This window comes from Equus quagga, chromosome 20 (genome assembly GCF_021613505.1).
Source record: "Equus quagga isolate Etosha38 chromosome 20, UCLA_HA_Equagga_1.0, whole genome shotgun sequence".
Lineage (NCBI taxonomy): Eukaryota > Metazoa > Chordata > Mammalia > Perissodactyla > Equidae > Equus > Equus quagga.
This window is the reverse complement of record NC_060286.1, coordinates 4,291,496-4,413,984: the sequence shown is the minus strand read 5'-3', so window position 1 is coordinate 4,413,984 and position 122,489 is coordinate 4,291,496. Positions and strand designations below refer to the sequence as shown.

General features: G+C 39.9%; 2 protein-coding genes across 9 annotated transcripts; one reads left to right on the top strand and one right to left on the bottom strand.

The window, feature by feature from the left end:
• Window positions 1-2,374: 2,374 nt before the first annotated feature.
• On the top strand, window positions 2,375-59,100 carry CCDC198 (coiled-coil domain containing 198). Of its 8 annotated transcripts, XR_006886393.1 has the most exons (9): window positions 2,375-2,739; window positions 5,391-5,473; window positions 23,621-23,707; window positions 25,097-25,198; window positions 26,000-26,159; window positions 32,538-32,716; window positions 46,830-46,949; window positions 54,377-54,494; window positions 57,954-58,052. XR_006886393.1 is itself a non-coding variant. In XM_046647886.1 (8 exons), the coding sequence occupies exons 1-8, from the start codon at window positions 2,517-2,519 to the stop codon at window positions 58,541-58,543; spliced, it is 1,050 nt and encodes a 349-aa protein (XP_046503842.1). In that variant the 5' UTR covers window positions 2,375-2,516; the 3' UTR covers window positions 58,544-59,100. The 8 variants fall into 8 exon arrangements, 5 of the variants coding, with proteins under 5 accessions (XP_046503842.1, XP_046503841.1, XP_046503844.1 ...); XM_046647886.1 differs by lacking the exons at window positions 46,830-46,949; window positions 54,377-54,494 and adding an exon at window positions 58,496-59,100 and having other exon boundaries at window positions 25,100-25,198; window positions 57,954-58,124; XM_046647885.1 differs by lacking the exons at window positions 46,830-46,949; window positions 54,377-54,494 and adding an exon at window positions 58,496-59,100 and having other exon boundaries at window positions 57,954-58,124.
• A 9,621-nt stretch (window positions 59,101-68,721) lies between these two features.
• Window positions 68,722-89,547, bottom strand: NAA30 (N-alpha-acetyltransferase 30, NatC catalytic subunit). The gene is made up of 5 exons (XM_046647507.1): window positions 89,411-89,547; window positions 88,453-89,170; window positions 83,718-83,841; window positions 81,635-81,690; window positions 68,722-72,086 (listed from the first exon to the last, which is right to left on the bottom strand). Exons 2-5 carry the CDS (start codon window positions 89,167-89,169, stop codon window positions 71,949-71,951), a joined length of 1,035 nt encoding a protein of 344 aa, XP_046503463.1. The 5' UTR covers window position 89,170; window positions 89,411-89,547; the 3' UTR covers window positions 68,722-71,948.
• Between the last annotated feature and the right edge of the window lie 32,942 nt (window positions 89,548-122,489).

Genomic DNA, 122,489 nt, shown 5'->3' with positions numbered 1-122,489 from the left:
TGACAACATGGATGGACCTTGAAGGTGTTATGCTAAATGAGGTAAGTCAGAGGGAGAAAGTCAAATACCATATGATCTCACTCATAAGTAGAAAATAAAAACAACAACAAACAACAAATAGCAACAGAGATTGGATAAGTGGTTACCAGAGGGGCAGGGGGGAAGGAGGAGGGTGAAAGGGGTGCTTAGGCTCATGTGTGTGGTGATGGATGGTAATTAGTCTTCGGGTGGTGAACATGATGTAATCTACACAGAATTTGAAATATATTACAAGGTACACCTGAAAAAGAAAATAAAGTTTTCTCTGGGCGTTATCTTGAGCTTTAGAAAAGTTTAATCCCTTCTCTGCCTTATCTTAATAGATTTATAAACTTAGATTCTCATTTCATATTCACAAATTCTCTTACAAATAACATCATATTTTATCATCTTTACACATAGTAATGCATATTCATAACCATTCTTGAACTAGGAAAGAATCATTATAAAGTATCACCAGTAGTCTGAGAAGAGGTCAAGGTTTTTTGGTGGGTGAGAGCTTCTTAATGTTTTCCAACTCTTCCAGTTAAGAAATTATGTCTTATATATAACTATATAGGTGAGATTAAATTCTCCTTTTCCCCTTTTAATGAAATTGAAGTTATTTTTCAGTATCATTCTAATATAATCCTTTTGGCACACGAAGATTTTTAGTGATCGACCTTAGGCATCATTGTTTTCTCAGTCAATAGGCCCAATTAATTCACTCCTTCTTCACTGGTCTGTTCTATACTAAGTGTAAACTCCTTTCGACAGAGCTATGTCTAGTTTAATGGATTCTGACCGATGGGTAATAAGGACCATCCTATTACGTGTAGACGTGTAGCAATACTTCCTCAGGAAGAGAACGCTGGCTGAGGTTTACTCCGAGCTTGCCGTATGTCAGGTATTATTCTAAGAGCTATAAACGGAATCAATTGATTCATTCCTCATAAAGTACTATGATTAACCACATTTTACAGATGAGGACATGGAGGCATGGAATACATAATCTGCACAAATTACAAAGCTTGGAAGTGGCTAGAAATAAAAAGAGAAACATACATGGTGTAAATCTTCAGTTCTTTAACCATGTCCTCAACAACTAACCAACTGCCTCTACAAAGACTCATATTCTCCACAGAAATAGTCTCTCGAAATTAAATAATAATAAGGTGAAAAATGAGAGCTGAATCCTTCTCACTGGTCCAGATCCATGAAGTCCACAGTTTCCAGTATAATTTCTACTTCACTTGTTAGTTTGCAATACTTCCCTCTGCCCTTAGAAATACTTAAACTGATCGTATTCAAAAATAAATCCGACTAGATATTGTGCAGGAATTGTCATCTTTATAATTAAGATAGTCTCTAGTTACCAGAGGTAATTTTGTTCCAGCTCCTACTAGTATATGATTCTTTCTTACAAGTCTCTCTGCCACAGAGAAAATTGTGTGTAAAATGCCACACAAGTGGAGGAAGATTAAGCTCAGACATCTTTTCAGATGAACTATATCGGTATCAAGACTGTCCAAACTCATGTTAGCTTCCTAGAACACGGGTTCTGCAAAAATGGAAAATGAATGTCTTTGAACTTCTCTACGGTGATATGACGAAAACAAGTAATCTGTGATCATGAACAATTAGAACTGGAAAGTGAGTTCTGTTTCTAAACCTAATAAATAAAATAAAAGTCACCTATAATCCCAGTATTCAAAAATCACTACTCAACATTTCAGCCATTTCCTTTCAGTCTTTCTTTTCCGTATTTTTTTTTAACATAGTAAATGGCTATCTTTGAAAGCTCAAGTTTTACGTGAACCATACATTCAAGAAGTTTGTTCCCTTGTCCCCAGGAAAAGATTGCTGTTGCCTCCCCACACTCTCATAACACGTCCATCTCCCTCAAAGGTGATTCAAGTTTTTGACAGAAAAATCAAATTATTTTAGCCACTCTGCTGTTTTCTTTCCTATCTGGAAGATAAATTCTCCATTTAAATTAAAGATTAACAAAGCCTTCAATGATTAGCACGCACCCCTGTTTCCAAAGGTGACTTGGCTGTTCTCAGTTGGTAGTGATTGCAGATGGTGATTAAAGGTGCATGCAAGGGAAGGGTCAAGTTTAAGACTTCTCTAACCCTCTGCGCTCCATCTCTGTTAACGGCCTTCCTGGTGTTAGAGATTTGTTTAATGATCAATAGTGGCTTCTATTCCTACCACTGAGTCTTTCAGAAAGCAGTATAACTAGTCAATGTTTAACTGGATTCTTTGGGTCTGAAATGGCAAAGTAGGAGTTGAAGGGAGGTCTCCATGGAAACAGGCCACCAGGAAGTGGCCAGAGGGTCAGTGTGTGGTGAAATAGAGCCAGAAAGATGTCATGAAGGAGATGACTGCTTTGTAAGGCAGGGCTAAACTTCTGAGTACCTTGATTACAGCAAGCTGCATGAGTGGCCCCCAAACCACATCCTTCATGGTTTTCCTCTGAATGTCTTTAACGTGAAATGGGCCTGAGCCACTCGAGGGCTCACCCAAGGGTGACCAAAGTAGCACCTTTGCAAAACAAAGAGGAAGAGCCTCCCTCAGCTGGCCCTGTGGACATTGTATTCAATCAGAAGCTGGAAGAAAAGAGTTCATATTTGTTCACGAGACTGCAGGACCGGAGTAAAGCTTTGGAAGGGCAGCTGCCACCTCTACGAGAGACCTGGTATGGAAGGTATTCTGCAGGTAAACGTGAAACCCCACTTGATATTTGTGTATTTGGGCCAAGGAGAGCTACTGATAGATTTACCTGTCTATCTCATCATCTTAGAAAGTTTCTAAATTGCTGAAACGTAAAGGAAAATCTTTCAATGGGAGGCTGAATATTTGTCAGTTCTAAGTATTCTGGGTACGTTAGAATGTTACCTTAGATGGGGTACGTTACGCTGTATACAAGGGGCTTTCACCATTCCACATGAGAAGGAAAAAATCATTTTGTTTCAGCTTAGTTTATAGTACTTCCAATGTTTATACCTAGCATTGCCAGACGATTAAAATTGTATAAAGATGTGATGAGTTATAACAATCATATGTTTCAGTTAGATTCTAAATTTAAATCATTTTCTCCAGTGCTGTTGAATGCATCAGTCTTTGTTGTTTTGAAAGCAGCGCTTTAAGAGTGAATCCATTCTAATGTGAATTTGGAAACCACCTCACACAGAACTGATTGATTGCAGCACAGATGAGTACATGAATCACCCTCTCGCCAATCTCATATTCTTCATGGTCATCTGCAGAACTGAGAGAATTTTTTCCCTTTATGATTAGAAGCTCTGAGACTGAAGTGGCTGGGATAAATTTTCCTGGGATATTTTACAAAACATGTAAAATGTTTTATGACAATCACAATGATAATTAGTGACGACCACAATGATAATTAAATAAACATTCTAACTAGGGAAGAGAAATATACACGTATAATGTATACCTATGTATATATGTATGTAATTTCCTCTTTCCTTCTCTTTCTGGATCAGTAACAAAACTAAGTTCCCCCTATAGGTCAACTTGACCACAAGGTCTTGTATTCTCTTTCAGTAACTAGGAGACCTTACCTAGAATAATTTTCATGGCTACTTTCTGTAGAACTGACAATCTTTGATTGGTTCTATATGGTCTATTGTGTTTTTTCGTGAGGAAGACTAGCCCTGAGCTAACATCTGTTTCCAATCTTCCTCTTTTTTTGCTTGAGGAGGATCAGCCCTGAGCTAACGTCTGTGCCAATATTCCTCAACTTTATATGTGGGTCACTGCCAAAGCATGGCTGACAAGTGGTGCAGGTCTGCACCTGGGATCCAAACCCGTGATCCTGGGACACCAAAGCAGAGTGCACCAAACTTAAACACTATGTCATGGAGCCAGCCCCAATATATGGCCTATCTTATGTTCAACTTCCTAAGCACATGAGTGGAAATTTTCCTCTTAGTTTCATTGGAGAATTCCTTTTTTATTCAAACCCGCTATCCAGAGCCTTAAGATTTTGGTAACTGAATGGTAAAAGCTGATTCTAATGCATTAGAGTCCCAACTGGGAAATGTTCTCTTTTTTGAAATGGTAAAATCACATTAAAAATAAATAACAAAGGGATGGTGGGCATTCTGATCACTATTTTCAAGGGGCCCATATTCTATCCCCAGCTCCACCAAATGCCAAATAGCATAACTTTGGGCAAATTACTTCATCAATCTTCTTCACCTGTAAATCAGGTAAAAATAACTGCCTGACACAGCCTGTGCCATTTTGGGAGAATCAAATTAAACTATGGGGTGATATCACTCAAATCATAGTATGACAATAAGGAGTAGTCATGCTGCTGAAAAAAGTTTTGCTGAAAATATTTGCATTTTTAAATCCAACCTGTTTTTTGTTGTCATTATTGTTGCTTCTGTCTTGCTCAATGAGCTAGCATCTCTTGAAAGAAAATAAGAATACAGTGAAGTTCTTAAGGAGGTCATTCAAATGTCTTAAGGATAGAAACACATAACTACCCAGGGATTTTTCCATTTGAAATGTAAAGTGGGACTATAGGATAGTCTACACAACAATCTAGAAATCAGAATGCTCCCAAATTGTTAAGAGGAAAGGACGAGAGAGAAAGCTTCATTCAAGCAGGGTTGGTCATGGTAGTAGTCCCAAGGGCCCAGGACAATGAAGCTAAAAAATCAAATCCATAATAGATCTCTCAAGGCTCTCTCTTTCCTAATGAGGCTTAACTCTGTAGCCCGGGTTGTTGTATCAGGAAAGAACATTGATCCGTTGTATGATAGTGGCAACTTGTGGGAATTTCTTTCCCTGGTTGGGGGGCTATTTAATTGGGAAGATACAATGCTAAGTATTGTATACTCCTATGACACACTCATGCTCCATTTCTTTATCATCTCTCTATCTCATACCTATCATCTATCTATTTCATCTGAAAAGAGAATTTATTTTCATTTCTTAAAGCTGTATTTTTTCTGATTTTCTATATTATTTGGGGGAGATTTCATGAAATTAAAACAAATCATTGTTTCTATTTTCCAGGCCAAATTTTATGTTTGAATAACATTTGTAGTCAAACACTGTTAATTGTGTGGATCATCCTCTAAATAGCAATCTGGGGAGGAAATGAGGAAAGCAGAAATTAAATCCCAGGTCTAGGCTAATATTTTATCTTCTGCATCCATGTAGGGGTGCTGCTTTATGTGTTTCATCTTCACATTCAACCCATAGGTTAGACACATACAACTGAAAAGGCCCCAAATTTTATTAACAAAGTTTAAAAATTAACAATCAGCCTAATTTAATAGTAAATTGTTTTTAATGGTTTGTTCTTGTTTCTCCCCTAACCCTTCAAGTGCCCAGGGCCATGTATTTTGACATCCCACTGGAACAGGGAGAAACAAGTATTATTAAAAGGCATCCACCCCGAAGACTTCAAGTAAGATGAATTTAAAAGGCTTCATAAGGAATTTCTTGGATTTAATGGTAACATCCCTTTTAAACTCTAATCATAAAAGAGGGATATTGATAATGACCATGCTAATATGAGAATGAGAATGTTGTCAATTGCAAACACCATATTTCTTCCGTATTTCCTTTTGTAATGGTTTAGAACATAGGCATGATGGGATTCAAGGGACCTGAATCTTGCCCTAGTTAGTTGGATGACTATGGGAAGTCACTTGTAATAAACAATAATAACAATAACATCTACTGTTACTGTTTAATTACCACCTACTGTAAGACAGATACACCCTAGACAATTTGATCTGGATTCATTTAATCCTCATACCCCCCTATAAGAGAGGATGTATTATTTTTGTTTTATACATGAGTTCAGAGAGTCAAGTCACTTGCCCAAGGACAACAGAGGCTGGATATCAACCAGGTCTTTCTCCAGAGCCCGCGCTCTTAACCATCAGCATAGATGATCTCCATGGCCCTCTGTCCCTAACCTTTTATCCTTCTAAATGTTAACTGGTTGTTGAAATTGAGGACATTGGATTCCAAGGCAGCAAAGCAAGAGCTTTAAGTGCATTCACCTTAATAAATATTTAATGAATTCTCTCTAGAGAACCATAAATTCCGAGAACTCGCATCCTAGAAGGGGAAAGAGATCTGCGTGGGTCCTTGACAATGAGCATCAGCTAAAAAGAAGACTGGGGGCTCTCTTGTGTGCAGGATCTGTCACTGACATTTAAAAAGGGAATTGGAGCCAAATCCCACCTGTCACGCATTTCACCGGGGTGTCTGGACCAATCCCAGGAGTATTTGAGCTCATTTGTTGGGGATTATTTCTGTTTCAGTCAGTTTTCATTTACTTGTCTTCTTCAGAGGCTGATAATCATTATTTGAAGTGGTTATATCCTTTGGGTACAAAGAGAGCATCTTTTCCCAAAATATTAGAAACCTCAAAATATTGTTTGGCTGATAAAAGATAAAATATAATTCTATCAAATTAATATCTAATTTTTGAATTTTTGAGCATATCTCTAGCTAAACTGGACAACTTAAAAACTTATGTTTTATTTTTAAATCAAATGCATGCTTTCAAAGGAGTGTCTTGATATATGTTCCTGTGGAATTTCTGAGCTGAATAACTCAGAGCTATTACTATAACTGGTGAAAAGTATTGAAGTAGCAGTTGACAGTTTATAAAGCACTTTCTACATCTATAGGCTTTGATACTCTTAAGTCAATTAAGCCCAAAAAGAGACCTTTGGTATTTCAGAGTAAAATACTGCACCCCCACATCCTAATCAAGCACCTTAAAAATGAAGAATCAAAATAAATGAATTGTTTGAGTGCAAAGACTATGTCTTATTCAGTCTTATATCTTCAGTCACTAACACTTAATATCTATCCCACAAAAGTTTGTGAATGAATGAATAGATGATTGAATGACAATGAGACCCATTATCCCCAACAGGAAAAAAAATCAAATGCACTCCTTGCTATTGCAGACCTGAAGCATCACTGTATTGGAAGTCCGGTTGACTAGCCAAAACAACCATGTGATGAGTTATAGGGATAGAGGAGTGTTTTATTGAACCCAAGAGTTGGGAGGTACCTGGACTTCAGGGAAGAGCTGTGCCTTGGAACCTTAAAGGCAGAGGAACTCTGTGTGTCTCCCCTAAGCTCTTCTCCCTGCATTTGCTTTACTCTCTCCCTGCAGATTGACTTTCTCTGCTCCTTAAGACCACTTGGTGAAATATGGCCACCCTGAATTTGCACCTTGTAGTTCCAGTCAAAGGACACACTGGCCTGGCCCTCTTGGCTCCAATTCCAAATTCCTGAGAGAAAAGATCTTATTGGCTCATTTTTCTCGTAATTCCAGTTCTGGTCCAATGAGCTATGACCAGCGGATATGCTCATGCAGTAGAAATGTGGGCAGAGGATCCCCCCGCCCCATAGGTTCTGGAGACACCTCCTAGAGAAGAGGGAAATCACTGGGAATTTGGCAGACACTCCCAAAGATATCAACTATAATTATCTTCACAAATAAGGCTCAGCACATTTTCTACCACAAATGGGTTTTTGAGAGAATAATAAATGCTGGGTTCCCATGACATGCTAATTAATAGCCTAATCTCTGCCAAAGAAAATTCTAAAAGTATTTCTAATTATTAAACCAAATCTAATTGTATCCTAATAACTTGAGTGCATATTTGGCATTCTCCACTTCCTGAACATCTACTCCTCAAGTAAAGAGCAGGTCATGCACTGAGGTCCCCCACGCAGAGCTGCTGAGAGCTGAGAGCCTCTGCCAGGGAACTCAAGTCAAATGTGCTACGTCGAAGAGCTGATCATCACTGTCTCTCCGGCTGATTCACCTTCTTGTCCAACCATCTCAGGTCCTACCTAAAGTGGAGTTAGGTCCCCTCCTGCCCCATATCATGTGTCCTCCGGTGATTCCTCAGATGACTTCCTTGTCTCCAAAGATTTGCTTAAATTTCACCTTCCCATAAGGCTTATCATGACAACCTATGGACAGTTGCAACTCTTACCCTGGCACTCCTGATTCCCCTGACACTTCACCCTCTTTTCTTTTCCCCAGAGCACTTATTTCCATCTAACACCAAGCAATTTACTCATCTATTATGTCCATTGTGTATTTTCTTCACCGCCTCCCTGCCAATACTAGAATATAATCTTTATAGAGGCAGAGATTTTGTCTGTTGTCTTCACTAATGTATCCAAGTTTATAGAACAGTCCCTGGCACGTAATAAGTGATCAATAAGTAGGTATTGAATAAATGTTGGACGAATGAATGGAGAGGAGAGAAAGGTGAGCATGAATACTGCTAGTAAGGGATAAGGAGGGTGGTTCTGACCTGGATGGTTTCATTACATCATTTAATCATTAGATAAATTGTTACCAACTTATTCCCTTTCCTTGCCTTTTCTAATCCTTTGCCCATTTTCTATTATCTTTTTCTTTGTGATCTGTGAGAGTTCTTTATATATCTTAGATGAGTCCATTGTTAGTTATATATATTGCAAACATCTTCTCTCCATATGTGATTTGCCTTTTCATTTTGCTTGTGTGTGTACAAAGATTTCCACTTTTACTGTTGTCAAATTTCTCAATCTTAATCTTTGTGTTTTGTATTTCCTGTATTTTGTCTAAGAAATTTTTATCTTCCCCAAGGTCATGAGGATATTCTTCTTTCTTTCCAAAATGTATAATATTTAACTTTTCACATTTAGTTCTTAATCCATCTGAAATTCATTTGTGTGCAGGAGCAAAACTGGAATCTAATTTTACTTTTTTTTCCATTGGATTAATCTTTTGCACCAGCACTCTTTATAGAATCATCTATTCTTTGGCCATTGAATTAAAATGTTACTTCTGTTATATATCCAATTTCCAGAGCTTCATGAATCTGTTTCTGGGCTATCTCTTCTGTCACATTGGTCTATTTGTGTCTTTCCACAGGGATTCCAGACTGTCTTAATTATGTACCTTTAAGCTAAGTCTTTATATCTAATATGGCAAGTCCCCTCACATCCTTCTTCTTTACAACTGTCTTTGCTATTTATGGTCCTTTGCTCTTCCCTTTGAAGTTTGGATCTTCTCATTAGTATTCTGATTTAATGCATTCATAGATTAATTTGGGGAAAATTGATCATGTTTACAAGATTGAGTCTTCTGAACCACAAGCATAGCACAAATCTTCATTTTCACTCAGATTTTATATCTTTCAATAATGTTTCTTCATTTCTTTACAGAGGTGTTGTGTGATTTTTTTAGGTTTGTTTCTAGGTACCTGTGTCAGTTGGGGTCCAATCAGAGAAACAGAATGGTTAGGAGAAACATATATTAAGAGACTTATTGCAAGGAATTGGTTTACATGATTATAGAGGCTGGCAAGGCAAGTTAGAAATCCATAGGGCAGGCCGTCAGGAAGGGCACTCTCCAGGATGAGTGAAGCTGCCATCCACAAGTAGAATTTCCTCTTCTTCAGGGAAGCCTCAGTTCTGTTCTTAATCCTTTCAATTGATTGAATCAGGCCCACCCAGATTATCTGAAATAATCTTCCTTACTTAAAGTCAACTGATTATGGACTTTAATCACATCTACAAGATAATTTTGCAGCAACACTTAGATTAGTGTTTGAATAACTGGAGACTGTAGCCTACCCAAGTTGACACTGGCCAACAAAATACATTACAGGGGTTTTTTCCTCCTGTTATGAATGAGGTCTTTTTTCCCATTTCATTTTCTAAATGATTATTATTTGTGAATTAAAAAGTTACTGATTTTTGTATGTTGAATTTTGTGTTCCACTACTTTATTAAAATACCTTGTTAATTCTAATTGTCTATAGAGTCTTCCAAATTTTCTACATAGACAATATCTTCCATAAATAAGAATAATTTTTCCTCTGTCTTCACAATTCTTATTGCTTCTACTTGTTTTTTGTTTTTTTTTTTTTTTTACTTTTGCATTGGCTAGAACTTCTCTTGTAATGTTGAATATAAGCAGTGATAATGGGCATCCTTGTCTTATCCATGACATAAATGGGACTGGTTTGAAAACCAAGTACATTTGCAATAGGATTTTGATAGTTGCTACTTAGAGTCCCAAAAGGAAACAGATGGCACACTCAAATTAGGATATTCAAGAAAGTTTTCTTTGCAAACAACTATTTGCAGAGATTTGGATTAGGGGAACCACAGAGGACATTGCAATAACCACTATTGGCAGCTGAGGGGTAACCACCTCTAGGCCAAGGGACTGGGAGAGTGAGAGATTCCTGGAACCTGGAGGAGAGAGTCAGGTAGAGGAAGCTCCTTTGAGAAGAGCAGTGGGACACAGCCAACACAATATGACCTTGCAGGGAGGGCACCAGAGGAAGAAATATCCCGATCTCATTCTCTTTCCTCTCTCAGATCTCCTGCCAGGGCTCCTCAGTGGCTGAATCCAATGGAAATCTAGAAGGCAGGAGAAACTGGTTAGTCCTTACATGCAGAGAACAGAGTAGAGATATGTGGCAAGTGGATATGGAGAAACAAATGGAAGATCTCTGGCACAAAGCTGTTTATTAAATTATTGACATTCCCTCTATTCCTAGTATACTAAGAGTTTTTCTTAGGGCTGAGTGTTAAATTTTATTGATTTTTTTCTCCATCTATTAAAATAATCTTATGGATTTTCTTTTTTAATCAGTCGATATAATGTATTACACTAATAGATTTTATGATATTGAACCATGCTTGCATTCTTGGCGTAAATCCTACTTGGTCATGAGATACATATATAAATACAGTGGTGAATTTTATATGCTTGGGCCTTTTGTATCTATTTTTGTAAGTGAAGTTGTTCTATAACTTCCCTAGACTGTCTTTTCTCCAGTTTTGCTCTCAAGGTTGTACTAGTTTTGTAAAATGAGTTGATTACCCATCTGTCTTTTCTATTCTCTAAAACATTTGATATAGTTGCTGTTGTTATCCATTCCTTAAAAGCTTAATGAAACAGGCCTGTGAAACCATCTTTGGTCACCTGGAGTTTAGAAGCATAAGAAATTTTCCTACTAAATTTTTTAGTTCATTTAGGTATCTTATTTTCTTCGTGATTCAATACTGCAAATTTATATTTTTCCAGAAAATTATCCATGACCCTAAGATTTCAAATTTATTGTTGTAAAGTCTTACCTTCTTCATAGTCAATGTTTTGATAATGCTTGTAAAACAAATCTTCCAGCTTACATTTTGATGGAGCTCTTTTATCCCAGGTAGAGACGGGGAGAAGAACTCAGCCCCTGATTTCAAGCTGTGGTCCTGGCTCTAGTTTCCCATCTTATATGGAGCATTTTTAGGTCCCTTTAACCTAAAGAAATAACTCACAGCCATCAGGATCCCTAAATGTGTTTTGAATCAGCTGCCCACAAGTATGGGCTTCTGTTCTATGAAAATGTATGACTTGTATCTTTTTGGTTTTATGTTTTATTTTTCATTGCTAGATGTTTGGAGCAAAGAATGTTATTTCATGTGAACTCACTGCAATGCCTTGACCAGAAATTCCTCCCAGAACCTTAAAGGACACATTTTTAAGTCATGTTACCAAACAAACTGTAAAGTTTCTTTGAGTGGCCCCTGCCCACCTTTCTATCCCGCTGGTAAACAGAAGCAACCGTCTCAGGTTAGTGTGTCACCAAGCTCAGTGATTTACGCCTGATTTAATCTCCAGTCCTGCTTCCCCCAGCTGACACTTCAAATGATTATCCGACTATCTGTTTTGTTTGAGAAGCCAAATAACCCAGAAACTGTTAGATAAACGACACATTTTTTTACAGCATGATATGAATAAAGGTGTCTTTCTACCAATTCTCTAGGAATTCCTTCCACTGTGTTCTCTTTGAAGATGACAAAGTGAGGCTTCTTGCTTCCCAGGTGGGGAGAAGGATCATTGATATGAACCCAGAATTCTGAGTCTATTTAATTTGGCTGGTTTGTTTAGAGAAGCCAAATTTCCAACAGTTTTTTTGCAGTGCTTCCCAGGCTGAGTACAAATGATCTAGTGGAGGGACCCTATTTGCAATGTAAGTTGCTGCCATCTAGTGTCCCTGGTGGAGGAATAGTGTGATTCTTAAGTTCTTTCCAAAGGCTAGGAATAAGGTAGCTGCCTGGAGAGAGTTCTTAGAGACATCTACTACTTAACCCCTATCAGAACCATGAATTTAAATAAAATGAGGCTGAAAATAGAAGAATATATATTCACACTTTCAAAGAAAAACCTGGCCCTAAGAACTTATGGATAGATTATTTTAAATAGCTGAAAATATTTAAATAGCTGGCTTTTTCAGGCTCAATTTTGCAAGAAGCCTCCACAAACAAATCCTCTGTAGTCTACTCTAATGTAGTTCCTTTATTCACCTGGGCCATTTGGAAGCCAGTGGACCCCACCCTAGGAAATCATCAGAATCCCCTAGAGAGTTTTGAAAAAATATATATTCCGAAGAAACAATTGATAAGCTGGACTGCATTAAAATTAAAAACTCCTGCTCTGTGAAAGATAAGGTCAAGAGAATAAGAAGATGAGAAGAGAAGATGTACAGATGGCAAGTAAGCATATGAAAATATGTCCAACATCATATGTCATCAGGGAAATGAGAATTAAAATAACTATGAGATATCACTATATACCTGTTAGAATGGTCAAAATCCGGAACACCAGCAACACCAAAAGCTGGTAAGGATGTGGAGCAACAGGAACTCTCATTCATTGCTAGTGGGAATGCAAAATGGTACAGCCACTTTGGAAGTTGGTTTGGCAGTCTCCTACAAACTAAACATAGCCTTATCATATAATCCAGCAATCATGCTCCTTGGTATTTACCCAAATTAATTGAAAACTTATGTCCACACAAAAACCTGCACATGGATGTTTATGGCAGCTTTATTCAAAATTTCCAAAACTTGGAAGCAATCAAGACGTCCTTCAGTCATGGAATGGATAAACTGAGGTACATTCGTATTACGAAATATTCAGCACTAAACAGAAATGAACTATCGCTCCATGAAGAAACATGGAGGAAACTTAAATGTGTATTATTAAGTGAAAGAAGCCAATCTGAAAGGCTACATACTATAAGATTCCAAGTATATTAACATTCTAGAAAAGGCAAAACTGTAGAGACAGTAAAAGATCAGTGATTGCCAGGGGTTGGGGGAGGGAGGGATGAATAGGCAGGACATAAAGAATTTTTAGGGCAGTGAAAGTACTCTGTATGATACTACATTGGTGGATACATGACTATGCATTTGTCCAAACCCATAGAATGTACAACACCGAGAGTGAACACTAATATAGGCCAGGTACTTTGGATGATAATGATATGTGAATGTAAGTTTATCAGTTATAACAAATGTACACTCTGGTGAGGGATGTTGATGAGGAGGTTTTGCACATGTAGACACAGGGAGTATATGGAAACTCTCTATACTTTTGCTGTGAACCTCCACCTTTGAGTTCTTCAGAGAAGAAAGCCAGACACACCTTTCTCTTACGGGGATTGATCACCTCCCATTACCTGCTTGCTAAGTCATTATGTTTAGAAAACCCACTTCTGCCCCTGAGGTGAGAATGGGACAGAGAACCACCTCCCACCACAAATGCAAATTGCCTGGCACAAAACTAACATAAAGATGAGCTCTGCCCCTTTGTCTCTCCCCGCTGTCTCCATATCCTGTGCCCTTCTTTTCCTCCTTGCCAGGTGAGCTTTGGGCTGCTCCAGCAGAAAGGACTGCTGGCTGCTTTCCCTGGAACAGCTCAGGCCCAGGCCCAGGGACCAGGAAATTGCTCTCCAATGAAGTAGTGGGAGGCACAGGTCATGCCCCCACTGTGAGTACTGGATGCTCAGCATCCATTTTCCATGGGCTCTCCCTTTCTCTTCTCACTCTGGTCACCTTGAAAGCCAAGGTAGCTTCCAGGTCTACCCCTTAATAATATGACAAATGAGACTAAACTTAAAAATAATTTTTAAATAAATTAGCATTTACCTTTAGTGTTGGACTGATGTGAGAGTGGTGCTCACACTGTCGGCTATAGCATGGCATCCTCCCGGTTTTCTTCCTACTCCTGGAGCCGTGGATTCTCAGTCTCCTTGGCAGCTCATCCCCGTCCACCAGCCTCTCTGTGTTGCACCTCCTCAAGTCTTCAGTCTCTGGCTCTGCTCTTCTCGCTCTTGACCTCCCTCTCACTATAGTTTCAGTTGTTCTCAGCCCAGGGGTGATTCTCAGGTATGTGTCTCCAGCACAGACCTCTCCTCTGAGCTCCACGCCTGTATATCTAATTATCTACTCAGCCTCTACACTGCTATGTCTCAAAGGTGTCTCAAACTCAATCTGCCCTAAACCGAATTTGTGTCTTCCTGCTGTATCCCACCCAAACCTGGTCCTCCTCTGGGATTCCCCATCTCAGTGAATGATAACATTATTCACCCCTTGTGTTTGGATGTCATTGGACACTTCACTCTCTCTCGCCATCCATAACAATCTTGTTTGATCTGTTTTAAATGTTTGTGGAGCCCATCAGTTTCCTCTCTGGGAGCCCCCAGCCTCCTAACTGCTCTCTCCACACCCATAATTGCTCTTCTCTAGTCTAGTTTCCACACTGCAGCTACTGTGATTGTTTGTTAAAAAGCAAATGTAATCATGTCACTGCTTTGCTCGACACATGTCAATGGCTGCCCACTGCTCTTAAGGAGACCAAGGTCTTCAGAATGCCCCATGAGGTCCTGTGTGAGCGGGCCCCTGCCTACCTCCCCAGCCTCCTTTGAGCCATTCTTTCTCTCACTCTGAACTGCAGTTGACTGACTTCTTGCAGTTCCTTCAACAGATCATGCTGTCGCCCACCTCAGAGCTATTGCTCACGTTGTTCCCTCCACCTGGAACACCTTAGTCCCCTAAAATTTCCAAACTTCCAACTTCTGCTGAAAAGTTACTTCCTCAGGAAACTTTCTTGGGCTACTTCCTTACTCCTCTCCCCCTTGTATTAGTTTTCTAAGGCTGCCATAACATAGTACAACAAACTGTGGGGCCTACAATAGAAATGTATTATCTCACAGTTCTGGAAGTTAGAAGTCCAAGATCAAGGTGTTGGCAGGGTTAGTTCCTTCTGACTTCTGAGAGATAGAATCTGTTTCATGCCTCTCTGTTAGCTTCTGGTGGTTTGCTGGCAATCTTTGGCATTCCTTGGTTTGTAGAGGCGTCACCCCAATCTCTGCCTTCTTCCCATGGCGTTCCCCCTGTGGGCTTACCTGTGTCCAAATTTCCCCTTTTTATGAGGACACCAGACATATCAGATTAAGGGTCCACCTGACTCCAATATGTCTTCATCTTAATTAATTACATCTGCAAGGACCTTATTTTCAAAATAAGGTCACAGTCTGAGGTACTGGAGGGTTAGGACTTCAACATATGAATTTATAGGGGGACACGATTCAACTCATACCACCCCCATTTCCAGTTGTACCTCCAGTTATAGATTGTCATAGTCCTGCCCTGTAGACTTTTTCTTCAAAGCACTGATCACAGTTTGCAATTATTAATGAAATATTCACACGAACAAAAGTGTATTTGTTCCCCCCCATCAATTTTTTAAAAATTATTTTATTGAGGTCACATTGGCTTATAACATTGAGTAAATTTCAGGAGTACATGATGATATTTCAGTTTCTGTATAGACTGCATCGTGTTCAACACCCATAGTCTAGTTTCCATCCATCGCCATACATATGTGTGTGCCCCTTTACCCTTTTCACCTTCCGCTACTCCCTTCCCCTCTGGTAACCATCAATTTATCCTCCTTGTCTATATGTTTGTTGGTTGATTTATCTTCTACATATGTGAAATCATACAGTATTTGTCTTTCTCTGTCTGACTTATTTCATTTAGCATAATACCCTCAAGGTCCATCCATGTTATAGCAAATGGCACGATTTCAACTCTTTTTATGGCTGAGTAGTATTCCATTGTATGTATATACCACATGTTCTTTATCCATTCATCAGTTGATGGGCACTTGGGTTGCTTCCACATCTTGGCTATTGTGAATAATGCTGCAATGAACATAGGGGTGCATGTATCTTTTTGAATTACTTATTTCATGTTCTTTGCATAAATACCCAGAAGTGGAGTAGCTGGATCATATGGTATTTCTATTTTTAATTTTTTGAGAAATCTTCATATTGTTTTTCCTAGTGGCTGCAACAGTTTGCATTCCCACCAGCAGTGTATGAGGTTTTCCTTTTCTCCACATCCTCTCCAACACTTATTATTTCTTGTCTTGTTCATTATAGCCATTCTGATAGGTGTGAGGTGATATCTCATTGTAGTTTTGATTTGCATTTCCCTAATAGTTAGTGATGTTGAACATGTTTTCATGTGCCTGTTGGCCATCTGTTCATCTTCTTTGGAAAAATGTCTGTTTATATCCTCTGCCCATTTTTTGATTGGGTTGTTCATTTTTTTGCTGTTGCATTATATGAGTTCTTTATATATTTTGGAAATTAATCCCTTGTCAGATATACGATTTGCAAATATTTTCTTCCAGTTGGTGGGTTGTCTTTTCATTTTGTTGATGGTTTCCTTTGCTGTGCAGAAGCTTTTTAGTCTGATGTAGCCTCAATTGCTCATTTTTTCTTTTGTTTCCCTTGCCTGAGCAGACATGGTATTCAAAAAGATACTGCTAAGACTAATGTCAAAGAGCACACTGCCTATTTTTTCTTCTAGAAGTTTTATGGTTTCAGGTCTTACTTTCAAGTCTTTAATCCATTTTGAGTTAATTTTTGTGTACAGTGTAAGATAATCATCTACTTTCATTCTTTTGCATGTGGCTGTCCAGTTTTTCCAACACCATTTATTGAAGAGACTTTCCTTTCTCCATTGTATGTTCTTGGCTCTTTTGTTGAAGATTAGTTGTCCATAAATGTGTGGTTTTATTTCTAGGCTCTCAATTCTGTTCCATTGATCTGTGTGTCTGTTTTTCTGCCACTACCATGCTGTTTTGATTACTACAGCTTTGTAATATATTTTGAAATCATGGAGTGTAATACCTCCAACTTTATTCTTTTTTCTTAGGATTTCTTGGCCTCTTTGGGGTCTTTTCTTGTTCCATATAAATTTCAGGATTCTTTGTTCCATTTCCGTGAAGAATGTCATTGGGATTCTGATTGGGATTACATTGAATCTGTAGATTGTTTTAGGTAATATGGACATTTTAACTGTTTATTCTTTCAATCCAGGAGCATGGAATATCTCTATTTCTTTATGTCTTCCTCAATTTCTTTCAGTAAAGTCTTATAGTTTTCAGTGTATATGCCTTTCACCTCTGGTTAAATTTATTCCTAGTTATTTTATTCTTATTTTTTGTGATAGTAAGTGGGATTATATTCTCTTTATTTTAAGATTGGCACCTGAGCTAACAACTGTTGCCAATCTTCTTTTTTTACTCCCCAAATCCCCCCAGTACATAGGTTTATCTTTTAGTTGTGAATCCTTCTAGTTGTGGTATGTGAGATGCCACCTCAGCATGGCCTAATGAGCGGTGCCATGTCCATGCCCAGGATCTGAACTGGCAAAACCCTGGGTCACCAAAGTGGAGCGCCCAAACTTAACTGTTCAGCCACGGGGCTGGATCTGGGATTATATTCTTGATTTCTCTTTCTGCTAGTTCATTATTAGTGTATAGAAATGCAGTTGACTTTTGTATGTTGACCTTGTACCCTGCAACTTTACCGTATTTGTTGATTATTTCTAATCATTTTTGGTGTGTTCTTTAGGGTTCTCTATATATAGAATCATGTCATCCACAAATAGGGACAGTTTTACTTCTTCCTTTCCAATTTGGATCCCTTTTGCTTCTTTTTTTCTTGCCTAATTGCTCTGGCTAAAACTTCCAGTACTATGTTGAGTAAAAATGGCAAAAGTGGGCTTCCTTGTCTTGTTCCTGTTCTCAGAGGAATGGCTTTCAGTTTTTCATCATTGAGTATGATGTTGGCTGTGGGTTTGTCATACATGGCCTGTATTATATTGAGGTACTTTCCTTCTATACCCATTTTATTGAGAGTTTTTGTCATAAATGGATGTTGGATCTTGTTAAATGCTTTCTCTGCATCTATTGAGATGATAATGTGATTTTCATTATTCATTTTGTTAATGTGATGTATTACATTGGTTGGTTTACAAATGTTGAACCATCCCTGCATCCCTGTAATAAACCCCACCTAACTGGTATATGACCCTTTTAATGTATTGTTGTATTTGATTTGCTACTATTTTGTTGAGGATTTTTATGTCTATGTTCATCAGCAATATTGGCCTGTAACTTTCTTTTTTTGTGTGGTCCTTGTCTGGTTTTGGTATCAGGATAATATTGGCCTTGTAACATGAGTTAGGAAACATCTCATCCTCTTCAACTTTTTGGAAGAGTTTGAGAAGGATAGGTATTAAATCTTCTTTGAATGTTTGGTAGAATTCTCCAGAGATGCCATCTGGCCCTGGACTTTTGTTTCTTGGGAGGTTTTTGATTACTGTTTCAATCTCTGCTTGTAATTGGTCTATTCAGATTCTCTCTTTCCTCTTGATTCAGTTTTGGGAGCTTGTATGAGTCTAAGAATTTATCCATTTCTTCTAGATTATCCAAGTTGTTGACATATAGCTTTTCATAGTATTCTCTTATAAGCCTTTGTATTTCTGTGATGTGTGTTGTAGTTTCTCTGCTTTCATTTCTGATTTTATTTATTCAAGTCTTCTCTCTTTTTTTCTTAGTGAGTCTGACTAAGGGTTTGTCAATTTAGTTTATCTTCCCAAAGAACTGAGTCTTAGTTTCATTGATCCTTTCTATTGGTTTTTTTTTTTTTTTTGCCTCTATTTTATTTATTTCTGCTCTAATTTTTATTATTTCCTTTCTTCTACTGACTCATTGCTTTGTTTGTTCTTCTTTTTCTAATTCTTTTAGGTATAGTGTAAGATTGTTTATTTGAGATTTTTCTCATTTCTTGAGGTAGGCCTCTATTGCTATAAACTTCCCTCTTAGTACTGCTTGTGCTGCATCCCATAAGTTTTGGTATGTTCTGTTTTCATTTTCATTTGTCTCCAGGTATTTTTTGATTCTCCTTTGATTTCTTCATTGATTCAGTAGTTGTTCAGTAGCATGTTCTTTAGTCTCCACATATTTGTGATTTTTCCAGCTTTTTTCTTGTAGCTTATTTCTAGTTTCATACCATTGTGGTTGGAAAAGATGCTTGATATGATTTCAATCTTCTTAAATTTATTGAGGCTTGCTTTGTTTTCCAACATATGGTCTACCTTTGAGAACGTTCCATGTGAACTTCAGAATAACATGTATTCTGCTGTTTTTGGATGGAATGTTCTCTATATGTCTATTAAGTCCATCTGGTCTAGTGTTTCATTTAAGACCACTGTTTCCTTGTTAAATTTCTGTCTGGATGATCTATCCATTGACATAAGCGGAGTGTTAAAGTCTCCTACTGTTATTGCATTGCTGTCAATTCCCTTTAGGTCTGCTAATAGTTGCTGGATATACTGTGGAGCTCCTGTGTTAGGTATGTGTATATATATATAAATAATTGTTATGTCTTCTTGGTACAATGTCCCTTTTATCATTATATTATGCCTATCTTTGTCTCTTATCTTTTTTGTCTTGAAGTCTGTTTTTCCTGATATAAGTGTGACTACACTTGCTTTCTTTTTGTTGCCATTTGCTTAGGGTATCATCTTCCATCCCTTCACTCTGATCCTATGTTTGTCCTTAGAGCTGAGATGTGTTTCCTGGAGGCAGCACATTGTTGGGTCTTTTTTTTTTAATCCATCCAGCCACTCTGTGTCTTTTGATTGAAGAATTCAATCTATTTACATTTAGAGTGATTACTGATTATATGAAAGCTTAATACTGAGATTTTATATTTTGTTTTCTGGTTGTTCTATATTTCATTGTTTCTTTTTCCTTGTATTTCTGACTGCCATTTCAGTTTGGTGGGTTTTGTATGTTTTTATCATTTTTCTCTTTATTTATGATTTGTAACTCTGCTCTGATTTTTTGTTTTCTGGTTACCATGAGGTTTGTATAAAACGTCTCATAGATAAGATCGTCCTTTTTCTGCTGATAGCATCTTATCGTCATTTGCCTATGTAGGTTCTGTCCTTTTCCTCTTTTCTGTCTATGTTTTTGTTGTCACTAATTATTCTTTTTTGTGTTGTGAGTTTGTGACCAAATTGAAGTGGTTATAGTTATTTTTGATGCTTTCTTTCCCTTTATCTTTTCTGTTATAATTAAGTGTTTACAAACCTATTCTGATATAGAGCTGCAATTTTCTGATTCTGCCTATCTATTTATCTCCTTGCTCAGAGCTTTGTAAACCTTTGCTTTTTTATTTCAGGTAGGAGGGCTCCATTCAACATTTCTTGTAAGCCAGGTCTAGTGGTGAATAACTCTCTCAGCTTTTATTTGTCTGGGAAAGGTTTTATTTCTCCATAATATCTGAAGGATAATTTTGCTGGATGGAGTATTCTTGGCTGGTAATTTTTGTTTTTCAGTATTTTGAATATATCATTCTACTCTCTCCTAGCCTGTAGGATTTCTGCTGAGAAATCTGCTGAAAGCCTGATGGGGTTCCTTTGTAGGTTATTTTCTTCTCTCTGGCTGCCCTTAGTTCTTTGTTTGTCATTGACTTTTGATAGTTTTAATATTACAAACCTAAAAAATTTTTTTTTTTTTTTTTTTTTTTTTTTTTTTTTTGCATTGAGGTAATTAGGAGTTCTATTAGCTTCATGTACTTGTATGTCCAATTCCTTCTCCAGGTTTGGGAAGTTCTCAGTTATTATTTCTTTGAATAAGCTCTCTGCTCCTTTTGCCCTCTCTTCTCCTTCTGGGATACCTATTATCCTTAAGTCAGTTTTCCTAAGTGAGTCAGATATTGATCATAGAATTTCTTCCTTTTTTTGAAGCCTTGGTTCTCTCTCCTCCTCCATCTGAATCATTTGTAGGCTTCTATCGTCAAGCTCACTAATTCTCTCTTCTATATGGTCTGCTCTATTTTTAATGCTTTCTACTTTATTTTTCATCTCATTAATTGTGTTCTTCATCTCCAGTATTTCTGGATTTTTTTCCCTAGAGTTTCAATATCTTTGGTGAAGTATTCCTTCTGTTTATTAATTTTATTCCTGAGCTCATTGAACTGTCTTTCTGAGTTTTCTTGTAACTCACTGAGTTTCTTCATGACACTATTTTGAATTCTCTGTCAGTTAGATTGTAATCTCCTGTGACTTCAAATTTGGCTTCTGGAGGGTTGTCATTCTCTTCCTGTTCTGCTGTGTTATGGTAGTTCTTCATGATACTTAATGAATTGATTCTCTGCCAGCACATTTGTGGTAGCAACCGCCTTTCTTATTTGACTATGGCTTTGGTTACTTTGGTTCTGAGCTGCTTCTGGTTGTATTTGCTTTCCATCATCCACTGCCTCTGCTAGAGTCATTGTCAGTGCCTTCTTTGTCTCGCTTATGCCTCTGAGGTTGTTGGTGCCTTGCTGCTTATGATGTCGCTGCAGTCTCAAGTGTTGCCACTCGGGTCACCAGGCCATGAGCACTTCTGCTGCTTCTGGGATTGCCTGGGTCTTATGTTTCCCCACTGGCTCTCTGTGGGATCTCCACAGGCTCAAGTGTGGGTGCCCAATGCACCACCCACACTGCCACTCCTGGGTTATTTAGGGGTGCTGGCAGCACTGCTGCCAGGGGCCTTGGTTCTTGTATGAAGACCCCACCGCTGGTAGACCCAGTGTTGGGGGTGCCACCACTGGGGGCTGAGTCACGGTTTCTGCTGTGGTTCCTGAAGCCTCAGGTAACAAGTGCCACGTGCCACCGTGGGGGGAGGGGCTGGAGCTAATCTGCAAGTGTTGTTGCTGGTCCTGCAGCCTCTGGGCACTGGTGCACACCAGTGTGCTTTTTGAGACCTCAGCTCAGGGCACGCTGCTCCTGCAAGGGAAATCCACATTTCGGATACTGTCCCAATGCTGGAAAGACCAGGATCACTGCCAGGGGAGGAGGAGGCTGGGTCACTGGCACTGCTCTGTGTCCTGCATCCTCAGGACATGTGCACCATCTACCACCACTGTGGGGAGCCAGGGGCTAAACCACAAATGAGTGTCATTGCTGCTCATGCAGCCTCTGGTCACTGGTGCTGGCATGTGCCAGTGTACTTTGAAACCTCAATTCAGGGCACCCCACCCCTGCCGGGGAAATTCAGGTTTTGGATGCTGTCCCCACTGCTGGAAAGACCAGCACTACTCCCTGGCGGTGGGGGGAGGGGGGGCAGCAGGGGCTGGCTCACTGGCTCCACTCTGTGTCCTGAATCCTCAAGGTGTGTGCACCACCCACCACTGCTGGGGGGTTAGGGGCCAGGATCTAAGCCAAGAGTGCTATGTTCGCCCCTATAGCCTGTGGTCACCAAAATGCACGACAGTGTGAGGATCCACATTTTCGATCATCATTGCTGGGGAAGAGCCTGTTCCCCTAGTTCCACTGCCTCTGGGAGGTCCAGTCCACCCACCTTCAGATATATAGATGCATGGATCTCTCAGGCATTCTGGTAGCTGTGCAGGGACTCCTTTGTTGGTCAATGGATGTCTGAGTGGTTGTAACTTACAGGGGAGAGACAAAGGGAACAACTCAGTCTGTCATCATGCTGACATCACTCTATGCCTATCCCCATTGGTTTTAAGCTCCATAGAGACCATGCTCATTTCTGTTGATCATTGCACCCCCATGCCTGGAACATAGCAGTCATTCAGTAAGTACTCACTGAGTGGACAAATAAACTCTGGGACCCTCAAGGTCCCTGATTGCATGTCAATGTGAAGAGACCAGCCTCTGTCGCCCAGGCCTGCTCAATCACTTCCCAGTGCTCCAGCTTCCAGAGCACTGAGTCATCAAGGCAAGTAGGGCTGAAGGCAGATCCACCAGTTCATCAGTTGTGCCCAGTCTTAGTGACCCCTTGAAACTCCAGCATGACCTCCTCCATAAAGGCAAGCCCCTACTAGAAAGAGCCATATCTCATATTTATTAGCACATTGCACTTCCATTTTAAATGTGCCTCATAGGAACAAGTGATTACTACGGAGGAGGCTGAGGGGGCTTCTCTGGAGATATTACAAATGAGTCACTTCCCTAAGGACTAGAATCGTTCGTCTGGGTGGTCAAGGGATGAGTAAAATAGAGTAACTTCCTGGTACCTCTTTCATCTCTAATATTTTAAGATGCTTGTTGTTTGATAACTTTAGACATGCTCCCTCAATGCAGACAGCAAAGGATTCTTAGTCTTTTAACTCTCTATTTAGATCAATAAGTCACTGGCAACAGTGCAATAGAACAATCAAGAACCCGGGTAGGTTGAAAAGCCTTTTGCACAGACATGACCGTAATCCTGTTGAAATCACCTTGCCTATGTGCTCTCAGGAGTAAGTGCTACTTTTATAAAGTGTTAAGATAGTTTAATGTCTGGCTTTTATGTTTCATCGTCTCATGGCATGAGGAATGCTGAACGCTCTAAATGTTGGACTTCTAGAAGCTTGAACCCGTTGACCTGCCACATGTAATTACTTCTGAAAGGCTCCTGAGCCAGCAAGAAGCCTGGACAGCTCACAAAGCAAAGGTGAACTGCAGTGATAGCCGAGGGGTGGGGACGGGCTGGCTCTCCCTTTCACACACCCCTGCACTGAGGACTTCCAAGACACAGCAAACTATGAAGTCAGTCAGAGTCAGAACTTTCCAAAGCTATCCATTCTCTGCTGGGCCCGCCTCCGACTGGCAACTACTCTGGCCTCTCAGATGATCTCTGGGCCCTTCTCTGCTTCCTGTGAAAACAGGCAGATGTAGGTGAAAGAGAGGAATTTTATTTGGAAATTGGTGATTCTAGAAGTGTTCAGATTTGTGAAAAATCCAGCATAACTCTCCCCTTTCATTCTTCCCCTCAGTTTGAAATTTCTTCTCATTCTCAGTTTTCAAGGAAAATCATATCTATAAGTTGTTCTTGACTTATTTACCACAACCTCACCAAACAGCAATCCTGGAAAGGGTCTTCTCTAGAGCGTTTTCCTTTTATAAACTTGTCACACTCTGCTGAGAAAACTGCCTTCATGTAGGAATCAAAACTGTGAGGTAGGAGTAGACGTTTGCCACTTTCCACTCCTGATTCATTGTGGAGCCAGCTAGATGCTGCTGTGTGGCTGGTTGGTTTGGCAAAAGATGTCCAGGTGCTTTTAGATTCTCAGGGCCATGACTGTGATGCTGACGATGCCTGTGGAGATGGGCCCCTCCCTGAGGTTCTCATCAGCCAACACTGTCATTGTCCACAGGGCAACATAAAAGATGTCACTGAACACATTTGACTGCCACATCTTCCCTTTCCTGGCCACAGCAAGTGAGGAATGAGAGTATATCCACCCTGGTTGCCCTCAATAACTGTCTGTACACTCCCACTGGAGTTTATGAGGCTCCAGGGTGAGATCACCAAAGTTACTGATAATCAACTTCAAATCCTTCCTAAACTGCAACATACCAGGGTTTGTATTGGTATGTGGGATACACGTTATAGAAATAGCTTCCATTTAACCATGCAGTGGCTCCTCTCTAATTTCACAGGCAGATAACTAGTCAATGGCAGAAGAGGCAGGAGAGAGAGGCAGGCCTCATCAACCAGAATACATTTCTGGGGAGATAGTAATAAGCATCTGTTGACAGGGGAAGTGATATCTTGTCAAAATGAGTTGTGGAAAGATATTTCCATTCAAAGTTTGCAAAACTCTACAGGAACCTTAAAAACTACATTATATACACAGCAAAGCTCCACTTCATTCACTGATAGCTACACAAAGGACTCGTCGGGGAACTGCAATAATCCACCTTTGATATCAGGAGATCTCTATGGATTATGATTAATGATTGATTAAGATCTCACTCTCTTCCAAAAAGGATTTCAAGCTGTGGATTTCAGAGTCAGTAACAAATTACCCCATAGTAATGAGTGTGTCATCTTTCATAGCAGGAATCGGAAAAGAAGATGCAAACTCCAATGCATACTTCCGGGAAAAGACAATATTTACATAAGATGCAAATGCTGGAAATGAACCGTAAAAGACAAGAGGTAAATATGAACAGAGAGAAGAAGAGTGTCATATTTACCAAATTTACTTGACATGGTGACATAGTCACTGCCCTGGCACGTGAATATGGTTAAGCATTCCTCTCCAGTCTTTACTTAGCACTTTAAATATAGTCATTGGAGCCCAAAGTTCAACTCCTGGAGCTGGGAAGAATGGGCAAGATCCCTTCTGCTACCAGCCCCGCTGAGACTGTTCTATTTTCACTCCTCCAAAGGATGCACCTGTGTTGCAAGGCTCCCTCTTTTTTTTAAATAAATTCCTACTATGACATTCTGGCTCCAGTAGGAAATTGGGGTCAAATAATTTTTTCTGGTTTAGTAAAGCGAGGGGGGTGATTTGGTCTTTTTGATACCTCGGCATCTCTCCACAATTCATCCCATAGAATTATCTTACAAGAAAGATCTCTTGTAACAAACCCCTTTATAGTAATGTCTTCTGTGACTGTCGTATTCCAAATTCCTCACTCTAGCAAATAAGCCTAAAGTCATTGTCTTCTGCAATTCCAAATAGATCAGCTGGCCTACAGGGAAATGTTTTTACAAAGGTCTTCATCTCAATACCTTTTTGATACTGTTGGCATGCTCTCCATTCTCCTAACAAGCCTGTGCATAAAGAGAGTTTCCATATCTTCTAATGGGAAAAAAAAAAACCGTGTTCTGGTTAGGGGACCACTGATGTGTGCAGATAAGCACACAACTTGCAAAGTGGCTCATCTGTTGACCTATTCTTGTGGAAGTAGCTCAGGGGGAGAACATTAACCATTTATAGCTGATCATTTTCAGGCCCAAGTGGAGTTGAAGAAAAGTCTTCACAGGGAGGCAAGAATTAATAAGCAAAATCTGAGGGACCATAAAGCCAAGAAAATCCTTCAAAGCATCCCAATAAATGATGGTGGTGAACTCCTAACCTTGTTGCCTGATGAAACCTTGAACAGAAGTCTAGGTGAGTCACGTAATTTTTTTAGCAAAATAAAATATTTGAAGTGTTTTTAAAATTTCATCAAATAAACTTCCAGTAGCAGGGGTGGATAGCAAATAGCCTGCTGACATTGTACTTCCTGGAATGTAATGATCATATTGTCACGTAATTTTGGGTGGCCAAGAGGAAAAGACAGAAGCTTAAGCACTGTAATAAGATGTCTCTTTTCTGAAGTTCACTGTGCTTTCCCTGCATTGTTGCAATCCCTGCTCCATCCTTAGGAGGAGAAAAGGCAAAGAGCCTCATCTTGTAGTTAAAGAGAATGAAGCACATGGAGATGTATTAAATGGTGATTGGGTATCAGCCAGTTTGGTGCCATTTGCAGCCACTCTCTCTCCTACCCGCCTCTTTCCCCTGCAGCCCTCTTCGGCTCCTTCAGAATGTCTAAAGCTGAATCCAGTGTCACTGCCCACCCCAGCTTGCTCCTGCTGCACGCACTGTCTCAGTCGGTGAGGTCTCCATGCTGTCCGTCACTCAGGCCGAGACCTGAGCCTTTCCACCTTTCTGCTCCCTCTCCTTGCACTTGTTTAATCACAAAGTCCCGCTGATGTCACCTAGCACTGAAACGTCCGGTCTCTCTTCCATTCCCAATGCCACCCTTAGGTCGTCATGCCACACTAGGGCTACTGCTACGGCCTCCTGACTGCGCTCCTCCCCCAGATCTTACCCTCCTTCCATTAACCCTCCACCTTGGTAGTTCTCAGTGTGGTCCACAGACAACCAGCACCAGCATCACCTGGGAGTAGTTAGGGCTCTTGCCAGAATGACTGAATCGGAAGCTGTAGGGGTGAGGCCCAGCAATCTAGGTTTAACCCCCTGCCCCAGGTGATTCTGGTGCCTCTAAAGTTTCAGAACCACTGTTCTGCTTCTGTTCAAAGTATTGTCCAAAGACCAGCAGCATCTGCATCACCTGGGAGCTTATTTGAAATGCAGAATCTCAGGCTCCACCCTAGACCTACTCAATCAGCATCTGCATTTTATCAGGATCCCAAAGTGATTCTCATGCACAATAAAGTTCTGGAAACACTGCACTAACAGCAGAGTAATCTTATAAAATGCAAATCTGACCATAGCACGCTTCTGCTAAAATTTTTAAAATCCTTCAGTGAGTCTCCCTCAGCTGAGGACACAGTCTGAACTGCTTACCCTGGTTCTCCAAGCTTTCAGTGTCTAGACACTGCCGCCCTTCCTGGCTTCATCTCCTGCCACTCTTGCGCCCAACCCCCACACTCCAGCAAGGCCAGATTGCTCAGCGACCTCAGATTGCTCTGTGATTTCCAACAGAAATCAGTGTTCATAACCTCTGTGCTGTGTTGCCTCACCAGTTAGCATCCCATTAAGCTTCCCCTCTGTGTATTCCGCAGGGCAAGCTCGCAGTTGCAGATGTACAGCATTGTTCCGTCACACAGATTACTGTGCTGTGGGCCAAATCCCCACAGCAGCAAGACTGACCACTGAGCGAGAGGGCTACAGAGATGTTGCCTGTGCCCCTGGAGGTCTCGAGCTTCTAGGATGCAAAATTGCCAGTTGAAAGAGACGCTGCTTCTGCTCAGAGGAACAAGATGCTTAATCAATAAGTTAGTTAAATAAGAAAAGGCTGAATAATTGAAAATCTACCTGGGGCATCTATTTAACCTATACTCCCAAGTCCCAGAATGAAATATGTGCTGTCGTCACATAGACAAGCAACTTTTGCAATTTAAAAAATACTGGCAAAACAACCAAGAAAGGTGTCTCAGCTAAAGGCAGACGCTTAGAGTCATCACTTGAAGGCAGGCCAAGAAAAATCAATGTTGGTGAAGCTTTTAGAAGACACGCAGGTCTGGGGGAGGGCGAGGAGAGCCTGTGGCACATGGGGAAGGGCGTTTCCTCTGCTCTCCTGATGCTTTTTAAAGCTGCTTCATTTCGTTCCAGCTACAGTTTACCAAGTGCTCACTGTGAGCCAGGCCCTGTGGTCCACCCTAACAGGCATTATGGTGTGCAATCCTCACACTGCCTGGAAGGCAGGAGTTACTATGAGCCCCCATGTGACAGAGCCAGGATTCACGGCCAGCTCCTTCTGACTCCAAAGTGTGCACTCCCTCCCACCCCCTCTTATGGCCTCCTCAGGACTCCAGGGACTCGCAGCTCTGTCCAGGACAACAGGGGAAGTGTCTGCAGATGTACAGGTCCTGAGTCCTCAACCTTATGTTGCAAGAGAAGGCTGCTCTCTGCAAAGCCTACCGACCTCACCCCTACACCAGGCATGTCCTCAAGCAGTGGTTCCTTCCTGCTTATTCCCAGAGAGCATCTTTGATTTCTCCCTCTGTCTCCTCAAAGCAGTTTACTTTGCTTTCTCCTAAAAGGGGAGCATAGCCAAGATCATAGACTTACATGAGTGTTCTGCTAGTCGGGTGCTGTTAATTAAGGCTCCTCTGTCCCCGTCTCCACTCATTTAATGCTGTATTTGCCCCTTCTTGTTTCCTCTTTTGGAAGGTGGGATGAGAGTTTAGGTCTCCTGTGAGATAAAGTTGGTCTTTGTCTTCTGCTGCCTCTTTAAAATGAAATCAGCCTCGCTTTACATAGCGTTTGCATACTTCTATATAATTAATTACATATAACATATAGTGACATATAACTTACACAGGTGAACATAACTCTTTTGGGTGTACAGTGCTATGAGTGTAAACATATTTATGTGGCTCCTGCCCTTTCCAGAAGCCATGATATGAGTATAGAGGGTAGAAAAAGCACTCGCCTGGCAATCAAAGTCCTCATTTGAGCCCCAACAGTCCACTTACTAAATTGAAGCTCCCTGGGGGCAGGGACCTCTGCTTGTCCTAGAACAGTGCCTGGTTCAGAGCAGCCTCTCAATAAATATTAACTATTTATTTGTCTACATAGCTTTATTCTATATAGAGAGTATAGCTAAATTCCAGTTATTTAACCTCTGTGAGCCTCAGTTTCCACATCTGTAAAATGAGTATAAAGCATCGTCTACCATGTAGGTTTTATGCAAAAATTATTCTAATATGTGCAAAGGCACATATGAAATGTAAATTGCTGTCTAAATGCATGGGAATATGGACAAAACTGAAGGAAGATGGAACTGATGTCTTACAGTGAAAATAACTCCATGCTTCGGGGAAAAGCCACCCTAAACACATCATTTGAATGTCATCTTCACAATTCCGGTCTTATCTGGCCACCTGTACCATTATTTACTTAGTATTTTTCTTCAAGATATCTTGTTTTGTTTTTAAAATTTAGCCTTGGGGGCCGGCCCTGGCCGAGTGGTTAAGTTCGCCCACTCTGCTTCGGCAGCCTAGGGTTTCGCCAGTTTGAATCCTGGGCACAGACATGGCACCGCTCATCAGGCCATGCTGAGGAGGCATTCCACATGCCACAACTAGAAGGACCCACAACTAAAAATACACAGCTATGTACTGGGGGGCTTTGGAGAGAAAAAGGAAAAATAAAATCTTTAAAAGAAAAAATTTAGCCTTGTCTGTGAAATAATCATGAAATTATGAGTTTGATATAGTGGCAGCACATTTTTCTAAAACACGTTATGAAATGCACAAACGTGAAACATTTTCACTGTTTTCCATGATCCTTGTACTACCTAAGATCACTCCTGCTTTCCCCACTGACCTCTGTTGCTTCTCTCTTCCTCCAAAGTAATTTTGAAGTAGGATTCACTTTCCTCTATTCTGCTCACCTAAAACCCATCTAGGTTTTTAAAGGCTATGTTTTTATTTTTAGTTTTTTCTTAAGTCTAGCAACTACAGAGAAAAACAGATTTATAAAAATGTAACACGTAATAAGACGTCACTAGCTCAGAAGTTCTCAAATGTCAGTGCTTTGTCTACAAAACTTTATATACAGGACTTCACAGGTGATCTAAGGATTTTCAAGGATGAAACTAAACGTGAATTTTGCCTTACACTCTAACTTTAGATCTGAATTATCTTAATACTAAGAGAGTTGTGGGACTTAAGCTATTGCTAATATTACCCTAGATCCCACTGTTAACAAACGTTCTCTTCCGGTTTCAAAGCTCCTGCCTCTGGCCGGCAGGAAATTCCTGTTCCCAGTCTGAGCGATGCCTCCAGTAGTTCTGGGCTCATTTGTAGGGCAGAGATGATTGTCACCATCTGGCCCCAAGGAATGAAGACTTTCCCAGGTCCTAGTTAACAATACTTCCCGCCTCCCAAAGTTCTCTGATGGCTTACCTTTCATTCATTTATTCATTTACTCATTCAACAGATACTTACTGAGCAAGGTAGATGTGGTTCCTGGCTTTGGAGCTTATACAACTGTACAGACAATAAATGGGAAGTCAAATGAGAGTATAACTGGGAGACCTAATAACCTGAGGAGTTGGAAGTTTCCATGAAGAAGTGATGTTTAAGCTGAGACAGGAAGTAGCTGGACCAGGGGGGCAGGAATGCATGTGAGTGTGAGGACCAGAGCACTGGAACATTCAACTGCAATTGATAACAGCACGTGCAAAAGCCCTCAGGTGGGAAGGAGGCTGACGGATGCTAGACACTGGTGGAGACGAGAGATCCAGATAGAGGATGACAGGTGGTGGCTCTGCAGGCATAGGCAGAGCCCAGAGCACACAGGGTCTTCTAATCATGTCAAATTAGGACTTTGAACTCTATCTTAAGATCAGTGGGAAGCCATTGAAAGGGCAGGGGAGCAACACAATCAAGTTTATATTCTAAACATCACTCTGTCTACACTGTGGAGAATGGATAGGAGAGGAGTGCAAGAGGATGTGGGGAGCCAGGGTAGAAGGACAGAGCAGCAGCACAAGTGAGAGACGGTGCTTGGACCAGGAGAGTAGGGTGACAATGGGATGGAGACAAAGAGCCAGATACGAGATATTTACAAGGTAGGATTGGCAGAACTTGGTGATGGAGTAGACGTGGGTTTGTGGAGGAAGCGAGAAGGCCGGGACGGTCCTTGGGTTTCTCTTGAAGGACGAGGCCGATGACAGGGCAAAGGTAGGACCATTTGCTGGACTAGAGGAAAGGAGGAAAGGTGGGTTTGTGAGAGAAAGAAAGGGTGAGTCCGATGTATTGCCAGGAAACGTCAAAGTGGAGGTGACCAGTTGTACAAAAAAGTTTACTACAGCTCAGGAGAGAGATTAGGGCTGCAGACATAAATTTGCTATAGTTTTCTGTCAGTGCTGTGTAAGTAGACAATGATAATAATTATAATAATACTCAAGGGAGAGGAGGGCAGCCCCTCACGGAGGCGGAAAGGAAACTAATGAATCACAAGGGGGAATCCTCACATTGAAATGCTTGATTTTCTTTCACAACAGTATGAAACTTTAGGTAGCAAAGGCTTAAATAAAATCTGCCATAAGATTTAATAAACAGGAGCCAGCCCAAGGACCAAGAGGTTAAGTTGCGAGCTCTGCTTTGGCAGCCTGGGGATCACCGATTAGTATCCTACGAACCACTCACCAAGCCATGCTGTGGCGGCATCCCACATAGAAGAACTGGAATGTCTTGCATCTAGGATATACAGCTATGTTCTGGGGCTTTGGGGAGAAAAAAAGTAAAAAGAAAGAAAGAGGAAGATTGGGAACAACTGTTAGCTGAGGACCAATCTTCCTTGCAAAAAAAAAAAAAAGATTCAATAAACAGTGTCATTAAGATGACATCCAGAAAGTTATGGCTGGTCCAGCCAGGCTGAGGGGAGACTCTGAGCCTTGACTCAGGATGGTTTCCCCAGCTCAGGAGTGGTCGTTAAGATTTTGTTTTCTTAAAAGCGGCCTTCCTTGAATGAAGCGCCCGTTGTTCTGAGGTGCTTTCTAAAAGGGCAGTGAGGACTGCTTAAACAAAAAGCTAAAGTGAATCCAGACAGACACAAAATTCCACACCAAAAAGTAAATTAAACAAATAAATTAAATCTCTTCTAAAAAGAAAATAGGAAGTAAAATAAAACGCCTGACCCTTTGAGCTCCCCGGCTCTGCAGGTCTGGGTGCGGCCCAGTCAGCTGTGTTTCTAAGAGGCTCCCTTGGTGATTCTGCTACGAAATCAGAGTTGATGTGAAGGTTAGAAAGTCTATACATCATGCGCCTAGCACGCAGTAGGTGTTCAGTAAATCACACTCGGCGACATCGCCTGTGCAATATTCTCACCAAAAATGCTTAACCTTGATTTAATCACAAGGAAACAGACAAGCCCAAATTTAGGGTCATTCTGCAAAACTATTGACTGGATTATTTAAAATGTCAGTGTTAGGAAAAAAGAAGATAATGAAGGTGGAAGAGGAGATGCTCTTAAATAAATACCTCATTGTCAGGGGAAAAAATTAAGTGAATTTTTAATTTTTTGTAGGAAATTCACAGAATGCAGAACTTTTGGAACATCAAGCAAGGAATGACTGTTGTCCCCGGAAAATTGGCAAAATGGAAACATGGCTCCGTGAACAAGAGGCCCGGGGACAGCTGCTCTGGGACAGCTCCAGCTCTGACTCAGACGAGGTGGGGAAAGTTGAGAAGAAACCGAGAGTGCTGGTGAGGACCAGGACAGAGAGAATCCCACTTTTTGACGAGTTTTTCGATCGAGAATAAGAATGCTGTTCACTCACCTAGACACTGAGCGCATGGCAAGCTTGCTTTCCTGTGAAAATTCTCCAAGTTAGTATATGAATTGTTCTGAGGAAACCAGTTCACTTTCTTTTCATTTGGAGTCTTACAATTTACAGATGTGACATATATTGTTAATTATGCTGCATAACTGCCTCAAAACTTAGGGGCTTAAATAACAGCCACTTATTGTCCCCCTTTTCTGTGGGTTGCTGGGCTCAGGTGGGTGGTTCTTTGCTGGGGTCTTGAAGTCTTTCATGTAGATGAAGTCCAATGGCAGCTAGGGCTGGAGTCATCTGGAAACTCAAGGACACTGAGCAGCTGGAACTTGCCCTTCTCCATATGGCCTCAGAGCCCCTTCACATGGTTTCCCCAAGTGCTATCTCCAGCAGGGGAGTGAATTTTCTTTTATATCAGCCCAGGGCTCCCAAAAGCAAACATTCCAAGAAGAGAGAGCAGAAGCCGCCCTCCCCTTAAAGGCTAGTCAAGGAAGGGGTTCTGCGTCATTCCCACCACGTTCTATTGGTCAGAGCAAGCCACAGGCCGGATAGCAGTCAGCGAAAACAGCGTGAATTCCAAAGCATGGTCCACTGGCGCCCATCTTGGAGACTTGCCACCCAAAAAAAAAGCAAATTAGATCTTATAAAACTAATAGATGAGAGAGTAGATTTGATACAAATAAAAATGAGTTTTTAAATGGGGCCGGCCCCGGTGGCGCAGCGGTTAAGTTCGCACGTTCCGCTTCTCGGCAGCCCGGGGTTGGCTGGTTCGGATCCAGGGTGCGGACATGGCACTGCTTGGCAGCCAAGCTGTGGTAGGCGTCCCACGTATAAACTAGAGGAAGATGGGCGCGGATGTTAGCTCAGAGCCAGGCTTCCTCAGCAAAGAGAGGAGGACTGGCAGTAGCCAACTGAGGGCTAATCTTCCTCCAAAAAAAAAAAAAAAATGAGTTTTTAAAGAAAAGTCACAGTAATGCCATATCAGAGACTAAGCTCACACAGGTCACTTTCTTGGGAGTCAGCAGCTTATCACCTCACAGCAGGCGACAGGAAAAGAGGTGGAACAATGGCAGGTGTGAAATAACGGTTGTTGTGAATTAAAGCTCAAAATTAAATGATCTCTTAGATTATGAGGTAGATCTTAGGTCTTTTCAAAACTGAAGGGAACTTTATGCTCAATCCAAAAGTTACTCCATTTACAAAAATCAGATTTTTAGGCAATTTTAAGAGCTTTTGTGTAAAATTAGGCTGTACTTTTAGCATAATCTAAAAACACTTAAGCCATCCAGAAGCTTCTAAGGATTTAGTGAAACTTTAAAACAAAGCCAAACAAAAATGCCCTTTTAAGCTTTCTCTAGGAAATTCCAAAAAAGAAAAAAATAGCCCGCCCCCACCCTGAATTTGACATTCTGTGCATTCAGATCAGTCACTAAGAAGACAGAAGGACAGCTGTGTCAGGGGATGGACATGCGCATTTCTCCCACGAATGGAAGGCCATTAAGTTACCGGGGGTACTTCTACTCCCAGTTCTTTGTGAGAAGTATTCTTACTTTTCATGTGGTAGGCCAAAAGCATATTTCCTGCAAAGGAACACAGAAATTGTTTGACCAGTCAGCCTTCCTGAAAAAATAAGATCCTTGAGAGGAGAAATGAGTCTGACCTATTCATAATGTCCTCACATATTATGGTTTATCCAGAAGGTTCAAACCAAAGTAGACAGTCGGCTCCCAATGCTGAAGACAGCAGGGCCTAAGCAAGTCTTCATCACTCTGGTGTATGGCTTGAAATTGGACGACGCCTCATTCTAGACGCTCAGGGGCCTGTGAGCTACATGAGGGCACGGACTACGTCTGCTCCCTGTGGTGTCCCTGCTTCCTGGCACTACATCTGGCCCAGAGTTTACTATTAAATATTTGTTGAATTCATTAATTTATGCGTTGAGTGAACTAGCGAATTAGAGGGCGCGTGTTTCTCTCCAGCCGTGCAGCTGCTCGCTCTCATTTCCATCATCTCCCAAATCTTAGATGTACGAGGTTTATTATACAGTAAAGAAAGGCAAGTTTTTTCAAAAGTTCTTAGAATTTATCCATCTAATTGGATGGCATAAATTAGACATTGCCTTGGGATGCATGAGCTAGACACACCTGTATGCCAATGAGTACACCATAGCTCAAAATATTTTTTGAAACTCTATCAGTGTGTCAGCCGCAAAAGAAAATCTATCACAATGACTTCTCTGTTTGAGTTTATTTGCCTACTCCATATGGAACTCTCCCTCACTCAAGTATAAATTCAAGATTGTGAAGTAATATTAACAATAATGGAGACAGCAATAACCGCTAATGTGCATAGACTACTTATTGTGTATCAGGCACACTTCAAATGCTTTACATAGTTAATCCTCACAACAACTTTGTGGGTCAGTATTAATACCACCCCATTTTACAGATAAGAAAACTCAGGCACAGAGAGGTTAAATAACTTGCCAGAGTTCCTTAGCCGCCCTTTGGAGCAGACCGCTGCTTACCAGGGGCCGCTTCCCTCCTCTCCCTAATTTCACCTCCACCCCCCCCAACTGTGTTATGTGGCATTCCACAGTTTTTTCCTATTATGTGGTGGGTTTCTTGTTGTTCTTATTGTTTTTGTTTTCATTTTTTGGTTTTTTGGAGAGAAAATGCTACACCGCAAAGGGCGAGAGCTTTGTGGGGTTATTTTTTTTTTTTAAGATTTTATTTTTTTCCTTTTTCTCTCCAAAGCCCCCCGGTACATAGTCGTATATTCTTCGTTGTGGGTCCTTCTGGTTGTGGCATGTGGGACGCTGCCTCAGCGTGGTCTGATGAGCCGTGCCATGTCCGCGCCCAGGATTCGAACCAACGAAACACTGGGCTGCCTGCAGCGGAGCTCGCGAACTTAACCACTCGGCCGTGTGGCCAGCCCCAGTGGGGTTATTTTTTAACAAGGAAGAATTTCCTTGGAGCCTGATAGCTTAGCTATGGGCACAGGGGAGATAAGAACACCTGCGAAATGTCAGGAGGGGATGTTTCCCAGGAATGGGGAGAGGGGTAGGGAAAGGCAGGTAAGAGAGGACAGACAGACTCAACCATCTTCACAGTGCTGCCTGGGAGCAGGGTCGGTGAGCAGCCCCCGCCGCCCCATCCGGGATGGACCTCAGCTGCACCTGCGCCTGGGGCCGGGGGTGTGGGTCTCAAGGCTGGCCACCGTTTGCAATCAATCACCTGGCAGATGATCAAAAACTAGTAACAGTTAGGACTTACGGGGTCCACCTTGGATGCAGCTGGGTCGCGGTAGAGTCCTGGCACCGGGCTGGTGTTTTCTCCTTAAGTTCCAGGTGAATCTAACGCGCAGCTAAGGGTGAGACCACCGCTTCAGCAGTGTGAACTCTACCGGATAGATAGATCAACCGCTCTCTTTGAAAGCAGCAACTTTGGGGGTAATTTTTCAAAGGTAAGAACATGAGGCCTGGAGCACCACAAACAGAAAGAGAATGTTCGTTTTGCTGGTAAATGTCTGAGAACACCCATCCTTGAGTTAATCTTGACTCTTGGGGGAACGTGAAGCCATCAGTAAACACAGCAGGTGCTGGTGAGAACTACAAAATTCAGCCTGCAGGCAAAGTTGTCAATTTTCTTCAACTGAAAATCTCCTCGGCTTTGGAAAGAAAAAACCTTGTTTCTGGCCAAATGCATGCTTTCTCTTGTGAAAATAATATTTTCCTTCTTGCTCCGAATTTTTCATGAGAAAGAGAAATGTCTTTTGTGGGGGGCATATCTTTTGGGCATGCTTTTCTCAGGCAGAGTCATTCTTCCTCTTCTATCTAGCTTGATAACTGTGAGTTACTTTACCAGGATTTAACTAAAGACGACTCTTGCAGGAGTCATCTGTGAAATAGTCTTGTAAACAAATAGACAATGTTTTCTGCTTACACAGAGTCTGTAAAAACAAAACAAAACATCAGCTCTTCACGCCGCTCCCTTTCTTACCAGGAAAGCATATGGTCACCAAATCTAATTAATACCAACTATTTCCTACCTTGAACAAACAGCAAAAGTCTGTTTCCACATTTTACTGCAAAACCTCACTGGTTTAGAATACTGTAGAGGGGGTTGGGAGAAAGTGCACTGAGGGGTAGATTAGGGAAGGTCACACCATTAAAAACCCGAGTTACATCTCATTTTTAAAGAAATGCTATTTTATTCAAGTACAGAGTAAAGAAAATTGAAAACAAGGTCAACAGTTAAGGTTTACTTTTAAATATATACTTCACGATAAGTCTGCCACTCACTCATTCATTCATTCAATCAAGCATTCAACAGACAGGTTCTGAGTATTTACTACTACATGCCGAGCGCTGTTCCAGGTGTGAAAATACAGCCATAATAAGACAAAGTCCCCACAGCCATGGTTACATGCCGGTGGGGAGACCATGAGCAAACGGTTGAATAAGTGATACGATTTCAGGTACTATCAGGCATGACGAAGAGAAATAAAGCAGGCAAGATGACAGGCAGGGAGGGACTGCACTGTTTCAGGCAGGATGCTCATGGAAGGACTCTGCATAAAGGAAGCGTGTGAGCTGTGAGAGGAGCTGTGAGCGGAGCTGTGAAAAAAGTTTTCCAGACATTGGAAGAGCAAGTACGAAGGCTCTGAGGTGAGATGAGCTCGTCATACTCTAGGGCCAACCAGCAGACCAGAATGGCAGAGTGAGCACGGGGAGACTGATGGGGCTGACATCAGAGAGGCTGGCAGGACCTGGATGGGGAGGAGCCCAGAGGACCCCAGCACGACGACGATGGGTCCCAAGCGTAACAGAATTTCACAGACAGAGGGGCTGGTCCAATATGATCATGAACAGAGGCGCATGGCGATAGCTGGTGGACCTGGGGCTGACCCTTGACCCAGCTGAGCCAGGCAGAGAGGACTGCCGTCTCTACTGGCGGCAGGAACCTCAGCAAGCGAGTTCAGGAGCAGCGATGGGTAGTAGTGTTCTGTCCCGTGGACAGGAGATGCAAGAGCACTGACCTGCAGTAAACAGAGAAGAAGAGAGAAGAGACCCTGTGAGGCCCTGCAACACATCCGTTCTTCATTCCCAGCCCTTCTAAGACCCTCCTGCCCTTCGTTCTGAGACCGTATCCTTATAAATTCCACCTTCTGCTTGGGCCAGCACCAGCTGATTTCTGTTTCTTAAAACCAAAGAATCTCAGCTAGTCGCTGTCTTAAGTAACACCCCCTCCTGGCTTTAGGGTATAACGGTACAGTGCTGGAATTGATGGGAGCGGCCAGTTCCGGAATTACGAGGATCTCTTCCCCAATCTATATCTAGTGACACCATGTCAGTCATGATGGGGGTATTTACACAATAAAAATTGGCAAATGTTACAAATCAGGGCCTTTTTCTCAGAAAATTGGACATTAAACATTTACCAGCACACCTGTCTGGAGGTAAGACCAACAGGCTGTAGTGTCACGGTTCACATCCTGGCTCTGCCACTTCCTGTCTTAGTAAGTTATCGAACCTCTTGGCCGCAGCTTCCTTATTGTAAAATGGAGATGTTGACGGTGGCTGCCTCACAGTGTTGTGGTGACAGTGAAATAAGGTCACACGTGTAGAGTGCTTAGCATGGTGCCTGACACATAGAGCCTGCTCAGTACATGGTCGTTAACTAGCAGTGATATTCCCATTGAAATTAGGAATAAAATAAGAAATTTTTGTGGCTCTAGAAGTCTGGTTTGTTCAACAAGACGTAGAACAAAGCCAGAAGTATGTAGCTATAGAACTGTGAAAACGAGTTTACCATGAGGCACAGGTGATGTGATTACGTGCCTAGACCACCGAAAGGAATCAACCGAAAAACTTCTAGAATTAATGATCGAATTAAATAGGTATTTGGATAAAATAGATACATTTTTAAATCAACAGCTTTTGCAAACCATTTCTTGGAATTTTTCCAACAAAAATAAACACAGACGTGTGCAAAGACAAATGTTCAAGGATAAAGAGTGGGTTCACTAATCTTGAGAGGAATGTTTCAGGGCGCACTTGTTGGAATGTCCTTTCTTTCTCTGTAACTCTAGCTCTCAAGCTCCCATTTTCATTACTGGTTGAAACTGTCCTCTTGCCAGTTCAAGGTACTTTAGTGGCTTCTGGCTTAAAATGCAAACTCTTAAGATTCTCCCTCCCTCTCTTTTTCTCTCCCCAGCAAGAGTCCATGTTTGGGGGAAGTACAGGCCTTGCTTATGGCCCTGTCTTTATGGGGCGTGGGCAATACCTCATCAGTGCTGTCCTTTGTCCTCTCTGGCCACAACCGAAAGATATTGATCTTGATCACCTTGGGCATTGACTCCCTCTTCTTAACATGCACCCCAGCCTCCCTGGCTGATGTTACTTCCGCCATATTCTCGGCACTGGCTTTGTACAATGATTGCTTGTGAGGAAGCTCAGTGGTTTTCTTCTGCTGACTTGGGCCCCACCTCAGCTTGGAGGGTGCTATTTATCCTCCCAGAATCAACTATATCTACTATGCAGTCCCTGGCATAGGCTCTCCATCTCACACACTGCGTGAAGGAGTCCCCTTGGGTCTCAGTTCTCAGCTCCCTGCTTGGAAGCCTTGGAAACTTTGCAGATATTCTCTCCATGACCTGCAGGAGTCAAGGCTTGGGGGTGCAGCTATCTCAGGCCCGCTCTACCGAAACACGTCTTGTTGCCATTGTTATTCAGCTACAGCCCCCAGATGTTGCTACAAGGCAGGTTGCAAGCCATCCTCTGCTGGAGTAGCAGACAGGCAAAGGCAATAGACCCTGAAGCTCATCAAGCTTAAGCTTCTGGGCCTGTCACTCACAGTCCCCTGCCCTAGGAGGGGCCCTGGCAATTCATTTACATGAGTCTCCATATTGCTCCCCTAGGAGCAGACAAGGATTGAGCGCAAGTGGTTGATCTAGTAGAGGATCCCAGGAAATACCAGTAGGAAGGCAGGGAAGTGAAACTGGGGAGGCAGTCATTCCCGGGGCATAATCAACAGTGTCTACCCTGGATAGTAGGAGCTTAATCTTGTTGGAGAATTGTGTGCTTCAGAGTGATCTCATCTGAGAGAGAAGTGTCCTGGGGTATTTCTACACCACCTCTACTCAGTCATGGTGGAGGACTCCCGGAGTATGGCGGGAGGTGTCTTAATTCTCTGCCACTTCCCAAATGCCCTGTGTCCTCAGATTCCATCTGCCAAGGAAAGTTCTCAGGCCCAAAGATATATTTCCTGACAAAAGCCAGGCCAAATGAAGGCCTGAGAAGATATGCATGGGGGCACCAACAGCCTGCTGCAACTTGGTTATATTTTTGTAAAAAGTGCAAAAGTAACTTTAATTGATAAAGGCTGCCATCTTTTTTCACTCCAGTGTCCCTTCTGTCATTCTTCGCTTCTGATCAGGTGGCATTGGAAGTTACCAGCCATTCTGAGGATCTGGCTAAGGGAAGTTGAGCTGGGGATGTACTTAGTTGAGGTTTAGTGGGGTATGTTTATATGATTCACACTCATTTCCATGTTTAGTTGAGTTATTGCTAATCATTGTGATGAAGGGATGGCTTCCAACTGCCTGCTGTGCTGATCCACGCTGATCCACACAGAGCTGTGGGGCCAGAGGTCATGTTGCAATGTGGACATATCCCCCAGTGCCTGCACTGGAAGTATGTGACTAGTAGAGAAGAAACAAGGTTTTAAATATACTAGCCAGAGCTAGTCTGTGGTATGTCAGGCAGTTAATTCATTAAAATATTATATTGTTTTTCTGACTTCCGGGATATTTGTGGTATTTTTCAACTTTCAAAAGTTTATGATTTGTTTTAATTTCTTTTCTCATTCTCAATATTCACTTCCATACCTAATTTTATATTCACATTTTTATTCTTTTTCTTAAAGAGGACCCTCCAAAAATATATGTTTCTGTCCGCTCCACAGACAAAGACATAGCTTTTCTGCTTTTAGATCAACAAATCTTCCTGAGGGCAAGAATGATAGTCAAAATGTTGAGCTATACTCAGCGCACTGGCAGCAGCCAATCAGAATGGCTCGAACACGGTCTTCTGAACAGGACTTACTGAGCGAGAATCTGCCTGGAGTCAACATGAATCCTCCTCTTGTGCTTTCACACCAAAGCAGAGGCCAGGAAGAAGGCCACACATGCGCTTCTAAGCTCTCTTGCTTTCTTCTCTCAGTTTCTTCCAAAATACTTGCCTCCAATCCAAGAAGGAGTTTTATTTCTTCCCTGAATGGTAGGAAACCTGTTACCAAATTGTCATCTTACAGCCTCTCACCCCAAGTCCAGAACATAAACATTATGTTCTCCATGTTCTCAGACTTTCCAGCTCTGGCTCTTGACACCTAAAGAGAACTTTCTTCAATGCAAAAGTCATCTTCTCTCTCAAGAGCCTGACTTTTTAAATTTAGGATTGAATAGCACAAAATTTGAAATAATATTAATGTCAATCTATAGTGATAATTGAAAAATTAGAGTATATCCATAGTACGGAACCTCAATAAAGTTGATCTAACATTTTTTACACAGAGAATTGGTTTTTTTATTTGAGGAGATGTTCATGATATATTACTAAATAAGTAAAGGCCAGTTACAGATGATATGTATAAGGTGTAACACTTTTTTCATGTGTATACATGTTGTAGAAGCCAGAGAAAAAGTATGAGACAAAACACTCCAAATTAACAGTGTTTATAGTAGGGTGAGATGGAGTGTATCTTAGGTCAATTTCCCCAGAACTGAGATGATTTGAGTGCAAGTGATTTATTAGAGAAGAGCTCCTGGGAGAAATTAATAGGGGGTTGGGGGATGCAAGACAAGGAAGGGAAAGAACCCAAGTAAAGGTGCAATTTCAGGCAAAATTCTGAAAAGGGCCACTTATCTCACAGGGGACTCTGGAGTGTAATTTACATCTCAGAGTTGTTGAGACTGATGCAGGGAGCTGGGTATTCATACTCCCGCAAGCTCCAGTCACTGGCTAGGGATGCCCTGGGGGAGAGTGACTGCCTGGCACTTCCAGCCCTCTGTTCACGGTGGCAAGCAGCTCCAGGAGCCCAAGGGCAGTTTCCTGAAGAAGAGTCTCAGGTGCAGGCCATTGGAAGTGAAAGCATATGGCCCGAAAGGAAGGGGACACCAAATGTCAAAAGGTATTCAAGGGGACGTAGAGGAGAACAGTGTATGCTCTGGAGGAGGAGGAGATGGTCCAGTGCAATTTATATATTTCAGTATAGTTTGAACCATTGCAAGGTGCAGCAAAACAGATATTCATGCCAGATGCCAACATGCATACTCAATTACTAATATTTTGAATTAATGAATACATGGATGATAGTGGAAGTGATTTTGCTTTTCCAGGAAGCAAACTAAAAGATTTCAAGAAAGTCTTCAAAATTATTTATTCTCTTTGACCCAGTATTCTATTTATAGGACAAATTCCTAAAGAAATGAGTATGTAAAAATTATTTGAATACAAAGACATTCAATGCAGCATTACAAAAGTGAAAGACTTTAAAATAAATATATTTAGTAATTTCACAGAGATAAAAGATGCTGACATAGCAGTGAAACAAAAACAAGTGTTTATAAATTCAATAGATGAAAAAGACACAATTCAAGATCTTGAAAATCTAAAATGCAATTTAAAAAATAGAAACCTCAATAAATGAGCTGAATTGCATAACTGACACTGAAGAATAATTTAGTAAGCTGAAAAAATTTGTGCAAGGAAATCTCCAAGAATGTGGAAGAAAAGGGTAAACCATGACAGATGGATCTAATAATTCCCCTCCCTTAGAAAAAAGATACGACATGCAGAGGAACAAAGATGGCAGTAGACTTTCACCAAAAACAATGCAAGCCAGAAGATGATAACTTTAAAGTACTAAAAGGAAAAAAACCTGTCAACCTAGAATTTTATATCCAGAGGAAATATATTTCCTAAATGAAGGCAAAGTGAAGATTATTTTAGACATTCAAAGGCTGAAAGAATTCATTATCAGCTGATCAGCATTTGAAAAAAATGTCATAGGAAGTTCTTTAGGCAGAAGAAAAATGTTATCAGAAAGAACTATGGATCTACCCAAAGGAAGGACGAGTACTAGAAATGGTAAATATATGTGGGTAAATATAAAATACTTTTTTTCTTATTTTTGAAATCTCTATATAAGTTAATTGACTGTTTAATGAAAAATAATAACAATGCATTGTGGAGTTTATAATATGTTTATACAGAAGTAAAATGTATTTATTGATAACAAGAGCATAAAAGCCAGGAAGGAAGAAATGGAAGTATTCTGTAATAAGGTTTTTACACTATATGTGAGCAGTATAATATTACTTGAAGGTGGATTGTGATATGCTAAAGAAGTATACTATAAACCCGATAGCAACCACACACACACAAAAGGAGGAATAGCTAATAAGCCAATAAGAGGAGATAAAATCAAATAATAAAAAATAATCTAAGAGCTATGCACAAGAAACAAACTTATATAAAGACTCAAATAGGTTAAAAGTAAAAAGATGAACAAGGTATACCATGTAAACATTAATCAAAAGAAACCTGGTGTGGCCATATTAATATTAGACAAAGTAGACTTCAGAGCATATAACAGGCATCATCACCATCAGCAGCCAGTTATATATCCTTCCAGTTTAGCAAGGACAGAAATAATAGATCGTATTGCATGCCACCCCCAGCATGAAAACCAAATCCTGAAAAAGAATCTGATGGTCCTGCTGAGTCACGTCCCCACCCTTTGGGAAGGTAGGTCCAGGTGATTGAGAGCCTCCCAGAGTCACATGGAACTGGGATGGGCAGTTCCCCAAAGAAAGGCTTCAAGGACACTGAATAAAAGCAGCAGATGTCTACTAGAAATGGATGCGTAGGGACTGGCTGCCTCCCTGAAACACCACGTGTGTAAAGTGTAGCAATGGCGTGGTGCTGTCCCAGAACATCAGCTCGGTGATGGAGGAGCTTGAGAGGAGACGGTGGAGGTGCCTGATAGTTCTAGAAACAATGAATTGCCTCTCTAAGAGAATGGGTGAAGAAATAGATTTTCCCCAGAATTTATCAGCATAAACTCTAAATTTGGGGATTCTGGGAGTGAAAAAAGACGTTAACCTTGAATCCAGGTTTTCAGTAAAGAAACAGAAGGCAATTTTACAATGTCCTATTTTTTGTATCCCAATGGATTTACTCAAATGTTCCTGTTACCCTTAAAAATTCCTCCTCCCCAAAAAAAGCCTCCCAAAATATAATCCAAGCTTCATCCCACCACATAAAGGTGGGGACTCTCTACATCTACTTCCAGTTCATAAGACTTTGGGAGGCTTATTGAGGCGCTAAGACTTAGGATCAGGGTGGAGCATCTCCAGCTATGGATTACTGGAATTGCAGGGGAATTTGGGAGCTTTCATTCCACGCTTTCCCCCTCAGGGGATGAGATAACCACAGCACTCATAGGTGATCTTCAGGAGAGACTGGTTGACCAACTAATTTTTATACATACTGATTTAGTTTAACCGGTAAATGTCTTCATAACTATTTGAAAAGAGACATTTTTCATGCAGTGTATTTTACAACATAACACACACACACAAGCCAACCACTACCCATCCTCCCAAAGAAGAATCGAGAAACCCAGTATTTCTCTACAATGGGATCTACCCATCATAGACCTTCTTCAGTCTAAGGGTTGTAGAAGTTCGCCACCTACTGACCTTTTGCTGAAGTGCCTTGTTCTCCATGAAATGGAGATTGCTAACAGCCAGCCACGCCAGCGATGGACATTGAGGCCGGTAGACTTTTGAAACTATTTCCCAGCAAAATACTTCCCATATAGGGAAGAGAACCAAAGCTGGAAGATCCCACTCAAACATTAAATGTGCTCATGGGCATCTGAAGGCCCTCTGCTGGCCATTCTCATTACACGTACTCCTTAGTTTAAAAAAAAAAAGGTAAAGTTAATCACAGAAAGTTGGGAACAGTGAAGATTTTTTCCTAAAATCTCTGCTTCCAGTCCTCTCGCCCACTCCAGCATTTCTTCCGTGCCTGCTTTCCTCCCGGGGGTTCCAGATGCCAGGCATTCCTTATTAGCCTTTCCTGGAAAACAGGTCAGGGGATCTGGCCCTGACCTTGTCTTGTTCTGAGCTGACTTCAGTTTTTTCCATTATTCTTTTCAAAGTTCCTGTTATCTAGCTTATGGCTTCTTTCCTGACAGTGTTTCAGAGGTGGTCCTAAAAATAGGCTATAAAGCACATACCAAGGCTTTGAAATACTAGCTAATTACGAGCAGTCCGGGAGCTCTTAGAGCAGGCTCGGTAAGCCACCCCAGTTATTACGCAGTGCTCCCTGCAGATCAGTGAAGGCATCAGGACAGGATGCATCGCCCACCGAACCCTGAGGACGGAGTCTGTCCCGTGACTTATTCTTCCTTCCCCACTCCCACTTTTAATCTTCCCCATTGCTATTTCGTCTTCAGAATCTGTTGGGCTACTCTGCGTCTCTTTCCTTTTCCCTGCAGGCTAGGATCTTCTCTGTAGACATTGGAAAATAAGATATCTGTCCATCTGTCTAGGTGCTGGGGGACGCTGGACCAGAGGATTTTTGCAATCCCTTGTGGTTGTCTGGTTCTAGGGTGATAATTCACTGGAGAGCTGCCTTAAAACATATTAGCACAGATACAAATGTGCTGAAAGTTATTTTGATAAATGAAAACTGGTTTATAAGGATTAGCCTATAAGAACGATGACTTGTGAAGGGGTATGATTATAATAATAATAATATTGATCATTAGCAAAACAACATGAAGATTCAAAGACAAGGAATAGGGAGATTGTAGCAGATACAGACAAGAAAAAGCATTGCCAGAGCCAGAAATCTTTGAATCGTGGGTGACAGTCTCTGCCACAGTTTCTTAATCTAAGTGGTCAACACATTAACAGAAATCCTTGATGAGATGTCGCTACATCAAACCCTGAGCAGAAACTCACTATTAATTTGTTAAGGTTAATTTAAGCTTTGTAAATACATAAGTATATTCCAGAATAGAATTACTTCTCAATCAATACCTACTGCGTTGCTTCTCTATTGCTGCATAACAAGCCACTCCAAAATTTAGTGGCTTCAAATAATCATTTATTTGCTCAAATTTTGCAATTTAGGCAGGGCTTGGTACGACAGCTTGTCTCTGTGCCATATGACATCGGCTGGAGCACTTCTGACACTGGAGAATCCACTTCCAAGATGGCTCACTCACATGCCTGACAGACTGTTCTAGGCTTTCAACTGGGGACTGTCAGCCCGGGGCTTCAGTTCTCTTCAACAGGAGTCTCTCCATGTCGCTGCCCGGGCTTCCTTACAGCATGGCAACTGATCCCAAGAAGGAAATGGAAACTGCCAGTCCTTTTGAAAACTGGACTTGAAACTGGCGCAGTGTCACTTTTGCCATATCAGTTGGTCAAAACAGTCAGAGACCTAACTCAGATTCAAGAGGATGGGGAAACAGACTCATCTCTCAATGCAGAGAGTAACAAGGAATTTGTAGCCACAGTGAGAAATAAATATATACATATATTTTATATTATAAATTTATTTATATTTATATATTTACTTATACATAAATTTATATATATACTTATTTCCTAGTATGGCTACAAATTCTTTGTTACTTTCTCCCTTGAGAGAGGGCTCTGTTACCCCATCCTCTTGAATCTTCATATATTATATAAAATATTATATATTATATGTATACATATAAATATGGACATATAAATGACATACCTATGTCATTTAATCCTCCAAACCCTATGACGTGATCATTATTTTTTCCACTTTTAAATTTTTCCCCTATTTTTCATATGTGTAAACTTAGCCTCAGAAATATTAAGTAACTTGACTAATATAATGTGGATATAGAGAAATTAGGAAAAGGAACTGAGGAAGTTTTCCTTTTCCTTAACCACCCACGACCAATTGTAACTTCTGCTTCACACAGAGCCCTGGAGAAGAGAAGAGAAACGAAGGGGCGTGGAGGAGAAGACGGAAGGGAGAGCTGCAGAGACTGTCAAGATGGTTGTTTCTCCAAACATCACACTAAAATGCAAGCTCCATGAAGGTGAAGACTTCTGTCTGGTTTGTTCATACCATAGGCCCAGCGCTAGCCTACCACAGGTTCTTCACAAATACCTGCTGAATGAATGAATGAACATGTGGTATGAAAAGACTGCTTCAAGTTTCTATGCAGCTTAATATAATTAGGTGGAGAATTTGGAATTATATAAACCTTTTACATAATTAAAAATAAAATTAAATCAAAGATAAAAAAGCAATCTCTAAATATTGAAAACAAATGGTTTGTGTATAAAATTGGTGGCATAACCACACAGAGAATGATTATTTCAAGTAACTATTAAGCACAGCACTTTGACTCCAGGTCTTGAACGGGATAAAGGACGAAAGCCTAAAGATTAAAAGAACCATGAAGAAAGCAAACTGTCTCGGTTATCTTACTGATAGTAGTAACATTTGAAACAATCATATACATGTTGTAGAATAAAACAAATAGATAATTATGAACCATGATTTTCAGCATAAAAGAAAAGACGGATAAATGTAAAATCAAAGAAATTCAGTAAAACTCTATCCTCTAAAATTTGAGTTGGGAAATTTCAATATAAACGCATGATATTTTTTCTTTAAAAAAATATATGTTCTAGCTCTAGCTACTAAAAAGGCCTGGAAGCCACAACAATCCAGTAGCCATGAGCACCACCCATCCAAATTGCATTCTCTAAAGACCATTTCCTACTAAAAGGAATCAGGGCTGTTTGGAAAAATGACTGATTCCAGTAAGCAGCAGGAACGTGCAAGATGATCCTGGACCGCTTCCTTGTGCAAGAAAGCAAGGAAGTTGTCAAATACTATTGATACCTTATTTAAAAGGTTACAGTCACCATCTGAAGGGGTTCCAACTGGCCAATTTGAGCATAAAAAAATAACTGCAATGGATTAAAATATGAAATTTATAAAAATCCGTTAGTTCATGATAACACTTAAAACATGACTATACTGATCACCTTGGAGATTTCTACCACACCAACTCATTACTCTTAAAATTAGTAAATAACAGGAAAGAACTAGCAATTAATCCTGCTTTTCCCATACAAATTGAATTTTAGCATAATCAAATAGTTGGTGAAAGAAAATTCTTCTTTATAGACACATTCCTACTAATAAATAAAACAGAATGGCAGATAGTCTCTTCAATACATGGTGCTGGGAAAACTGGACAGCCACATGCAAAAGAATGAAGGTAGATCATTATCTTACACCATGCACAAAAATAAACTCAAAATGGATCAAAGACTTGAAGATACATCCTGAAACTATAAAACTCCTGGAAGATAATATGGGTAGTACACTCTGACATGGAACTAAAAAGAATCTTTTCGAATACCATGTCCTTTCAGACAAGGGAAACAAAAGAAAAAATAAACAAGTGGGACTTCATCAGACTAAAGAGTTCTGCAACACAAAAGAAACTAGGATCAAAACAAGGAGACAACCCACTAATTGGGAGAAAATATTTGCAAATCATATATCTGACAGGGGGTTAATCTCCATAATATATAAGGAACTCACACAACTGAACAATAAGAAAGCGAACAACTCGATCAAAAAGTGGGCAGAGGAGATGAACAGACATTTTTCCAAAGAAGATATACAGATGGCCAATAAACACATGAAAAGATGTTCAATATCACTAATCATCAGGGAAATGCAAATCAAAGCTACACTAAGCTACCACCTTAGACCTGTTAAAATGGCTATAATCACTAAGACTAAAAATAACAAATGTTGGAGAGAATGTGGAGAGAAGGGAACCCTCACACACTGCTGGTGGGAATGCAAACTGGTGCAACCACTATGGAAAACAGTATGGAGATTCCTCAAAAAACTAAAAATAGAATTACCATATGACCCAGCTATCCCACTACGGGGTATCTACCCATACAACTTGAAATTAGCAATCCAAAGTAACATATGCACCCCTATGTTCATTGCAGCCCTATTCACAATAGCCAAGACATGGAAGCAACCCAAGTGCCCATCAACCAATGTTTGGATAAAGATGTGGTATATATATATATACAACGGAATACTGCTCAGCCAGAAAAAAAGACAAATTCATCCCATTTGCAATAACACGGAAGGACCTAGAGGGTATTATGCTAAGCGAAATAAGCCAGTCTGAGAAAGACAAACACCAGATGATTTCATTCGTATGTGGAGTATAAACAAGTACTGGGACAGAGAAAACAGTTCAGTGGTTACCAGGGGAAGGGGAGGGGAGGGCATAGGAGGTGAAAGGGCACACTTATGTGGTGACAGTCAAGAAATAATGTACAACTGAAATCTCACATTGATGTAAACTTTTATGAACTCAATAAAAAAAACAGAATGGCAAAATTAGAGTGACACCATGTTGCAACTCCTAGTAAAATAATGGATTTAAGCAGTAAACATCAATGGATACTAAATCTTTAGAGGAAAAGCTGATGAGAGTTTTGTAATAAAGAGATCAGGCTGACACCACCTGAACCCACTGATCAATATTTTTATTTTTTTTATTTAAGTATGAATTAAGAGCTGTGAAGAGTCTAAGATTTTACTCTACAGTCATGCTCCGCAAAAACGCCGTTTTGATCAACAATGGACCACGTGTATGACAGTGTTCCTGTAAGATTAGTACCATATAGCCTAGGTGTGTAGTAAGCTATACCATTTAAGTTTGTATAAGTACACTCTATGATGTTCACACAACAACAAAATTGCACAGTGATGAAGTTGAACAATGATGCATTTCTCAGAACGTATTCCCATCGTTATGTGACACATGACTGTACTTGCAAGCTAACAAATTAACCTGCCACATCTCAGGGAAGCTGAAAGAAGACACAGACTTTGGGTGAAAGGTAGTGATGGTTAATTTTATGTGTTAACTTGATTGGAACATGGGGTGCCCAGATAGTGGGTTAAACATTATTTCTGGGTGTGCCTGCGAGGGTGTTTCTGGATAATATTAACATAACATTCGAATCAGTAGACTGAGTAAAGTAGACTGCCCTCCCCAGTGTAGGTGGGCCTCATCAATCTGTCAAAGGCATGAAGAATGAAAGGCTGAGTAAAAAAGAATTCTGTCTTCGAGCTGGGACATCAGTCTCCTCCTACCTTCAGTCTTGGACTCAGCTGAAACTTACGCGACCTGCTCTCCTGCGTCTCAGGACTTTGGATGTGGAATGGAACTTAACACCATCAGTTCTCCTGGGTCTCCAGCTTGCTGACTGCAGACCTTGGCCTTCCCAGCCTCCATAATCATGTGAGCCAATTCCTCACAGTAAATCAATCCCTACACCCCCGCCTCTCTCTCTCTTTCTCTGTCTATCTCTGTCTCTCTCTCTAGACTTGATTAGATTCAGATACACCCTATTCAGAAATACATATATATCTCTGGAGAACCCAGATTAACACAGAGACCAAGGACCATCTGTTACTTACAGCAATAGGCAACAGCCAGAGTATCATTACTTTCACACTGGTTTGCTGATCCTCAACTCTAACAGAGCGAGACAAAGAGGGTCAGATGAGCCTTACACATAGGGGATTGCACCAGAGGAAAGGAAACTCAAGATTAGGGAATTCCAATATTTTATACTGTACATTAAACTTGCCTGTCCTCTGTTCCAGTGGGAGATACTATCTCTTTCTTCCAAGACTGCTCACCATACAACGTCCTTGAAAAGATAATGCAGACAAACGGCAGTTAGAGCCTCTTCATGCAAAAGATAGAGAAATGCAAGAGCTCCATGGAGAGCTGTCTCTCAACAGTCTAATCAGCAGATCAATCTTAACATCACTAAGATGGGACATGATGTGTCTCCTGATGTGGTGCAGTAAGAAATACACAGCACCACCTCGGAGTTATTCTTGTCAAAGAGGGTACATCTGAATCTAATCAAGTCTAGAGATCTAGCTACCAGTTTGCAGGAAATACAGGGGATAAAAGAACAAGTAAAGAACAAGTCAGACGAGGAAGCAATCAACCAAATCTACAAGACCTAGGAAACTGTATGCGATAAATGACCTAGTTTCTCCAAGGAATAAATGGAATTTTAAACAGTGGAAGGAGGAGGAACAGTTATGGATCAAAAGAGACTTAGGAAACAATGCAGTGTGGGGACCGATTTGATCCTAGCCTAAATCAACCAATTATAAGACAGTTTTTAGGCAATGGGGAAGATTTGAGCATGGGCCAGGAATTAGGTATTATTAAAGCTATATGAAAGAATTATTCTTGTTAGGAATGATAATGGCATTGAGGTTATGTTTTTAGAAATCCTTGTGTGTTAGAGTTAGTTACTGAACTATTTATGGGTAAAAGGATATGATGTCAGCATTTGCCTTAAATTACACCACCAAGAACAACAACAATGAAAGTAGAAGGAGGAAGAGGAAATGAGTCTGACCAAATGTTATTAATGGTTAAAGCTAGGTGATAGTGCATGACGTTCATAATACTATTTTCTTCCACGTAATGTTGAAATTTTCTGTTAAAAAGTTTGATAAATAAAACGGTGGAAGAATGAAAAAAAAAGAACCAAAATAAGTAAAAGAAATTTATTGAAACCTATAAGGTTGTAGGAGGCCCTGGCAGTGTTGCTTTAACTCAGACTTTACTGGACCACCTCAGGTCTGAAGCTTGCCCTTGAAAGGAGAATAACTTCCATTTTTCCTTTCAGTGTGGAATAGTTCAGACCCTTTGTTCGTTGAGAAGATAAAAGTTCTTATGGGAAAAAAGTGAGGTCCAGGAGAAGAAGGGAAGAAGAGAGAAACAGATGAGGGAAGGAAGAGAGGGAGACTGACATGGATGGATCCCCTTCTCTCAGATTTTATAGTCTAGTAGGGGAGGCATCCATTAATCCAATAGGCACACAGATGAGTGTACAATAATCAGTGGAGATAAATCTATGAAGTAAAAGAATAAATTTCTTTAAGAGCAAAGAATACAAGAACTTGGGAGGCAAAGACAACCTCCCTAAGATGTGACTCTTGCGGTGCTGAGATCTGAAGGTTGAGTGGATGTTAAGTAGGCAAAAGGGGGGAGCTGTTCCAGGACAACCAAGAGAGAAGGCCTTGACCTTGGGATGCAGGGAGGAGAATGTGTCGAAGGGGGCATCAGAGTACACAAAGAGGGGAGACAATCCAGGAGATTCTTACAGTGGCCCTGATGGAGATAATGGTGGCTTACACTAGAATGGTGAAATGGAAATGGAGAAAAGTGGATCTATCTGAGAGATATTTAGGAAGTAAAGTTAACTGCACGTGGTAATGGATTAGATATCATGATAGGTGTGAATGTTTCGTATTGTGCTGTTAGTAATATTTATGTGGTATTATTGGAGGAGGTCATCAAGAGGACTTGACTGCAAGTTGATCCATGAGCTGGGTCCAGGCAATTGAAGGCTTCTCACTCCCTACCTTGTCCTTAGAAGGGCAGCCATTTCAAGCAGGCAGTCTTGAGAGAGCAAGGTGGTGTTGAGACCGTCTGGACTGAATACACGACTGAATCCAGTTAAGGCTTCTGTATAAACTTTTCAGATTCTAGCAGGCAGCTGCAGAGACCTACTCATCTTATGGCCTCCAAGACAAGCCTCATAAGTAAGTTCCCTTACTTATTAAAGCTGCCACCCACCAATCTAGAGAGGTCTGCCTCTTTCTTCGATCTCTCCTTACCCTCTGTATGGGGTCAGTTTCAGATCTCACCTGGGAAGCTCCCGAGGTTGTGAACCAACAGGTATCCACCTAAAGCACTGAGTTTTGGGGGCTGCTGTGCCAGTGCACCACTAGATGAATTGAGTTACAGGGTGCCAGGAAAAGGGACCATGAGCTGGTCCCAAAGAAGGACTAAGTATTAACCCTGGGGAGACTATTAGAAGAGAACTGGGGCTGCTGTCTAGCTTCCCAACACCCCCACCCACCACATTCACATACATTCATGACCACTGTCCAGGCTCTGAAGAAAGAGGAATCGCCTGAAGTCGGGAGATCTGGCTTGAGTTCCAGTTCTGGTTCTCACAAGCTGAGAGACATTGGTCAGTTCAAGTTTCTGGGTTGTGAACTCAAGTGCTGCCATTGAAGTCTTTGGACCCGCGGGCCTTTGAGTCCTATAATGGGCACCTGGGCTGAAATCTTGAGGGGAAGAAGCCGGAGGAGGTGGGAGGAGTTTAGATGTGGAAGTGATGAGTCCTACTACAGTAATCCTTTGGGAGCAGACCGGTCCTTTCTTCTTGTGAAATCACCCACATGGTCGTTTTTATTGTTCAAATGCAAAGAAAAGAAACTCTATGAAATATTTCCATTTCAGAAGAGGGTCTTTGCTTTAAATTTGCATAACCAAAACCTGGCAATAGTGCAGGTAAACTCTGGGTAATATTTGGCATTACATTTGATAGGTTATAAAAGAAGGGTAAAGTCATTTAACAAAATATGTATCTCATGTAAAGGATCAATAGAACCAGTAACTGGGCAGCAACAAGATCCCACACCCAGAACACGGGGAAAACACCATACTCCTGTCACCACGTACATCCTTGTTCTAAAAGACAACCTGCCTGTACAGGAAAGACCCCTACCCTCAGGTGAAAGAAACCAACCAGATCACCATCAATTTTTCCCAGAGTAAATTAAGCACAGAGATGTTGTCTTACAAATTACATTCTCATGCATCACTGATCACTATTTCTCTATTCTGTTTTAAGATTCAAAGAATAGGTCTGGTGGTATGGAAGCCCCAATATACACGAGTCCTATTGTTAGGCTTACTTTCACCCATGACCGTGTCTCTGTTTTCCTGCATAGCATCCCCATAGGGAAAGCAAAGTCAAAACACTACAAGAGTGGTCAATACAGTGTTTATTGCACAGAACACTGGATTTAAAGACAAAAGACCAAGGACTAAAACTCTTCATGGCCTCTTACTAGCTGTGTGATCACATGCAAACTTCACACCCTGCCTCTCCCTTTCCTCATCTGTGGAACTGTGATGATAAACTCACTTACCCACCAGGTGATTCATGACGAACATATGCAACACTCTTTGTGAAAGTACTCAGCGTACGTGATTAAATAAGTGTTGATTAATAGTTTGCTTTCTTTCTCCTGAAGAGAATATTTTTTTCAGTCATCTGTCCTTCTTTCATGAGGAAAACTGAAGAAAGGAAATAGACTTTAACCAGGGATTGTGGTGCACATGCACTCAGTCTGTCTCTGGTCACTTCTCAGTCTTAATTAATAAGGACAGCAGCCAGCCAAACCCAAAGATCTGAAGGCCTGGCCATCAGCTTGGCATCCTGGGGGCAGCCTGCTGCAGCTCTGCCTGATGGGCCAGCGTTCTAGTTTTGATGCCACCCATTTCAGACACTAGCACAGCCTTGACGTATGAATGTTGATGAGCAAACTGACACATTTGTCCTGTAATTGCAGAAGTTGGCAGCCAAGTTTCAACACACTGATGTGCTTGTTGATTTTGAAAGCTTTGATGGGTCCTAATGACCAATTCAACCTTGCATATGACCAGGAACGACTGACCACAGCTTCTAAGGTAGAACTCCCCTGGGCTTCAGTAAAAACATGCTAATCCAGTGTGTTTCAAGGTGTGGTCTCTGGGCCACCTACTCCTGAATGTGCTGGTGACCTCATTAAAATGCAGACATTCCCCAGAGCTACTGAATCAGAATCTCTGGGTGTGGGCCCCGGGGTCAGCACTGTTCACCAGCACCACAGGAGTTTGGATGCTCATAGAAGTTTGAGAAGGTTAAGCGAACTCAAGGTTATGATTCAAACTACTAAGACTCCAAGGGCTATATCTAATAGACAATACTTCCATCCAGAACAAGATTTAAGTATATTGAACTCCTGAATTCCAAAATATCAATTATGATTTTAAAAAATGAGTGCAATCTGAGAAGTGTAAACTGACGACAAAATCTGATTTTACCTACATTAATCAAGCACATTGGTTGCACTAAAATGGGAAGATCTGTCCCTTATGCAATAAAATGACTGACTTTAATGTCTTCGATAGGGTGTTACATTACATCAGTCTCTGATGATAAGAATAAGCCCAGTAGATAATCACTTGCCAAGTCAATCACTAGCGGTAACAATTGAATATGAACCTTCTCTTTGGGTTTTTACTTGCCTGTTTTAAACTCGGAATTGAATTTAAGTAGGGAAAACACTTTACGCTGAGTAACAGAATTTCCACTTCCCTCAGTCAAGGCCAAGAATTCAGCTGGTGGAGCTCGCATAGTCCCTGGGGCTGGGACCAAAGAGGCAGCCTGTGTGATTAGAAGAATTGACCAACTAAGTAAATATATCGAGGTCAATGGGAGCCAGGTTTTTCAGTGCGGGAGAAGGGAGTTACAAATAGGTAAAAGAAGCAAGGATGAAGCTTGTGGTGTCAGATTGGAATTGAAGGTATCAATGCAAATGCATGGCTTTTTAATACAGACAGATGATAGATAGATAGATAGAGGTGGATGTGTCTATACATGTGAGTGTGTGTGTATATATACTCCCTGTCTACATATTTCCTAGCCTGCTGAGAACTAAAAGCAATGACACCCCAATACCAATGAGCACCAAGATCATGGTTTCCAAATTACATTCTCCCCTAAAAGGAACCAGGACTCTAAAGAAATAACTGATTCCAGGGCTGTGGCAGGGAAATGGCAGATGAGCCCAGAACATTGTATTGTGCCAGAAAGTAAGGAAGGGGTCAAAGAATGATGGGGACATGTCAAAAGGATATAGGAGCCAGCATGAGGGAACTAACAAATAATAATAGTAACAGGTAATAACACATTGAGCAAAACAAAAGTTCATGAGTTCATATTTATATAAATAAATATATAAATATATAAATAAATGAGGGGAAAAGAAAAACTCTACCTGAGAATGACGAATAATAAATATAGAGGGAATAATGGAATTCGAAAATCCCCATTTGGCAACTGTCATGGTAATAATTGATTCAATGTGAATCATCAGTGGGTGACAAAACTGATGGGTGAAAACTTGATGAGCAGGATATTTACATCATCTCAAAGCATCTCTCCACAAAATACTCATTCATTGCTTATTAATAAATAAGTACATAATAGTTGCTACCTTTATAATAGAGTAACCAGGCAGATACCATCTTAACCAAGTGATCAAAGTGAACAGTTAGCGGACAAAGAAATATCATGTGCCTCCCGATATAATACACTGAGAAGAACACACAAACACTGCTTCTGGAGTAGTCCTGCCAGAAATATATAATCTGAATCTAATCATGAGAAAACATGAGACAAACTCAAATTGAGGAACATTTTACAGAGTAAATTTTAAAAACTGTCAATGTCGTAAAAGATAAGGAAAGACTGGGAAACTGTTCTGGATTGAAGGAGATTAAAAGAGATGAAAACCAAATGTAACACATGATCCTAGATTGGATCTTGGACCTATATGATATTATTGGGTCACTATTGGGACAATACGTAAATTTTTAGTCGGTCTATGGATTAGATGATAGTATTATTCAATATTAATTTCCTGTGGGTATGTACGACAGAGTCTTTACTTTTAGGAAATACACATTGAAGCCTTAAGGGGCAATGGGGTTATCATGTCTATAACTTTCAAATGGTTTAGAAAAAAATTAATAAATATATATAGAGAGAGGGAATGATAAGGCAAAAGTAGGGAAATGTTACTGTAGGAGAGGAAAAACTTGTCCTCTATCCTCTCAGATTCTCAACCTGAGGGCTGCCAATTAAACTGACAAAAGACATGTTAACAGGAGAAAAAGATTTATTCATATATACATGGGAGCCAGCAAAAAAAGTAGCTGGCTCGTTAAAGGTTTGAGTTAAAGACTTATATACCAAAACTAGTGCAGGAAAAAGAGAGGGGAGAAAAGGCTTTTCTGGGAAGAATAAATAGCTTTCTCTAGGAAAGACAAATGGGTTTTTAGGAGAACAACTGCGAGATAAGAAGTTAGCGACCATATTTGTCCATCCAGGTATGAACGGTCTTTCTGTCTCCTTCAGCGCCATGAAACTCCCCCGGGAAGGAAGTGGGAGTAGGTTTCACTCATGTTCTTCCTTCCGGGAGTAGGTACCCCCGAAAGAAGAATTTATGGCAGCTTTATTTCCCGGAAAATGCTTTTAATCAGATAAGGAAAGCTCCAAGAAGTCTTCTTTTTGTATCTGTTGATTCTCAAATGTCTTGAGCTTAAAATAGTCTTTATGCCAGCTCTGGTGTTCTGAATGGTCCCCACATTAACAACTGGGAAATCTTGATGAAATATCTATAAAAGTTCTTTGTGCTGCTTTTTGCAAATTTTTTGTAAACTTAAAATTGTTTCAAAATAAAGTTTTTAAAAGTATATATACCCCATCCTCATAAACTGGGAATGTAATTTAAAAAGATATTGTCAGCCCATTTGCTTTATTAAAATGCCAACTCTGGTGCATGGATTAAATGTAAAAAGAAAGATTTAATTTCCATAAATTAGTGACTAGTAAGCCTCTCTCCTTGAGGAAGAGAGCCCTGTAAGGCACACGAGTAACTCGATCCAGGCGGAAGGAGGTATTATCCAGGAGCCTTAGAGCTCTTCAGTAAGAACGGCAGCCCTTCCTGTCAGATAACAGATCTCAGGCTGAGTGTAGGATGACCACTGGGCTAAAGGCTCCGCTGACAGCTTTCTGGGTTATAACCCACGGCAAAGGTGACCTGGCGTCCACAGTTGGATTTTCTTGCCCAAATCCCTATCTTAGAAACTAACATAATGTTCAGATCTTCACATTAAAATAAGAGGTCCTTGTTTTTTTATTTTGCAAAATGAAAGTCCTGATATGTTCCACTAAGAAGAATAATAATATAAGCAACTCACATGTATTAAATACTTAGTCTGGATCTGGCCTTCTCATAAATATGTTACCTGCATTATTGTATTTAATCATCTCCATTTCCTTGTGAAATAAGGACTATTATTATTCTCTTCATTTTATAGAAGAAGAAACCAGATCTGAGCCCTTCAACTCTCAGGATCACAAGGCTGCCAGTGGCAGCATCAGGATTTGAAGCCCAGCTTTCTACTATCCAAGCCTGTGTAATGGACCACTCTACAAGATGCTGTGCTGTGCCTCAGTATTCCGTGGTTCCCTCTGGACTCCAGTTTATGGTAATAACTTAGGGTCAAAATCCTCTGATAAATACATCATCTTAGTTTTAAGAAAATCCTGAGATGCCCCAATGGAAAACAATTTAAGGTAACCTTCTCAATACCAACCCAAGGAAGAGGGGAACTGCTCTGCAAACAGGAGCCAGCTTAGGTTCTAGCTGACTCATATTTACTGCTTAATGCCTTGACTTGCCTCACCGCTGTGGCCAACTGATAAGTGTTGAGCTATCTTTAGCCGCTTTGGTCAAAGGGCAGGAGGGAGAGGTTGTTTAGAAAAGACACTGACAAATACTCATCTCCAATTTTAATTTATTTTCCTTTATATTCTTAATTAGAAACTCTTGACTCAATCAACATTCTTTCTTCCTCAGTTGAATGTTAAATACACCAAATGGCTACTCCTGAACAGTATCTACTAAAACAAAATGGGAGCATCCAAGAGCTGGGACCAAACTACAAGAAAATCCTGATCCCTAACTCCTAGTTCCGTCCTAGGAGCTCTCACACATTTCTTCTGCCTCAAGATGCAAAGGATGATATTCAGAGTGTGACACATCTTCTTGCACATTTCCTGGAGGATCAGATAGAAACCTCCTCATTTCTCTTTCACTCGAGAAAGGAAAACAGAATCAAGCAAGCTTAAGTGACATTGTTATAGGGGTCATTGATTCTAATTTATGAAAAAGAATACCTTTGGGAACTTCTGTGTCAACTATTGTCAGTAATAAGGCACAAATAGCTATGGATATGATGTATATTATTTACATATATGCTGGGTTAAATTTGTTGCTTCCTTTTAGGACTGTTGCATTTTCCCCCTCTTCTTTTGCAATTATTTCATTTTACCTCGATGGCTACCATAGCAGACCTGAGAGAAGGACAGAGAAAGCAGAGAAGTCTGTTAGGAATTGCTCCTTCCCGGGGCCAGCCCTGTGGCACAGCAGTTAAGTTCGCATGTTCTGCTTTGGCGGCCTGGGGTTTGCCAGTTCGAATCCCGGGTGCTTCCCATGTATAAAGTAGAGGAAAGTGGGCACGGATGTTAGCTCAGGGCCAGGCTTCCTCAGCAAAAAGAGGAGGACTGGCAGTAGTTAGCTCAGGGCTAATCTCCCTCAAAAAAAAAAAAAAAAAAGAAAGAAATTGCTCCTGCCTAAGAATGCATACTTATCAAGCCTGGACCTCCCCCTCGACAGCTGGGAGACAGGGCTGGGAATCTCGCTCTTAAACAGCTTCATTGGGGTATAATTGACAAATAAAATTGTATATATTTAAGGTGTACACTTAATGTTTTGATATATGTATACATTGTAAAGTAGTCACTGTAATCAAGATAATTAATATATCCATCATCTCATATAGTTACTATTTCCTTTTTTCTGTCTTTCTTTTCTTTTCTTTTTTTTTTTTTTGTGGTGAGAACACTTAAGGTCTACCCACCTAGCAAACTTCAAGCACAAGTACAGTATTCTTAACTGCAGTCACTTGGGTGTCTATCAGCTCTCCAGAACCCATTGATATTGCATAACTGAAACTTCGCGCCCCTTGAGCAACATCTCCTGTTCTCCCCCTGCCCTCCCAGCTGCAGACCTCTGGCAACCACACTCTACTCTCTGCTTCTGCGAGTTGGACTATTTCTGTTTCGCATGTAAGTGAGATCATGCAGTATTTGTCTTTCCGTGTCATTCCCACAGAAAGGACATTATCTGGTTGTAGGACATTATCATCCCGGCTCTCGTGGCCTGACTTTCGCGGCCACCTTTGACTCAAAGGTGACAGGATAGGGGCCAAGGTCCAAAAGGATCAGAGGATGGGCTCCTCGGCCCAGGTGGCGGCCACTACTGTGTGTTCTTGTATTTGGGTTCCACCCTTGTATTCCCAGACCCCAGAGAGCTGGGCAGGTTGATACTACAAGTGCCACCTCCAAACTCTGCCCTTGGTCCACTTGCATGAAATAGGCTCCGAATGCTTTGGCATTAAATAACAATAATGATAATGAGGATAAATTTGAGAATATCTTGTTACGGTGACTGCTGTGTAATCATCACCACAAATTTATGAAGTGACTTATTATTCCCATTCTCCAGACGAGAAAATTGAGGTTTAAAGTATTTAAATAACTCAGCCAAAGTCAAATCCAGGCAATGCTTTCTACCTCACAACTCAGTTTTGATGGGGCTGAGCTCTCTCATTGTCCTTCTCCTAACCAAGACCCTGGCGGCAGCTCCGGTCCCCCCGCCACAGCCCTCCAATATCGCATCGGTCCCTCATGGGAAGAAATGCAAGGATGGCCAGTATTGAAGCTATTCATGAAAAGGGCCTCAGTACCTCTACAAGTCTCTTTTCTCCTTCCAGGCACGTGGCACGTGACCCCTTCCATGATGCACATGCGGTTACTTGGGAAGCAGACTGAGCTGGAGATGAGCATGCAGGACATTTATCTTAGGAAGTGCTCTTAGGAGGCAGGGTTGAGAAGAGAGGGACACTGAGCTGAGACGCAGCCTCCACGAAGTCTCAGCCAATCCCACAGGGAGCAGGCAGCCAGGCCTTTGCACGCCCAGATCAACCAGGCTTTACAAACAGGCTGCTCTGGGAAAGATGTAACATAGGGCAAAGGAGCTCTGTTTGGCTGGGGTATCTCCTGAAGAGTGTGACCTCTGAGCCTGTCTGCCAGTAGCACTCCTGGCAGTGCGGGAGATTTAGGACTTCACTTCTGAAGGGGGACAGGATTATTTTAGAGGGAGCTTTGTTTTTTGCTACCTCTCACAACACACACTCGTACACACACACGTAAAATCCATGGCACTCACCAATGCCTTTGAGAAATTTTTTTCCAGAAGAGAGACAGAGAGATGCTGCAAAATGCTGATTATGGCCTGAAAAGAGAAAATTGGGCTGCTGAAAAGATCCAGCCACATTTGTAACGTTTGTGTTACTCCTATTGCCCAGTTTTAAACTGCTTACAAGGAAGAGGACTTCTCCCCTGCTTCATAATGAATCTTTCAGAATTCGCCTTCCATAGCTGCCTCACCATACAGCTGAAGGGTCATTTAAGGGTTCCCAAGTTCCCACCTGAATGTGTGGCCTGCTGGCTGCTCGAGGAGTGCGGAGCCCTCAAGGGCTTCCCTGCAGGCCTTCAGTGCGCGCCTTCTCTTCCCCTCCCTAGACTTCTGCTATCTTGGACCTCACAGACTACTTGATGCTGCAGCAGTGAAGGTTCCCTTCTACAGTGCCAGGAGCAATGTCTGGCACATAGTAGGTGCTCCATAAATATTGGTCAGATGACTGAATATTGTGCTCCAGTTGGGAATTTAAACATCTGTCTTGACGCCAGCCACCACTCCACCACTCCACCGCTCCCTCCGTGTTTGAGCTCCACGGTTTCCCATTGTCTGCCCAATGCACAGACCCATTTTCTAGGAGTTAGGTTCAGACCTGGAACCCAACTATTAAGATTATTTCCCAGGCATCCCTCTACCTAAGTATCCAAATACATAAGCTGGTAATTAATTTAGCTAAATCTCTGAGGTTTAAAAAAAGGGAGAGGCTCATACACGTAACCGTTCAAAAGAGAATTCAGAAAAAAAGGAAAAGAGAATTCAGTACTTTGCAATTAAGTCAAACACAAAAGTCAACCATATTTTACACTTGGTAAAGGCAAACTAAACTTAGCAAAGAAACTAGCTGTCTTTCAAGGTAGATGTAATAACTTTTGCTGACACAGAATTTGTGGAAAAAATGTCCTTATAACATTTAAAAAGTTCTCTTTGTAAAAGTAAAATCATTCTGGATTAACACTCAGAAGGCTCTACTTCAATCCACAAAAATCTCGGCCTGTATTCTTTCCCATTCTACTGCCTGTTTAAATAACCAGATTCTTGGCCCTAGCTGCCTGGATCCCCTTTGCCTCTGTCTTCTACTTTTCTCTATATAAAAGTGACCCTCTTTTTTGGCCTTGACTCTCCTTGCTGTCAGTAGGCGGCTTTAACTGAAAAGGTGCATTCATGTTCTTGGCTTTGCCAGTAAATTGACTTTCTAGCTGACTTGGCAAGGTTCTTGAGGTGGGAGAGACTGAAGTGCACAATCAGGTGGCCAAGGAATGGGGAAAGCATGCTACAGATTAGAAAAACTTGAAAATGGACACTGTAAGTTTTAAAAGCACTATTAGTTTCAAAGGACTGAAGTTATTCCTCATAACTAAAGGTATGTACACATAACTTTAAAGCAAAATGTGTCCAACTGCATTTAAAAATTATTTCACTTGAGATAAAACATATAAATTAGCTATCTCAATTTCCATAAAAAATTCTTGGTTCAAATTCTTTGGTCTAATTTAGAATTCAGGGTTTCTTGTATTTGGATTTATGCGTCTGAGCAATTAAACGTTTGATGTGATAAAAAGTCTTTATTTTCACAACAAATACAGTAGGTCTTTGCTTGTTTCTGTAAAAACAAAAATGCAGGAAAATAATTCAGAAAAACATATCTAGGATCTGATTCTCTAGAGTTTTTACCTTGTCAACATCTTTGGCATAAAAAATAATTTAGCGATCACCTCTGCATATTGCACAGACTACAGGGGGTTCTGTGAGCACCACAAAAGCCATTCAGCTGGCTCTCTCTTCCCGGTACTAGCACGATGCCTGGCCCAGAGTGGTGCCCAGTGACTGTTTCATGGATAGCTGAACAGAGCTATTGGCTCACAGCAGAAAACAATCCCTTCTGACCTTACGACATAAAGGTGAAGACCATCGGCGGGGGACCGCCACTTTCGTGAAGAATGCAGGGAAGAAGGGAGAAAGGGAGGGAGGGACACACAGAGAGACTGATGGCCTGTTAACACCTTTGATATTCTGATGAGTTTAAGTCTGAAAACCTTCTGTCGTTCACCTTAAAAAACATTCTGCATCAATTAATACATTTATGGAATATGCATTTATTTTATGCCTGATATGTTCCAAGCACCGTTCTAGGCAGTGAACAACACAGTCATGAACAAATTCCCTACTGCCATGGAGTTACACTCCAGTGAAACCCACACCACTACCCTGAAAGGCAAATGTTGATAACCCCATTTTTATGAGTAGGGAAATATCCTAGTACGCTTGAGATCCCTGACCTGTCCAGGGTTTTAGGTGGCACAAGTTTTGCACATTACCATCCTACTCTATTTGAAGCCAGCTTTATAGACTAATCCACTTATTTAACCTTGTATCACCAGCAGCTGATACTCTAATTCAAGCAAGTTTTTACCATAAGGAAAAGGGTCTATTAAAAATATATACATAATACACACACACACATTATACACTCGCATATATACATATGCACACATCTCAACACAAAAAAATAATTTCCTAGTATTTGCATTTTTGTAGGCTTAGCAATACAAAGAGATATTAATATGACCTGATTTTGCATCGTTTTTAAGTATTTTTACATATTCTAATTAGACTGCAAACGATTAATAATCAAGGTAGTTTTTTTTCTATGAACTCCTTTTTCTTAAAAAAACGTATTTCCATGGGCTTATTTGAAATTTGACAAAGTAAAAGTTTACTGGAAATACAGCAAGAGAGTTACATGCTAGAGTACACTTATAAAATTTTAAATTAAACATAAGTGAATTACATAATAAGAGTATTCATTTCAACTTTCATAGAACAAGGCAATACATAAGGAAAGTTTGTTTTAAAAAAGAAATCAATTTCAGTCCTCTAGAGAGATATTATAGACCTAATTATTAGAAACCAATTAGATGTTAAGAAAAATCACTTAATCCCAAATCTTTCAACAGATTTTACAAATTAGACCTATTAAATATTTTAAGAGAGTATTTAAATGTTATGCTGAATCAAACAGAGAAATTTAAATAATTTAGAAGGATTCATTAAAGGTTTAATTTTATCCAACAGAATTCAACATTGGACTCTCTTTTAGTTTCATCAAGCACCAAGTAAGGTGGGAAGAGAACCAGATCTAAGAGAGTTGGGAAGCCTGGGTTCAGGTCTCATCACTGCTGTGTGACCTTGGACAGAGGTGTCATTTAAGCACTTTGAGTACTGGTTTATCTTTCCATATCAAAAGATCTTTTTAAAGAATGAAAGTGGGTGAAACTGCTTTGAAAACTGTAAGAAGGCAATCTCACTGCATGCGATTTATTACCACTATTACTCTACCGCCCTCCAGGCAATGGAGAGAGGACGTTAATCACAGGTCTGCCCACGCCGGCTGAGCAGATCACATCCCAATAGCTGCAGGCATGCTTCACTCAGGCCAGGCCACTGATGCTCTCCTCAGCAGGCTGTGCAAAGACATCCAGGTGCTTTTCTGGGTCTCCAGTCGGGTGCTCTTTTAAACAGAAAGAAAGTTAGACTCACTGGTTTCAGAAGCACAATTGGTAGTTCATGCTCTACGTACATTTAGTGCAGCTGCGGTACAAAAAACACTCAGAAAATCATCTCCTGATTTTAGGCATTGCTGGCAGTTCTAGTCAGCCACGCAAGTAGTTTAGTTTCTTTAACAATTCAGACAATGGCTGCGATGAACTTATCCTAAATTATTTCTCCATTGATCCCTTTTTGACCACAACGTTGGGGTGTTTGAATACAGGATGGTCCTTATCTTTTCTCCACCTTGTTTTCTTCCAAAAGAAAACACTTGTCTTCACTTGGTTAATCATCTCTATTAAAATTTTGTGCCTGTATCACCACCTATTCTCTCTTTCCTGCTTACCTAATTATCTTTTCTGCCATGCTTTCTCGATTTTATTTCAAAAACCCAACCCTTTCTCCTAAAAGTCATTCCTTTGTCACGGTTGGCAATTTCACCATATTTATCAACTCTATTTTTTTCCCCAGTAAACATCTGTCTTATTATGCCCATATGAAAACACTAGGCATACGCAAGACATGCCCCTACTTTCAACCTTACCTCTACTTTTCCACTTATTTTCTTTAGTCATTTGTCGGTACCTCCAAACTTATCTACTTGGGTGTTAACTGTCCTTGTACAGAAATCTTTCATCCTCTTTGAAAGAGTAACTGCCTCTGTGTTCATTATATTTACTCTCTACTTCTTATGCATCTCAATGCTGCTATTAATAACAATTTCCTAGAAACTGAAGACTTAATACCGGTTATATGATGATTAAGGATTATTGTGTGTGTGTGGGGGGGTGTAATGGTAGTGTGGTTTTGCTTTTAAAAGTGAGACGTTACCACTTAAGTTGTGAAATATTTATAGATAAGATATAATTTCTGGGATTTGTTTTGAAAAACTACGAGAAAAGGTGGTGGCATCCCCCCATGGAGGGATTATACTCTTCCATCCACCCATTTCAATATTCTCCACAAGAAAAAGGCACAAAGATTTCCTCTTAACTGGCTACAGTCTGGGCTACTCTCATAAGATCTAATACATGACTTTTGCCATTTAAATGGTGCTACAAAACCCAATACCAAAATACAAAATTATTATATACTATGTTATATATATTAATACCTATCATTTACTATGTTCTAGGCTACCGGGCACTGTTAAGGTGATTTACATAAATTATCTCATTTATTCTTCACAATAAACTTATCAGGTAGTTTTCACTGAAGTCTCAGAGAGGTTAAGAAACTTGCCCAGTATCATCAGGATAGAAATAAACACTTTGAATGTTCACCATCAGTTCCAAATACGAAGAAAATAATGATTCCCACAATAACTCAAAACACAATGCTCACATCCATAACGGTGTACTTCATTTCCAAATTATAAGCTATCAAGTAGACTTGGCCAAAGACAAGGTTGAAATCAGTTTACATTTACCTAGTTAAGTCAATACTGGGTGGACTTACAAATTTTATTTCATTTGCATTCACAATAAAATCAAAATGCTAGCTGACTGTGCAAAGAGTCACTGTTTACAGCCACAACTGGAGGGAGAGAGGTAGGAAAGCTTAAAGGCAGCAGGTTTAGCTTTAAGGTGGTAGTTTCAGCCCTCTTAAAATGACCAATAACCATGTACAATTATGGGAAATCTGGCCCTAAAGACAATCATGATCAATCCTCTATAGATTAGGGCATTGAATCCTGAGTGGTTCACAAACACACACAAAATTTAGCGATTACTTTATATATTAGCTTTAAAAAGTTTCATGCAATTGTGAGTTTTAATGCAGCACAGTTCCTTAAAATTGTCAATATTGTTTCCTTAATGGAACTAGTGCATTCCTAAAGACACATGCATTTTTACAAATTCTTACTATTGGCTTTAACCGAAAAATTGAAGGCATTTTCCTCTGGAAAATATTTAAGTCCCAGAAAACAAAACTTCTTGAGAATGCCTACTTAAGATGAATTTTTTTTTTCAGTTTGTGCAACCTGCTGGCTTTTAAAAAGGGTGAGTTTCTTTGGCGTCAAAGGAAAATACAGGAGACATACAAATCTTCACAGTTGTAAATGAACAAATGAGGGTACACACTTCCTGGAAGACAAATCTCACTAAGAGCATGTTTACTAAAAAATCTCAGTCGGGGGGACCAGAAAAGGCTATAAAACGTTTTTAAGAAATTTCAAATCAATTCACTGTGTAACAATTTCAGTAACAAATATCTTTATACAATCTATTTAAAAGCTAGGTCCTTCCCCTAGCATGTTAAATCATTTTATTTACAGAAACGTACATACAAAATCTGATAATTGAGGTATTAGAAAAGTGAGATATATTCATACATCAAAGAGGTACTCATGAATATCCATCATAACTGAAAATAAGCTTATTTCTCAGCATTATAAAAATATTACATTACAACCCCAGCATTCTTTACATGTCTTTAATTAGTAGAAAATAGATTTTGGCACTTGGGCAGTCCGCGTTATTCCTGGGTCTTTTCATATGAAGATAAACACTGATTGCCATTAATAGAACCTGTGCTTTGAGCTCTTCCCAGCAGCACTAACTGGCTGTCCCAAGCCTGGCACCGCCTGTGGCCAGGTGTTTCCCATCCCCACTCCTGCCCTTCTGATGAATTACCACTTACTAAATAAATGATCAGCTAGAATCAAGGATGACACACCATGGCCAGAGAACACAGCAAAATTAACCTGGCTCTCTCAGAAACAAAAATACCTGCCCTTGCATCAGCATTAACGATCTTCCAAAAAGAAGAGTAAATAATACACCTCCATGTTCCAGTACAACCACCGGTTAAACGAGAAATGACCAACCTCATTGAGAGGTGAAAAGATTTCAAATTCACCTAAAATAACAAATTAACTTTAACTTTGTAAAATGTTTTAACGCTAAAAAGCTATGGCAGTCTCCTCAGAAACCCATTTTTGGCAATTGAATCTCTGCATCTCTGCAACCCAAAGAACTTCCAAATAATAAAAACTAAGAGGGCTGCTTTTCTCAGAACGCCTACGTCTCAACGCGGGGGCAGGGAGAGGTGCTGTCAGCCATTGTAGTAATAATGAGATTGATTGTCAACATAAACAGTACAGCTACCCTCTTTTTGCTCAGAGACAATTTTTAATCATAATCCTATTTCATATTTCAATAAGTTAGTATGGTCTTAAAAATCCTATTCAAAAAATGCTTTCCTCAGTTATTACTGCTTAAATATTATCTAAAGCTATGCTGCCCAATACAGTAGCCACTAACCACATATGGCTATTTAAATTTCAATTGAAGTTAAAAATTCAGTTCTTCAAATCATACTAGCCATTCTTCAGGGACTCAATAGCTACAGGTGGCTATCGGCTACCACAGTGGAGAGCATAAAGAACATTTCTTTCATAAAAAGTGCTACTGGATAGCACTGATCCGAAGAAAGTGCAGTGTGCTATGTGCTCGTGCGATTTTTCAAACTCATTTTTTAAAGTATCAATATCTCTGGGCTACAGGTTAACAGTGATCTCTGTTCATAGGTGTGAAAGACCAGTGCCAATCTTCTGGTCCTCAGAATTTACTAAGTATTTCGAGTTCCATATAAGGCCCAAGTAAAACATGAACTCAGCAAATTCACAACATGACATAAAAGAACAAAGTGAAGATTCGGCATGCACGATGAAAGTAATTTCGCAGTCATATGACTAAAACAGACCTCTTCCTTCCACTGGCATCCATAAACCTTTAAATACAAAAGCATCCCTAACTACCATTTAAAGCTTCTCACAAGAACGGGGCAAAAAGCCCTTTAGATATTGCTCTGGTGTGTTAGCAAGGGGAAAAAAAGCATTACTTAAGTACAAACAAAAACATAGTAAATTTTAAAAACTGCCTTGGAAATTAATTGCTATGGAACAAGGACAAAAACCCCCCACAAGTTTTGGTTTAATGTATGCAAAAATGCTCTCCTTTGTATTGATATCTGACACGAGTTGACTAACTTTGAATACTTTTAGGGAAATCAAGTTCATGCTGTTATTTTCAAATTTGCCAGAACACAAAGTAGAGAGAGAACAATTGCATACAGATCACTTCTTCCAAATAAGTCTTGGATGAGGCAGAAAGTGGGGAACAAAATAGATTGCTTGGGTTTTTTTCTTAGTAGGTAAAACAACTCAATCATAAAATGCACACAGCTGTATCTAAAAGAAAAATGCAAACACAACTTAACCATACTTTATTTGACTGCATCTTATTCAGACAGCTTGCACATTTCAAATCCCATTAAATCTCTCTCTCCAAAAGGATACGGGACAATAGAAGAAAATTATGCAGCAATATCCAGTCATCAAACAGCAGTCCAAGATTTTGAGATACATGTGATATCTTATAGATACTCAACTCATATCTGACGTCAATATAATTTATGGTTATGTTTTTACAAACCTGAAAGCCCTGTAACATTATAGCACTCATTTAGTGATGTCATGGTGCACTGAAAAGTAACTCTGATGTGCTACCGATTTGCTTTTATCTATGCTCCTGGAAAGTGATGAACTTCATGATTTCTAGACACCATAATAAATATACACATCCAGTCTTACACATGTCAGCCAATACTATAACACAGGGCAAGATAGTTAAAACATGTGACAAACAAATTCCTTTACATAGATTTGTCGAGCAAGTGGGGAGGGTAATTTGGGGAAGAGGCAGAAAATATTAAAACCAATTTCTTAATAGTAATTTTTTTTCTTTTTTTGCTGGCTTCAACTTTGGAAACTACTGTCTGATTTTTGACCTGTGGACTTCTCTAGAGCAGTTTCATCCTAACATAAGGGAAATATAATTAGCCCACACATCAAAATGGTAGTATACCCGTTAGCTTCTTCAATACTAACATATATAGCTTCATGGTAGCATGTATAAAAATGTTCAGCAGTACCAACTGCCAAACCAGTGTCAGTGGATAGTACAGTCAGTCTTAAAGAGACAGCACCCCATTAAAAGAAAGTTGCACCAATTTTGCTCAGTTTTAGCCAAGTGAACTTACTCTATCAATTTTAAATGGAATTGTTTTAAGATTATATAAGAAAAATGAAAGCCCAATATCAAAAAATAATGTTTGATGTTCCTTCAACTGGAATGGAGACAATTTTGGTGTTGGGTTATCAAGCTAGAGATTAAAATTTTGCATACCCAATTAAAGACATAAGGTAGACACTGATACTCAACACACTCCAGTTGAACAATACAGTGACCATTTGACTTTTTAGTCACATGGTTAAGGTCATGTTTACAAACACCCAGATTCAGCAAAACTTGGTCAGTTCTGGGGGAAAAGGTCAGTAGAGATGGTTTCATTGACAACCTGCCAAAAACATAATGGTTGAACTGCAAATCTAGCATGTATCTACTTTAGAACTGTTCCCATTAGTGAGTCAAGCAAATGCATGTTTATAACAATCATTACCTAGGAACCAGCAAGTCAAATATAAAGTGGTGAAATAAAATTTGATAACATGAATACTGAATTGTTTTATTTAGTTCAGTTCCCTCCATATTAAAAATAACTAAAGCATCACTGATTGGCATTCCTCTAAATGCTAGAGCCCAAATGAAGTTTAACTAAAAATACACTGAATATTGTGTGGTCATCATATTTTTAATGTAACCAGTATTCTGCCCATTAAACTTTCAAGAGCGATATAAAATGAAAAGAAAGTTTTCTTTAAAAATAAGAAACTATAAATATAAATGATCCCACCAGCAGGAAGATTTTATTTTCACCAAGTCTGTGTATCTTTATTTTAAAGGTACTTGTTACCATGTTCACTTTCAAGACACTACACTGAGCAAGGAGCAGCTTTCCTTTAAAAAAAAAAAAAAAAGGCAACAAACTTTCCTGAAAGGGGGCTTTTACCAACTGTTAATGGAGGTAGGGTTTTTTAAAATACAGTAATTATAGCCATAAAATAAAATTCAAACCAAATCCTAGAAGCAGAAGTAAAGCATATCCAAATTCAAGAAAAAACAACAGATTCCTACAAAACATTTTTCACAGAGAATGAATTTTTTTTTTATGGGTACCTAGGTTTTCCAGTTACATAAATTATCCATCACAGTTTTCCTGACTCAATTGAAAGCAATTAACTTTAAATTTTATTACACTGCACAGATTGGCCAAAAGACAATGTAACTAAGGAACACAGTGACGGCAATTAAGAAAACCCATAGAACTCATTCCAAAAAAAATTTCCATTTCTCCCTTTTGCTTTTCTGGGAACAAAGCAAAGCTCCCCCAAGAATTTGCTCAAATAAGTGAAAAGAAAATAAAATCAGTTTAAAACAGATACAATAAACCTTGAAATTTATTTCCAAGACCAAGAACGAAAAGTGAAACACTTTTAAGAAATGGAAGCAACGTGAATCCAAATCACCTGGGAAAAGAGGTCCAACTACTTTGTAAAAGCTGTTCTTCACAGCTTAGCAATAATTGATTAAATAAAATCATACCAATTTACATTAATTTTCTATCCTTTTCCAAAAATTCCCTCACAAAAAAAAAAAGTGCATCCAAAACCCAGCAATTCCCGGCTCCATTAACTTTTCTCATCCCTTTTGAGCCATTTCTCAGATTTTCCAAGTAGATTCAACTTCTTACTGTAAGGAAAGAAGGGACTTCTAAAGTAAACCACTCTGCCACTCACCTGGAAAAAGTATCCAAATTATAAAAATCTGAAATAATTTATTATCAAATTTAGAATTTAAATAAAAACAAAAAAGTTTGCTTGCAAAGGCCTTAAAGAAAAGGAAAAGATAGCATGCATTCAAAAACTAGAGATGAAGACAAATATACTTATCTACACAGGCACTGGCAGACGCGATTTAATTATCTTTACTCACTGTAAGACACACCCGACCCTACATAACATTTTATTCATTCACTAATCACTGAGGTACCAATATTCAAGAATGGAAAATTTAATATTGGAAAAATAAAACCTAAAATTGAAGCTTTCTCCCATCCCCTTCAGAAAACTATGGCAGGTTTCATGTGTAATGTTAGTATACTCAGAGAATTTTACAATCTACGTTGGCTTTTTTAAGGAACAAAAATCATGTTCCACTTACTGGTTCTGTGATAAAACAATCACTGTGTAAATAACATTGTCAGCAGACTTTGCAAATAAACAAATCTTGGCTATCAACTGGCACATTTTGTTGGTACCAAAAGAACTCTCTAAGTTTAAAACAATCTCTTTTAATTCAGAACAAATGCGCCATGCCAAAGTGCAACAAATATTGTGCGACACTCAATGAGACACCGACAGATAAGAGCTGCATGGAAATTACTAAATCCACCTGCAAAGCAATTCTGTACAAATTGCATTGCATGCAAAGGTCAATTCTGCGTGGTTGGACAGTTGTTCCTCGATGTCAGTTTCTCAACGCAGCCACAATTTAAGTCGCAGTGCATCAACTCCATTTAAATAGTATCTGAACAGCCTCTTATCTCGAACAAAACCAAGATTTTCATAAAGTTTCAAAGCAGACTTATTGGTTATTTCTGTTTCCAAAACAACCTGCAAAAAATAAGAGAAAACTAAGTTACAACTGTATATATTTGCAAATAAAATTTGACAAATCACTTACAAAATAAACAATTAGATCAAATACTTAAGAAAAATGTCAGATTTAATTGTTTTAAAATTGATGCTGGAAACAATAAATTAATGATGTACAGAAAGAACCCAAAAAAACAGTCATCAAAATTTTAATAGTAATTATCTCTTGGGGCAAGAGGGGGTGGGAACACTGGGGACATTTTCTGTTCTGATTTTTGTGATGTTTGGAATTTTTAGCAATGAGAATATGTTTTACACTAAAATAAAGATGAATTATTTCCTTGTGGAGAAAAGTAGTGTGATAAAAAGATGAAGGAAAAAAAATCAACAACCAAAGAAAACAAACCAGTACTTAAAACTACTCAGACCGACCTCCAACTCCTATATTTTCATTAATTTGACATCATTTACCCTGGCAACAACTACCATATTTGTCTCGAGTCTAGACCAGAGCCTGCAAACTACAGCCCTTTGGCCAAAAGTGCCTACTGTCTGTTTTCGTAAATAACGTTTTATTTATTTTTTTTTAAAAGATTGGCACCTGAGCTAACAACTGTTGCCAATCTTTTTTTTTTCTTTTTATTCTTCTCCCCAAAGGCCCTCCCCCAGTACATAGTTGCAGATTCTAGTTGTGAGTGCCTCTGAGGGGTTGTGCTATGTGGGGCGCTGCCTCAGCATGGCCTGATAGCTGTGCCATGTCTGCACCCAGGATCCGAACCGGCGAAACCCTGGGCCGCCGAAGCAGAACACACGAACTTAACCACTCGGCCACGGGGCCGGCCCCGTAAATAAAGTTTTATTGAAACACAGCCATACTTATTTGCTTACATGGTATCTACAGCTGCTTTCTCAATACAAAAGCCAACTTGAGAGGGTGCAGCAGAGACCTATGGTCCACAAAGCCTGAAATATTTACTATCTGGCCCTTTGCAGAGAAAGTTAGCCAAACCTAGACCAAAGGCACCCAAACTGGAGTGTACCTGGAGGACTTGTTAAAATACATTGCTGAGCCCCACCCCCAAAATTTGAGTAGTTTGGGTGGGGCCCAAGAATCTGCATTTTTAAAATGCCCGGTGATGCTGACGCTACTGGTTGGCAGACTGCATTCTGAGAACCTCTCTCTAGACATTATCGATATCAACACTTAACAGAGGAACACATAAAGTGTTAACTACTATCCGGGTGTTTTTTAATATTACTGAACCAATGGTCCTGACAATGAAGAAATGATACTTTTGAAAACTGATTTTCTTAATTCCTACCTTCCTCTACCAAAACATCCTTTATGCCATCCTCCAACTTTTACATATATAGCTCTATTTGCCCTTCTTCTCAACCTCCCTTATTGAGAATTATCAACACAGTGAGCCACAGTTACTATTGGGATGTCATAGCCCTTAGATGTTTGGAGTGGGAGAAAAAAGGGCAAAGCATAATCAAACAAAGGTCCCAGTGAAGTCTGAGTCTCTTCCTGTTCTCTCTCAAGCTATCAAACAACCTGACAAGAATTCAAGCAACAGATGTAAATAACAAAGACTATACCTCAACTCACGGTATCCAAAACTGAGCTCAGGATCAACTCTTCCTCTATAATTCCATATAACAGTAACAAGATCTCCATCCCACCAATGTCTCCAACTTGAAACCTAGAAGTCATCTTTGAACCTCTTTCCTCTCCACCCCACCTACATACATCCAAGCACTGAGTATTTCAATACTTTCTCTTAAATCTCTCTCAAATGGATCCTCTTCTTTCTATCCCCATTGATATCACTCTAGTCCAAGCTGCCATCAACTTTCATTGTAATTACAAGCAGCTCCTAACTCAAAAGTTCCCATTCTCTATGTTATTAATTCCCTACTTAAAACCATTTATTGACTCTCTTTTTCCCACAAGATAAAGTCCACAATCTAAAGATAATCTAAAGAGACCCAAAACACCCTTCAAGATATGGCCTCTACCTAACTTGCCAACTTGACTTTCGGTCTCCCCCTTTGCTTTCCATGATCAACACTAAGCTTTCAGTTTCTGGAACCCACCATAATCTTTCCCACCTTAGACCTTTCATAAGTTGCTTTCTGTGCCTGGAAGAATGCTCTCCCTATCCTCCCTGCTTTTGGCCTTAGCTTGTCACTTCCAGACTGTGTGGAGTGTCCCTTTCCTTTCATACTACCCTGCAGCACTCTACACTGCTCCTCATTCACCTATACTCTCATACACTATTTGATGAGTTTGTCACTCTCCTAGCTGGTGAGTTCAATAAAGGCAAGGATCGATGGGTATCTCCTTCACAGCTCTTTCCTCTACACCTAACACACTACCTGACACACAGAAGGCTCTTACATATTTGTTAATTATATACATCCTAAGCACTTTTTATTATATTACATACATTACATAAATATTAAACAAAAGAATTTTCAAGCTTTTAAATGACCAAAGTACTTAAAGAGAAAGCATCACTTTAAGGCAACTATCTATGCAATTAACTCACAAAACCAAATCACACGCTAAATCCAAACTTTTAAAAGATCTAAAAACAAGTAAATAATAGTTCAGGAACAAAGGAAAATATTCCTAGGAAGGCCTTAAATAAAAGTTAGACAGCAAACAAATTGGTTTAAGATAAGAATAAAAAGTCAACAATTTCTCTTTGCTCTTAAAAAAGTGGAATTTAAATTTTAGTAATGTATGCCGTCCTCCAGTCTGGAACACCCAGTCTGGTGACTACAAGATTTCAGTTTTGAACAATTCTCTTGGGTACTTCCTAGAATTCTGTTTTAGGCCAGCACCTAATTACAGCTAAAAGGTTAAATTAAAACAATTCATATAAGAAGCAATAAAGATGCAACAACTCAAAACTTGAAACTGATTTCATAGAAATGAAAAGGTGATGGTTTAAGGAAATAGCTAATATTTACTGGAGGCTTACTAAATAATATGTACATTTTACATGCATTTGTCATTATGTTACTTTCACAGTAACCCTATGAAATAGATATGATTATCTCCAGTCTACAAAGGAATGAAACTGAAGGCCACCAGTAGATGAAGGACAAACCAGGGGCCGGCCCGGTGGCACAGCGGTTAAGTTCCCACGCTCCGCTTCTCAGCAGCCCGGGGTTCGCCAGTTCGGATCCCGGGTGCGGACATGGCACCACTTGGCACACCATGCTGTGGTAGGTGTCCCACATATAAAGTAGAGGAAGATGGGCACGGATGTTAGCTCAGGGCCAGGCTTCCTCAGCAAAAAGAGGAGGACTGGCAGTAGTTAGCTCAGGGCTAATCTTCCTCAAAAAAAAAAAAAAAAAAAAAGGACAAACCAGACTCCAAATCTGAACCAGAACTTAATAGTATCCATTCTTCTTTACCTCCCCAGTTGTTTCCCAGAGTAAAACAAGACAGCAAATGAGAGACCTATCCTACTTACAACATGATAAAGGCAATCTAAGTCCACGTTCATTAATATTTGGCAATCTAAAATATTCAAAACACATCTGAGGAGAACTATGGCTACATAAATACACACTTGCGGTCTGGTAAAGAGTTGGATTCAGGTTTGTTGGCACCCTAACAGATTAATAAAATAAAGCCCAATTACATAGAAAAAAATTACACAAAGGGATAATCTTGGTTAAAATAAAAAGATTTTCTTGGCACACTCACATTTTCCAAACAAAGAGATCATGTATTCATATTGACACAACAGAAAATGCCAGAAAAAAGTAACTACTTTTTAATACATAATTATTTAAATTCTTAAAGATATATTAAAAGAGAATCTGGGTGTATACTGGAAATTCACTGTAAAACTATTCTTTTAATCCACATCATGGGAGTATTACATAGGAAGCCAAAGGATAATGAGGTTATTTTGGTCCTGAAGAAACTTGGCAAAGTTGAATTCTGCTTAACAGAAAAAAAAAGGATTACACTGAAGTTCCACGGATTCTCTTAGCAACAAACCATTGTCAGGATAAGCCAAACCATCACTGTTTAGAAAGCCTTTTTTAATATTGGAGGCTGGAAGATCCTGGAGGGAGGGCAGGCTTGTTCACTGCTAGAACCCAAGCACTAGTTCATTATCTGACACCTCACAGGCTGTACACTGATACTGCGGAATGACAATTTTATTGCTCTTTATAACATCCCTTTAAGATCAAATTACCATGATATTGCAGAGACAAAGAGATAGACTCTAAAAAGTTAAATGACTTGCCTACAATCACACTACTATACTAAGTGACAGAAGATGGATCTAGAACCCAGGCTTCTCATATCCAGTTCTTTAATTAAGCCAAACTACTCAACCAAATACTCTTACAGCTTAAATAACTTTTTTTTCCTGCTTTATCTCCCCAAATCCCCTCTGTACATAATTGTATATCTTAGTTGTGGGTCCTTCCAGCTGTGGCATGCGAGACGCCACCTCAACGTGGCTTGATGAGTGGTGCCATGTCCGCGCCCAGGATCTGAACCAGCGAAAACCTGGGCTGCCGCAGTGGAGCACGCAAACTTAACCACCGGGCCACGGGCCCAGGTCCTAAATAACTTTATTTTACTGTGTTCTTATCGTTGCACCTGTGTCTCACAGCCAAAATATGTTTCCAGTGAAACTAAAAATGTTAAACATAAATTATTAAACACAAAAAGCTTAAAAGTCATCTTGTACATCATGATAAATTGTATGTTACTTTGTTAACATGTTAACAAGCTTATCACCGGTTATCTAAATAAACTAGGCCACTGTTGGTGGGAATGTAAATTGGTACAGCTGCTATGGAAAACAGTACGGAGGTTCCTCAAAAAATTAAAAATAGAAATATCATATGATCCAGCAATCCCACTTCTGGGTATACATCCAAAGGAACTGAAATCAGGATCTCAAAGCGATATCTGCACTCCCATGTTCACTGCAGCATTATTACAATAGTCAAGATATGAAAGCAACTTAATTGTCCATCAACAAATGAATGGATAAAGAAAAAGCGGCATATATACATGACCGGATATTTTTCACCCTTAAAAAAAGAAATCCTGCCATTGTTACAACACATGGATGAACCTGGAGGACGTTACACTAAGTGAAATACATCAGACATAGACAAACACTGCATGATCTGATATGTGGAAACTAAAACAGTCAAACTTAGAGAAGCAGAGAGTAGAACTGTGGTTGCCAGGGGTTGAGGGAAGGAGGAAGTAGAAAGATGCTGGTCAACTAAAAATGTGTTAAGGTCACATACTACACACAAATTCCATTAAGAAATTTTGATTCCAGTGTATTTTCATCATATGTGAGTTAGTTTTGAGTATTAGTTTTGAGAGTTACTATCATGGTAATCATACCTTAAATCTAAAAAAAAAAAAAACCTCTGAAATTTAAATTTCCAGAGATGAAGATTTCAAGAACATCTACAGCTTAAACAGTAAAGCACTGTTCATCAAGCTAATCAATCACCTGTCCCCTTCTAATTTATTTCAGAAGAAAGCACAATAAAAGTAAATGGTCACCATGTGGGTTCATTATTTTAGGTACACAAATCCTACTTTAAAAATTACATTTTAGAAAACTTATTCATGCTATTTGTATGTATTTTTCTTACCATTTCTAATGTAAAACAAGAACCCAAGCTGCTCGTCCTGGTAGCCACTACACAGTTTGGCAGCCAGAGCATGCGGGGGCATAACCAAATTCAAGCCAGATCAGCAATATGGGTAATGCATTTCTTATTCATGAAGCAATGAACCCACTTGTTTTGTTTTTTTGAGGCTGTAACTTTTTAGTCAGCTTCAAAAATATAGAAAAGGAAAAAGATCTTGAGCTACGCTGTTTTAACAAGTCTAATTCTGATATAAAAAGTTAAGAAAGTCATAGTAAGGCAAAATAAAAATATCTATTAGACCAGGAGAGTACATCATTATTATATGGACAAAAACATAATCTACATTTCGACTCTGTGATTACTAACTTTGGTTTAATTTACTCTGAATTTATCTTAAAATGACAAGTGCCAACCAAGAGCAATATAAACATGACTCAAGGTCACAGCTAAATTCTGCAAACAAAAAAGAAAGTAAAAATAGACCGGATGTACATGGTAAGGCTTCACACAGATTTCCAAATGCTTCTCTGTTAATACGTTCATAGATTTAAAATTTTTTCCTTTATAAAAAAAGCAACACAACCAAAATAGTAGAAAATGTAATTTAAAACCCTTCTCAAATGTCTTTCTGACAATTTGCCAAAATTTAACACTTTAAAAGAAAGGAAGGTTGGCTTAACTTAATGAAAGTAAAATAACATTAACTGTTTTATAATTGGTCATTGTATTCTTAGAGAATTATAATTTCAAAGTTTTCCTCAAAACAATGAATTTTATACAAGACTGTTTTTACATACAATTTTGTTTTTACCAAAAGGTATTTTAACAACTTAGTTAACCCTGCAGATACTTTTTTTTCATCTTACTATGTACAAAAATAACTAAGACAATTGCTATTCCTAGAAAGCTTATAGATCAGAGAGAAAGACAAGCCAACAAAGTTAAAAAATTCCAAAGTGCTTTAAAAAAGAAAAAGAAGGAGAGGCCGGCCCCATGGCCAAGTGGTTACGCCCATGCGCTCTGCTTTGGCGGCGCAGGGTTTCCCAGTTCGGATCCTGGGCACTGACTTGGCACCGCTCATGAGGTCATGCTCAGGTGACATCCCACATGCCACAACCAGAGGGACCCACAACTAAAAAAATATACAACTATATATTTGGGGGGACTTGGGGAGAAAAAGCAGGAAAAAAAAAGAAGAAGATGGCAACAGTTGTTAGCTCAGGTGTCAATCTTTAAAAAAAAAGGAGGAGAAATACAGATAAGATGTTGGAAGCATAGAACTAATCATTCAACAAGTATTTATGAATCATGTACTCTATCACAAATGCCACACTAAGTACTAACAATACAGCAGTTAAACAGGAAAAGGCATCTCTGCTCTCCTTAATAGCTAAGGCACAGACTCTGAAGAAGCAAATTTAAGCAAAGTATTACAAAAAGGGAAGTCAAGAAAACCACAGAAGGTGCGACTGCTTCTGTCCAGAAGGGTTAAGGAAAACTTAAAGGAGTTGGTGATATTTGAATTGAGTCTTAAAGACTGAGAAGTATTTTAGTAAGCAGAGGAGGACCAAGAGGCTACCAAGTCTAGCAAATACATCAGTGAGAAAGCAGTTACACTGAGTTGGTGGGGGGGGGGCGGGGGGGAAGAAACCAAACTAAATGGGATGAAACAGTAATATAAGGAAGTGGAACCAACAAACACACTACTATCAAAAATTAGAAGGGAAAAGGGAATAGAAGAGTTTGTTGCTTATATGGTTTAGAACTCAATGAAAGGGAGAGTGAAAGCCTTATGAAAAAAACAAGAGTTCTCTGTCTCTTCATACAGCAAATCCTTTATCTGAACAATGTGGGACACAGATAACTTAAACCACGGAAGAGTTCTCTAATCCAGAGGCAGAGCTATCCAAATTGCAAAAACTATCCATTTAAAACTGTACAACAGGAATAAGTTCATGGAACTACCCCCATTTCAGCCTAAGATTTAGTAACATTCACTGCTTCAAAATTAAGAAAAATGAATCAGAATTAGATTTTTAGGCCCACAATGAAAAAAGCATTTCTACCATAAAATGTATCACTAATTTGAGACTAAAACAATATAACCAAGATCTCCATATCATCCCTCAGAACTTTCAAAGAAAAACCAACACTATTTAAACATTTGACCAGTTAAGGTAAAGCACACAGCCTGTCTCCTAGGTAGCAACTACAGTAACTCAGAAAAGGCTTAACCCTAAGAAACATGACACTCCCTGCTCTTAACACCCCTGTTCACTGGGAACCACCCTACTCACTAGCAGGAGAGGATCAAAACATGGTCTTACCATCCCAAAGATTTCCCTAAACTGTCAAGCAACTTTTGCGAAGCCTGACTTCCCTCTTGATTAGCTGACTAAGCCAATGTGGGTATGGACCAAACATAAAGACTTATACTCACGAATGCATGCAGTACAATTCTATTCTACAAATTTTAGTTATCAGCCATGTAAATGATCAGGGTCACTGCACCTTTTACTTTTTGATATTACAAGCTGTGAACAATATGACATCCCTCACCATGTGTGAATTATTTTATTTGGAGTAAAATTAAATATCCTTAAATCCCAGGCTGACTTCTCTGTGCTGCCCAGTATGTCTGTAGGCCTTCTCATACAACCACCATTTAGTATGATCTGTCAGAAGACAAATAACATGAACATGGAACATGAGAATACTCTGCAGTAAATCTCTGTATTCCAACATGGAAATGTGTTCATGAGATAGTTAAATGGCAAGAATAATTATTGCAGAATAATAATTATGATTTCATTTGTATAAAAAAAATTACACATTTGCACACAGGTGTGCTTAGAAAATGGGAGGATGCATATCGAAAGATTAATAGTAGCTATAAGCAGAAAGAAGGATGAAGAGTTGAAGAGCGTGAGGACACGGAAGAAGGGACTTTGTATCCCAAAATACACACATACACGATGGTTAATGATAGTGTATAAATTGTGTACCAAAAAACCCGACTTTTGAAAAAAGTAACCAAGTTACTTATTGTTGTCAATCTGCTGAGGAAAAAATTACCTAATTTCACTTATTTTGAGAACTCTCTAAGGCACATTTGCCCTCCAACAATAAAGACAACTGTCACTCATACTGCTCACAAAATTACTAGCACAACTTTGCTCCTCCTTAGTCCCACGGCTATATTAAAGACATCTATACTTCCCTGGTTCATACTTATTCCCTTCCACAGTACACAGTAGTAAATCTTAACAATCTCAACCATCACCCGTTTATTGAGCACCTATCATGTGTAAAACAGTGCTGCAGGATACGAAGAAATTATACCTGCCCGTCAGGCCTTACAAAAAAGCTAAAAAGAGAAGCTGCTGTTAGGTAAATCTACAGATAGCTCTACATATAAAAAGTCGTCGTCTTCTTTCCCCCAAGCCTTATCATTATTTAATGCTGAGAGATTTTTTTCAAGTGTGAAATGTCCTTCATCTGGGCTGACAGTTGGCCCATAGTAAAAAAAAAAAAAAAAAAAGTTATTTAGAGAGAAACTAAGGCTAATATGCAAGTAAATTACAATAAGGTTTGTAATAAGAGCTACCTTAAATGACTTAACTGATAACAAATCCTCTGAATACCAATTTACTGAAAACGTCTAAGAATTCACCTTTACATTTTGTCACAGAACAAATTTTAGCTTCCATTATCATCTTAAAACTTGTTCTGCGTCAAAATTCAGGTGTTTTTAAATGGTATATAATTTTCACTACAACCTGCATTTGTATAAAAATGGTCTTCAATGAAATATGCAGTACAATTTATTACGGGATATTTATAAAAATACCCAGGAAACTACTCAGGATAAAAGGTCTCAAACATTTAGAAAAACTTACCTCATCACAGTCTCCTTCAACCATGGCATAGATAGCTTTCTTAACCAAGTTAGTACCTAGAATATAGAACTGAGTATTAATGAAGGAAAAATGTGATTAGTTTCTTAAAAATACCTAAATTATGATATTCATAACAAGCATAGAAATGTCAAATGCTGGGTTCTACCTTGAATGCAGACACACAAATTATCTCAAATTAAATGAGAAAAAATTTAGATTATAACTGAGAGGCCAACAGAACCGACACATAGCAATATAAGTTTCCTCTTGAAGGACCTACCTCCTGACATATCCCTTTTCCTCAGGTGCAATTATTTGCTCCAGAACAAGGCAAGCTATGGTATGGTCTGAGCAACCCAGGAATTCCTTGAGCTGGCCAGCACTCACTGCGTGACTCTTGAGCCAATCTTGCCAAAGATCACACCAGAACTGCTGTGACCCAGAGTGGGCTCAAGCTACTGGGTGGGTTCCTACAAACCCTATAGTGAGCTTGGGCACACGAAAGTCTGGCACTCCCAAATGATGTCAGTGGTGTGTCTGTAAATCTCTAGAAAAACGTATCCTAGTTTAGGGTCAGACATATTTGGTATATCAAAGGGAAAACAACTGTCAAATCTGATTTGAAGAGAAGAAAGAATCCAAGTTTTTGTAAGAAATCTCTTAATTTTCAAACTATGAACACAACCAAGCACGAATTACATGGGTCAAAGTACGCCTGAGGGCCAGGATGCAACCCTCAAGCCACTGGTTTCTGCCCTCTAAACTAGCCAGACAACTGCCTATCACTTGCCCTAAGTCCTTATCAGCTCTTTTTAATCCACAGACTCAAACTTGGCTTATATAACAAGCCCGATTCATTAAAAATCTCAGTGGTAAACTATAACACTCTAAGAAAAGTTGGTTAAACCTAATGTATTAAATAAACCTATCCATAATGATTTCTTATGACATCTCAGATTGTATCAAACAGTCTTAAATTGGACAAGAACAAAGTTAAAAAAAAACAAAACTGCTAGTAATTAAATCCTGGTACAGGCATCAAATCTTTCATGAGTAGTTCCTTAGCTTCAGTACATCCCAGAATTTGACATGCTCAGACAAGTGATTGCCTACCTGATCCTCCATCTTGAACAAATCGCCAGGAGGTCCTAGACACTGGCATAGTGGTTTTTAACCAGGCTTACATTACAGTCACCTGGGGAAGCTTCAGCCCTACTTCTAACAGGACAAACAAGATTCTCAGGGGTAGGAGCCTGCACATTTGCTTTTAAACCATTCGGATGATTCTATAACCATTATAAACCATGAGTATAAGAGTAACTGAAAATAAAAGGAAGACCCAGGAAAGAGAAGAGTCTGGGAATAGTAAATAACAATTCTACTTTCTCCTGGTACTCCCTGAAATGCTAATAATGTTTGATGACTAGTACTAAATAATAGTAACAATTTCTCCATAATTTTGCCTTGATTGAGGTCCACTTAACCCAAGTATAGACAGCTGCTTGAGGGCTGTGACGAACTGCCCTAACAATGCTACTAAAAACTGCAGTAGGGGCCGGCCCCGCGGCCAAGTGGTTAGGTTCGCGCGCTCCGCTTCGGTGGCCCAGCGTTTCGCTGGTTTGGATCCTGGGTGCAGACATGGCACCACTTGTTGGGCCATGCTGGGGTGGCGTCCCACATGGCACCAACCAGAGGCACTAACAACTAGAATATACGGCTATGTGCTGGGGGGCTTTGGGGAGAAGAAAAAAAACATTGGCAACGGTTGTTAGCTCAGGTGCCAATCTTCAGGAAAAAAGAAAACTGCAATACTTACTATAATGGAAAACATTTTAAATTTGATTAAAAAAATGCTTGGAAGTGAAAACTATCACCTGCTACTTGTTAGAAAGATAATCTCTCAAACAAACTAATAATGAAAACAATTCATCTTGAAAACACTTTGAAAATACTTTGAAATAAGAACAATTTTCTTCCTTAGCTTCATGCTCATTTCTACGTATTTATATTTAAGTCTTTTGTTTCAAAAAACAAAACTGAAAACAACTCATGCATTCTTTTAGTGACGTAATATTTTCCTTACCAATGCCATTTCTCCTGTATTTGGAATCCACAGCTAACATGGCTATATAACCTCTGCGGAACATCTTTTTGTGCATATCCAACTTGCAAACGATGGCACCTACACACTCCTCCCCTACCATGGCCTTGAAAATAAACAAACAGTTATGAAGAACAACGTTGCCAGCAGGTCCTGCACAATTACCCAGGGAAACAGCAACCAACAACTGGTCAGCATTTTTGAGGGAGGAAGAGATAATAATGAGACTTCTAGCAAGAGGGCAATCATGGAAGTTTCAGAAATCTAAATCCCACAAATCCTTCAAATGTTCTAGTTTTAAAGTCTTCAACATTCCTGAAGACATGAATTTCTCATGCTTATTATCAAAGTCTAGGGGGAAAAAAAAGCAAGATTTCCACAAGGTAAACATTCAACTGCTTAATAAGAGGTGCTGATAATTAATTGCAATAAAGACCTACGTGTTTAAGATTTGGGAAGGGTGAAAATATTTTTCTTAAGAAAAAGTCTATTCATGAGAATACGATAAAATTTTGTGAAACCTGCTTATCAACAGAGTACCATAAACTTAAATTTAATAATAAAGTTTTAGTGAAAGACAGATATGACATAATATTTATACCTAAACAGTAGAGTTAGATTTTTCAGGTGGGAAAAAAAAAAATGTTTCTAAGCTATTCCTTAGATCCTATCCAAGGGGGTTTTGTTACTGAAGGACTACAAAGACTAGATATATGATGGTATCATTTTTAGGACACTCCTGAGAATGTGAATTATTGTCATAAAGCTCACAGAATATCTAGAACTCAAAGTCAGAACTTCATATTAAAACAAAAAGCTTTAACATGACTTTACAGAGCTATTTTAATAAAAATGTACAGCTTTCCAGAGTTACATGTTACATGTTAAATAAATGCTAATCATCCGCCATTTTCATTAAGATTTCCAGTGTTGTCACTGAAAATGTTTTTAAAAATTCCATCACTGACAAAAAGTTCTAGTATTCTGGTAAATATAAATAGGGCAATAGCTCCAACTGTTTAATAACGAGTCAGCCAGAAATATTTGTTTGCTGTTAAGAGTCCTCATTAAAAAAAGACGAATACTTCAAATTATCTTTTAATAAAATTAACTTTTCAGAAGAAACTATTTCAACAACAAAAATGGGGAATGGGTTAAAAAAGAAGGAAAACCCAATTTGTACTTACTACCTACTTTAACTTGAATTTGTTGTGACTTTCTTTAGTTCGTCATTCTGTAAGTTGATTAAAAGGTCTTTAACTGTGGAGAAATCTTTTAGGCAAGATAATTCTAATCCATTTCACACAAACTTAAACTAGGCCAGAAAAATCCTTTTGAAGGGACATTAAATTCAACAATCCACACTACTTCATTTCTGTTTTATCACACAATCCAAAACTATTTGGGGCCAATAAACATCTAAAACTGTTATTTCCATTTCCATTCACAAATAAATCTGGTTCTTTCAAAATTCTTTTCAAAACGAAAATTTCTTTCTGTATTAAGACCTGAAATATACACAAAAGTTGCCTGGCTGAACAATTCAGTTTTTTCTGATTTGAAAATAACTCACTTCAAATGTATGTGTGTGGTTGTGTTGTGTGTGTACACCACCAAATGGTACATTAAAAAATTTCTGACCTGACCACATAAGCCAGGGGAAATGCTATCCATATAAATCTGACACAAAACTGTAGGACCACTACACCTCATAGCTAATAAACCACCCAAAAAATTAAAACCACTAGACACAATACAACTGGACAATATTTTCAAATTGGATAGGAATTTCAAACAAATCTTCTTTGTCCTTCGATCAAGAAAGTAATAAGCAAAGTATTATATTAGTTCACTCTTGGACCGTACTGATTTCTTCCCAATTAAGGATCTGTAGGAGCAAAAATCAAGTTCTATCCATCATTTAAAAATAAAAGCCCAATACAAGATACTGTTTAATAAATAAAACGTTGGTAGTGAGGAAGGCCAATGCTATATTTTTTCCCAATAAACTGCTGATGAATATACACTTACAAGAATCACTAAACTGCCTGTCAATTTTTCCAAATAAAAGCTTCTGCACATACATTTGTAACTCATGATATTAAATATGTTCTTTTTCAGAGATGTGAACTGAAGAATTCCCGGCAAGATCAAGATTTAACTCTACAAAGCCAACTGCTTGTCAATCTATATAACTTGAAAAATATAAATTGTGTCAAATACAGATTCCCAAATTCCAGAACACTACAAATACAAAAACAGCGGAAGCAGGAAAGTTAAATTTAGAATAAACGGAAGTACTATAGTACATCAATAGTAAGTTGAAGAAGTTCAAAAAGGCACCAACAACTGAAAATACCTTGAACTCAAGAGGTAGAGACAAATTAGTTAAGTACAGAGTAACTGACAGCTCCTCCCATTTGTATAGTACTGTTACAATTATTAGGAAGAGTCATAAGAAACCGTCACTTTTGTTAGTCAAATGTGGTCAAGTACTGGCAATTTTCTAAGGTTCAACCTCATATTCCATTTGATCTATTACAGGTTACTCATGGAAACCAGAAACATTCTGGAGGTTTCTAATCTCTTGAGATTGATATTTGTACGGACAAGTGTCCCTTGGCGAAGCATAATCTGGTGACGCAACGATCTTTGCCGAATGGGTCAAGGGTACGTCATTTTCCAGATTCTTGTTTCCATAATGAGAGGCCAGGAGACCTGGGTTCAAACTTTACCACTCTGCCACTAAATATCTAGAGATTTAAACATTTTAAGTCACTCTGGTCCTTAATTTTTTTTCATTAAAAAAAAATAAAGTTGAGCCACATTACCTTTAGGATCCTTTACAGTTCTAAAACGATGTGATTTAAAATAAACATACACACTTATATTTCTTTTAAATTAGTTCTTATGGGAAATTCAAATTTTTAAAAAGCCAACAGAAAGGCCCCAGTTCTAAACGGCCTCTGGTTGTTTAACTGTTGTTTTATGCTCAATACCTCCAGATTCATACTTGCACTAGTAAATCTTACAGGTCAACCACTTGTACATATTCAGTGTATAGATATTTCGAATTTAATAGTAAACTGGCCATTAAGGGCTAAAGTACAAATTAGCTGATGAATTTGGAGGAGTTTATGTAAAACCAAAACTAAAGTTTACTAACAAGTTTAGCAGAGTCTAAATTGGTAGACAAGGTGAGAGGCCTAGGTAAAATCACAACTCACAAGCTGACTAAATATCATATATACACACTATTTTCTGAAATTAACAGAAATATATGTATATACTATTTCAATTTAAAGTGTGACTCAGTTGTATGCTTTGTGGGTTAACTTACAACTAAATCAATCTAAAACTTTTAGCAATTACAGTGGCATTTGATATGACATTTATAAGTACTATAAAATCACTGACATAGACATGACTCAGAACTTCTGTTTTGATACAATGATTAGAATCCTGTAAGAGCAGTTTTGTAGAATATAAAATAGTTCCTACAGTTTAAACCAACATACCAAATAGAAGTTTAGCAAAGTAAACAGAAAAATAACTATCATTATCAACAATACTGATGCTCTATTTTCAAATTACCACCAAACTATGAAATCAAAAAGACAGGTTTCTAAAGTATTGTCAAAATGTCTTACAGGGAATTACTAAATGCAACCAAATGAATGCTAAAACAATAAAAAATGGTAGTGGCTTTTCCTTCACATATCATGAAATACTCCTTAAAAGCATACTGCCTTTCTTCAGTGGAAAGTAGAAACGACGTGCGTGTGAGGATGCGATGCGAAGCACACACCTGTAGTCACTATTAAGTGAAAGGTTTCACCCGGACTGAAATTGATGAATATCACTGGGAAGTAACTACTGGTAATGCTACTAGTATGTAAATTTTAAAAAATCATTCAGTTTGTTTGGTAGTCAAGTCTTTCCTGCTTGCACATAAGTCAAAAATTTTTGTGAATTATGCTTCACACAAGCCAGTGTTACCACTAGTATTTAGGCATATCCATGAGCAGTTTCTCAAAAAAAAAAAAAAAAAAAAAGACCAGGAACAATTTCACACTTAGTTTCCTACATTCCACAAAAGGGTATTTTGTTCAAGTTTCAGGAGTCTCAGCCACCAGAAGTGTTAGTAGCGCCTTCTGCAATGGAGCACCAGAAAGCAGGCTGGCTACAACTGTTAACTGTCCTGTTGAAGTAAAAGGAAACAATCTCCATAATTACGGCATGTGTTTGTAAGATCTGATTCTCCAACGTGGCCACGGCAAGTCTACTGACAATCACGTTCACCAAAACAGGTTTATGCATACACTCTTCCCTGATTATGTCTGTAATTGAGAGATTAACAAGGCCTGTATCCGAACAGAACCATGTTCAAATTAAATGAATGCAAAGTGCTTTGAGGATGAGGGAGAGTAATTAAAGACGGTTAAACATGATTATAACTCAATGTAAACAGGATACAAGACCCCCAACACGATATCGTACAGGCTTGTTGCATTTACATCAGTATCACGTCAACCCGGATCGTGAGGCTTACCTTCAAAACAGTTTCCCGCAAGAACTAGGAGTGGGAACACGCACTTTACAGCATAAGGTACTACGAAATGCAGGAAGCATCCACTGCCACTCAGCCCTCACACTCCCTGCCCTGCACGGCCTGGATCTCGGCTGGGTTCACCCTCTTTCCATTCCATCCACTTACCAAGAAGCACAGCTGTGGCCAGTTGTGGATAAAATATCTATAGGTATAAATGGAGTAGGGTTCAGACAGATCTTTGGTGATCAGTCTCATGATATCGGGCATTTGCAGCTCGGATTCATATCGGACATAGCGTATCGTCCGATCCTCCCCAGGCTCCACCTCCCGGCCTGAGGGGCTTCTCAAACTGCAGCCGGCGGCCAGGGACGCAGCCAGCAGCCGCACCTGCCCGCCGTCGTCCTGCTCCCGCTCGGCGCCCCCCGCCAGTCCGTTGCGGGCCGCCGCGGGGCCGCTCGCCGCCGCCTCGGCCGGGACGGGCAGCGCAGTCCGTGCGCGGCCGGGGAGGCAGCGCGGGGGGCTCTCGCCGGAGCGCACGCCGGGCCCCGGGGTGGCAGTCGCTCTGGAGCCGCCGGCGGCCGCCGCCTCCGCGGCGCTCAGAACCTTGCTCTTGAGGGAGGCGGCCGCCCGGAGGTGCCGCAGTTCGGGGCCGATCAAGCCGTTGAGCTGCTGCTGCTCCTGCGGCGGCGCCGGGCAGCGGAGGCACGGGCGCCGCGGGGCCGCCGCCTCGCCGCCTTCGTGCTCCTCGTCGTCCTCCTCGTCCTCGCTGCAGCAGGCGAGGGCGGCCCCCGCCGGGAAGGGGCAGCGGGGCTCGGCCGCCGCCGAGGCCGGCGGTGCGGGCGGTGGGAGGAGGCTGCTAGGCCCAGGCGGTACCTCCGCCATCCTGGAGGCAACACAGACCGAGAGGGGAGGCCATGAGAGCCGGCCGGCGAGCGCGGCGCCGGGGGCGGCGGGGCGCCGCGGGGGGAACAAAGGCAGAAACCGCCCCCCGGCGGCCCCCGGTTCCGCGCCCCCCGCTCGCCAGCGCCGCCCCGCCGCCCGCCGGCCACCGTCCCCGTCCGCCCGCGCCCTGCCGCCAGCCCTGTCACCCGCGGCCCCTCCTCGTCCCCTCCGCGCGCCTCACCCCGCACAGGTCCCCGCCGCCACTGCCGCCGCTCCTCTTCCCCCTCAGCCGCCGCCGCCGCCTCCACCGCCGCTGAGCCTCTCACTCCGCCGCCGTCGCCGTAAAGCGCCTCGGCTGTTACCCCGGGTAAAGTTTCCTGGGCCGGGCTTTACGACACTTCCCTGCCTGCCGGCTGCCGGCCGAGGGAAAGGGGCGTGGAGGGAGGTGACCTGAGCAGGGGCGGGGACGGAGGTGTCTCCAGCGGGCTTGGGGGCGGTCGCGTGCTAACGGGTGGGGCTGCGGGGCTGTGAAGTTGCGGAGGGCTTTGCGGTGGCCCGCTCCCACCGCGCTCCGGTCGGCTCTGGGGCGCTCAGCCCGCCGAGCTGGCCGGGGCGGCCCGGTGCTCCAAGCCCGCCGCCCCACGGGGCTGCCGGGAAGCCCGCCCGCCCGTCTGGCCTGCTGACCCGGCCGCAGCCAAGCCTTTGAAAACGCTTTTCCTCAGCTGTGCGACGTTTAACTTTTGCCTGCCCTGACGGGGGCGGGGGGCGGTTACCCGAGTCCGTTAAAAATGGAGCCAATCAGGGAGAAAATCGAAAAGGAGAGGTCGTGAAAAGCTTTGAGCTGTGAAAATATGGGAATGGCTGTTGAAACCTGGTCGTTTGCCATGTGGATTAAGTTTAGTTTTTGCCCCTTTGAGGCAGGAGAAGGTGGACAGGTGGTCCTCTTCCTCCCTCTTTAGCCCCTTCACCCCGCCCAGGAAGAGTGCAGGTAAATGTGATTAACAGGTGCTGGGCAGCTGCAAGCACCCCTGGGGAAGAGTTGGAGAGAGATGGTGGAGGAGAGTGAGCGCAACTAAGAAGCACAGTCCTCGAGTGGTGACGGGAATTGGGACTGGGTGGGAAGCGCCGTTGAGGAGGCATCTGGCCCCCGCCCCCGGTGCGCCGAGCGGGCCGCCTGGGCGGTGCGGAGGCAGGGCCGGCGCGCGGCTGCGTGGGGCTCCGCCCTTTGCGCTCGGGGCCGCGGCTGATGGTTTTTCGGTGTATCTATTCCAAAAGAGAAGCTGACAGTGCAAAACTCACCAGCACACAGAGCAAATTAAGTTTTTCAAAATCTGGTTGTAGCGCTGCTCAGGTGTGCAGCAGAGGGACATTTTGAGGGATATAATTCTGTGACTGATTATGTTTGCAACTTTTTGCCGTAATCTAAACTCTGTAAAAAGTGGGATACGCTGTAGCATAGCTGTTAGATACAATTGTTAGGGTACAAGATGTTAAGGTAAAACCTGTCACCTTCCGTCTAGAAGTTCAACCTATAGTGATAAAAATAATAATAAAATGTGTTACTATGTGCCAGGCACAGACTGTCCTAAGTATCTTACATGTATTTATTAACTCATTTATAGGTTTTTATAAAAACCCATTTATAGGTTTTTATAGAAATACACTTGTACACAAATAGACACATATAGAAGCTTATTTATTTCAGCCTTGTCTATAATAGGAAAAAATAATTCGAAGCCACCAAAGTATCCATCAATACAGGAATAACTAAATGCATTTATGATACACAAATACTATAAAATATTACTGTTAATTATGTTACTGTTTAAAAGATTAAAATAGATATATTGGTACTCTTCCAGTCGCTATGGCTGCATTGCAAGTTACCACCACAACATCGTAGTATAAAACAACCATTTATTATGCTCCTGGATTCTGTGGGTCAGGAATTCAGGCAGAGCATAGCAGGGATGATTTTTCTCTGCTCCGTAATGCATGGGGCCTCAGCTGGAAGACTCAAAGGCTGTAGGCTGGAATCATCTGAAAACTTTTCCCTCCCGGGTTGGTAGTCGATGCTGACTGGAGGGTGCGGGCTGGATTTTATGCAGACCTCTCCATGTGGTCTCTTAGTATGGAGTGGTTTGGGCTTCCTCACAGCATGATGGCTAGGCTCCAAGGGCGAGTATCCTGAGAGAAAGACAGCCAGGCAGAAGCGTGTCATCTTTTATGACCTAGCTTTAGGCCATATATTGTCAGTTCTGCTGCATTCTATTTATTCAGGCCATTACAAAGCCTCATCTAGGTTCAGGGGGAAGGGAAATAGACCCTATCTCTTAATGGGGAGAGGCAGGGTTCTCAAAAAGCATGTGGGACCAGAAATATTGCTGTGGTCATTTTTGGAAAATACAAGTTGCCACAGGTACATACATTGAAAGACCTCCTAAACACCTTAAGGGGGTAGAATAGACGAGAAGTATAATAAGTATAATGTGATCCTGTTTATGGTTTTTAAAAAGTACAAAACAAAAGCATATTTCCAAATGTACATACATTCTTTAAAAATACATGTATTTTTCAAGTGACATAGTTTGTAACCTAGGTGTTCAGCCAAAGAAACAATGATCTGTTCAAGTTATGCAAGATGAACTGGCCAAAATGGCCCCACACAATTCCCGAAGACATATTTAAGTGCAACTTTTACTTAGAAGAATGTCTATCACTCATGAACTGTGGAATATAACCATTTCCTAAAAAAGATGTGACTCCATTGTAATGAATGAGCGGCAGCAAGTCTTCACGTTCTTTACATGTCATAACTTGGCATTGAGCTTTCTCACGCTGAGGGGCTTGACGATACTGACTTGATGTCTCAAAGTTATTTTCAGAAAGGTGAGAGTTGTAAAGACCTCCTTGAGGTCAGGAACTGAGTCTTACTCACTCTGTATTCACCTAACACACCAAAGGGGACTGAAGTTTTTTGCCTGAGTTATGCTGTTCTCTCATTCAGCAGTCTGGGATGTTTATAATTACAAAGCAAATCCTGGCCTCCTTGCTGAGTAATAAGCTGATGAGATTTCTGAAATCTAGGGGGCCGGCCGCTTGGCCCAGTGGTTAATTTCTCTCAATCCACTTCAGCGGCCCAGAGTTTCACTGGCTGGGATCCTGGGTGCGGACCTAGCACCACTCATCATCAAGCCATGCTGAGGCGGCGTCCCACATAGGTCAACTAGAAGGACCTGCCACTAGAATATACAACTATGTACTGGGGGGATTTGGGGAGAAGAAAAAAAAGAGGAAAATTGGCAACGGATGTTAGCTCACAGCCAATCTTTGAAAAAAGGAAAAAGAAAAAGATTTCCAATATCAAAGTTCCAGTGACTCCACTTTATACCCCAGTATTAAAATCCCAGTGACAACCTTCAAAGTCAGATGACTTCTCTAAGAAATCTATCTTTATACTTATGAACTCTTTTCTTTTTTGTTCATGTTTATGAGTTATATGCTGATAATACGGTAGCATTATTTTAGGCATAGAAATAGGATTAGTTCCCTCCAGTGCTTTGGGCACATTTGCCTATAATGAGAGTCTGTCTTCCTGAGCAACGTCCTCATAGGGAGAGGGTCTCAGAGAAGGGGAGGGCCACCAGTGGTACTCTTCTATCTGGATCATTGGTGTTTTCACTGCTTTGTAATGTCCTGTGATGCAATCGTCACTTTTTTACTATTGTCTTTGTTCTCTTTTGAACAACCGAAGGACACACCTTAATTTTTTTCAGAAGGCTGAAAGATCCTCATTAAATCCATTAAAACAACCAAGAGCAATTTCAAAACAATATCCTAACACAACTTCCTGGAGTTAGCTTAGAAGGAGAAAAGTTCCTTCCTAATTCTTTCTAACATCTAGACATTTTTCTCTTATTGGCTAAGCGTAGAGGGGAAACCTAGCTGTGTACCTATCTGAAAGGTGACTGTAGGAATGAAGACATTAATAACGGAGAGATGCTTTAAATTCCCTTGACTCAGCAGGATGACATGTTATGTACCATAGGCACACATACTGAATAATTTAAGTATTTGTGTAGTTTTATTTTACATGCCATGTGGTTCTTAATCCTACTAATCCTATCTGTTATACATAAAGGCATGAATATGAGTGTTCTTAACTTTGTTTTATCCTAGATGAAAAAAAGGGCATACATGACATATGAGGACTATCGAATTTAATCAAAGGATCAATATTAGTATGTTGCTTTACCACCTGTGATCCTGGAACACTGTGAGATTCCAAGGTAAAGTGCTTTAGTCAACAATTTGATTCTTCCCTTTGAATTCGGGGGGTGACAGTCTGCTCTTTAGCCCTCTTTCCCTTTGAGAACAGTGGTTGGCAGGCCCAGTTGTAGGCACAGATTTTGTTTGTAGAACTGAGGCTTCAGGGTAGTATGAAGAACCAGAGAGAGCAATGGTCAAATGGTCCCTCTTTCCATTACTTTTAACCTCACACTAACTTTTCATAACCTGCCCACAGACATGGACAGGCTGATTCTCATATCCCCACCTGAGCTGGTAAGAGGTGCTGGGGAAAATCATTTATTCCTCCATATTAAAGTCATTGAAAATTCTTGGTCTCCAATTTAGCTAGGCCTTCAGCTGTCAGCACTCTATAACTGTTTTACCTATCTTCCAGGCTAGCTTCATCTGCCAGTGACTATCCCTGGCCACTGCTTGCTTCATACTGTCCTTCTAAGCAGATGACCTGCCTCCATTTCACTAAGAAAAGTGAGCTATCCATAGGTGCATTCCTGCGGCTTCCACCCCCCTTGCCCATAAATGCATCTGTAGCTGAACTTACCCCTCCCTCCTTCCCCGCAGTCTTAGAGGGTGGGAAATGGCCCAACTCTTCAAGACTAATGCCTGCCTCCACCCATGAACTTGATTCCATCTCTTTCAGTCTCGTTTGGGACCTGACCCATCATTGTTTCTCTCTCCTGAATCTGCAGCAGTACCTTTGCTAGCTACTGCCTCAATGTGCTCCATCTGGAGACTTCTGCTACCATCCTTTCTCCCAATCATTTCATCGCAGTGAAACTGCTAATCTGCAATAGGTAGCCACTCTCTCCACTCAGGTGCAAGTTTGCTTTTCACCCAGTTGGTTGCCTTCTACCTCAGCCCTTCCACAAACACCTCGTCGTCAGCAAAAGACACCCATTGTGTCCCAAATGCTAGACCCAGTAGGTTCCTTTCAGCTCTAATGTCACTTTATTCCTCCCTAGCATTTGATCCTGCTGTGCTCTTCCAGAAACTCTTCCCGTGGCTTCTGTCATACCGCTCTCCTTGGCCCTCCTTCTCTGAACATTCCTTCTCAGGTTTTCTTGATCACGGTAGTCTATAATCACAGTAGTAGCCAGCAATTACTGTGGGTCTACCATGTGTTAAGTTTGTTATAAGCAGTAGCCCATTTAGTTTTCACCATAACGCTGTGAAGTATGCAGCATGAGTTGGTGGTTAGAAGCCACAATAGAATTGTATCACCAGCTTATTCCTGAGTCAGTCACTGGAAAGGGGCTGGGTTTACTCTTCTATCAATTAGGCCTATCTGAGGCTGAGAGTGAGATGAGTTTCTCCTGATACATATGGCTGGCAGGTGAAGGAATGCTACAGTAAACTTGGGGTTCAAATCCTGGCTCTGCCACTTGCTAGCTACATGGTCTTAGACAACTTAATGTCTCTGAGCTTCAGATTATTCTTCTTATTGAATATGAATAATATTACATGCCTCATAGGATTCTGGAAGAATTAAATGAATTAATACATGTAAAATGTTTAGACTAATATAAAGCATATAGTAAGCCCTCAGTAAATATTAGCCAGCCTCCTATCCCAATCATCCATCCTCAGTATTTCTGCCTCTGCTGTCTTCATAACATGCAAACTGATCATCAGTCTTCTGCTTAAACCTCTTCAGTGACTCCCCATTGCCTAATAATCAAATCTAAACTTTAGTTAGGGTGCTTTGGCCATAAATAACAGAAAAATCAACTCAATCTAGCTTTTAAAAAAAGCATAGGAGAGGGACTGGCTGAGTGGCATAGTGGTTAAGTGTGCACGCTCCACTTCGGTGGCCCAGAGTTCGCTGGTTCATAATCCCTGGTGCAGACCTACACATGGCTTATTAAGCCATGCTGTGGCGGCATCCCACATACAAAATAGAGGAAAATTGACACATATGTTAGCTCAGGGACAATCTTCCTTAACAAAAATATAAAAATAAAAAATAAGGGAGTGAATTAGATCATGTAAAAGACTATCAGAGTCAGGGTGAAGTTCAGGGTTAGTTGGCTCAATGATATCAGTGAGAACCCAGGTTTTTTCTCTGTCCTGCCATTCATAGAGCCAGCTTCATCCTAAAGCTCGTTTTCCTCATGGTTGTAATATTGTTGGCAAAAGTGTTTGGGGCTCTGTGTATCTTGATCAACGGCTAGTGAGAGGAAGGGAGAGGCTTTCAGTAACTCATGAAGAGTTACTTTCCCAGAGGCCTCTAGCAAACTTCTCTCGGTGTCTCCTTGATCAGGACTGGTCCATGCTATTCCTGAGTCAGTCAGTGGAAGAAGACTAAGTTCACCCCACTTAGGCTACCTGGGGCCAAGGGTAGGTGAGCTTCTTTGGAGACACAGAGGTGTGTGGAGAAGGGGTGTATACCAAAACCAAATTGAATCTCTGTTAGAAAGAAGAACGGGGAGTGGATGCTGGGAGGGCCACATTGTATGTTCACTGCATAAATGAGGCCCTTTTGATGATCTTACCTTAAAGCACAAGTTATTTCTTGCTATTCACAACTTCAACTCAAAATGTTCAATTAATAATGATTGTATATATGAATGAATGAACTTTGAACTGAGCTACTCCTTGTATTTCCCCAAGTGTGCAAAATGACGTCTGGTCTCTGTGTCTGGGATTATGCTGCTACTGTACCTTGAAATCATCACCCCCGTCACTTCTAATCTCTCTCTGTCCCAGACACACACACACACAAGCATGCACACACACCTCCTCGCCACTTGCAAGACTGACATCTCTCTCCTGTGTGAGTGCTCTAAATTTTTGTGACCAAACTTGTTCCCAGCACTTCTTTGCTCATCTGTGGCTTCTTCTATAATAGGAGACTTTTGAGGGTGGGAATTATCTTATTCTTTTTACTGGTAAATGCATAATATGTTATTCTAAATGCATGAATCAAAGATTGACCTTGCTCTGCACCTTTTCAGATTGTAGATGTCTCTCTTGGCATAAATGCCTTTAAACAAATTTATTTACGTAGGACTTCTCATCCCTAGAAGTAGTAAGAGAAGTATCTTCTATGGTCTTTAGGGTCTAGTGGTGTCTTCTAGGATCTTTTGCTTAAGATTTTTTGCTTAAGATTTAAGACTTTTTGCTTGGGATACTCACTTACAGGATTGACTGGGGGTGCATATTTGGCTTTCTCTAGTTGATCCTGAGTTGAAACAAGACAAAAATTAGGGAAGCTATCGGTTGTTAATCAAGTCTTGGCCATTTGGGGCCATTTGATACAGAAGTAAGTGTTTGGACTCCTGAGTTGTCATTAGAGAAAGCACTCTGACTGCCTACAAGTCCGACTTACAGCAGGCTGGCTCCCTGGGCTGTTTATCACAGGGAAGCAGTTGGTGGACAGGTTGCTGCAGCTGTGGATCAGAGCTCTAGTTTCCTATGTGGTCTGGCTATTGTTAGGGAATATATTCAGTATCTCAGGTTAGAAGTCAGGACAATGGAAGAGGGCCCAAGAGAGGGCTCTGGGGTGCTAGAAATATTCCATGATCTATTTTTGGATCCAAGTACTAGTTATTACGTGAGTGTATATTGTTTGTGAAAATTTATTGAGCCATAAACTTATGATTTATGTATATACGCTACATTTCAATACAAAATGTACTTTTTAATAAAGAATTTCATAAAAAGGAAAAAATAATCACTTACAGATGCATTTTTTATTGTTAAAATGAACACCTTGAGGCAATATGTTCAATGACGGCGCAACAGTCTGTACACACAGCCGACTGAATTGTTTGGGCAGTAGCTCATCAAGAGCCTGCATGAACTGCTTTAGTGGAGAGACACTCTCATCACTGTGGAGACTGAGTCCGTGAAACCAGTCCGGGTGAGGTAAGTGATTTTGTAGAGTTTGTTTGAATGTTGCATTAAAACACAAACTACGTGAAACAAAATGCTTGTTTTATTACTTTTCTTCTGAAGGAGAAAATATAGAAACAATCAAGACATTTAAAAGCTAGGTTTAGAAAGCGCAAAAATGCTAAGAATAGTCCTGCAGTGCTCATGGGAAGAATGGGGGAACCAAGATGAGTGTAATGTATTTGTGCACTGCGATGGAAGTCTCCAAGCGTCTGTAAACACACATCGGCTTCTCAGCGTTCCCACAGGGGAAACCTTTGAAGTCCAGGGAGTGGCTAATGGTCCCTTTGATCTTCTTAGTCTTTTTGCACTTCAGGGAGCTTTGGAGCAGGGCAGTTTTGCTTGTCACTGGACCTATTGTTAAGCAAAAGCAAAAGCACCTTCCCAGATCTGTCGAGACAGGTGGTGCTGGTGAGGGACTTTCCCAGCCCAGCCGGTGGCCTGCTGCCTACGACCTGACTGTTTCAAGAGGGCATTCGGCCCAAGTTAGCCTCTCCCCCGTCCGTGTCAAGTAACTCTACAGTTGGTTAACTGCCTCTAGCCTACGATTTGGTCTTTTTAAAAATGTCATTTTATGTATGCTTGGCATAATAATATGTGCATTAATTTACTTTCCAAACCATTTCATAAAATATTCTTTAATAAAATTGTTTTTCCCTGAGAAATATGAAAACTCTGAACATGAGAATATTTGAGAAGCCAAATTCAAGATGATTATAGTTTTGCAGTGTCTTCTGGTAGCATCTGCATTAAAGGTTATTGCATTATTAAACTATTCCGTATAAAATATTTTAAAATACATATGTGCTATATGAAAAATATTCATGCCTACCCTTTAGTTTTAAAACAATTTTTTTTTTTTAAAGATTGGCACCTGGGCTAACAACTGTTGCCAATCTTTTTTTTTTTTTTCTGCTTTATCTTCCCAATCCCCCCTACGTACAAAGTTGTATATCTTAGTTGCAGGTCCTTCTAGTTGTGGGATGTGGGACACCGCCTCAACGTGGCCTGATGAGCGGTGCCATGTCCGCGCCCAGGATCCGAACCCCGGGCCGCCACAGCGGAGAGCGCGAACTTAACCACTCAGCCACGGAGCCGGCCCCTAAGACAATTTTTGGAACAACTGCCTACACATAAATGAATTCGTCTTATTATAAAGAGTTTTTGATAACTCTTAATGTGTTTTAACAAATGTAATACATGCTCATTCTGAAGGAAAGTAGTGAAAAGTGTAAGGAAGAAAAGTATTTTACATGTGGTAACCCTCAGAAATAATCACAATATATTTTTGATGCATTTTCTTCCAATCTTTTCATTATGTAAATATAAAATATGTACATTTCTTTTCTCTTTATGTGGCAGAGATTAGCTTATTCTGTATATATAGTTTGTATAGTTTTAAAAAATTTACTATATTATTATTAATAATAGTATTTATTATTATTTTCTCATGTCTTTAAAGATTATTTATAACTATTTTATGAAGCATAATTTATTTACTTCCCTATTATTGAATAAAGGTGTCTTTTTTTTAAGGATTAGAAACAGTTGGTCAGTATATCAGAATTTTTCTTTTCCAGAAGGGACTTGAAAAATTGATCTGAAAAATCTCTTTAAGTATATACACACATACATGCATTCGTTCAGTAAACATTTGTTGCTCCCCTGTTAGGCATTGTAGGTATCAAGTGAACAGGGCAGACTCAGCCCTTGCCCTCACCGAGAGATGAGAAGGACAATTAAACCAGAGAATTTAATAACGTACAGAAAGAGCCATGATAGGGAAAGCAGTGATTATGATAAGCGTACAAGGGTTGGGGGGGGACACAGAGAGGGACCACTACGCTTTCCAAATTAAGGCAACATTCACCTAGAGGCTTGAAAAGTAAGCAGGAGTTAGCTGGACAAAAGAGACAAGATGGGCCCCACCTGAGAGAACCCCAGAGGCAAAGCCTGGGGAAGATGAGAATGCCTGGGAGGTAGAGTGAGGAAGCAGAAGGAAGCTAAATGTAAGCTGATGCCAGGGCATAAAGGGCCTTGTCAGCCACCATAAGTTTAGAGGTTATCCCCAGGGGCAGTGGGAATCTGTTGAAAGTTTGCTCTTTGAAAAGATCTCTCTCTCTGCAGCCTGGAAAGTGGATGGGGATGGAAGGTAAGGGAGACAATGGTTGCTGCAGAACTGCAAGAGGAAGAGGCGCTCATTAGCTACATTCTAGTTTAGGAGGTCCCACGTGATGGCTGGGGGAGAAATTTGGTGATACATCCTTCTTTTCATTCAGCCGTTCATTGCATTTGGTTTCTGACCCTTTTCGACCAACCCAGCACACGTTAAGCACTTCATAAATGGTTGTTGCTTTCTTTGCTCTTTTGTGTGTTTGGAGGAATACATAACCTGACTCTGCTTTTCTCTTCTTCTAAAGAATGAAGTGTTGGGAGAGAAAGTATCCATCCAAAGGAACTTCCCCACTCTTTTAGGATCTGGGGGTCCCTCCACTTTCCGCCAATGGCTTAACTGGATGCTATATTCTGAGCTAATTGCTGAAGTCGTACTTTCCTTTACAAAAGTTTTCTGAGCTTGCCCAGAAAGCCCACAAAATTCCTGATCTGTGTAAAGAGGCAGTGCCTTGATTCTGCCAATATTAGAAACATGGGGACTTCCCCCATTATAACAGCAATACATATTCAACATAAAAATGTGAAAAATGGAGAAAAAAGCCACCATAGTGCCACCCCCAAATGACAACCAGTACTAATATTTTGAGGCATTTCATTTCAGTCTTTGTTTATACTTTTGGGAGAATTGTTTTTATTTAGATCATTGTGGCAGACACGCAGACACATACATACATATATATTTATATCCTGAATTTTTAAAACTTAGAAAAAATTCACGTTATTTTAAATATTACATTAAAATTTTAATTGTTACAGAATAGTAGCTACCAAGGGAAAAGGGGGAATGGGGGGCACAAAGGGTGAAGTGGTGCACCTACAACATGACTGACAAACAATTATGTACAAGTGAAATTTCACCAGATTGTAAACTATCATAATCTCAATAAAAATTAAAAAAAAAATTTTAATTGTTACAAAAAATTCCACTGTATGATTGCATTCCAATCTAATTCAACACATAGCCATGTTTAGGTTGTTACTAATGTTTGCACCTGTAAATAATGCTATCATAAGTAGTTTGGGCATAAAATTTTGGTGATACTTAGGATTGTACTTTTGAGATAAATTCCTATAAGCAATCCTAATAATCCTTTTTTAAAGCTTTTAATATATATTGCCAATTTGATTTACAAGAAAAACAGTGTACCAAATTTACATTTCAACATATGAATACCTATTTTAATTAGGCAAAATTAAAAAGAAAACTTTGCTAATTTAATAAACAAGGAAATTTTTTTCAAAAGAATTAAAAATGTTAATAGTGTTTTTATATACTCACAACTAAGCAAGCTAAAGGGAGAAACTGGCTGCAAGGATATTAAGCCAGACCTATACTAGTAGATTAATTGGTTGCATCTTCCAAAACTTGGTAAAGTGGGTAGTTAGTATCAAGGTTTTAGTGTTCCTTGACATAATTCTAAGTTTTTCTTTATGTATTTCTGTCTGGCTCTGCTTTAATTCAGAGATTTAAAAGAATAGAGTGTGGCACAAACCTTGACACTAGTGTTAACCTCCGTCTGTGTCGTTTGAATACACGGCGTTGAAGTTCATTTAGTAGTGAGTTAATTTTAGGTGGAAAAGTTAAAAGCTGAATATTAAACTGATAAAAATAATAATGACTAGAGAAAACACAAGAGGGCAATCTTATGCAACATTAAAATATGTTCACATAAGGTAAAAGATATGTCAACATTTTTAATCAACTATGCTTTTTTTCAATAGACACTTAAAGTCTTGTCAATATGTATTATCATTTTATTAACAGTGATAGAAAGGTGACTTTGCAAGGAAATGCAGTGTTAGCATCCACACAATGAATTTTGCATATATTTATGTTTTTTAATCCTGGAAAGAAGTGAATCTATTTTCCACTAACCACTACGTATCACCTGGTTTCAGTTTACAGAAAAGCGAAGAAATAGATCTGCTATCGAAGAGATACCAAAATTTTTTTTTCCCCTAGATTCACTGTACATACTTCTCAAAGTAGAAATAGTTTTGTTTTTTTCTCATTAGGATTGTGTAATCCATTAAATCTCAATGAAAGAGACTATTTTTTTTAAAAAAGTAAAAAATTAATGAATTGCTAAAGGAAGAGAATGGTGCACTGATAGATCAGGAAACATGTATGATCTTTTACATGCTTTAATTTTCTCACACTTAAATAAGACTGTAATTTCGGTTAACTCGAGGCCCTAAAAATTAAGGGCATGAGAAAAATGCGAGGTTTAAGGCAACTGCATGCACTTTTGCATGTGCAGATTCTCACAGATCTTGGTTTCATCTGCAAAGCAAAGATAGCATCTGTGTGGCACTTCCCATACTGCCATTGACCTTCTCACCTCAAACTAGTGTGGAGCGTAGCATGCCAAACAGCATAGAAAAATAAATGAAATAGAAGTAGGTGTTTTTCTGAGCGTACTGGTAAGAGCAAGCCTTAAGAATTCTGTGATCAAGTACCTGGTACTTAGAAAGGCAATGTAGCAAAGTAATTAATCACATAGTTTGAATCCTCAGTTTCTGCCACATACTAGCTGTGTGACTTTGGGCAAGTTCTTAGCCTCACTTAGCCTGCTTTATTTTCCTTATTTGTATAGTGCCATTATAATGGTACACATCTCATGAGACTTAAATGAATGTGTAAATGCTTAGAACAGTGTCTGGTACAAGGCAAGCTTTATATAAGTATGGCTGTTATGTAAGGGAGCCTGAGAAAATCTCTAACGGCAATAAGAAGCAAGATATCAGAATATGAAATACAGGCAGTAACCCTGTTGGGTTCATAGAAGAGAGTCAGCAGAAAGAAGAAAAATTCAGATTATAGCCATTTTTCAGGCTACACTTGGCTGAGAATTTTCCCCAGTTCCTAGGGAGGAGGAATTGGAAACTATCAATAACAGTTTATTGAATGCTGCAAGAGTTTTACTCATGTTAACCATGTGGAAAACCGTATCTGCTTCTTCCTCCACTATGAGGACAGTTAGTCATTCTAAAGTACTTTTGTTTAATGCTCTTAAAACTCTTTAGTAAAGAGCCATCCAGGTCCAGGACTGTTATTGACAGGATCTGAACTAAAAGGCATTATTGGAACAGTGGAGTTAGGATATGGGTGTTCTGAGAGGGCAAATAAGATAAGCAGCACCTTATAGAAGGAGGCACTTTAACAAACCTTATTTCTGCCATTTGCAACATGACTTGCAGTGGAAGATTGTTCAATCAGGTCATTTTCATAATCAGAAAATCATCTCTCTTTGGGGGAAAAAAAACCCTGACCCTGAAATCAGAAACCAAAAACCCATTCCTACCACTGCCACTGCTGCATCCTGAGAGCAGGCAAGGGGTCTGTCCTGGTCCTGTTCTTAGTTTCTAAGTTGTCTGAAAAGTCTGAGTAGAAAGGTAACTGAGGGGAGGGTGATGTCAGCAGCATGGCGGAGTGAGCTCACCCAGGACTCTCTCCCTCCAAACTACAACCAAAAGGAACAACTGAATTTCAACCAAAAATTGTAATAACAAAGAGATTGTCAGAGACCCACAGCAGCCAAATGACGGAGGGCGGAGAGGCTGGAGCTGCCCTTGGAAGAGCTGGAATGGGGTAAGAGAGATCTTCGCTCCCTCCCCTGGAGACTGGGATCACTGAAGCAGGGGAGGGGCCACGCATCCACAGGATCATCCAGGACTCCCACCCCCCGTGCACTGGAAACCTTCTAACAGGGGAAAGCCTTCGCGTGGGGGGACCACATCAAGCCAGGGCCCTGGGAGACCAGACAGCCAGAGCTGATCGGAATCCAGGTCTGCGTGTGAGAGAAAATGCCCCTCCGCCCCCAACCCGCACTGCATGCCGCCATCACACCTGAAGGCACAAGGCTCAGAACGCGCTGCTCTCAACCCCCATCTAGTGGCAACAGGCTGTAACTGCAACCAAATAACAGCATCATGTGCAAAAACCCCTCCTCTAACGTCCAGCAATTTATAAAAGCTCCAGTCCAAAAGGAAAACAATAAAAACACAGAATTATGTCCTGTGGACTTAGAAATAGGTAAACTAAGTGAAGATGAGTTCAAAATAGCTATCACCAAAATACTGAAAGAGATAAAGATAGAGAAACAAGTCAACGAGTTCTGGAGTTACTTCACAAAAGAGATTAAAACTATAAAGAAGAATCAATCAGAAATACTAGAGATGAAAAATACAATGGATCAGATAAAACAGAATACAGATTCCCTGAATGCATGTGTAGACACCATAGAGGAGAAAATTAGCATAATCGAAGATAGACAGGCTGAATGGCTCCAGACAGAGGAAGAAAGAGAACTAAGAATTTTAAAAAATGAAAGAAAGTCTCTGAGAAATAGTGGACTCAATGAGGAAATCCAATTTAAGAATTATCGGAATCCCTGAGGGCGTGGAAAAGGAAAATGGAACAGAAAGTGTGCTCAAAGAAATAATAGAAGAAAATTTCCCAAATCTAGGGATTGAGGGAGAAATGTGTGTGGAGGAAGCTTTCAGATCTCCTAGATTTGTCAATGTAAAAAGACCTACTGCAAGGCATATAGTAGTAAAAATGGCAAAAAATGAATGACAAAGAAAGAATACTGGGGGCAGCAAAGCAGAAGAAAATAACCTACAAAGGAACTCCTATCAGACTTTCAGCAGATTTCTCTGCAGAAACCTTACAAGCTAGGAGAGAATGGAATGACATATTCAAAACTTTAAAGGATAAAAATCTTCAGCCAAGAATACTCTATCCAGCAAAAATATCCTTCAGATATGAGGGAGAAATTAAATCTTTTCCAGACAAACAAAAGCTAAGGGACTTTGTAGTCAAAAGACCTCCACTACAAGAAATCCTCAAGAAGGCTCTCATACCTGAAAAAAGAAAAAAGGGAGAAAGAGGTCACAAACCACAGTGTAGAGAGACAAATAGACAGAATCAGAATAGGATAGCAAATATTCAACTAAGCATTAGGATAAAGGGAAGGAAACCACCAAAGCAAAGACAATCTTATCACTCTAACCACAAACTCACAACATGAGTTGGAATAAGAGATGAAAATAATAATTTGGGAGGGGAAGAGGCAAGGGACTAAATCAGTCTAGGCCAAGGAAGTAAGAGACCACCAGAAAATAGACTATATTATACACGAGATTCTGAATACAAACTTCAGGGTAGCTACTAAACCAAAAAACAGAACAGAGACACAAAACATAAATAAGGAAAAATCTAAGAAACCCAGCATAAGAAATGGCAGAAGTCAATGGGTAGGCTAAAACACACAGGACGAGAAACAAAGGTAATGCAGGAAAACCAGATAACGAGTTACAGAATGACAGCATTAAGCCCTCATGCATCAATAATCACCCTCAATGTAAACACCTTGAACTCTCCAATAAAAAGACACAGAGTGGCAAAATGGATTAAACAACAAGATCCAACAATTTGTTGCCTCCAGGAAACACACCTCAGCCCCAAAGACAAACACAGACTCAGAGTGAAGGAGTGGAAGACAATACTCCAAGCTAATAGCAAACAATAGAAAGCAGGTGTCATAATACTTATATCAGACAAAACAGATTTCAAGATAAGGCAGGTAAAGAGAGACACAGAGAGCCAATATATAATGATCAAAGGGACACTTCATCAAGAAGAAAGAATGCTTATAAATATCTATGCACCCAACACAGGAGCACCAAAGTTCATAAAGCAACTATTAACAAACCTAAAAGAAGATGTCAAAAATAACACAATAATAGTAGGGGACCTCAACACCCAATTCACATCAATGGAGAGATCATCCAGACAGAAAATCAACAAGGAAACTGGAGCTAAACGACAAGCTAAAACAATTGGACTTAATAGACATATATAGATCACTTCATCCTAAAAAAGCAGAATACACATTCTTCTCAAGTGCACATGGAACATTCTCAAGGATAGACCATATGCTGGGAAACAAGGCAAGCCTCTACAAATTTAAAAAAATTGAAATAATAACAAGCATCTTCTCTGATCATAATGCTATAAGGCTAGAAATTAATTACAAGAAAAAAGCTGAGAAAGGCACAAGGATGTGGAGACTAAACAATACACTACTGAACAAGCAATGGATCATTGAAGAAATTAAAGAAGAAATCAAAAATACCTGGAGACAAATGAAAATGATAACATGCCATATCAACTCATACGGGATACAGCAAAAGCTGTATTAAGAGGAAAATTCATCGCAATACAGACACATCTTAACAAACAAGAAAAATCCCAAATAAGCAATCTTAAACTACACCTAACTGAATTAGACAAAGAAGAACAAACAAAGCCCAAAGTAAGCAGAGGGAGAGAATTAATAAAAATCACAGCAGAAATAAATGCTATTGAAACGAAAAAGGCAGTAGAAAGGATCAATGAAACAAAGAGATGGTTCTTTGAGAAGATAAATAAAATTGACAAACCCCTAGCCAGACTTACAAAGAAAAACAGGGAGAAAGCTCAAATAAACAAAATCAGAAATGAAAGAGGAGAAATAACAACAGACTCTGCAGAAATACAACAGATTATAAGAGAATACTACGAAAAACTATATGCCAACACAATGGATAACCTAGAGGAAATGGATGAATTCTTGGACTCCTACAATCTCCCAAAGCTCACTCAAGAAGAGGCAGACAATTTGAACAGACGAATCACAAGGAAAGAGATTGAAATAGCAATCAAAAACATCCCAAAGAATAAAACCCCAGGACCAGATGGATTTCCTGGGGAATTCTACCAAACTTTCAGAGAGGATTTAATACCTATCCTTTTCAAGCTATTCCAAAAAATTAGGGAGGATGGAACACTTCCTAACACATTCTACGAGGCCAGCATCACGCTGATACCAAAGCCTGACAAGGACAGCATGGAAAAAGAGAACTACAGGCCAATATCGCTGATGAACATAGATGAAAAATTCTCAACAAAATTTTGGCAACACGAATTCAGCAGTTCATCAAAAGTATCATACATCATGATCAAGCGGGATTCATACCAGGGACACAAGGATGGTTCAACATCTGCAAATCAATCAATGTGATACACCATATCAAAAAACTGAGGAATAAAAACCACATGATCATCTCAATAGATGCAGAGAAAGCATTTGACAAGATCCAAAAGCCATATATGATAAAAACTCTGAACAAAATGGGGATAGAAGGGAACTACCTCAACATAATAAAGGCCATATATGACAAACCCACAGCCAACATCATATTCAGTGGGCAAAAACTGAGCACCATCCCCCTGAAAATAGGAATGAGACAAGAATGCCCTCTATCACCACTCTTATTTAACATAGTACTGGAGGTCCTGGCCAGAGCAATTAGGCAAGAAAAAGGAATAAAAGGAATCCAAATAGGGAGAGAAGAAGTGAAACTCTCGCTGTTTGCAGACGACATGATCTTATATATAGAAAACCCCAAAGAATCCATTGGTGAACTAACAGAAAAAGAACTCAAGAACACAATGCCATTCACAATCACAACAAAAAGAATAAAATACCCTGGGTGAATTTAACTAAGGAAGTGAAAGACCTATACAATGAAATTACAAGGCTTTTCTGAAAGAAATGGATGACGATATAAAGAGATGGAAAGACATTCCATGTACATGGATTGGAAGAATAAACATAGTTAAAATGTCCATTCTACCTGAAGCAATCTACAGATTTAATGCTATCCCAATCAGAATCCCAATGACATTCTTTACAGAATTAGAACAAAGAATCCTAAAATTCATATGGGGGCAACAAAAGACCCCGAATTTCTAAAGCAATCCTGAGAAAAAAGAACAAAATGGGAGGCATCACAATCCCTGACTTCAAAACATACTACAAAGCTACAGTAATCAAAACAGCATGGTACTGGTACAAAAACAGGTGCACAGATCAATGGAACAGAATTGAAAGCCCAGAAATAAAACCACACATCTATGGAAAGCTTATCTTTGACAAAGGAGCTGAGGGCATACAATGGAGAAAAGAAAGTCTTTTCAACAAATGGTGCTGGGAAAACTGGACAGCCACATGTAAAAGAATGAAAATTGACCATTCTTTCTCACCATTCACCAAAATAAACTCAAAATGGATCAAAGACCTAAAGGTGAGACCTGAAACCATAAGGCTTCTAGAAGAAAATGTAGGCAGTACAGTCTTTGACATCAGTATTAAAAAGATCTTTTCAGATAGCATGTCTTCTCAGAGAAGGGAAACAACAGAAAGAATAAACAAAAACAAATGAGACTTCATCAGACTAAAGAGCTTCTTCAAGGCAAATGAAAACAGGATTGAAACAAAAAAACAACTCACTAACTGGGAAAAAATATTTGCAACTCATACATCTGACGAAGGCTTAATATCCATAATATATAAAGAACTCTCACAACTCAACAACAATCAAACAACCCGATCAAAAAATGGGCAGGAGACATGAACAGACATTTCTCCAAAGAAGATATATGGATGACCAATAGGCACATGAAAAGATGTTCATCATTGCTGATCATCAGGGAAATACAAATCAAAACTACACTAAGATATCACCTTACACCCATTACAATGACAAAAATATCTAAAACTAATAATAACAAATGTTGGAGAGGTTGTGGAGAAAAAGGAACCCTCATGTACTGTTGGTGGGAACACAAACTTGTGCAGCCACTATGGAAAATAGTATGGAGATTCCTCAAAAAATTAAAAATAGAACTACCATACGATCCAGCCATCCCACTACTGGGTATTTATCCAAAGAGCTTGAAGTCAGCAATTCCAAAAGTCCCATGCACCCCAATGTTTATTGCAGTATTATTTACAATAGCCAAGATGTGGAAGCAACCTAAGTGCCCATCAACAGATGATTGGATAAAGAAGAAGTGGTAGGGCTGGCCCCGTGGCCGAGTGGTTAAGTTCGCACGCTCCGCTGCAGGCAGCCCAGTGTTTCGTTGGTTCGAATCCTGGGCACGGACATGGCACTGCTCATCAAACCACGCTGAGGCAGCATCCCACACGCCACAACTAGAAGGACCCACAACGAAGAATGTACAACTATGTACCAGGGGGCTTTGGGAAGAAAAAGGAAAAAAAATAAAATCTTTAAAAAAAAAAAAAGAAGAAGTGGTATATATATACAATGGAATACTACTCAGCCATAAAACAGAACAAAATCGTCCCATTTGCAACAACATGGATGGACGTTGAGGGAATTATGTTAAGTGAAATAAGCCAGATAGACGAGGACAATCTCTGTATGACTCCACTCCTACGAGGAATTTAAAAACGTAGACAAAGAGAACAGATTAGTGGCTACCAAGGGAAAGGTGGGTTGGGGGGTGGGCACAAAGGGTGAGGGGGTGCACCTACAACACGAATGACAAACAATAATGTACAACTGAAATTTCACAAGATTGTAATCTATCATTAACTCAATAAAAATTAAAAAAAAAAGAAAGGTAACTAAGGCATTTAAAAAGCTATTTAAAATATTGTACTTTTGCTTTGCATTATTCCATCTATATTTTAGTTTCCACTCTGGAGTGTTAAAATCTTGCAGTATCTTGCTAGGAAGAATTAATGATAGTAATCTAACTGCTTGTGCACATTTCTACAGAGAGCATTTTGGAATATCAATGAAAATTTCTATCATATCCTCTCGGTGCTTGAGCAATTCTGAGTGCTAGTGGGGTTTGAGAGACGTCCAGTGTGCCAGAAGGGTTTTGCCAGGGAAGGCTGCCTGACTGACTTTATTCTAAGTAATTTTGTCTTGGTAAATTATCTAAAGTCTACAGCTTTAACTCTCCAAATTTTGGCATTTAATTTCCAGATTCTGGTCTGAGTGGATCAGACCAACCAAATTGGTAAAAGACTGATGAAGAAATGTAACAAGCACTGTGCAAAAGATAAACACAAACCCCATCCTCACTGAGCTTGAAGCAGAGAAAGAGTCAACAAATAATCGTACAACTAATTATTAAATTAAAAACTCTGAGTAAAAATGTCCTGGAAGCCGTAGAGCATGTGAGGGGGCATGAGCATCAAGTAGATCATGAGGAAAGACATTTTTTTCAAGGTTTACAATTTGGCCTTTTTGTTTATTTAGTGACATAAATGTTATCAGAATGTAACAATTTGCTGTGTCTGTCTCCACAATGGATGTAACTGTTCCATAGACTTATAAGTGACAGTCTGCTTATGAGAGTTCTCCAACTTCAAACTGCATCATCACCTTCTGCTTTTTCTTTTCTCTTTCTTCTTCTTCTTCTTTTTTTCTGGGGGGGGAGGAAGACTGGCCCTGAGATAACATCTGTTGTCGATCTTCCTCTTTTTGCTTGAGGAAGATTGTCACTGAGCTAACATCATGCCAATCTTCGTCTATTTTGTATGTGGGATGCCGCCACAGCATAACTTGATGAGTGGTATATAAGTGTGCCCAGGATCCGAACCAGGGAATCCAAGGCCGCTGAAGCCAAGCGTGCGAACCTAACCACTACGCCACTGGACTGGCCCCTCAACTTCTGCTGTTTCTACACTTTGATACAAGCTATTTCCAATTGTTGATGTATTCTTTCCTGAAATATGCTAATACCACAGATCAAATTATATAAAAGTAAGGAGTTCTTTCACCCTCCGAGACTATGTCTTTCACTATGTGTTCATGTTATTGAAGTCTCTGAATCTGTGGGTTCTTTAGTGGCCCCCTACAAATACTCATGGCAAAAACAAAATAAACTATTCAGGAGTTGATGTATGCTCTTATCAAAGTCCTGTGCCTTTCGAATGAAGTAGCAGGAAATAGCCACCCAGCAGTGGTATGAAAACTCATAGCCGCACTATTCACAGTAGCCGAAAGGTAGGAACAACCCAAACGGCCATCAACAGATAAATGGGTAAACAAAGTATGCTATATATGTACGTATAATGAATATTATTCAGCCTTAAAAAGGAATAAAGTCCTGACACATGCTACAACATGAATAAATCTTAAATGCATTATGCTGAGTGAAAAAGCCAGACACAAAAGGACAAATATTGTGTAATTCCACTTATCTGAGGCACCTGGAGTGGTCAAATTCAGAGACAGAAAGGAGATTAGAGGTTAATAAGGGCTGAGGAAAAGGGAGTGTGGGGAGTTATTGTTTAATGGGTACAGAGTTTCTGTTTGGGAGGATGAAAACGTTCTGGAAATGGGTAATACTGATGGCTGCAAAACACTGTGACTGTAGTTAATGCTCCTAGGATGGTACACTTAAAGGCAAATTTTATGTAATGTCTATCTTACTACAATTAAAAAAACACAGGGGACTGGCCCTGAGGCCGAGTGGTTAAGTCCGCGAGCTCCGCTTTGGCGGCCCAGGGTTTCGCTGGTTTAGATCCTGGGTGCGGACATGGCACCGCTCAGCAGGCCACGCTGAGGTGACATCCCACATGGCACAACCAGAAGGACCCACAGCTAGAATGTACAACTATGTACTAGGGGGCTTTGGGGAGAAGACAGGAAAAAATAAAGAAGATTGGCAACAGATGTTAGCTCAGGTGCCAATCTTTAAAAAAAAAATACAAAAACAAAACGAAAAATTACCAAAGACTATGTAAAAGGTAGGGGAAAATACAGTCACCTGTCCAGATGCTGTCACTAGGGGATGCCTAATGCCCTGTGTATCAGCATTATTTCTATTATAAAGCTAAAACATTTTAAAAACCTTCTTAATTTTCTCTTTTCACACTCAACTTTTCACCCCTTTTAGCTACCTCATAGCTGTTTTATTCTGTCAGCCACAGATTTTCTGCATGTAAGTAGTACCATATTATCATTATCATTCTTATTGTTAATTCTTGGGTCGCTTTCATTGTGTTGGTATCCCATTTATATTGAGTGTTTGATGTACCTTGTAGTAGCCTGTAAAACATGGATTACAAGGAAAGTATGCTAGGATAGTGCTGTGGACAGTATAATAATTTTGTGTGATTTTATTGTGCTTTCATTCTTAGTATGTCAACACTATCAGATGGAATTGCAGCTTTTCAGCTAGTTTTGTTCCCCTAAGACATGACATGGGTTCCCTCTGACCTCAAGAGAATGCCTGGAATAGGATAGGGTCCACAAAGAAACTGTCCTTCCAGCACAAGAAAACACATTCATAAAGTCATTGGAAACATATGCCAAATCTTTTTATTCTTCTAACATCTATTTAGCCTTGTAGAAATGTTTTAATCACCACTAAACATGCTTACTATGCTACCCCTTGGGACCAGGCCAACCTGTTTTGATTTATAAGAAAAAAACACAAATTCATGAGTTTTAGAATTAGCTAACCCTGTTAAAGAAGTTGCTTTTTGATTTAAAAGGATTATAAGAAAATACACCATTGTTCTTGAAATAATGGAGGTTTTTACAGATACATTTTATTATTTTTAAAGTTATCAAATAATATATTTTCATTTAAAAATCTAACAAGAAAAGCAAATAGAAAACAAGTATGAAAGTTTTCCACTCTGCCCATTGCAGACAACACCTCTTCTCTGAAATAACCAATGTTAGCAGGTATATCTTTTGTCTAATATATATAAATCAAAAGTAATAAATAAAATATGTTACGAATATAATAAGAACAAAAGGTATTGTTCTACAACTTGGTATTTCACTCATGTATTTTCTAAAATATTAAGAAAAAACTAGACTATTATTTAGATTTGGTTTGTAAATATTGCCTCTTGTTTCTTCATTCATGGGACAAGTATGAACCATAGAAAAAATCTGAAGTGGTGAAAACGATCCTGTTTATGTCTGTCTCTCCTCTCTTGCGGTAGCTCCTTCAGACCAGGAACTGTGTCTGCCTGATCTTTGCAGCCTGAGAGCCTAACACAGCACTTGGGGCAAAATAAGTGCTCAATAAATGCTTGTTAAATATTGTTGACTCAACTGGGCCGTATCCATCATCTTCCACTGGTCGAATGTGGTCCGAGGATGTGCATTCCAGGCCACCACACATTGTTAATACAGTATGTGAACCCAGACTGTCTAAGACACCACTACAGACAGCATGGTGAAGGCCGTGGGCTGCCATTTGCCTTAAGAACTCAGAAGCCAAAGATAGGAATCACGCACACATAGTTTTCCTCTCCCAGAGTCCCCAAATTCAGGGGTCGAGGTGACATTTCTCTATGTCAGATTTCTGAAATCCTAGATCCTAAAATCTGAGCATCCCAGACGGTTTTCATAAACAAGAATTTGGAAGGGCCTTTTAGGTTTCTCTATACCGGTCTTTCAAAATATCGAGTAGAGGAGCAGCTGTGTTCCCAGGACAGTGTGCTACAGCAGAGGTGGAATTGCCACATGGTCTAAATGTGGATTAAACACAAAGAATAAATAGAAATTTAGCTGTACTTAATTATTTCATACTTTCGGCCAAAACTTCATTTAGCCCTCCAATTTCAGTCTTTAAAAATTAATATTTTGGGCCAGCCCAGTGGCTTAGTAGTTAAGTTCGTGTGCTCTGCTTCAGCAGCCCAGGGTTTGTGGGTTTGGATTCCAGGCGTGGACCTGCACACCACTCATCAAGCCATGCTGTGGCGGTGTCCCACATGCAAAACAGAGAAAGACTGGTACAGATGTTAGCTCAGCAACAATCTTCCTCAAGCAGAAAGAGGAAGATTGGCAACAGATGTTAGCTCAGGGCCAATCTTCCTCACCAAAAAAAAAATAATATTTTGAAGTGTATTCCATAAAATAGTATCTTAAAACTTACAATAATATATTTTAGCAAGTTCCTAACCTCGGATCCACTGCTAATTGTGTGGCTTTGGTCAAGAAATCACTTGATTCCTCATTATTATCAAAATAGTCGTTTTAGTCAAGATAGTCAAGATAGTGATAAATAATCAGTTTCAACTTGCCTGACTTTACTCTTTCATCTTTGGTTGTAGTTTTGTGTAGCACTTCATTGAGGAGGGCTCTGAGGCTATGTCTCAACTGCATGTGAAAGTGCCACGATGACTCAGCAACGTCTGTCCTGGGCGTGACATACGTGTGGTAGTATATGTAGGTACCACTTTTTTTTCATCCTGTTCTAAATTAATTTTAAGATTTCCTCAGCTCTAAAAGTCTAATTCTGTTTAAAACACAGAAATATGGGGGCCAGTCTGGTGGCACAGCAGTTAAGTTTGCATGTTCCGCTTTGGTGGCCTGGGGTTCACGGGTTTGGATCCCGGGTACAGACATACTCACTGCTTGTCAAGCCATGCTGTGTCAGGTGTCCTTCATATGAAGTGGAGGAAGATGGGCACAGATGTTAGCTCAGGGCTGGTCTTCCTCAGCAAAAAGAGGAGGATTGGTGGCAGATGTTAGCTCAGGGCTAATCTTCCTCAAATAAATAAATAAATAATTTTTTTAAAAAACAGAGATATATTAATGACATTTTATCAATTAAAAATTATAATTACATACACGTCCTTTGTGTGTAAACATATTTTAGCATAGAATAAGTTTTGGAAATATACTCATCGAATTGGTACCTGATCATCTCTGGGAGGTAGAAATACAGACATTTATTTATTTTTGTCTTTATTTGCTAATTTTTCTTCAATGATCAAGTTTTGCTTTTGGAATAAAATTGTGAAACTTTGTTTAATGTCTGATTCTAAAACAGGTACTTAAGCGCATTTGCAAATTATAAATTTTAACAAGTATAAAATTAAACTGATTAAATCATGTTAGATGGATCATTCATTTATTATAAGTAAAATGAGTCTAATGATCACCAAATAGTATTTTATGTACATATTTAATATTAGCATCTCTCCAAGAAAACTTTCTATTAGCATTTTAAAGTGAAAATAATTTATACATACTTTTAGTAAAATTTCCAATAGTACAAAAACATGTAGATTAAAAAGTAATCTTCCTTTCCTCTAAGACTGCCAGACTTCCTCCCGAAGACAATGACAATTACTGGTTCCTTGCACATCGTTACAAAGCCGTCACATGGTATATAAGCATAAGGATGTACTTATTCACTCCTCTCCCCAAATAGAAGCATCCTTTGTATAGCATTGTATATTTTTATTTACTTTCTCTTGATAATATGTATTAGAGGTCATTTCCTACCGGCCCGTGGTGTTCTACTGCCTTCTTTCTAGGGACTGCACAATGTTCCGTGTCGTGGATGAACCATAATTTGTTCAGTTAGTCCCCTACTCATTGACACTGATGTTTCCAAAATGTTTTCATCTATTTCAAACAATGCTGCCTTGAATGGAGTTGTTCAGATATCTGTAAGCACTCGTGTGAGGATCCCCGGAGGACAAACTCCTAGAAGCAGAATTGTTAGGTCAAAGGTATGCGCATTTAAAATTTTGGCAGATGTTTTTCAAACTACTCTTGAAAGAATTTGTGCTAATTTACATCCTCACTAATTATGCATGAGAATGCTAGTTCTATTAAATCCATGCCAAAATGGTATATTATCAAACTTGGATCTTTTATCTAATAGGTGAAAAATGGTAATTTCTTTTCATTGGTATTACTTTAATTATGAGTAATGTGATATCTTTGCAAGTTTTTTATCCTTATTCTGAGAATTGCCTGTTACTGTCCATTCCTCATTTTTCCATTGTGTTTTTTTCTAAGAGCTTTTTCAGAAATGGTTAATGAGTTAACAGGCGATAATAAAACATTATCTAAAATCAGTTTCTTATGAGTTGTCATTGGTTTCTTTAAAAACATAGATTCCGTTTCACTTAGTTCAATAGACATCTAAGGGAAGCTTTCCAAATGCAGAGCTGTACGCTCTGGGGGGAGACAAAAAGATTAAATGGATCAAGAGTTATCTCAGGTAGCTCACAATTTAATGTGGAAAATGTAAACAAAAAGATACACCCTTAAAATAGCATTAGGAGGCCGTAGGAGAGCACAAGAGATTACTTTAGAAAGACTGACGTCACGGAAGGCTTAATGGAGTGGGCGCCAGGGGAAGCGGGCCTTGAAGGACAGATGCTTTACTTTCCTCGGGCTGCTGTAATCAGGTACCACCAACTGCGTACTAACCATCCAAAATTAAGGTGTGGCAGGTCCGTGCTGCCTCTGAAACCTGGAGCAGGCTCCCTCCTTGCCTCTTCCTAGCTTCTGGTGGTGGCCAGCAGTCCTTGACACTCCTTGGCTCATGACTACATCAGTTCAGTCTCTGCCTCTGTTGTCACCTGGCCGTCCTCACATTGTCTTTTCTCTGTGTGTGTCTGTCTGTGTCCAAATTTCTCCTTGTTATAAGATCACCAGTCATACTGGATTAGGACCCACTCTAATGACCTCATCTTATCATCTACAAAGATCCCATTTCCAAATAAGGTCACACTCACAATACAGGGGTTAGGACTTCAACATGTCTTTCTGGGGGACAAATTTTAATCCATAACAATGGGTAAGACTTCAATACAGTAGAATGGGGCCAGTTGGTGGAGGGTAGGTATCCTAGGAGAAGAGAATACAATGAGTTCAGGCTTGTCATTAGGATGCACAGGGCACGTCCAGAAAACATCAAGTACTTTGTGCAATTTTTCGACAGCATGTTGCAAGTAAGGAAGCTATGGGAGAGGATCTTATACCCATTCGCTTTCCACCACTAAAGCTTCCATCAGAGAGCGCCTGGTTCAATCATTGGTGCCTTAGGGAGATCATGTTGTGGCTGCGTGGAGGTTGAATTGAATGGGGAAACTAGTGGAGGCAGGAAGGCCAGACAGGAAACTATTGCAGCTGCCTCAGAGAGGTCAGACAGCAAACAACGAGCTCTAAAGACAGTGCATTAGGGCATCTGCACTCACGCTCAGACTCTCTCCAACTAGGGTACAAAAGGGCTGCTTGCTTGTGATTTGACAACTCCCATAATCCAAAGAGATCTCCCCACCCCATCAGATGAATTGCTTGAAATATGCTCGTATATTTCTTCACCTGACCGGGTTGCTTTATGAGCCGTAGTATTGCACTTTGACAAAGGTTATACATGTTGCTTACTCTAAAAGAGGCCCCAGGGTTGTTTATGACTTTTTCGAAGGCCTTTCTTTCTGCTTTTTTCTTAGCATTTTCAGACTGACTCGCCAAAATATCTTGGACCAGAAAATGAAATTTGAAAAGCATCTTCTCCTTCAAGTTCTTAAGAGCTTTTCTGCACCTTTTGCTCAAAAGAGGGTACAGTATAAAAGTGGGTTAATGGCCAAATCAAGCAGTGCCAGCCAGGCAGATATTGTTGCATCTACGGAGGAAGCGTCCACCCACTGTTTACCATTGTGCTTGCCTGCGATATGCTTACAATTATGTAGGGGATCCAGCAACAAAAGAAAATAAAGTCACCAGAAAGAGATGAACGGTACCATTGTTTTCAGGAGCAGGGGCGTTACACATTTCAAAATGTCCTGTTTTCTGCTCCGAGGGGAAGGGGAGCCAGGTACATATAAAGTATCAGCCATCCTTTAAGACTAAGTAGCGTTCCTATCTGGGGCTGTTTCTCTTGAGATCCTCAAACAGGTTTAGAATCTTCTTGGCTCTTCTTTACAGAGAAGGCTACACTTGGCCTCATCTTTCTCAGGAATTGACTCACAACGCCATGTAGCCAACTGGCTTGATCCCTAGCTACTTCTGCCGCTTGAACAATACAATGTGCCAACACACAGTAGGGAACGAGAAGACCAAAACTTTCTAAGCCTCACATGGTTAGCCTGAGTACCCAGTGTTGCACGTAGCCAGCAGATATTCAAAAGGCTGTCATCTTACAAGGAAGAAACCATGAAAAGGCAACTTAAATTCAGATCCAGCTCCCAGTGCTTATACTTGTTTTAAAGATACTCTATGTGCTGTGCCAGACACCAGGCATCTGTTGTCCACGCTGTAGCCGACATGTGTGCTCAAGGTGTGCAATAGAACAAAAAGCTCTTGCCTGGACAGGAGGGAGTGAATGCAGTAGGCTGAGTTCTGATAACACAGCATTTATAACCTCAAGGTGGTCCTGGCGGTAAAGCTAAATTTAAAACATAAAAACTATGCTAAAAATGTTTGTATCAAGATTAGAGACTCCTGATTATCATACATTTTCTTAAGGCAGTGTTATAAATTCTAACCCCAAATGTATTCACTGGCCTCTGGAAAAGTCAGATATAGGTTTTTCAGAGAGTAATTTGACTTTAAGATAGAATTGGTTTTGTACACAAGAATCTACTGTTTGTTCATTTATTCAATATTTTTAGCACCTTTCATTGGTGGGAGCTACAGTATCCCCTAAGCTATTCAATTATCTTTTAGAATGAACAAATAGATGAACACCTTAACAGCAAATATTAGTGTAGGAAACTCTACACAAGCAATGCTTTTTTAACCATAAATAGTAACCATACTGGATTATCCTTGTATCCAGGAACATTGAGAAATAACGATCACTTTAAAAATCCTCTTTCTCTTGGGGCCGGCCCAGTGGCCTAGTGGTCAAGTTCACATGCTCTGCTTCAGCGGCCCGGGGTTCAGAGTTTCGGATCCTGGGCGTGGACCTAGCACCACTCATCAAGCCATGCTGTGGCAGCGTCCCACATAAAATAGAGGAAGATAGGCATAGATGTTAGCTTGATGACAGTCTTCCTCAAGCAAAAAGAGCTCAGGGCCAATCTTCCTCACCCACACACACAAAGCTTCTTTCTCTTAAAATATAATAACAGGAAAGAAAAGCATTCAGGACCACTCTTTCTTTCTTTCTTTTTTTTTTTTTTTTTGCTTTTTCTCCCCAAATTCCCCCAATATATAGTTGTATATTTTAGTTGTAGGCCCTTCTGGTTGTGGCATGTGGGACGCCGCCTCAGCGTGGCCTGACGAGTGATGCATGTCCACACCCAGGATCCGACAGTGAAACCCTGGGCCGCCAAAGTGGAGCACGCGAACTTAACCACTCGGCCACGGGCCCCGCCCCAAGGACCACTCTTTCTTAATATTGTGTGTACTCAGGAAATAAAAATATTTATTTAAAGAAGTATATATGTTTTGAGGTAATAGCATCAACTACAGTAAGATTTTAGAGAACAATCACTCCAAAATTACCCCTTTTTCCTTTTCACCTCCTTCATTTATTTTATCTGTTTCTATTTTCTTTTTCTTTCATGCTCTTCCTTAATTTTGGTTCTTTTTTATATTATTTCTATCTTCTCTTGTTAAATTTTCTTTTTTTCTCCCCTCTTTTCTTTTTTCCTCTTAACTTTCCTTCTTTTTCCCCATCATATTTTATAAATATAACTTCATATGCAATATAATTGTTTAATTAAATGTTAAACATCTATTAAATAGTTATTAAATATTTTAATAAAAACTTCCTAAAATCTATGCCTGCAACAAATAAATGAATAAAACTCATCAGGAAATTGAGTTGTTAAAAAAAAGAAATTGTTTTTTCTAACTTTTTTGAATTTTACATAACCTTTACAGGTAAATGACTCCACCTTTCTTATTCAAATATCAGAAGGTAAAACTAAGAAGAAAATATAAAATTACTATTTAATCAAAACCAATTATAATGAAAATTTAAAAGAAATCACACAGCTTCAGTGACATTGTCTCTCTTAATTCTATATTACCAAAGACAGCACAACTGGCAAAATATTTGCCCATATTTGTCACCCTTGGTTCATAAGAAATACAAACATTATAGAATAAAAATTCTTGGTGACAGGAAATACAAAAATCACAAGAAGGTTTCCTCAGAAAAGTGGTGTCCACAGATTAAAGCAAAACATTTGAGATACTAGCCAAGCGTGGTGACTTCAAAGCTTGTTCTGGGCGCAGCCGTGAATCTGCTTTAGGTATAAAGCTTGCAAGGACTGGAGCATCCTGAAAACATTCCAGAGTAACTTCCCAGTTTGACAAAAAGTAATTAAGAGCCCTGAAAAGGAGAATAGTTTGAAACCTGAAGCCTAGAAATTCATTTCTAAGATGTTCCTTTCTTGGGGAACGTTTTCTCAGACGAAAGCACGACTGGACACTCTTTACATTTTGTTCAGGAACTGAGTTTAGTAAACTATGAATGTTCAGATGGAGGCAGAATGGCAGACGTAGATGGATTCTAATTTGTAAATGCGTTAAACAGCAAAGATCACACCAGTCACACCCGGTGTCCTCTCCTTTAGGTTTTGCTGCACGGATGACTCGCCACCTCTCCATCTCTTTCATTACTTTCGGTCAAATTGCATCAAGGCTGCTTCATTATCATCTTCCATCTAACTGCTCACATTCTGAGACTTCTTCAGTGTGCTCCAGGGATGACACTTCTGCTCTAAATAGACTGGGGTGCAGAGTGAAGTATTATTTAGAATTTGATATTTCACTACAAACACAATATACTTTTGTACTGATGTGGAACGAATGCTACACCCCCTTTGTGCATTCCCATGAATTCCTCTCTTCTTTCTTTTGTCTCGGGGATGCCATTTTTTTCTTCTACCAAGCTCAAAAGTTATTGTCCATGTTGTCTGTGCCCAGCATATACCTACTAAGATTTGCAAGCTTCTTTTTCGACATGGATCCCTTCCCTGCCAAATGTAAGTTTTGGTTTTACTGTACACTGGGGCTTTCTTCCTTCTTGCTCTCATATTATAATACAACTCATCAATTGTCCAGCAATAATTCATCAATGAGGTAAATTGTCCTCCTGATGGCTCATCCATGAGCACCAAGAATCTATTCCTGCTGCTTGTTTGGGGCTTCCTGAGACTCTTTTGTATCAAGAAAACTTCAGAAGAGCAGAGCCACGTTCTGCCCGCCTGGACATTAACAAAGAAGGGAAGCAGGGCCACCTGTGGGCAGGATTCCAGCCTCTGCTCGCCTCAGCTTAGAGGCTCTACCACCATGTTTAAAATTCTTCCCTTCATTGTCAGGTGAATCCAGAATGGATTACTTGTGCTGTTTTTGTGCTAATGTTTAATCCTCACAATACAAGGTAGGAAGAGTAAAGGTGTAATCAATCTGTACCCACTTCTGAAGGAGGAATGAGGCACAGGAGGAAGATGAGCTTTAAGGTGCTTTCCAGCATTACTATTGCCATCTAAAGCATCTATATTTGTGACTATACTTAAAGAGTTTTATCAGGGAAAATAATTATGCATTGGATCTGTAAGTGGGGATAATAGCGCTTACCTCATAGGTCTATAATAAGGATTAAATGACATGATGCTCGTAAAGCACTTAACATAGAGCCTGGGTTAGTGCTCAGAAATGCTAGCAGTTACCAGCGTTCACTATCAATTAATGCATTGTCCATTAAGCAACACTTCTTCACTATTTAATACAAAAAAATCACATAAAGCCTGGCAGTGTTGTAAGTGTTTAAACTAAACATGAAATGATTTTTTAAAAGCACGTTTTTTCCACCAAAATTTGTTATTTCATTGATTTTCTCAAACACATGTACTTGGTGAATAAAGTAGGTTGTCACTTTTACAAATCTAATTTTTTATATTACACTATTCTCAGTAATATGCTGTCTTGATCTTGAGACAAAGTGTTAGAACTTAAGATGATCAAAAACAAAAAAAACCCAATAATAATAAGAGGAAGTTTTGACTTTCTCCTTTTATCTCACTCCCTTAATGTGACACTCTGTAAGTATTGCCCTATTTTTCCGTTCTGATATGCTGAGGAATCTCAGAAATCAATTAAATGCCCAAGAAGCACGTTTGTGATATCTGCTTGGCCTGACATCCAGCAGCCGTAATATTTCTCCCTTTGGACACATAATTTTTTTCTTTCTGTTAAGTACTGTAGCCTAAGACTATATGAGCCTAATCTTAAGCAATTTTCTCTCATTGTATTTGTGTTCTTTAAAAAAAGAACCAGAAACAGGCAATCTAACACGCTGCTGATGAGAATATAAATTGATATGACATATTTGGAGGTCAATTTAACAATTTTTATTAAAGTTTTACATATGCATACTCTCTAATCCTACAATTTAACTTCTAGGAACTTCTCCTACAGAAATATTTGCACAAGTGCACGAAAACATATACACTAGGATGTTGACTGAAGCGTTAATTATAATGGAATAACACTGTGCTCAACTCAAAAGTCCATCCATAAAGGGACTAGTTAAATACATTATGATGCATTCAGATAGTAGAATACTATACTGTTGTTAAACAGACCAAACTAAATATGCATGAAGGGGCTGGCCCCATGGCCAAGTTGTTAAGTTCTTGCGCTCCGCTTTGGAGACCGAGGGTTTCGCCAGTTCAGATCCCGGGCGCGGACACGGCACTGCTCATCAAGCCACGCTGAGGCGGCGTCCCACATGCCACAACTAGAAGGACTCACAACTAAAAATATACAACTATGTACCAGGGGGTTTTGGGGAGAAAAAGGAAAAATAAAATCTTTAAATATGCATGAAAAAATATGGAGGAATGGACACAAAATCACTGAGTGGTTATTTCTCTAGCAGAGGTATTATGGAGGATCTTTATTTTCTCTATCATATATTTTACTAACAGCTGAATTTTTAAAATAAGAAGAAATTGCTTTTGTTACCAGGAAGATACACACACACACACACACATATATAATAAATACATATAGAAACTCAAAGGAAAGTGCCAGGCAAACCAGAGTGGTTGGTTGAGATAAAGCAGGAATAGCGTTCCATCTCCTGACTTCAAGTCTAGTGTGCTTTTTTAAAACAATACCACTTAGACTCTTGTGTAAGCCACACATAGCATTGGTGTGTGTATCTATGAATGGGGGCGGGGGAATTAGATTTGGTCAACTCTTTGTTCTGTTTAAATTTAGCATCTTTATGACTCCAGGACTCCTCCTTCTTCTGTCCCTACCAGTCCCATCCTTAATGAGTCACTCCCTGAGCCCATCCCCTGAGCACCCTTGAACAGACTGCGGTGAATGAGCTTGTT

Excerpts from the sequence above, each read along its gene's own strand:
- CCDC198 (XM_046647885.1), top strand. The coding sequence starts at position 2,517 with ATGGGCCTGAGCCACTCGAGGGCTCACCCAAGGGTGACCAAAGTAGCA. Across the intron at positions 32,717-57,953 it reads AGAAGAAACCGAGAGTGCTG|AAGAAGAAACCAGATCTGAG; the intron begins GTGAGGACCAGG and ends TTCATTTTATAG. Across the intron at positions 58,125-58,495 it reads CCTCTGGACTCCAGTTTATG|TTGAATGTTAAATACACCAA; the intron begins GTAATAACTTAG and ends TTTCTTCCTCAG.
- NAA30 (XM_046647507.1), bottom strand. The coding sequence starts at position 89,169 with ATGGCGGAGGTACCGCCTGGGCCTAGCAGCCTCCTCCCACCGCCCGCA. Across the intron at positions 83,842-88,452 it reads GGCCACAGCTGTGCTTCTTG|GCCATGGTAGGGGAGGAGTG; the intron begins GTAAGTGGATGG and ends TTTATTTTCAAG. Across the intron at positions 81,691-83,717 it reads ATACAGGAGAAATGGCATTG|GTACTAACTTGGTTAAGAAA; the intron begins GTAAGGAAAATA and ends TCTATATTCTAG.